The sequence below is a fragment of the Papaver somniferum genome, chromosome 3, assembly GCF_003573695.1.
Source record: "Papaver somniferum cultivar HN1 chromosome 3, ASM357369v1, whole genome shotgun sequence".
NCBI lineage: Eukaryota > Viridiplantae > Streptophyta > Magnoliopsida > Ranunculales > Papaveraceae > Papaver > Papaver somniferum.
This window is the reverse complement of record NC_039360.1, coordinates 54,146,415-54,290,593: the sequence shown is the minus strand read 5'-3', so window position 1 is coordinate 54,290,593 and position 144,179 is coordinate 54,146,415. Positions and strand designations below refer to the sequence as shown.

The 144,179-nt window shown below is 38.4% G+C and overlaps 8 protein-coding genes and 2 long non-coding RNA genes across 12 annotated transcripts; 1 reads left to right on the top strand and 9 right to left on the bottom strand.

Moving 5' to 3' along the window:
• Positions 1–14,564: 14,564 nt before the first annotated feature.
• Positions 14,565–19,044, top strand: LOC113356173 (probable magnesium transporter NIPA4). Its single transcript, XM_026599218.1, has 9 exons — positions 14,565–15,089; positions 15,770–15,826; positions 16,639–16,729; positions 16,811–16,971; positions 17,103–17,230; positions 17,319–17,456; positions 18,010–18,102; positions 18,381–18,486; positions 18,686–19,044. The coding sequence occupies exons 1-9, from the start codon at positions 14,921–14,923 to the stop codon at positions 18,781–18,783; spliced, it is 1,041 nt and encodes a 346-aa protein (XP_026455003.1). The 5' UTR covers positions 14,565–14,920; the 3' UTR covers positions 18,784–19,044.
• Positions 19,045–19,432: 388 nt separating this feature from the next.
• On the bottom strand, positions 19,433–20,634 carry LOC113356174. Its single transcript, XM_026599219.1, has 2 exons — positions 20,211–20,634; positions 19,433–19,830 (listed from the first exon to the last, which is right to left on the bottom strand). The coding sequence occupies exons 1-2, from the start codon at positions 20,483–20,485 to the stop codon at positions 19,677–19,679; spliced, it is 429 nt and encodes a 142-aa protein (XP_026455004.1). The 5' UTR covers positions 20,486–20,634; the 3' UTR covers positions 19,433–19,676.
• A 43,012-nt stretch (positions 20,635–63,646) lies between these two features.
• LOC113361265 lies at positions 63,647–66,250 on the bottom strand. Its single transcript, XM_026604562.1, has 6 exons — positions 66,129–66,250; positions 65,495–65,594; positions 65,175–65,360; positions 64,686–65,039; positions 64,358–64,522; positions 63,647–64,277 (listed from the first exon to the last, which is right to left on the bottom strand). The coding sequence occupies exons 2-6, from the start codon at positions 65,555–65,557 to the stop codon at positions 64,128–64,130; spliced, it is 918 nt and encodes a 305-aa protein (XP_026460347.1). The 5' UTR covers positions 65,558–65,594; positions 66,129–66,250; the 3' UTR covers positions 63,647–64,127.
• Positions 66,251–66,496: 246 nt separating this feature from the next.
• On the bottom strand, positions 66,497–69,563 carry LOC113359459 (ribosome biogenesis protein BMS1 homolog). Its single transcript, XM_026603085.1, has 6 exons — positions 69,521–69,563; positions 69,351–69,414; positions 69,165–69,252; positions 68,967–69,057; positions 68,753–68,871; positions 66,497–66,643 (listed from the first exon to the last, which is right to left on the bottom strand). The coding sequence occupies exons 1-6, from the start codon at positions 69,561–69,563 to the stop codon at positions 66,497–66,499; spliced, it is 552 nt and encodes a 183-aa protein (XP_026458870.1).
• Positions 69,564–80,206: 10,643 nt separating this feature from the next.
• Positions 80,207–81,315, bottom strand: LOC113361264. Its single transcript, XM_026604561.1, has 3 exons — positions 81,246–81,315; positions 80,918–81,082; positions 80,207–80,837 (listed from the first exon to the last, which is right to left on the bottom strand). The coding sequence occupies exons 1-3, from the start codon at positions 81,309–81,311 to the stop codon at positions 80,688–80,690; spliced, it is 381 nt and encodes a 126-aa protein (XP_026460346.1). The 5' UTR covers positions 81,312–81,315; the 3' UTR covers positions 80,207–80,687.
• Positions 81,316–81,351: 36 nt separating this feature from the next.
• On the bottom strand, positions 81,352–82,809 carry LOC113359457 (ribosome biogenesis protein BMS1 homolog). The gene is made up of 5 exons (XM_026603084.1): positions 82,688–82,809; positions 82,054–82,153; positions 81,735–81,920; positions 81,436–81,599; positions 81,352–81,394 (listed from the first exon to the last, which is right to left on the bottom strand). Exons 2-5 carry the CDS (start codon positions 82,114–82,116, stop codon positions 81,352–81,354), a joined length of 456 nt encoding a protein of 151 aa, XP_026458869.1. The 5' UTR covers positions 82,117–82,153; positions 82,688–82,809.
• A 136-nt stretch (positions 82,810–82,945) lies between these two features.
• LOC113361263 lies at positions 82,946–96,965 on the bottom strand. Of its 2 annotated transcripts, none has more exons than XR_003365040.1 (5): positions 96,766–96,965; positions 96,411–96,498; positions 96,213–96,303; positions 96,002–96,120; positions 82,946–83,205 (listed from the first exon to the last, which is right to left on the bottom strand). It is a non-coding gene; the product is annotated as an uncharacterized LOC113361263 (long non-coding RNA). The 2 variants fall into 2 exon arrangements; XR_003365041.1 differs by lacking the exon at positions 96,766–96,965 and adding an exon at positions 96,596–96,653.
• Positions 96,966–107,401: 10,436 nt separating this feature from the next.
• On the bottom strand, positions 107,402–110,019 carry LOC113361262. Its single transcript, XM_026604560.1, has 6 exons — positions 109,886–110,019; positions 109,251–109,350; positions 108,931–109,116; positions 108,442–108,795; positions 108,113–108,277; positions 107,402–108,032 (listed from the first exon to the last, which is right to left on the bottom strand). Exons 2-6 carry the CDS (start codon positions 109,311–109,313, stop codon positions 107,883–107,885), a joined length of 918 nt encoding a protein of 305 aa, XP_026460345.1. The 5' UTR covers positions 109,314–109,350; positions 109,886–110,019; the 3' UTR covers positions 107,402–107,882.
• A 124-nt stretch (positions 110,020–110,143) lies between these two features.
• LOC113361261 lies at positions 110,144–113,470 on the bottom strand. Of its 2 annotated transcripts, none has more exons than XR_003365038.1 (5): positions 113,271–113,470; positions 112,920–113,007; positions 112,723–112,813; positions 112,508–112,626; positions 110,144–110,403 (listed from the first exon to the last, which is right to left on the bottom strand). It is a non-coding gene; the product is annotated as an uncharacterized LOC113361261 (long non-coding RNA). The 2 variants fall into 2 exon arrangements; XR_003365039.1 differs by lacking the exon at positions 113,271–113,470 and adding an exon at positions 113,102–113,159.
• A 10,098-nt stretch (positions 113,471–123,568) lies between these two features.
• LOC113359456 lies at positions 123,569–124,954 on the bottom strand. The gene has a single exon (XM_026603083.1). The coding sequence runs from the start codon at positions 124,952–124,954 to the stop codon at positions 123,569–123,571; it is 1,386 nt and encodes a 461-aa protein (XP_026458868.1).
• Positions 124,955–144,179: the final 19,225 nt, after the last annotated feature.

Genomic DNA, 144,179 nt, shown 5'->3' with positions numbered 1-144,179 from the left:
TTTTTCTTAATGAGATCACAATTTAGTTTAATCACAAGAATAAACACGACTTGCCATACACATAGGTCTGATAAGAAAATAACTAAATGAAACATTAATTATCAGTGGTAATCAATTCAAAATTATAGCATGAATGAATGCTATGAAGGATCATTAATTATCTCTACTATTTGTATGTGTCTATTGAAATGGTGGGGGTCTAACAACCATACCCAATATTTCGATTAGCAATCTGTATGGACTAACTACAATATACTTTCTAGAGAATCAACTAGACAGTCAGACTCAATCTAGAGAAAAGTATATCGAGGAGTTAATCTCTCTCTCTTGATTTGATTTTACTCAAGCAAATAGAAATATGCGAGTCTTTATCAAATACAAGGATAATAAACTTGGATGGTACCAAAGACCAATATCCAAGGATCAATCAATTTCCAATCAACAACCAAAGGTTGGATTTCACAATTGATCGATACAAACACACAACATGTGATATTTCAATTATATAACAAAATATAATGCGGAATAGAAATAACACAGACACCAGAAATTTTGTTAACGAGGAAACCGCAAATGCATAAAAATCCCGGGACCTAGTCCAGATTGAACTCCACACTGTATTAAGCCGCTACAGACACTAACCTACTACAAACTAACTTCGGTCTAGACTGTAGTTGAACCCTAATCGATCTCACACTGATTCAAGGTACAGTTGCGCTCCTTAAGTCTCTGATCCCAGCAGGATACTACGCACTTGATTCCCTTAGATGATCTCACCCACAACCAAGAGTTGTTACGACCCAAAGTCGAAGACTTTAGTAAACAAATCTGTATCACACTGAAAAGTCTACAAGGATAGATAAATCAGTCTCCCACAGATAAACCTAAAAGTTTTGTTCTGTATTTTGATAAAAATCAAGGTGAATAAGAACCAATTGATAAACCGGACTTATATTCCCGAAGAACAACCTAGTATGATCAATCACCTCACAATAATCTAAATCGTATGGTAGCAAAACTAGATATTGTGGAATCACAAACGATGAGACGAAGATGTTTGTGATTTCTTTTTATCTTTCCCTATCAGAGATACAATATCAAGTCAATTATTCAATTAAACTCGTACGATAGAAAATGAGAAGATCAGATCGCTCAACTACAAGATAAGTAGTTTCGTCTGGCTTCACAATCCCAATGAAGTCTTTCAGTCGTTAATCGACAGGGTCTCGAGAAGAAACCTACGATTAAAGGAGAATCGACTCTATCAAACCAACTAGTATCACATAGGAGGTGTGGGGATTAGTTTTGCACAGTTGCTAGACGTCTCCTTATATAGTTTTCAAATCAGGGTTTGCCATCTAAGTTACCTTGGTAACAAAGCATTCAATAATCACTGTTAGATGAAAAACCTGATTTATCCAAGCTAATATCTTTCAACCGTTAGATCAAAACTTAGCTTGTCACACACAAATGAAATGTATTCATTTAGATTTGAGTAACCATACCTAAACGTGTACATTAGTTGGTTCACAAATGGTTGACCAATGGTTAGCCATATGAGTGCTTTCATATTAACCGTATTCATCTTTCTCATAAATAGTTCAAATGACTCATAAGAACTAGTTCAAGATTTGTTCAATTTCTTAGGTCTTTATACATAGACACAATTGAAACAAAATCGGTTTGATTCATTTGAATCAATTCATGAACAATATACCCACGGTTTGCAAAGATTGCATTCCTTATAATTTATTGTTTTAAGTCCATGAACTACCGATTTGAGAAATAACTAGCTTGGGTATGCGTACGGGTATGCGTACCTTAGCTACCAGATTTTGAGTTGGTTTTATTTTCCAAACTCAACAGACTTTTTCGGGTGAAAAAGTTCCGCCAGTACGCGTACGGGTACGCGTACCTAAGGTAACTGGTTTTTGAGTTCGTAAACTTCAAACTCAGCAGAATTTCACGGACGTGAGTTTCTGCCAGTACGCGTACCCAACCCGTCTCCTTCACCAATACCGCATGCACACATATGCACGCACTTGTTTCCGGTACATGGATTTATACACTAATGTGCGAACACACTATATGCTTACATCCATAGGTGGTTACATATTCTCAACTCTACATTTCAATCATTGAAACATTCTTCTATAATGTTATAACAGTCGTTATACATAAAGAATCGACTATCGTCATCAAAGCTATTTTGAAAATTGAAACGTCATCATGACTTTCATCACGAGTAAAGATGAAGATGGTTAAAGCAAAATCTTACCAACACGTATTTCGAGAAAAAGATAGGCGAGTAAACTCGGCTCGAAATAGCAATTGTGTATGTATGAAAAGTATCATACTTATACGACTTTTGTCTCAAGAGTAGAAGATAGAGTAGATAAACTTTTGAGTGACAAGATGAGTTCAAGTCTCCACATACCTTTTGGTCGGATGAAGTTCCACTGGTTCCTTGAGTAGTTCTTCGTCTTTGCAAGATAATCGCCATGGAGTCTGGAGCTCAACTATTCCTAACTATCCTAAACCGAGACTTAGTCATAAGTATACTAGAAATCAAGACATATAGTTTTGATCACTAATATTGACAAACATGCTTGAGATAGCAACGCATGCGAGTTCGACCGAGCAATTCTCTAACATCTATGGCTCGGGAATTGCATAAAACTCAATGATGATGAAGTTTCATAAAACTCATTAGATAATTAGCTACATCACTTACCTTGAATAGGATATCATATAAATTTCTTGTATATGCTGCAACTCTTTCTTGAATTCCAAGACTCTTAGATCTTAGTTAAAATTTGACATACTATATTAATGTTCAAACAGATTTCCAAGTCTCCACCTTCATATTCTTCTCGGAAACCTCTTTACGTTAACAAAGAAATAAAAAGATGGGCAGATCTTCCTCATAATTCCGAGGAATGTCTTGACCACTATAGATTTAGTGATGGGTTTGATACATCGTTATGTGTGGTTAAAAAGGTAAAGGAACCAGATGCAGCATAAGTTGTGTATTGGCCACCTCCTTGCGGCGATTTCATTCAAGCTGGTTTCCGATGGCTCATACACAGAGAACGAGAAATCTACTTAAGGGGCATTTTTGCGTGATAGAACAGGAGATTGTTTAGCATATGAACATGATTATTTTCCTACTCACATTAATGACATTCTAATTGCTGAATTATTCAATGTTGAACATTCAGTTGAATTAGCAATTGAGGAAAAAAACTGCAGCCACTGAAGAAAGAATGTCTGCAGCTGAAGAGAAAATGTCAGTTGTCCAGAAAATATCTAAACTGGAACTTATAGTAGATAGCAAAGATGTTGCTACTCTTATACAAAAAAAACTTTGGGGTTCTGTTTCTAGTGTTGGTACCTCAACTATTGTTTCTGCTACAAGTTCAACTCCCGCTGCCATTTCTTCTCAGACTCAGCCACCGACTCAACAAGAAGAACAAGAAGATAAGGACGGATATATGAAAGTGGTTAGCTGGAGGAACCATAAACAAGTGAATCGGAAGGCAAAAGAGAAGGCCAAAACTACGAAGGTTGAGAGATTGAAAGAACTTCTTGCTGGTAGCATTTCAAATTCAATCAAGCGTAACTATAATCTTCGTAACGTACGAGTGCTACAGAGGCCCAGAAAAATGAATTATACGCCTGAATGTTTGTCCAGATTGGCAAAACGTCAAGGATTTAAGAAAGTAAGGAAGCATCAAAAAGGTTTTCAAGAATAAATATGTGGTATGGTTCTTAGTGAATTCCTGAAATGGGGAATTAAAATTCGAAACTAAGTTTTGATATTGATGAAGAATTAAAATGTTTTTATTTTTATTTTTATTTTATGGAGAGAAAAAGATTAGGTATTCATTCTGTTTCCGTATTTAGGAAGATCAAATTATGGAAAGGATATATGGAGTCAGTTATTGTTGTTTTGACAAGACAAATGTCATGAGTTAATTGGTGGGTACAGAGGGCATACCATGAATTGGGCACAAAGGATCTAAGATGATTTCAATTTTATCAGGAGTTCTTTATATTAAAAAAATCAATATGGTCATGTGATCGATATGTATGAAACACATAAAATAAATTAATCTTTATGATATACAATATCTCGTTACATATAGATTTTTACCGTCATTTTTTCTTCATAAGCTTGTTATACACATTCTAATTTAGTATCTCCCTTGATGCTTTCAACTAAGGGAATTGAGATGGTTTTTAAATGGAGCCCATCTTTCTTAGTGGGTTTTAATAGCCACGGGCATTTACACTCCGACCTTAACCATTTTTCCGCATCATTTTTTCCCACTTAAATAAGAAAGACCCCCTCTTCTTCTATAGGCTAGGGTTAGGGTTTAACATATTGTGAATTTTATGTTTCTTCTTCTAAGTATCTCGATCTAAACCTCTAGTGTTTGGAGATGGAACAAATCACTGATGTGAGCTATCTTTGTTGTTAATCCTTACCATCCCGTTAGCTCTATATTGTTAATCTTTGTTTATTAATATTTATTCATTTTTATCTTCTTTTTTTCCAATCTAGTTAGCTCTTCATTTACCTGTAAATGAAATTCTTTGGGCTTCTCACCGTTTGTTTGTTCCTTCTTTTGTAAAAATGAATATATAATAGATGACTAGTGTGTTTATATAAATGATAATTTATTTTATGAGTAAAATACATTATAACTTGATTATTTATTAGTTAGATGTTCAATAATAACAGGGGAAAAAAACAACACTAGTTTCAAAATATCACTTATTTTGAACAAACTTTTATCATGCCTATTGTCACATAAAAGTCTCCCAAATTCCGTCAAAATTATAAATCCATGACTTTAAAGTCAATATTATGAGCACTTAAAGGACTTCTTAGAATTTTTTAACCATAACAAATACTTTATGAAAATAAAAAAACTTAAATAAAATCAATATTCACTGATCGGGGTGTTTTAGAGACTCTTTTAAAGTATTTAACTGTTAACAACATATTTAAGATATTTCTGAAACTCTCGATAATTGCAATTCACTAACTCCACTATAAAGATAGATGTGCATGCTTGAGTCAATTGTTTACTTTTTTATTTTTCAAATTTCGTGTCAAAATAGTCCACCAGATGTTCAACTACTCGGTTTTAGATCTATTAATAAAAATGTGAAAATTTTAAATACGTATAATTCAGGTCAAATTTCTTTACACTAATTAAGGGATCTAATAAGAGATACACAAAGAGCATGGTGAATATTTTTGCTGAAGAAGCATGCTGATTTTGGAAATTTATTACCTAAATACAAATGAGACTAACGTCCTTGATAATGGACATGAGATAAGCAACTTTATTATGTATGTCCTAAGTAAAATGAGCAATCATCACAAAATAGGATGTGGTATATACAATGGGCCTTTTTATTGATTATAAACCCATGAATGAGCCGATTAATTTCAGCATGCGAGAGATACCTAGTAAGAGACTCCATGCAAAGAATAAACAGGTATGAAAATAATGAATCTCCTTGTCTTATGCCTCTAGTAGGCTTGTAAGTAAAACATGTGTAACCAAAGGGCAATTCACATAAATGGAAAAGGGGAAATTCTATTTTATCAAAGCCCTTAGGCATGTCAAGTTTACCTACCTTATTTCCTCTTCACAAAGTAAATTAGCTCATAGGAAAGTACCACATTGTTATGTATCTGTCTATTGTCCATAGGCAACTTGAAATTGTAAAAGGATCTTGCTTATCGAAGATTTAATTATATGGACAATAATATTAGAGATTATATTATAACTATAACCGCATAAAGATATAAGTCTAAAATTAACAAGATTACCGACCTTAGGTGTAAGAGATCAAAAAGTATGGTTCATTTCCTTAAGCAGATGCTTGGAGTCAAAAAAATGTTTTAGCAGTAATATATACATAATGCTCAAGTAAAACCATATTCTGCTTATGGAACCGTAGTGAAGAACCATCAGTGCCAGGATCAGTCCATGGTGTCATTTGCTTAATCGTGTCACTTATTTTCTGCAGATTAATATGACTCAATAACTTATCATTATCCTCGTTTAACAGTGAAAAGACTTATTTAATTGAGGAATTCATTGTTTTGAAAGTGCTAATGACGCTGAAATGGGAGATCAAAAGATCTTCAAGTTGAATTCTATCATCATAATGTATATAGGTCATTAATTATGTAGTATTTTTTTTTATCATAGTTTTTGTTATAATCAACTCCAGATTTTTGAGCGTATGAATCATCTTAGATATGTTGTCAATATTATAAGCCTGTTTCAATGTAATTGGTAAAAAGCTAAAACTACGCCCATGTAGAGATAAAAAGATAATAAGAAATACTAAGACAAGTTATGTGGTTCCGCCATTAACAAGACCTACATCCACGGGATTGAGGGGTTTCACTAAGTATGGTTACAAGATAAGAAACAATAACAAAAATGGGCCGAAGAGAAAGAGATATCCTAAGTTATGAGTTGATTGATTATTCTAACCTTACAAGTCCATATCTTTATGTAGTCGATGACCTGATAGGTTAGTTGCATATTTTCCCCTAAGACACTATTCATTACTTGAAAATTACGTAATAGATTACGTGAGAGTTATATAATACTAGAACGTTCTTACTAGTTGCATATTATAGAGTATACTTTTTCATATGAGGTGGTTAGTTCCAGGCGCGGGAGTCTTGGTGGTCCAGTATGGTACTTGCGAGACATATGAAACATGGTATCCACATTCTGCCCTTTTTAAATTAACCTTAAAATTGAGAAGATTATTCATTTTTCAGTACGATCACCTATATATGCCTTTTAGTGGCATATGCTGGCACAATTGGAGTTTTTGCTGCGGAGGAACACGTTTCTGGTTGATTGTCTTGCTCCTACCGTGGTGATATTTTTATTCCAGAAAACAATCAAAAGGTCAATCATGTTTTCATATGCTTAATTTAGTGAGCATAAAGTGTATTCTAAATTCTTTTATAAATTATGACATGATGGTTTATCACAGAATATGGATGCATGATCAAATAATGATGATGATATGATAATACATATCCTGCCCCATTTTTTAAAAGAACATGAACACGATTTTTGATGACTTTAACAACATATAAATAAGCACGGCATTTTAAAAACAAAATCATTTTTTGGATGAGATCGAAAAATAGATAGTTTCAAACAAAACCAATCATTGACTTTTTTAGAACTAAAAGGTCATCAGTTAGGCGTAATTAGTAGCTCGATTAAGGAATCAAAGTCCTACTAAGGCAATGTGGCAGAGTGGCTGATACGAACAAAAAAAATACCATTACTCCTAGTATTCTTGCTTTGGATAATTTCATCCTTCTGATACGCGTTTCTCCCAACTGAATAGTCCTAGCCAAAAATTTATTTCTATCATTCATTGATTTCTTGGAAAATCCTTTACAAAATCAGTTTAGAGATACATTTTTTTGAAAAAATTATGATGTATTTTGATAAATAATTTATGCAAGACTATTTTTTGAAGTGTAAGAAAAGGTTCTTAAAATCATTTATAAAATCTTGATGCCAGTTAAACATGAATTAGATGCTTATTGAATGAGATTGCAAAATTAATTGACTTGAGCATTAAAAATGTATCAAAGATTTAGATGTAAAAACCTTACCTTGCACATTTTTGTTTACTTTGATGTACTCGTAGTGAGTAAGAAGTATTCTTGCTGCGATTGCAGAGTTGATATAAGAAATATAACAGAGTTTCTTTATACTGTGACGGCCTTAGAAATATGTTATTCCAGTTCTGCGGAGATGGTTTTGTACATGATGAATTTCTTTGTTCCGGATCTTTATGTGCATAAGGCGCGGTGAAGAATTATTTATCCTGCCTATATGTCCATGGGATTAAGTGGCGGTAAATATATAGACAACTTGTCTGATAATAAAGTATTTACTCTTCCTTTCACGTTTTTCCGGGTACGTTGTTAGATAGCTAGGTTGACGAGAATTTCCATAATTGATGTTGGTGCTTCTTGGTTGTACTGGTACTTTCACGACATTTCTACGACAAAATAATTTAGTGTCATGAAACAATTAAAAAAAACAAATACATTTCCACTGTAGCTGTAGCTGATCTGAATGATGTGGAACTTCTTCAAATCTATAAGTCAGTACCTCCATCTTATAGAAAATTTCAAGATGATTCTAACGAGTCAAGAGTCACTCAATTCCGTTGAGAAACAAAGGAGATATCGAAAAAAATTTGGTATAAACACAAATACATTTTGAAAAGACGAGGGTACCCAAATATACCAATATCTTAAACTTTTCCACCCATAAGTACTTTTACCGAAAGTGATTGTCTATGGACTGAGTCGGGACACTACAACGAATCGGTATTCACACTTTGTGTGATCGTCTATGGATACGAGATCGAGACAATACAACAATCAAAGTGTGATTACTTGATAACAGGTTCAGACTTAACCAAACTCTATATGATCACTATCAAGTAATACGGAGTTAACGTTTGTGTAATTTACTTTAAATTATAATAACAACAATTATAATTGCGGAAAACAAAATTAAATGACACAACAAGATTTTGTTAACGAGGAAACCGCAAATGCAGAAAAACCCCGGGACCTAGTCCAGAATTGAATACTCTCATAATTAAGCCGCTATACAAAATCACACCAACTTCGTATGGTTGAGACCAAGCAACTAAACCTATAGTTCACCTAGTTTCTTCAGTATCCATGCGCTTCCTACATTCAATAAGTGCACGCACTGGAACAATTCCTATGGTTCTTATTCCAAACAGTAAAGGAACGACAAATCTGTTCAGTAACAACTCTATTCAATCTCAGTGATATGAGTTAGACAAAGGATCTTCTGTTTAATCCAATAAACTCCTTTATCGGGTTCTAGATCAATCTAATTAACAACTACCAAAGTAATTGTGTTTAGACTATGCAATCAATAATAAGATCTACTAAGATACTAAATACTGATGCCAATCTACGCAACTAATCAATCGTCTATCAAGATAAACCGATTATAGTTGGATCCCAGCCGATCAAGTTTTTTGCACACCAAAGATTATGAAACCCAATAAAAAATCTTCTTTGTCTTCAAATTTTCTTAAATCTTCAATAAACACTTGCACACCACAACATGAATCTCTTGTGATTAATCACGCACATAACGGAGTCTATTAACAATGGATTATCACAAGATGTCTTTAGATCTACAAACAATTATAAAGATCCCATCGACACTTCGATCTAGTTTGAGTGAATCTTATATCAGAAAAGAAGATTCTCAAGAATAAACAAAGTATGTGCAATCAAAGTTCAACAACCGTTACTCAATCAAATCAAATCGAAAACTAATAATACTGCAATTATCTAGTTTCCCACCAACGGTACTCGTAGAGCTTCTTGATCCCACAGAAATATTTAAACGAGCGGTCGTAAGAGATTTAGTCTAATTAGGGTACTTTCCTCTCCGAATAGACGGCTCCACCAGTAACAACACAACAAGGTAGTTTTGCTGGCTCTTAGGATAGTTTGCTTGAAAGGTTCTCAACTTATTTCGGTACGAGATCTCTTTGAGTTATTAAGGAATATCTTTGAATAATAAAAGATAAGAGTTACTAAACATTTTCCAAGTATGTCGACATCTTATTTCTTTGTAAATCCTTTTTTCATATTTACAATCTTGGAACCGATTATGCCACACTTCCAAACAAGTTTAGAACTGGTTCATCTGATTTCCAAGAACTATGTGATTGATCAAATATTAATACACTAATCATGGGTTTACGGTTCTACCAAACACAAGGATCGGTTCTACCTTAATATGGTTACTGGGACCGGTTACATCAGTTACCAGGATCAGTTACATCAATTACCAGGACCAGTTACCATATTCTCATGGTATTACTTGTGATCGGTCACACCATTTACCAGGATCGGTTACACCAATTACCAGGACTGGTTACACCAATTACAAGGATCGATTACACGCTCTTTTGTGATCAATCACACCAATTACTAGGATCGGTTACTCCAATTACTAGGATCGGTCACACCAATTACAAATATCGATCATACCATCTTAGGTGATTACTTAGGATCGGTTACACTAATAAAGGTCATACCAATACATAAGTCAGGCATTGTGACTAGTTTTTCCAAGATACACAACAAGTTATGATCGGTTCTACTAACTCATACATATTGGTAATCCAAATATATGCAATGAATAACAATACCAATAATCCTAGCGATTTCCCTTTCGATTCATAAAACAAGTTCATGAATGTACATCCTTTAAACGAATGTAAACATTGTTTCCTATGACGAAATCTTCACCCATACTCATACACATAATCACAATAACATTCATACGATTATGTCGATGTCTTATATACGAAGTTAAAAAGATAAGTGTTATACTTCGTATTCTAATTCCTTAACACTATGTCTACTAGAGTATAATCATTCACAGCTTCGCAGTTATGTTTTCAATATAGCACGACTTGAAAGATACATTGGGAATGAAACAGTTCAAGTCAAAATATTACTAACCTCAAGAGGAAGGATGATATCGTCGATGTAGCTTGTTACTTCTTCACATTCTTCAAGTTTTCGAGTAATACTTGTATGTCTTATTATCCTAATCTTTCTAACCTAACCTATACGAAGTTGTCTCTAGTACATAATCAAGCGACTCTTAAATTGAGTTTCGATTCACTACCAAACTTGACATACCAACGCTTGGTGGGTTCAACCGAGCTATGCTCTAACACATTTCTTATGTAGCTGCTCCAAATTGATATATAGATTACAGAAATATAGAAGTCGCACCCCCATGTTGTAGAGAATTTCAATACAATTTTAACAAGCCAATAATCACTCAATCCTGTTGAGAAACAAAGAAGATGTCGCAAAAATACGATTCTAAGGTTTTAAATCTTCAAAAACAAAAACTAACTAACTTTCTCCCTACTGCACAAGGTAAGTCGAATCCCCATGGTCGGCACGAAAATGTAGTTGGTAAATATCTAACAACAACAACTAAGTTAAAATAAAAGAAGAAGTAAGATACATTGAGGCAAATAGTTACGTGGTTTGACCATCAACACGACCTACATATACGAGATTAAGGATTTCCACTAAGTATGAAGATTACAAGAGAGTAGATAATATTATAAATGATTGTAATAGAATTGGAAATCCTAATGGGTTATGAAATGGTTCTTCTAGCCTTATAATCTATATTACATAGTGGATGGACTTTTAGGTTAGTTATATATTTGCCCCTAAGGAACTCTTCATTACTCGGAGGTTACATAATAGATTACTCGGGAGTTATTATACTGGAAGGTTCTTAGTACTGGCACATCTTAAAGTATTGTTCTTCATATGAGGTGGTACACACACTTGATGGTCCATACGGGAGGCTTGGTTGTCACTATGTGGTGCTCGGTGGTCTTGTAAAGTAATTGGGAGACATATGAAATATGGTATCCAGATTAAGCTTTCCTTATGGATTCAATATTCAGAATAGTGGTAGAATGACTGCTCAAAAATTATAGTTGTTTTCCAAATGGTCTATATTGTCAAAATGAGAGATGTTCTGATTTTCGAGAGCATACTTAACGTTCTCCAATTCGTTGGTTAATCGATAAGCATATGAGCCTCTAAATTATCAAAATATGAATTACTACCACCTCATAAGAGGATGAATTACTAAACCAACATTTGATATATTTATATGACTTTTTACCTCTTGAGATTATGGGTTAGTCGTCAATGTAATTGGTATATGGTTTGAGCAATGGTATTCATATGCAAATTTTTTGAGTTGCAGTAGTAATTGAGCCATAGTCCATTCACTAGACTCATGCCAAGTATAATTTTAATGGCATCATCACCAGATTTCCTATTATACCATGTAATTTGGGAACCAACATAAACAAAATTAGAAAAATTAAAGCTGTCAATAATATTCTGAATGATATAAAATTCAGAGCTAGCTAGACTACTGTTGAACAAAAAATGAGCTGATGTAGTGATGTTCAAATCTCCTATAAGACCCATGGGAGGTTAGCTCTTTCACCAACTTCTCTAATATAGTTCAATTTGTTGTTAATTATTTGTCATCATGGTATAGAGAAAGAACTCAAGTTTACTAGGATCTAAAGAAACAATGACATTGATCATTTTGTTTGTATCATGAGATATTTCAAATTGGAAACACTTTTCCATATTAGACCAATATCCAAGTGATACCAGTTGATGAAAAACCAAGTTAGGGTATTTAAAACTTCTCGTGTATTGGTTATTTTGATTGAGTCCGTTTTAATTTCACATAAAAGACGATATCATGATTTTGAGCTATAATTAAGTTTTACAAAACCGACCTGGGTTCTACAGAACTGTCCCAGTGGTAGGATTTCCGAAGTCTTAAACAATTCCACGATAAGATTCCCATCTAGTAGAACTAGAGCAATACAGTGCAAGATGCACATGTATATATCTGTCACAACCAGCAATTTGTTGACACATGTCTAATTAATCAACCAAAATGTATTCAAAATTAATTAAGTATGAGCTAGTTAAATCATTTTTTTTACTCACACCCACAATGAAGTCATGATCTCTGAGCGATCGCATATAATGACACACGCCAACACAACATACAACAAAAGTGATTTATTTACTCAGCATTTTTTAAGAACGCGAAATGGGAGATATCAAAACTAATTGGGGATATGAATTACTTCCCTCAATCAATAGTGTTTGTTAAGGGGTGTTTTTGGGGACAAAAATACAAAATACCCTTCCTTCGAAATAAAAATCAAAAAAAAAAATCATATCCCCCATTTCCATCTTCACCTCTTACTAATCTCTTTTAGGGTTAGGGATTTGAAACCTAAATATTCCCCACTCCCTTTCAAATTCTAAATTTTCCCCACTCCCTTTCAAATTGTCTTCTCCTTCTCTGCCGGCTCCTCAATTTGAAATCGATTCTTTTTTTTTTATATTCGGAAGTTATGAATACCATGCCGAAAATGATGAAGATCATGCCGGAAGTGATGAATACCATGCCGGAAGTGATGAAGACCATGCCGGAAGTGATGAAAAAATTCCAGAAGTGATGAAGACCATGCCGGTATAGATGGAGACCATGCCGGTAGTGATGAAGACTATGCCGGAAGTAATGAAGACCATGCCGGAAAATGGTGTCGGCATGCATGGTAACTAACATTCAATGCCGTAACTAAGTGCCGGCATGCTCGATAGAATCTATCAATGCCGGTACTCAAGTGAATTTTTTTTCTTCAAGTTTCTGGATACTTTACATCATGTGCCGGCAAAGAAATTCAAGCAACATACCATGCCGGTAGCTGTACCGGCATGCTCGAGAATTAACTGACTGTGCCGGCAGTGGACTGAAAACCAGAAAAAATTCAAAACAGACTGAAATTCAATTTTCTCGTAGATTTTTTTCTTCTATAACTCCAATGGAATAGGTGGATCACCGTAAACTCTGAGTAGATGCAAACATTTATGAAAATTTCCAACATATGCCGGCATGGTATTCATACTTCTTCTATGCCGACACCGAGCTTTTTCAGAGAAAAAAAATGGAGAATTCAAAGAAAAAACTTCTTTTTATATTTGAGCTAAAGATTCAGCAGCAGTTCTCTTTTCACTATCATCCACCATTTTCACCAAAAAAACTTCCCTCTCAAATTTTTTTCCCTCCTTCAACTCTCACCTCACCAAAACTAAATAATACACTAATCATTTATCAAATAATCTTATGATTTTCCTAAGTATAATTAAACACTAAACCTGATTACTGAGGGATAGATTAGGAATTAAAAAAATAATTACATAAGGGGTGACCCTGATTTGATATTTGGATCCAGTTTTTGTCATTTTCCTCTATCCCCTAATTAGTTTTGATATCCCCAATCGCGCGTTCTTTTTTAAGCTTAGTGAGATATTTTTCTTTATAATTTACTGTTTTCTATCATTTTAGAACAAAAAGAATATTACAGCCGGTGACTATCAATCTAACCGGCTATCAATCTTCAATCTATATAACACAAATCAATCCTTCCATAAAATCCACCGGGTTGATAACCTCCTAAAGTCTAGCTACCCTACATTGGAAAAGAATCCCAATAAATTCATAATTAAATTTACTCTGATTAATGCCACTTATGGATATTCATAACAAAATTAAGTTCTAAAACAAGAAAACACATAGAAGAAAACCAATCTGATCACCATGTCAATTAACATGATTCCACATCCAATCTAATCACACCCCATTCATAATTTACCACTATTATCACATGATTTTATTCAAAAATTGAATCCAGCCAACATCCGCAACCAATAATAGAGAGTCAAAAAATTTCAGTATTCTTTCTTCAAGTATCCTATCCAAACAAAAAAAACAACCTATATACGCGTAGGAGACGCACCACCACCACCACCTAAATAAAGCCATATCTATAAAAACACCACCACACTTTTATTACTATTAAATTACAGTAATCTCCAAATCTTTATACCTTTATTACAACTTTAACCAATCTCTGTCTCTCCTTCCTTCTTCCTCTCCTCTTTGCTTCTTTCTCACTCCCTCTCTCTCTCTCCCAACTCTCTTTCTTCACACTAATACTGCCGTCGGATCTTCGAAATCCTTGTTCAAAATCTTGGTCTTGTTCTTTGAATAATCTCAGACAGGGTTCATTAATGGGAAGGAGTAGAAGAAGGAGAAGAAGAGGAACTATTGATTTAGTAGCTGTTCTTTAGCTTTGGATCTAGTAGAAAAGATATTTGATTTTTTTGGGAAAATTTGGGGTTTATATAAAGATGGGGGGAGAAGGCACTGGACAGAGTTGGACAATATCGTATAAAGGAATGTCATCTGATAATATTAAAGGATTAGTATTAGCATTATCTTCAAGTATTTTTATTGGAGCAAGTTTTATTGTTAAAAAGAAAGGGTTAAAGAAAGCTGGGGCTTCTGGTACTAGAGCAGGTATCAAATTCTTTTTGATTTGAATTTTTTAAATTGTTTTTGGTGTAATTTATGAGAATTTGATGAGTTTTGTGAGCTGAAGTTAGCTTGGGGTATGGAATTTTTCTGCATTGTTGGTTTATGGATCTGTTCATGGATTTGGGGTTTTGAACTGTGGAATCTGAATTTTAGATCTTGATTTTTGAAATTTCTTTTTGTGAATGTGGGTTAGACATTTTGTTGAATGTGGTTGGATTAATATGGTTTCGTGTGGAAGTAGAAGAAAGTGAGGAATTTGTGAATTTGAGCTGTTAGTGAATTAGTTTATTGTTGTAATTTTTTTTCTTTGGGGAGTCAACTTTGAGTGGACTACTAGTCAAAGTGTTAACTGATCCATGTGATAAATGGAAGAGATCTATATTATGCCAATGTGTTTATGGATAATGGTTACGGGGTTTATCACCTGGGCATGGATTGTCTTGGCTGAGATGTTCTAGTAATAAATTTAACTCTGGGTTTATTAGTTTGCATTACAGTGAGAATAAGTATAATGCAAGAACTAATGTGTTTATTAGTCTCAATTCGTAGTATTGAACGTCGTGCTATATTCCTTACTTTTAACTCGTTGATATATTTGTAATCAGTAATCACTATAAGGTATAGGTTACCCCAGAAACTAATTCAGTTGATTGTGTTTGCAGGAAGTGGTGGATACTCTTATTTGTATGAGCCTCTTTGGTGGGCAGGAATGATAACAAGTAAGTCCTTGAATAACTGACTTTGACTACAATGCATTTTATGGGGTAGCTGTTTTATCATTCCGTGTGTTCTTGTATTATTAGTTTCTGTTCGCTGAATGTATGAGGATCAGTTGTACATGTCGTTGCAAACATTAGTAATATGGCTTATTTTCGACATTTTACTACGAAATCTAGGAGTGATGAATTTCCAGCAACTTGGGTTGAAACTGGTAATATGCTTATCTTTGTTAGCAAAATTTTATGACCCGGAAGAGAGATTTGGAGCCTGCTGAAAGAATCAAACTGGGGGGTTAATATGTAAAAGGAAAAAACTTGGGTGTTAGACCATCACTGTGAAAGTCAATGATATAGAAGTTTCACCGCGGATGATAACTTTCAGGATCCTATAGAGGCATGCTGATATCAAGTTAGGTCTGCAACATTTTGGTCAAACTAGTTTCTTCTTACTGAAATGTGTTTGATCATTTGACAAATGCCGAAGAAAACAAAAATATAGGTCTAAGTTAATCATACAAGTACGAAGACAAAGAAATGATTATCCAACCTTTCTAGTATCAGTTGGTAAACACAAAGATTACAATATATGTCCATTGGCCTTAAGCATATGTTCCCTGGTGACCTGGTCATTGTTATGTTTTATTTGTGCAATCTTGTTTGTTGGATATACCAAGCTTGTTATTTGCTTTCTGCCGGCATTTTGAGTGGTCGACCATTTAACTCTGCCATATAAAGTTCATTGAAGAATGGATTCAAGTTGCAGGGTATTCTCTTTCAAGACTACGTTATTAAGGCTGGTTTCGTTTTTGCAGTGATTGTCGGGGAAGTTGCTAACTTTGCGGCTTATGCATTTGCTCCAGCTATTCTGGTCACTCCTCTTGGTGCACTCAGCATTATTATCAGGCACGATACAAATTCATTCCCCAAGTTGTGTGAAATCTTTTTCCCTTCAGTTGGTGGGCTAACTATCATCTTCTCTTGCAGCGCTGCACTTGCACATATTATTCTGCGGGAGAAGCTTAATGTTTTTGGAATTCTTGGTTGTGTTTTGTGTGTGGTGGGTTCTACAACAATTGTTTTACATGCTCCTCAAGAACAGCAGATTGAATCTGTGGCAGAAGTATGGGACCTTGCAACAGAGCCAGGTATTTGTTTGATTCACCTATCTAAAATTGTAGTTGTTTCTAGGCAAATTCAACTTTGTGTTTGTTATAGCATTTCACAATTTGTTTCTCTCATCAGTTCTATAGCTCAGTGATTCATATGTTTTCTGCAGCTTTTCTTTTCTATACAGCTTTGGTGATAGCAGGTGTTCTTATACTTATATTCCATTTTGTACCACAGTACGGCCAGACACATATAATGATTTACATAGGAATTTGTTCTCTTGTGGGTTCCTTGTCAGTACGTATCTGATTGACAGCTATTTTAATTCCTGTGTGGGTTGCATTTGCAATAAGCACTTACTAATAAATTTTGTTCACTCTTTCAGGTCATGAGTGTAAAAGCACTTGGTATTGCTCTGAAATTAACATTTTCAGGAACAAATCAGTTAGTGTACTCTCAGACTTGGGTTTTCACTATGGTTGTACTTGCTTGTGTGATTACTCAGTTGAATTATTTGAATAAGGTATTTTGATTGATCACCTTTTCTCCTGTATGTCTTTTTGTCAAACTTAGCACGTTCAGTATTGTCCTTCATTTGATTTTTTTGGTTAACGTTACCTAGATCTGGAAATCTTATCTCAACATCTATGTTTCAAAGCTGTAGAGTCTAGTAACTTTAACTTCTATTAGCATCTAGCTAGTTCATAGAGTTCTAATTGGCACCATCCAAGTGTGTTATTAAAATATGATTATCTATAGAAGCCTTTGAAATCACTAAAATACTAAAAATTTGGGCAACTGTTCTTTTTGTTTGGCAGTCTGGGGGTTTACCCTGTCGTTTGGACTGGAATAGCGTATACTATTTCCATGGGAGTATCCCCAAAATCCTCATGGACAGTTGAACTAAGTAAACTGTTTTTAACTAGCCTTGTGCTATGTCTGTCAATAAATAGCCAGATCTGTTAGTTGGTAATTGGACCTTTGTTTACGGAAGGATTTCATATTCTGTTATTATACTCATTCCTTTGGCATAACTTTTACTTCAAAAAATTTATGTGTTATGAATTTATTTACAGGCTCTTGATACCTTCAACACAGCTATTGTATCACCAATATACTACGTGATGTTCACTTCATTCACCATTTTAGCAAGTGTTATCATGTTTAAGGTAAAACTCGCAGATCTAAGGTTTATTTCTATTTTTCTTGGTAATTTCTGCTTTCAAGTAATACACTTAGTAGTCATTGAGTACTTGAAAGAGAAACAATTGAGTGTGTTCAACTTCATTACTGACATCTTTTGTTACAAAAAAAAAACAAAACAAACATCAGTACTAACTTGCTCAAAGAACCATCATTTACTAACTGTTCATTTGCTCCGATCAATCTATCTCCATAATCTTATATTGTTTGGCTGGTTATTCACCATGTTTGGACAATTATACAGGATTGGGATCGACAGAATCCAACTCAAATTGTTACGGAGATGTGCGGGTTTATAACGATTCTTTCAGGGACATTTCTACTTCATAAAACAAAGGACATGGTTGATGGTAAATTTCGCACACTTCTCTGATTCATTTTGCAGTAATGATTAGGGTCCAATTTCAATGACCATGTTTAATCTGTGTCAAGAAAAGACCAGCCAATCACCAAGTGAGGTTTTCTTGAGCCTCATTTAAGGTGGGTCAATAAATTGAACCTGGTTTTAATTCTTGCTGCTTATGGTGATCAAACTGCCTGGTTATGCAGGTGTACCTATGCGACTTCCTGTATACACGACCGAGATGGATGATTTAGAGCACGAGGGCATCCCTCTCAAGTGCCAAGATGCCTTGCGATCGTCGTAATGTGTTTTCCCTTCCAGGATACTGATACACGACTGAGATGGATGACTTAGAGCACAAGGGCATCCCTCCCCAGTGCCAAGTTTTCCCCGCATCATCTTTTCATGCTTTTGGGGGAAAAGCATATGCCGCATCAACTTGTGTATTTTAGCAAATAGTACTAGTTAATGTTATACCATATTCTTTTGCAATCCCATGTAATTTGACATACATACATGGTTTATAATATCATAGTGTATTAGTGTATCTAAGCTTTATGGCCAATGCTTCCACCTCTCTCTTTTCCCTCTAATTTTAAAATACGCCACTGGTTCACATTATTTTTGTAGAGAAAAAATAGTAATTGTTGTAACATTGGATTTGCACTGTAGAAAATTCAAAATGTTGTATTTTAAAATTGGAATATATGCCCATTTTTGTTTTCATTGTTTTTGGCGATCGTGGGATTTCAAGACAAGTCTCCAATCTTAACTCCATCTTAGTGAGTAACCCATTACCAATATTCCTCTTCTCTTTTGCAGCGATTTAAATTTGAAACTAAAAGAATTAACCAAAAGAAACCCGACAATAGGAACACACTAGTAAGCAATAATCTTTAGCAAAGAGAAAAAAAAAAAACAAATTTACAAAAGCTCTAAATTCTCATCTATAGAATTTTATTCAATGTTTTCAAACGAAAAACACTAATACAGCTCAAAATATTCAAAAGTTGATTAGTGCTAATACTTCTTCTAATCCTAAAGTCAATTGGTTCGTTATGTGCAAATAAACACAAATTGACTAGCTACTGAAAGAGTAAACTAAGTTTAGATTAGTTCTTTCATATACTAAATTGCGAGCCGATCATCAAAACTCTGAAAGCTCGACGTCACTCCATTATCTGTACCTTCCTGCAGTTAGATAAAGAATATGGGAAATGCCCTTTTACTCTTTCCAAATTGAGCAGAAATCTGACCATTCCTCCTAGCAGCATTTGAGAATTTCTCTGCTGCAGTGTCCATTTGGATTTGTTGGCTTCGGCATGCTGTGCCGCAATATGCACCAAGATAACTGCATAATCAAGTCTTCAAGTCATCAGGTCAAAGAAGGGGTAAAGTTCATCAACAATGAAGATGTCTGTTTTTCAATCACCATAAATATAAACATAGTATAAGTACTAAGGTAACAATCACCCTAGCACTTTTCACCTTGAGCAAGTAAATTGCCTAGTTACCATGAAAACATCTCAAGAAATTACACACTACAGGTAATGGAGCAGTCAACCCAACTAAACATGTTCAAATCAAGCAGATAAACTATATCCTAGCCAGATTAAAACTCTATATATTTTTTCACCTGAATTTTAGAGATTTGATATTGAAAATTATGTTTATTGTAAATCCAGATTCAAAATCAAATCAAGAAAAATAAGGAAAAAGAAAACAACTTACCCATACATAAACACATTCGCATTCTCACTGATATAATCCTTACAATAGTGACAAAACTCATAAAATCGATCACTTTTGTGAACTCTCATCTTATTAACTGTTAAGATCTTCTTCTTTGGTGGTTGTGCATCCGAAGAACATACAACTGGTTGTTGTTGTTCTGAGATTGAAATCTTGGAAGAAAAATTATTTCGAACATATTCAATGTCTTGATCAAGAACATGAATGTCTTTATGAGTTGAAGGAATTCTACTTCTTTTCACTTTTCCATACATTGTGAATGAAGAAGAAAAAAGAGTAATGTGAATTATGACTAGGGTTTTGAAGAATAAGGTGTAAGAGAGATCAGAGAGAGCAAGTGAGATTTAAAGAATTCTTGTTAGAGTAAGAAACTGATTGCAACAAACAGTGGAAAGCGGTTAGGATTCTGTACTTTTTCTTTTCAGTGTTGGTTAAGAGTTTGAGTTCGCCGTATATACTACTAAAAGTGGGCCAAATGCCGAATTTTTAGAGTCCTATTTGAACTTGAATACCAGATTACCTGAATTGAATTCCCAGGGGCCGGCCAGTAGCAGTGCAACAAGTTTTGGTTTAACTGGTGTGCGTTTGTTTTGGTTTTACCGGCTTGGTTATTGGCCAGCATACTCGCGCAGTAGTCCAGTGTGCAATCTATCTCATTGATTCAATTTTTTGTTGTTGCTAGGTAACCGAAGACGGATACAGTTTGTGGAGTGTCCCAATAATATGAATGGCATGATAGATGCTGCAAAGTATACATAAAGACATCCGCATTCTCACTGATATAATCCTTACAATTGTGACAAAACTCATAAAATCGATCACTTCCGTGAACTCTCATCTTATTAACTGTCAAAATCTTCTTCCTTGGTGGTTGTGCATCCGAAGAACATACAACTGGTTGTTGTTCTGAGATCGAAATCTTGGAAGAGTTCCATCTCCAACGCCAAAAGTCTTGCTGCCCTAATTTTTCATACGTGTTAAATAAAATTTCATTTATCAAAAAGAAAAAAAAAATAGAATTGAAGGCAAATTCCCCTCGAAATACGAACCGTTTGTAGGTTAGATGAAAAACCAGAGGGAAATTTCCCTCCAAAGAAAAGATTGATATAAATCTACAGATTAGTACCTCTTCCTATTCCTCACTTTTCCAAAGCCTTGAGGTGTTTGAGATTGAGATAGATTGGAGCAAAAATATTGGTTCAGATAGAGGATTGATCATCACTATTATCAACTATTACGGTAAAATCTTTTGATTTTAGTTTATTTTTTTGATTCCTGCTTAGTTAAATTTTATCTTGTTGAGCCTAATCTTCATTATTTAGGAAGATTCAGAGATTTATATCTATTTGGTATACATAATGATTATTGTACTTCCATTAGGTTCAAAGAATGCGTACTAGTTGGTTGATCAATGTTCAGTAACTTGTATACTGTATTTACTTGTGCTAACTCATTAATATTTGGCTTGCTTGTATGGGTAGGTGATAAACACGGTTGTTCATGGATTCAACATCATGCTGATGCCGAAGAAGATTGTTCACAGTGAACAAAAATACTTTGATAGAAAAGGAAGAAGAAGGTGCAGTCTTTGAGATTATCACCGAATATGTTTAATTTAAGAAAAAATAATTTTTTTTGAATAAAAATGATGATGTGTCACTGCACCCGGGGTTAATGAGAGGGTGAAAATATGACTTTACCTTTGATTATGAGATGACAGCCATGTCATTGTCATTTATTAACCTTCACCCTAGCATTGGAGACAAATTTTTGGTTGAAAAAGTATTAAATTCTATGTGTCATGTATATTTAAGACCTCCACCTTTAGCATTGGAGATGCTCTAAGAGCGGGCCAAATGCCGATTTTTAGAGTCCTATTTAAACTTGAAAACCAGATTACCAACGGGCCCGATAATCTGAATCTCTTGTGTTTTTTAGGGTTTGAATTGGGGAAACCAAGCCAAAAAAGAGCCAAGCATGGTCGATGAAGCAGCTCCGTATGTTATTGGAGTCCATGGACCTCCCAAGGTAATAGTAATTACTGTTTTTCTAATAGCAAGGATAAGTCTTTTTCATACAAGTCTGTAGTGGTAATTCCCATTTGCAGAGCCGATCCTTGCGTATTAGGGCCTGGTGCGAACTTAATCGCAGAGCCGTTTTACGTTCATTTTTTTTTTCTCCCGACAATTTCCAATAGCAATGACAATTTTTTTTTTGTCTCCCTGCTACTTCTTCGTGACGGAGTGGCTGTATAGACTCTTCTGTATAGCAGCAATGGTGCCGACTAGTACTAGATGGTATTATGTGGGAACTGGTGACATTGACTCTATGGCCTGGTGACAGCTAAACAGTCGTGGCGGAGTTTGTTGCCTGCTAGCATGTTGCAATGGTGTAATAGCCCGTGGGACTGGTAAATATTGATTGAACTGGTGAAGGTGTAGTGGTGGTCTGTACTGTTAATGGCGCCGTGAACTTTGGATGGTTGACGCGATGCATGGTGATGGTTATGGTCGTGAACGAGGTGTTTGGGGTTCACATAAGAAGGTGATGAATTGGAGAGAGTTCTTTGTGGAGTTTTTAAGAACAGGTGACGTGCATATCATGGCCTTCACGCTTCATGTAAAACTCCAATTCATATGGAGAATTCAGATTGAATACAAGTAACGCTGGAAACTCCTCTCGAATTGCTTGAAGAATGAAATCCACTACTGCAATTGATAGACTAGGTAATAGTCGCTGTGAATACCCTTAATTTGGTATCACAACCAAATGAAAGAAACGATATATCAACAGATAGAATGAGATATAAACATAAAATCATTGCAAAATTAAGTGCAGTAAAGTAAAATAGAACACAATAATATACGTGGTTCGACAGAATGTCTACATCCACGGGTAAAAGAGAGTTAAGGTTTCCATTAATCCTTGCTCAGTTCCAACGGGACTTCATTACAAAAGAGGGAAGTGCAGAGAGTTTTTAGGTCGAGAGAGAAGAGAAGAAGTCGCCCCCTTTTTCAGACCTAATCGTCAGGCTTTTAAGGGGAAAATATCTTCCGCCAAATGACATGTTTATCCTTAGCTTAATAATGAAGCAGGCTTGCAAATGATTCGGTGTGTGCTGTTGTACAATTATATCCAGCTGCGGCTTCTGATTGTCCTCCACGTGTCAATACAGATTATAGTGTATACAATTTGCCCCTTTTCTTGAGGGTTGTTGGTGAACAATCCTTGAGAAAAATCACTTCCACCTTGTTTGTCATTGCATCGGTTGTTGTTTCCTTTATATGCCCCCTTGTCGAAAGGTTTTTGCGCTCTTCGTGGAAGAACTTCGGTAAAGAATATATTACGACAAAGTATTAATACTTGCCCCTATTCTTTACCGGAATTCAGAAACATCTCTTGCTTATCCTTGCTCCCCATTGAGGATTTCATGCCCCATTCTGAGTTATTTATCCTTCATCGTTCAATGCTTGTTTTCCTATTGGCAACGTGGAATCCATCTGTACGAATGGTCTTCGTTGGAGCACTTGGAAATTTTACGTTTCTTGGCTTGTTCTTTGTTGGCATCGAGTTGATAACACTCCATAACGTTAGCTTAGCTGTAGCAGCATTCAACAACCGTAATACAGGCAGTGGCATCGTCTCTTCCGTATAGCAATGTCGGCGGTATGTATACCATAGTGAAAACACGTCAGCAGTAACGCCGCGTTCAGACCAACAGCTCGCATGTCCACCTTTCCATGAGAATTTTTACAACGAGGACCTCAGCGGATACAAGGCAATGGTGATGCTTCGTTCATGAAGAAGCACGAATAATGGATATAGGTACTCGAAGTGACAATGATTAATAAAAGTATGATAGGAATAAAGAATTCCGCCGTAGGTACTCTTCGGCAAGAAGCATGAAGTCTAGAAAGTAATATTTATCGATTCTTGTGGTATACAAGTATGAAGCTTGACCACTAATGAGCATAAAATATGCTCAATAAGGAATATGAAGTATAAGAGAGAGATACCACTCTCTTCCGTTAACAAGAAGTAATAAGAAGTAACTCCTGGTGGAGCAGCAACGGTAGCGTGTACAACAGCAGCATGAGTTATTCGCAACCGGTCCTCGGTTCGACCGTCTTCGGTATCAAAGTAGGCGAAAGTTCTTGGCCGACCTGAGTGATCTTCGTTACCCAACTCGAAAGTACTTCATAGCATTAGTTGCGCAGCAGCAAGGCACATCGTCAGTAATACGTGTAACAACAACAAGTGTCATATTCGTTCTTCGGACCATCTTCGCGATATCAATCTTGTATATAGCTTTGGGTAGGCAGCATAGTCACCATGAGCTTTTCCGCAACACTCCAGCGTTGCTTTATGAACCGCAAGAGGTTCTTTGCTCCCCCAGCTTTACTGCCTATGTCGTCGTCATATGACTTGGTGTCGTTGTCTTCGCTTTGTACCATTGTTGGTTTTTTGTTGTGATGACATTGTCTCGCCGTAGGTACGTAGCGGCATCATTAGTCGTGTGGTAGCATGTATGCCTCAGCATCAACGAATCTTCGTGGATTTATTGGAGGTTGCCCCAGTCGTTGAAGTGGAATTAATTCTTCCTTTTATGTGTATCTTAATTAATATAAGAGTCATCAATGTATGAACTAACTGACATTTTTAAATACACAACACAATGTTTTCATATATAAGTAAATCCATTAGCATAGAGGCAAGGTGAGTATTTGATGAGTCTTTGAACCTGTCACCCCGTTGGCTAATTTCGGGCCAGGAAATTACCGAACGGTGGGGGTTTGAAAATCTCCCGGAGACATGGTGTAAAACTGAATGTATTGCAAACACCCGTTCCGCTGAGCTGCCAAAGGCATGTCATGTTGGGTATCTCTTTCTTATGGAAATCTTCCCCCTGGTCATAGACTCATAGACGCTTACGGGGGAGTCCAGAGAGATTGCGTGCAAGCGCTTTCCCCAGTATGATGGTTTGAGACCGGTGGTGCTTGCCCCGGTTCTCCATTGTGTGCATTAATATCCAAAAATATATGCAATTTGTGAGAGTGCGTCATTCAGAATTTAAGAAATGAACTGTCTTTGCAAAATATATGAAGTGTTATCATAGAAATGTATGCATATTTTAAAAATGTATCAATTGCATATAAAAATGCAAGGAGTATAAGTGTTTGCAAACTCTTTAGTTAGGTGTGATGTATGTGTGCCCCCTTTTGGTTTTGGAAGCTGATGCCGAAGCTTGTGAAAGAAAAAGTAATTGCCCTGCTGCTGCCAATGGTTGCAAAGCTTATGTATTAGTGATACCTATGCTGATTGCACCAGCAATCAGCATAGGTAGCTCCGGCATCGGTCATGTGACATCTCTTCCGTTGGTGCGTACCAGCAGTTGTCCGTAGATTCTTGGTTTTGTTTACATCCAGCTCTATCGGTTTGCTTGCCTTCATCCTTACGCGCCCACAATCTACTTATGTTCGTCTTCATGCTCATGTGGTTCTTTGCTTGAGCTAAGGATCATATGTGGACCTTGTCGGGTTACTTGAATTCATTGACTTGTTGTGTAGTTTTACTGGCACAAATGTAAGTGCCCGATATTTCATGTATTATAATCAATAAGGTAAATTCATGGTATCAGTAATAACATCAGTGAATAAATGTCAACTTCTTTATGCAGTAGTAAACTTATTAAGAAATTTGTATGGCTGCTCGTGCCCCAGCCTTGCGTAGATTTATGAATTCATTGTCTCTGAGCATGAGTGTTTGGGACCATAGTGTCACGAAGGGATTACCTTGTGCTATGTTTGGGACCTGTCACCCCGTTAGCCAATCCCGGGACAGGGGACTACTGAACGGTGGGGGTCGAAAATCTCCCGGAGACGTGGTGTAAAACTGAATGTTTTGCAAACACCCGTTCCGCTGAGCTGCCAAAGGCATGTCATGTTGGGCATCTCTTTCTTATGGAAGCCTTCCCCCTGGTCGTACACTCATAGACGCTTATGGGGGAGTCCGGAGAGATTGCGTGTGAACGCTTTACCCAGTATGAAGATATGAGACCGGTGGTGCTTGCCCCGGTTCTCCATTATATGCATTAGTATCCAAAAACGTATCCAATTTATGGAAATGTATGCATTATTCCGAATTGAAATGTATCAAATGCATATAACAATGTATGCTAATATAAACAAGATGTAAGGAGTCTGAATATTTGCAAACTCTTTAGTTGTGTGTATGCCCCCTTTTGGTTTCGGAAGGTGGTTCTTGAAGCTTGCGAAAGAAAAAGTATCTGCTCTAACGTAGGATGCTTAGGCTGTCGAATTTGAGCTGCCCCTTGAACTGTGCTTTTGAAATGATTGCCCCGACGAAGAATTTATTAACTTCTCCGTTGCTGTCACTTTTTCTCTATTGCAGTTGCCAAAAATCATGATTTGCTGGAGATCTGTAACAACCAGCACATGCTTCTGTGTGTATTGCCGTCGGGCATCTTTGAGTGAGAAAAGTTTCGAGGTTACAGTAGAAGGCTTGTTTACTTGGTATCCACGTGAGATATTTAATCTCATTGTATCACCCGCTCGTTTTAGGATCGGTCCAGGACAAGAAATTATTTTATTTCTTGTGCTTCAAGATACTTGTTAGTAATACCAACATTATGAAATTATTTAATTTCAATTAGCAACTTGAAAACCGGGGAAAAGACCTCGAGATTGAATTTTGTTTATTGATTGGGTTAAAATTATTAAACCCCAAGGACACTTTAGGAGTTTTTAGGGAATCGAATTGTCATCATCATGTATCATCGGAATTTCACCGAAGCTATATTTTCGGAGTGGGGCCGACACCATATTGGCCAAGCTTTTTATGCTTCTCAGTAGTTAACTAGTGCGGTGTCTGGAGCAATAATCGTCTTCTTCAGCAAGCATCATGTCTGCGCTACTTCTCATTTATTGTACAGACGCCTTCGTCTTTGAATCGTCCTTGCAAAGCTTTGCACTCTCCATTGGATTATGCATCGTTGATGTCTTTGGAGCATCCCCACCGGATTTTGGATCATCTTCGTGAATGCGAGAGAGATATCTTCCTCTTTCTGTGGTAAGGGATATCTTCATTCACGAAGATCATATCTCTTTTTTAAGGGATATCTTCATTCATGAAGATATGAAGTTCAGGGAGATTGCTCCGTAAACATTGACCGTCCTGCTCGACCATCATATTCTGGATCATAGTTATGAACAGCAGAACCTTCGTTGGAGCCTTTGTCAACAGAGCCTTCGTTGTTGGAGCCTTCGTCAACAGAGCCTTCGTTGTTGGAGCCTTCGTCAACAGAGCCTTCGTTGTTGGAGCCCTCGTCAACAGGGCCTTCGTTGTTGGAGCAAAGCCTTTGTTGTTGGGACTTTCGTCAACAGAGCCTTCGTTGTTGGAGTCCTCGTCAACAGGGCCTTCGTTGCTGGAGCAAAGCCTTTGTTGTTTCGACCTTCCTCACCTGAGTCTTTGATGAATAGAAGAAGCTTCGTTGTTGGAGCCTTCGTCAACAGAGCCTTTGTTGTTGGAGCCTTCGTCAACAGAGCCTTCGTTGTTGGAGCCTTCGTCAACGGAGCCTTCGTTGTTGGAGCAAAGCCTTTGTTGTTGGGACTTTCGTCAACAGAGCCTTCGTTGTTGGGGTCCTCGTCAACAGGGCCTTCGTTGCTGGAGCAAAGCCTTTGTTGTTTCGACCTTCCTCACCTGAGTCTTTGATGAATAGCAGAAGCTTCGTTGTTGGAGCCTTCGTCAACAGAGCCTTCGTTGTTGGAGCCTTCGTCAACAGCGCCTTCGTTGTTGGAGCCTTCGTCAACAGAGCCTTCGTTGTTGGAGCCTTCGTCAACAGAGTCTCGTTGTTGGAGCTCTCGTCAACAGGGCCTTCGTTGTTGGAGCAAAGCCTTTGTTGTTGGGACTTTCGTCAACAGAGCCTTCGTTGTTGGAGTCCTCGTCAACAGGGCCTTCGTTGCTGGAGCAAAGCCTTTGTTGTTTGGACCTTCCTCACCTGAGTCTTCGATGAATAGCAGAAGCTTCGTTGTTGGAGATCAGCATTGTTATTAGGAATTTTGTGACAGCCTTGGGAGATCATCATCACTGGGATTTGTATCGTCGTACCAAGACTTTGGGTCATCATCTTTGGGCCTTAGATCATCGCCCTTGGATTTATACTGTTGCGGCCCTCGGGTTTGCACTATCGTTGTATTTCTGATGCTGCCAAAATTGATACTTGGGAGTCTTTGTATAACATCATTGCTTGAACTCTAGTTTAAATTATAGGACCGAAGATATATTATCGATTAGGCATCCTCTTTGGGTTACTGGTATCATCGTTGTCAGAATTTGGATCGTCGTCACCAAGAAATACACGACGTAAAAAAAACAAAAATGGTCACTAAAGAGCAGAAGTATAAGAAAAAATTCCGAAGTATTCTTCGAATAAGAAGTATCGGTTCTCGAGTGAATCAATTCATAAGAAGTATGAAGGTTCGTTGAAGAATTATACTTGCTAAAAAGTATGCAGTACAATAAGAAGTATGAACTATATACCCAATTTGAAGTATGTACGTAATCATAACCAATTAGAAATATGAAACAATGAAAAATGCGGCTCTCCACTGCTGATAAGAGGCACTGCCTATCATCGTCGTTGGTCCTTGGATCGTTGTCCTTAAAGATTATCGTTGTTGATTGTTGTAGCAAGATTTGGGCTCATTGTCTTCGGAGAGCATCGTCATGGACTATGGCTTGTCATCTTCGCTCGTCGAACTGCGAGATTCTTCGTACGCCGGGTTAATATTGGATCATCGAATTATGAGATGATTCGCACGTCGGTTAATCTTGGATCATCAGTATCGAGCATCATATCATCGGTGTTAGGGAGTGGAACCAACTTCGTTGCTCCTTTGGTGTGTTGCTAGTGCTGTTCTAAACTCGAGCTGGGCTCTCCTCTTCATGGCAGCAACATTGCGTTAATTTTCACGACGTAAATTTAATCTCTACGTCGGCAGCAACTTGGTGGATATGCAGCAGTTTTTACTTCAGGTTACTTGCATCGACATCGGATATTGAACATCATTGGACTTGCACTTGGGTGAACTTTGTACTTCATCGTGGACTTTGAATTATCGTCCTCTGGGGGAATTTTGGCACTGTCATCATCAGGGGTGAACCATCTTTATCAGGTTTATGCTTCGGACTTTGGGCTTTGCTCTGGCAGAATTTATAGCATCACCGAACGAACTACACTTCCAGGTACTATCAGCATCGTTGCTTGAGCTTCATCCTCGTGCTTGGCACCATCGTCGTGTTCCACTTCTCACCATTGTTCGTCGTCGGCCTTGCACCGTCATCCCAGGGATTTGCATCGTCATCGTAAGACTTGAGCCTGGTTCGTTGGACTTGAGATGCTCTTCGTTATTGGAGTGTTGCTTAGAACTGTGAACGTTAAAAAGTGCGGAGATGGCTTCGAGTCCTTGGTCAGTTGGATCATAATCAGGCTTTGTATCATCGTTGGAGTCCATATTCTCACACTTGGGCTGCTGCCTCTACTCAATAGGAGGTCTTCGGAGGAGACCCTTCGTCATAAAAGCCTAATTCTTCGTAAGGAGACCCGGAGGGAGACCCTTCGTCATAATAACCTTCGTCTTCGGAGGGAGACCCTTCGTCATAAAAAGCCATCGTCTTAGGAGGGAGACCCTTCGTCATAAAAGCCTTCGTCTTCGGAGGGAGACCCTTCGTCATAAAAAGCCTTCGTCTTTGGAGGGAGACCCTTCGTCATGGACCTTGAATCATCGTTGCGAGACTTTGGCTCTTCATCTTCGGAATTGGGTCATCTCAGCAAGACTTGGTCTCGTCGTTGACACCCTTTGGATTGTCTTCATCAAAGATCAGTGTTGTGGAATTTGGATCGTCCTTTGTTTGCTTTAGTGCAACCTCCAACTCGAACTGCTGTTATCCTCTTTAAATGGAGTCCGCATTCGTCGGTTGGTCTCCTCACATCGCAGCAACAACAGCGTGGTCAATTGCTCCTATTAGCCTCTACTTGACATGTTCATCGTTGTTGACTTTGCATCTTCGGGATACTTTGATCACCAGCATCGGAATTTGTACCATCGGGATCCTCTTCTTTGCATCGGGACGCCATCTGCTTCGTGTTAGCTTGGTTTAAGAGCCTTCGTTGGCGGGCTTGGAATGGTCATCACGGGACCTTGCATCATCGTCGTGCATACAATCATCTCCATACGGACCAGAGCTTTCATCGGGTTTGCACGCCAGTTTAGTGTCATCGTCTTTGGACTTTGGACGTCGGATTTTGGATTGAAACCTTATCTTCTTAGATCATTCGTTGCGATGCTGGCACTGTTACTTGAGTGCCTGCATTCTTGAAGGTCAGTTGGTCCGTAATTTGAACTGAGCCTTATGGTCTTAATCCTGAGTTGAGCCATTTACTGGTGAGCTTTTTAATTGATGGACGATCCATTCACGTGTGTATCATCACATTAGGGGACTGGAGCGATCATCGTTGCTTCTTTGCTTTGCCTCTTCGGTGGTTATGAAGCAGCGGTTTCTTAGTGACTTTGAGCCAGCGACGTTGATTGGGTCAGGACTGCATCGTCATAATTAGTCCTTCATCGTTCACTTGGGTGAACTTTGTACTTCATCGTCATTGGCATGAGGACGTGATCAGTGGGTTAAAAGAAACAAGTCCATATCTTAGATAGAAATATCATCTAAACATAATAGTTCATATCTTGAAAAATACTTTTAAGAGATAAAAAGTGAAACAGGTAGAATAAATTCTTTACCCATAGCCTGGATCTAGCGCCAAATTGTGAATACCCTTAATTTGGTATCACAACCAAATGAAAGAAACGATATATCAACAGATAGAATGAGATATAAACATAAAATCATTGCAAAATTAAGTGCAGTAAAGTAAAATAGAACACAATAATATACGTGGTTCGACAGAATGTCTACATCCACGGGTAAAAGAGAGTTAAGGTTTCCATTAATCCTTGCTCAGTTCCAACGGGACTTCATTACAAAAGAGGGAAGTGCAGAGAGTTTTTAGGTCGAGAGAGAAGAGAAGAAGTCGCCCCCTTTTTCAGACCTAATCGTCAGGCTTTTAAGGGGAAAATATCTTCCGCCAAATGACATGTTTATCCTTAGCTTAATAATGAAGCAGGCTTGCAAATGATTCGGTGTGTGCTGTTGTACAATTATATCCAGCTGCGGCTTCTGATTGTCCTCCACGTGTCAATACAGATTATAGTGTATACAGTCGCTGGTGGTGTTGACGATGAACCTGAGAATGATAGAGACGCTGGATAAAAATAAAACGAAGCATGAAAACCGATGTTGTTCTTGAGAACCCGCTGTTAACTGTTGAGTGAGAAAGAAAATTGGAAGTCTGGGCTTAGTTTTGTACATGCAAAAAGGCCTTGGCCTGAGATGGGCCCTGTGCGTCGCACCTCCTGCACCCCCTCAGGCCCGGCTCTGCCCATTTGGATTCGTTTTTGTGTTCTAGGTTGGGAAATCTTTGTTGATTGATTCTCTAATCAAGTATTATACCGCAAAAATCATGCCACTGTAGGAGACACCATTATAATGGGATCAGGTATAGTTTTTCTTTCTCTACGTAGTAGACCAGTGGTAGACATACATCGTGTAATCTATCCCATTGATTCAATTTTTTGTTGTTGCTAGGTAACCGAAGACGAATACAGTTTGTGGAGTGTCCTAATAATATGAATGGTATGATTGATGCCGCAAAGTATGCAGACGCAGTGATGTTGCTCATTGACGCAAAATATGGGTATGCCGCTAAATATGGGTTTGAAATGGTAAGTCCCAGCAAAATGTTAATTATTCTGTGTGAGTAAGTATGTTCAACTTTAATGGAAGCTAATCAATATGTTATTCTTACTGCAAAATTGTCACAGTCCCTATTTTCGGGTTTCAGCAGACACAGATTCGATGTTTTGGGTCCGATCCGGTCCAACTAGAAACCCAAATTTACGGACCGCAATTTGGGAAGGACTAGATTTTTCGTTTTAAAAGATTTCAATAAATAAAATCAGAAATTCAAAGGTCAAACAAGTATTGCTAATTGAAATGTAATATTACTTTTGAAACTACAAAATTGTTAAATAATAATTACATAATCAAAAATATTAAACTAAAACAAAATCAACACCTCGATTTAATTCAAAACGTGAAAACCAAGTCCCCGTGATATATAATAATTTCTTTTACGATTAGTGTTTCTTCATTCTTTGTTGAAAAGGGAGGAAAAGGGGTGAGCAAACCACAACCCAGTAGGAAGTTTCCAAAAATAATAGAGTGCATCGATAATGAAACACATGCAGACGATACGATAATTAAAACCATGCATACAAATTCAAAATAATACTTATGTCATTCTCAATAAAAAATAATTAACCCTTTTCTTACTCGTAACCTTCAACCTTTAATTCTAGTTTCTTAATCTAAAATTGCCAAAGTTATTCCGGTAAACAAACCATTTTCTTATTCACAATCTTGAAACTTAAATTCTAGATCCTTAATCTAGTTATCAGAGTTATTCCGGTAAACAAACCACTATTGTTCCCCGCACAGTCTTCCCAGGATAACCACCAGTGGTGGGATGCCATAAAGGCCTGACATTTCAACAGCAACAGAGAATTACGTATATCCAAAATTCATTTCTTACTAGCACACTCATTCCCGTACAACACTCAAACACATCTATAATCCAATAAAATTTTATTAATGCATTTATATATAATATTTATAATAACAACACAAAATGCATTCATACTAGGGCTGCACATGGGTCGGGTTGGGTCGGGTTTGGCCTCACCCACCACCCGACCCACTGCTGGTGGGTAATTGAACTTTTCACCCGCAACCGACCCACCATAACAATGGGTCGCTTTTCACCCGACCCACAATAAGGCGGGTTGGGTCGGGTCGGGTCGGGTGGTGGGTTACCCGTCATAACTTGCAAATTACTTGTATCATGATTCATGAAGAATTACAAAATTCAAGTGTAGAAAATTAAAGTTACTTAAAAATGAAGGAGACAAATATTTTCCATAAACTTCTTTGTTAACACCTAATTTACTACTAGGGGTGGATAAACCATTTCCGACGAGGCATGCTGATCAGCTGATGAAGCAGCCATTAATCAATTTAGGGAAGAAGAGTCTCTGTGACTCTGTTTCTGAGAAGGAACAAGAAGAGGCCGAAGTGATAGGTGTGGGCTGCGAGTGCGATGCTTAGTTAGGGTTAGGTATTTTATTTTTTCAATCCAATGGCTGAGATTCATTCTAGGATAGAAAATCTAAGGGCTAGCATGCTAAGGAATATTGGGCGGGTTGGTGGGTCGGTTCGGGTGAAGGAAGTTCCTACCCGCAACCGACCCAACATATTTCGCAGAAAAATAGCAAAGGAGGCAAAGAAAGAGGAAGAATTTAGAGTGTACATGATAAGAGCAAAAGAAGGTAAAGGAATACCCAGCGAAATTTCGGAGGAAGGAGATGGACCTGCGAAGATGATAAAAGAGCCAACACCAATGGGAGAACCTAAGACCAGTTACACTGCGGCAGAACCAACAAAAGAAGTAAATGTTGGGACTATGGAAGAACCCCTAGTACTGAGGATTGGAACCAAGATGGATGCAGAAGAGGAAGAAAGAACTGTCAATCTTTTGCGGGAATATAAAGATATTTTCGCGGGGAGCATGGATGAGATAATAAATCCGTCAATTGCATGTCATAAGTTGGAGATTAACAAGAATGTGAGACCATTTAAACAGAGAATAAGAAAAATTGCAACGACCTACCATCCTCAAATAGAAGAAGAATTACAGAAAATGCTTGAGGCGGGAACTATAAGAGAAGCTAAATACCCAGAGTGGATAACAAACATGGTTGTTGTTCCAAAGAAAAATAAAGGGATAAAAATTTGCATAGATTTCACTAATTTAAACAAGGCTTGCCCTAAAGATAGTTTTCCATTGCCGGATATTCCTCAAATGGTTGAATCAGCAGCGGGAAATGATAGAGTGTCTTCTTTAGATGTGTAGTTGCAGGAAATCCTACACTACACCCCTCATATGATTTCATTATTAATCAACTCATTTTTAGGTTTACACTCTTAATTTTATTGATCAATCTTTGAATATTCTTACAAGAAAAGATAAAGAAATCAAGAATGATCTCTGTTCTAGACTTTCTCTCTCCTATTTACTCGTTTCTTACTCAAAAAAGATCTCTCCCCTCTTTACAACTTTGAACGACTATTTATAAAGAAATACATAGTGGATGACAGCTAACTGTCCTTTATTTTCGGGTATGGTCTGCGACATTCTCGCAACCTTACAAATGTTAATTTCGCAAGCTCTCTAATTTTCGCAGGACTATCATATCTTTCTCGTGATCTTAGCTGACGTCATTTATTTTATTCTTCCTGAAATTGTTCTGCGACGCTGTTGTATTGTGTTGTTGATAATTTCGCTGAAATATTATCGTTGTGAGATTCTGATCCTACATCTTGCCTCTTCTCATATCTTCTCTGCAAAGTAGAGAATGATGTGAGAAATGCCGCAGCTGTTCATCTTTTCATATTCTGCATTTATCACACGTATTCTTTCTTCCATTTGTTTCTTGACACGTCTTCTGTAACCGCTTTTCAACCGCTCACGTCTTTTCGTCTTAATGTTTATTTCTTCGAGTAAAAAAAATCTCCTTTATATACTCTTTCTTTCCACTTTTTTTTTACTTTCTCTTCTATTTTTATTTCTCATCTCTGCAACTCTGTTATTCTTCTGCAAGTTCTGCTGCTGTAATTTTTCCTCCTTCAATCCTCTTATTTTATTCATTCCCATACTCTATATTCAAATATGGCTCCAAGTGGTCATAGACATGAGAAAAGTTTAAGATGTCCAAAAAGATCTTGCTGATAAAGGTTTCACACTCTCCACCATTCCTGGTGAAAATGCCAAATCAATTCTTTCTGTCAAACTTTTCTCTGATCAGTATTGTGATGATCAATCAATCATAATTTCGCTAGGTCAGATTCTCGCAGGTCTCCCTATTCCTCTTTATAACCCAGATTCCTTTATTTTATGAAATTCTCGCTCACTCGGGATTTTCGCGAGCTATCTTCCAACTGAGTGGGGACTGCATCCGTCTGATGCTAGAGTTCGCTAATCGTGGTGCTGGTAGAGGATCTCTACTCCAAAGAACTTAGGGATCCTAAATTCGCAACCTAGAGATAATTGCTGAGAAATACACACAGTAGCGATTTCTTTGAGAACTATGAACTTATCTCCATGAAGAAAGAGAATACTCGCTGGGGTATTCGCTTAAAAAGGAAAGATAACATTGATGAAGCCAAAATTCTCATGCAAGATATTGACTGGCATTCTGGTAAAAACACAACTCCTCGCCAATCCAAAGATGATAAATGGTGTGTTTTTCCTTTAATGCTAAAAGGACCCTACATTGCTGGGTCAAATGTTCTTCCTGCGAATCTCGCTGCTTATCAACCTTGGGTTTTCTCTTGGCCCGAGAAGGAGAAAGAGGTATGTTTCTTCCCATTTAACTCACTTTATATTTCTTTATTGATTTTTATTATTCTGTTCGCTAACTCTTGTGACATTCCGCAGATCCAAAAACTGAAAGATAGTTATAACAGGACTGGGAAAGCTAGTACTCTGTTAGCTCTTCGCTCATACACAGATGAGGTAAGAAATTTTCTCTTATGATTTTAAATTTTCTTCAATTTTCTCTTATGATTTTAAACAGTATACTGTTGCTTCCATGCTTCCATTTCTTATTTCTATCTGTGTGTGAAGATTATTGCTGAAGTAGAAGAATCTGCCGATGTTGCGAAGACTGGTGATAAAGGTAAAGGTGCTCTTCGCAGGAAAAAATCAACTGGTCCTCCTCCAAAGAAAATGAAAGTTCGTTCTTCTTCTCCTTCAAATATCCCTCCTCACGAAAATTCCGAAAGTGACAAGGGTGATGAGGATAATGATGATCTTGCTGCAAGTGAAGATTCTCCACCTGAATCTTCTATGGCTAAGCTCTCTGGCCTCTTTTCTGATTCTCTACAAGGAATGGGAGATAGCCAATTTGCAAATACCTGCAAATCTCTCGCTACCCTTTGCGATGTCCCTTTACTGGATGGTGATAACTCTCTTCGTGGAGTTTCTAGATCAGTGACTCCCGACTTCTTGCATTCTCTCAATAGTCTGGTATACTTTTATCCTTTTACTTCTTCATTGTTATAACTCAAAATTTCTTTCTATATTAATTTTTTTTTATACTTTCTCGTAGGATGGAAAAGCTTCTTTTGCTGTTGCCTCAGATCTAGAGAGAAGACGCGAAAATCTTGAGAAGAAGAATCTTCAATTTCGCAAAAAGAATGAAGAATTGGAAGCTGAAGTTAAAGGTCTTCGCGAGAAAAATAGACAATTAGAAATTGATTCTTCCTCGTATAAGAACAAAATCTCTAGTCTTCAGCAAGCTAATAATCAACTTTACGGTATGTTACTTTTCTCTTTTCCCTTTATTCATTCATCCTGTTGTTTTATCTAATTTAAATGATCCTTTTTGCAGATATTTATGGTCTTTCTGATGAAGCTACCCTTCTTCGTTCATTTCATAATGCCTTCGATAATGATACCCTTCTTGAGCGTCTTAACAATTCCTTAAATAGCTTCTCAAATGATAGAATTTCATCTCTTTCTCTAAATGAGCTTAGATCTAAATTTCGCCTCTTAGAAATTTACCATAGATCTAGTTTAGGCTTAGCCAACCGATTTAAGCGTCTCCTTCTTGATTCTAAAGAGAAAACCAATGAGTTAAGAACCAAAATTAGCGGTCTCATAGATGATAAGGATCGCATCTCTGATCAAGGTGCCAAGGCTTTGGCGAAATTCCAAGAGGCTCTTCTTTAAGTTAACTTGAACGAGATGAAGCTAACCGCAAGAACATCGAACTCTGCGAAAGGGAAAATCAAATTCGTTCTCGTCTTCTTATAAGTAGTGAGGATGAATTTGTTTGGGCTGCGAAAATCTTAGATGATGCTAGAAAAGATTTAGGTGTAAATGTTACTCTCCAAGTTGAGCATACAACCTTGATTAGAGATATGATTTTTGATAGAGAAGGTTACTAACTTCTCTTCTTTACTAATCTTTTGCTTCTTATGTATTCTCATCAAGTTAATAATTGATTGTCTTTTGCTCGCAGATTCTGAAAATAGATATCATGAAAAGATTGAAGAACTCAAAGCCGAAAAGGAGGAACTCGCAAAGAATCTTTCTTCTCGCAACGACAAGTATTCTAGATTAAAGAATCAAATCAAGATCACTGTTGCGAATTTTAAGAATGTTGCTATGCATTTTCGCAATCAAACTATCCAAATGGTTTGTGACGATCATAACATCCAACATTCTGATTATCCTTATCTCTTGGAAGAAATCCCACAGAATACTCCCAGTTTGATTATCTCTGATAGCGAAGCTGACGATGAAAAGAATGTGACAGTGATGGAGGTTCTGACGCAGACGAAGAAGGGAACAAGTCTGATGAAGATAATGAAGGATTAACTAAGAAGTAGTATTTATTTCTTTCTTTGATTCTTTGTAATACTTGTACATTTATTTCTTCTTTCTGTATATTTGTGTTTCTTTCATTTTGACCTGCATTAATTAAAAAATTCTTCTTTGCAATACAGTTAATCAGTATTATCATTAATTCTTGAATCTTTGATTAAATCTATCATATGGAGACAAATAACATTTTCTAATCTCATACATTCCCATACTTGCCTCTGTTATTTGAATCCAAATGAGAGATTTCATAAATTTTTTCTTATTTTATGTCTCAATTTCGCGGTTAATTATGTATAACTTCGCAATCTTATGCGAAGTGAATTTTGTTTCTTTTCAAAATCTCATTCCTGTGTGGTCTTATTTTGCCTTCCTAATTAAAGGTCTTATTATGCCACCTCTTGTCATTGCGACAAAATCACAGGATGTCCTTGCACTTTCATGCAAAAACCCATTGATCTTGCCTTAACTTTTTCTTTTGTATTATGGCCTCTTCAGGAATGTTGCGACAATATGACAGGCCTAAATATTCTTGCGAAAATGAAGCCCCATGACATTGCCGTCTTGCGACGAAATCGCAGGACGTCTTCGCACTTTCATGCGAAAACCCATTGATCTCGTCTTATTCTTTTATTTTGTATTATTGCCTTTTCAGGATTGTTGCACAAATATGACAAGCCTTAATATCCTTGCGAATAAAAAGCCTAATGACATTTGCTTCTTAAGACACTTATCAGCTCCCTAATGGAGGGTGCCTCCCTTATCTCCCCCTGGTTGCCCCTTCAAGGAGGCGTACTTCTACCATACAAGGTTAGCTCCTCCCATCCAGTCTTAACAACAACCAGTTGTTTTCATATCCTCTTATCCCTTTTACCTATAAGGCTTATGGTTACGAGACTGCACCCTAAGTGGGGTTTTCTTCAGGCCGAGTGCAGTATAAGCCAAGACTTGTCAAGAATGGCAAAGTACGCTTCAAACGTCTCTAGCACTCTTGACTCAACCGTGTACCTCGGCGCCTTGATCAGATCTGCACTCCTTGGGGAGTCCTTATTACCTTAGTCGCCCAACCTAAGTTATATGCTTAAGCTGAGAATCCAAGGTGCCTCTCCCGGATGGGCTTTATTGACCCCAAATCTCCATGACTCAGGTTCCGGTGGCGGTGTAGCCTTTCCCTGAGCCATGCAACAGGTACCCCCTTATATGACGTACTTTAGGTCTTACATTTGCCTCTTGCGAAATTGTATTCGCGAACTACGGTGTACGCCATAAAGGTTCGCCTCTTTCTCTTTTGTCATTTTTCTCTGATTATTTTCTGTAAAATTCATTATCTCTGCGAGAGTCTCGCAAATCATCATATTGTATCTGAATTTCGCAATCTCAATTTTGCCATTCAATCAAATGTATTTTTGAGAATTTTGCTTATTGCGAGAGTATCGAAACAACTTAATCATTCATACATTTTTTGTTTTTATTACCTTTGTCATCCTCTGCTTCTTTATTATTTTCTTCTACTGCTTCCTTAGTAGTGGTATGTTCATCATTTTTATTCTGAGCTAGCATTAGTTTCGCAACATCTCTTCTCCTTTCCTTTCGATTGCATCCACCATCAACCTCTCACTTCTTTATGTATCTTTGATTTTGTGTCGCCAATTTTCCTTCTTGTTTGCTCTTCCTTCGCAAGATTCTATCTCAGTTTCGTAACACCTCTTTCCTTCAACCCAATCTCCTTTTATGATTCCTACACCACTGGGGTGAGGGAATTTGATGCACTGGTGGAAAGTTGAAGCTACACCTAGAATCCCATGTAGCCAAGGTCGACCAATTAACACATTGTAGGGTGATTCTACATCAACGACACAGAATAAGATTTCAGAAGATATTCCCTTCAATGTAATTCGCATAGTAACCTCCCCTTTAGGCTTGTTAGCAGTACCATTAAAACTATATATCTTATATGTTGATGGTATAAGATCATCATCTCTTCCACCCATGGTTTTATAAGTATGATAAAATAAGATGTTCACAGAGCTTCCAGTATCGATTAGAATTCTATTGATTGCCCATGAATCTTCAGCTTCATCATCCTCATCTTCTTTCGCTTTTGGATTAATTTCTAATTTTACTACCAATGGATTGTCATGCACCTCTTCTCCTTCAGGAATTTCTTCTGCGGTAAAAGAAATGATCTGTTTCTGCCATTCCTCTAGTGGCGAGATTTTCGCAATATTCATAAATTCTCTTCCATCATTATCTCTTGCGAACACTCTACTCAAAACATTATCATGAAAATCTTCAATTGTCTTATATGAATGTATGATAGAGTGATAGAATAGATTTTTTGCTTTTGCACCAACTTCTATGAAGAATGTTTCTTTCTTTTTCATCGTATTCACCTTGTGATGCTCTGGTGGTGGTGGCAGTGGTTGAGATTGTGAATGCCCTACCAGAAAGTTGTTTAGTTTTCCTTGATATATCATTCTCAAAATAATTCTTTTTACATTTCTGCAATCATTTGTTGTATGTCCATAAAAATGATGATAAGAACAAAACTCATGGCTTCTGTGATTTGTAGGTGGTTCTGTTCCCATGTTCCATGGTGTTGGTATATTTTCCGTCAAGATTATAGCTTCCCATATCTTCTCCACACTTGCATTTAGAGGTGGCATCTTGATTTATTCCCATACTACCTTGTGACCTCCTTGTCCTCTATTATAGTTTTTTCTTTGACCTCCATAAGTTTGTTGCGGTTGATCGAGTCTTTGAATCTTGTTATTTCCACCACGATTGTAGAAATTTATTTCTCTTTCATACTTTTCTTGATCTCGGCTTCCCATAGCCACCAGTTTCCGTTGATTGTTACTTGTCACCTTCTCTTGTTGTACTTGCGAAGTATTTGCCACTGTGTTTATTAGCTTGGGTAATAAGCTTGCATTCGCTGTTTGTGAGCTGGTGTTCGCAACTGGATATGATTCCATTTCATTTTGCCTTTCCTCTAGAGCAATGTATTCTTCTTGAAGTTCTCGCAATTCAGTCATTGTGATCGTATTCTTGACTCTGAAAATTTGGACATACAATAGGTTTGTTGCAAACATAGCATTGATAAATGATAATATAAGATATCTCTCATCTACATGGCCAGCCATTTCGCTACACATAGTTCTCCATCTTTTAGTCAGGTGTTTCAAACTTTCGCCAATTCTTTGTTTTAATCCAAACACATCTTCTATACCAGGTCGCGAGGAATTATTACTTATATATGCCCCCAAGAATGTAGTATGCAAATGATTGAAGGAGGTTATTGTGTTCTTTGGTAGACCTTCAAACCATTTTAACACCTCTCCTGTTAAGCTGGATGCGAAATATTTGCACAATACGGCATCATGATTTTCCCATTGTAACATGCACCTCACATAGGCTTTAATGTGTTGAATTGCACAAGTTGTTCCATCAAAAATGCTGGTTAATACGGGAAAATTGCATTTCGGTGGTATTCCTCCTAATTGTACTTCCCTTGTTAATGGAGTTTTCGCAGCTTCTTCTATTGCTTCATCCAATTGTCTTCTGCCTACTTCTCCTCTATTATTTAACATTCCTCTCATTTCTTCTAATTCTTTCAAGATTTGTTTATTTACACCTGAATATTGATCCATTGGTCTTTTTAATTTCGCCTCTCTTCTTCTGCGTTCATGTCTATCTTCTCTCGCGAAATTTTGCATTTTCTTCTTCATTATCCTCATCTTGTCTTCTTCTGCGATTCTCTTCCTCATCTCTATCTTGAATTCTCATATGATGATGCCTTTCATTTTCCCCTCCATGATTTTGTTCATTTCTTATCAATTCAATTTGCTGTCTTTCAGCCATCCTCTTTACTCTATCATACTCCTCATTGAGATTACCGTTATTCCGGTTTTGTGTACCCTTTTTTCTCGATTGTCGTGATTGTTCTGGCGAATTGTCTCCTGAAGCTCTTGTTCTTCCATTTCCGCTCTCAATTTTTCACGTTCGCAGATTAAACGTGCTTGTTCATCATAATGTCTTTCAATTTCTTCTTCAATTGTTTGTTGATTTCTTTGAGTTTCTCTCTCATGTAAAATTCTTCTTCATTCCTCTCGATTTTCTTCGCCATTTTGGTCATTTCGTCCCTGATGTTGTCCGTTCTCTTGATTTCCACCATTTTGCCCATCATCAAAAGTTTCATTTTGTGGAACGTAACGATCATCATCTCTTTCTCTATTTTCGCGATAATCTTCATTAGGATTTGATATTTCTTCTTGAATATTTTTTCCAGCATTGATTGTGGGTGAGTTTCGCCTCATTTCTCTTCTAGTCGATCTTGAATATGATTTTGTAATACTTCTCGATCTTCTATTCTGTAGTCTTATATTCTCCATCCTTAATTCTTGATTTTGCCTTGTTAAATTTGCACGTTCTTCTACCTCAGCTCTTCTTTGTTCATGTATTCTTCGTCTCAACGTTTCTAACGCTCCAATTTTCTCATCTCCATGAATTATTCTTTCGTCTGCTTCTTGATTTCTATCTTCCTGTCTATAATTTCTGTTTTGTTGCTCTTCTTCTACTTTTTCTGCCGAATTCGATTGCCAAGTGTGTACGCTCACCCTATCATAATCTGTATTCCTCCCTTGAACTAGTGTTTGTTGAATTGGTGGTTGAATTTGATTTTCTATATTACTTCTCATTCTAGTAGATTCTCCCATTTCACTTCTTTTTCTTCCAGCAATTCTCTTGCTTCTTCTAACAGTAGTCGGTTGTTCGGATGTATTTCTTCTTCTAGCCATTTCTCCAATGTTAACAATATTGCAAGAAATTATGGAAAATTCTTAATCAATCACTCTAAATTTTCACAAATCTCAATATCAATTTTCAGCTTTTTCTAGAATAATCTTCAATACCTCCCTGTTTCTAGAGCCATTATGTAGTTGCAGAAATCCTACACTACACCCCTCATTCATTATTAATCAACTCATTTTTAGGTTTACACTCTTAATTTTATTGATCAATCTTTGAATATTATTACAAGAAAAGATAAAGAAATCAAGAATGATCTCTGTTCTAGACTTTCTCTCTCCTATTTACTCGTTTCTTACTCAAAAAAGATCTCTCCCCTCTTTACAACTTTGAACGACTATTTATAAGGAAATACATAGTGGATGACAGCTAACTGTACTTTATTTTCGGGTATGGTCTGGGACATTCTCGCAACCTTACAAATGTTAATTTCGCAAGCTCTCTAATTTTCGCAGGACTATCATATCTTTCTCGTGATCTTAGATGACGTCATTTATTTTATTCTTCCTGAAATTGTTCTGCGACGCTGTTGTATTGTGTTGTTGATAATTTCGCTGAAATATTATTGTTGCGAGATTCTGATCCTACAAGATGGGTACAAAGGTTATAACCAAATCCCTCTCGCTGAAGAAGATCAAGAGCATACTTCTTTTTTCACTCCAAGAGGTTTATACTGTTATACAAAAATGCCGTTTGGTTTGGGAAATGCAGGAGCAACGTATCAAAGAATGGTACATAAGGTGTTCGCGAAATGGATACACAAAACATTAGAGGTGTATGTGGATGACATGTTGGTGAAGAGTAAAGAAGCCAAAGATCATGTACAAGATTTGAGGGAGATTTTTGAACAGATGTGACATCATAACATTAAACTGAACCCTGAAAAATGCATTTTTGGGGTCGCATCGGGAAAATATTTAGGCTACATTGTATCAAAAGAAGGAATACAAGTTGATCCAGAAAAGGTACAAGCAGTTCGTGACATGCCAACACCAGCAACGATAAAGGATGTACAAAAATTGAACGGACTTTTAGCTTCGCTAGGAAGATTAATTTCGCGATCATCAGACAAATGTAAACATTTTTTCAATATACTCAAGAAGGGTGCGAAATTCAAATGGACTGATGAATGTGAAAAAGCTTTTCAAGGGATCAAAGAACACCTTATGAATACATCTATTTTACAAAAGGCAGATGCAGGAGAAGAACTATTGATCTATCTTGCGACAACATCACATGCTTTAAGCGCTGTGTTATTGCGAACAGACGCAGGATTGGAAATCCCATTTATTACATCAGCAAAACATTTAATGCTGCAAAGAGGAATTATTCAAAGATTGAGAAGCTAATTTTAGGATTAGTGTACGCCGCATTTAAACTTCGCATATACTTTCAAGCACACAAAATAAGGGTGCTAACAAATACCAATTGAATCAGTGATGAAGAATTCAAAAAGATCAGGTAGGGTGGAGAGATGGAATGCACAAATAGGACATTTCAAAATCAAGTATGAAATATTATCTTCACCAAAATCACAAGTTGTCGCAGATTTCTTAGCAGAATTTCCTTTAGAAGATGATGAAGCGGTGGAGGAGATGATAGACATAGAAGAAGAACATGGAGATCCAAAAGACTTATTAACATAACCAAATAGATGGGAGATATTGGTAGATGGATCATCAAATGGGGAAGGCAATGGAGTTGGATTTTTTTTAATTTCACCAGAAGGAGCGAAGATGGCTTTTTCATTCAGATTGGAATTCACATCCACTAATAACGAAACAGAATATGAAGCTGTAGTACATGCCTTAAAGTTCGCAATAAAAATGAAACTAGAAAATGCCAGGATCACTAGTGATTCACAGCTAGTTATTCGCCAAATAAAGGGAGAGTACACTACAAATGAACCATCCTTGAAGAAATACAAGAAGCTCGTTGAAGAATTGTCAGCGAAAATCCCAAAGATAAAATGGAGGCACATTTCAAGGAAGGATAACAGACTCGCAGACGCTTTTGCTTTCATCTCAAGCATGATGACAGATCCAACTGCGAGATGCATAAAAATACAGACACTTCTGTCACCATCAATCAATAAAGAAGAAGAATAAGAAGTGAACATAATGATGATAGAAGGTGGAGAAGAAGAACAAACGAACAATATCGCAGATTGGAGAACAAAACTTCATGCATATTTGGCGAAAGGAGAGACACCAAGAAACAGATTGGAAGCACACAAATTAAAAAGCCGCGCAACAAATTATGAATTAAGAGATGGGATGCTATACCGAAAATCCTTTAATGGACCATCACTCAGATGTTTGACACGAGAAGAAGGAGAAAAGGTGCTAAAAATGTTACATAGTGGGGATGCTGACAATCATAGCGGGGGAAGATCTTTGGCACATAGAACAAAAATGCAACTCTATTACTGGCCATACATGCACGAAGATGCAAAACAAATATCAAGACATTGCGAATAATGTCAGCGGCACGGAAAGAAAATACATGCACCTGGAGCACCATTGTCATCTTCAACCAGTGTATGGCCTTTTGGAAAGTGGGGCTTAGATATTGTGGGGCCATTTTTACCAGGATCTGGAGAAAGAAGATACTTAATAGTCGCAACAGATTATTTCACAAAATGGACAGAAGTAAAGGAAGTACAACATATTCGCGACAAAGATATCTTTACATTCATATTCGAAAATATCATTTGCAGATTCAGAATTCCCGCGCAGTTGGTATCTGATAATGGGAAACAGTTTGAAGGACAGAACATAAAAATGTTACTTAATGCATTTAAGATAAAATGTGGAAAGTCTACTCCTCTATATCCACAAGCTAATGGACAGGCAGAGGCAACAAACAAAACAATTGCAAATATATTAAAGAAAAAATTAGAAGGACATCATAGAACATGGTGCGAACAAGTACATAATGCAGTATGGGCTTATAACACAACTAGGAGAGAAGCTACTGGAATGTCACCTTTTTGTTTAACATATGGAGTTGAAGCGGTGCTACCAACAAAAATTGTTATTCCGACGATGGTAGGTTCGGAAACCTACAATAACATACTGCAAGTGCACAATGTCTAACTAGTAGAACAATGACAAGTACAGGTCGTTCCCACGAGGAGTGTGAAAATACTACTTCTAACTAATACCAAGACCAAATAATCAAATAGATAATGTTTAATGAGTTTTCAGAAATTCGAAACAAAATGAAACAATAAATAATTTTAACGAAAAACAGAATGATAGAAGGTTGTTAGGATTTTCGGTTTCCACCAATTAATTATGCAAACTCTACTAATCTTTAAAAATCTATTCCATGCACTTTCAAATATTGTTTCTCCGCTCTAGTTTTCTTCACTTCACGAGTAGTGATTCTAAAGCATTACCTATCTATCCTTGCATACCACGTCTAGGGATTTAACCGAATCACGCAATATCAATTCAAAAACATAAAATAATCTAGAAAATCACATCAACAATAGAATACCAAGCCAAATGAAGAAAAACTACTAATCAATCAACTCATTATTAAGCATATAAATGTAGAGTTTTCATAACAAAATTGGGTTCTACCTAAACCCTAACATGAATCTAGCTAGACATGGCTTTCTCAAAAGCCATAAACATTTTCAAATCAAACTCTAGCTAATCAAAATCAAAAGGGAGAAAATGAAACTCCAAACCCTAGACAGCCTTTGCTGCTGCCGTCGGCTCCCAGCCGCAGCCTCCCTTTTAGTCTCCCAAAACCGCCTACCTCTGTTTCTCTTCGTTTTGTTGATTTATACCTACTGCCTAAGGTACTGCGAAAGAATCCATGGTAAAACCCATCAAATATTTGTTTGCCAAGGCCCAGTCCACTAACAAACTCTCTTCCGAAGTCAGCAGCACCACTCTGATGCCTGAACTTTTAAACTGCGTCACCGATTGAGAGTTTGAGACCCCAACCCACTTTGCCCGGCTAAGTGTCTTCACCCTGCTCCTGCTCCTGCCATCTGAATCTCGTTAGGGTCATAGCAGCAACGAAAGCTCACTTCGATCATCCCCGGCATAACTGGTCGCAACAACAAACGCTTCAGCCAAATTCCCAAATCCGTGCAAACTTAGGCCACATCATTCTATTCCTTGTCCGTTCCAATTTGGTCACCCATCGGCTGCACACTTCCAGCGACTAGTCAGGCCAAGTCATCTCTGTCTGTCTAAACTTATTCACCTGAAACGCACCACCAACTTGCTTCTCAGAACCAGCTCAACTTGAAACCCGTAGTACCACTTAGAATTGGCCTTCATTCCCATCTCCATTCATGCAAACACGATCAGTATATACTCCTCTATTAATGATAGCAAATCGAGTCTCGTGTCTGACTTTCCGGCACAGAATTCAGTTCATTCTCCACCTCGAGCTCTCTATGCAGCCACCAAATCAACACCAATCCGAGAATAATCATTCCATTTCCATTCAGTCAAAGCTTCTTCCAAGAACTGCTCTGATTTCGACAGGAAATACCCCCCAGAAATCTGTACGTGAACCATGCATCACTGCCTGTACTTTGTTGTTTCTAATCATTTCTTAGCCGAGATACAACTGAACTTCTACAGCTCCTTGTATATCCGCATATCCCTGTTATTATGATAAAAACTACCAGACGGCCACCATCACCAGCACCATTTTACGCCACCAGAACTTCCATTAAATTCACACATGCATCACCTAGCTTTGCTGCTCCATTCGATAACCACCATTAGCCCACTGACTCTGCATTTGAAACTCATCTTCTTCCTTCGCAGCTGTAGCCAGGCAGCTGCCTTTTCTTCTTCTCTGAACGGAGTACCGAGCTATCAACTCAGCCAACACCCCCATCACTGCCTTCCATTAATCCCAATGCAGACCACATGTACAGGGCTACAATCACTGGCAGTACCATCTTCTTCAACTGGTCGAGCAGTCATTACTTGTCTTCAGTTCTTCAATATCACTAACCCAGACCATCATTACTAACGCCAGTTAACTCGTTGCTGCAATTAGGCAAAACTCATTCAGCTGATAACCACGCCGAGCATCTCTAACCAGTTAACCTTTATCCTCTCGCACACGATCAACCCTGGCAGCAGCACTCAACTTCAGCCAACTACTGTTTCATGAACGTCTGATACTCTGGTCATCTGAAGTTCTTCATCACCGAACAAACCCATCGAGCAAACACTCATCTGTGCTTCCACTACGGCAGCCAACATCAGTTTCACAGAAATCCCACTGTGGCAATCGAGACGCCTCCACTGACTCTGTATGTTCTTAGCTTCCGACCCTTCAAATTCTTCTCAAACCCGTCGTTTACAGCCATCTAGTACAATCAACATCTCGACCAAAACCCACAGCACTACTTCGTCTCTTCACCTGCAATCAACTCATGCCTTGAACCAAAACGGCACCAACTCTTCTCGAGCTTACTAAACACCTCATCTAATCACCCCATCTCTGCCAGCAATGACCACAACAACAACTCCATTCTCCTTCATTTCTTATATTCCTCCCTGAACATAACTCTCGAGACAACACCAACATCTCATGTAACTGGTTTGCTTCCCATTCATTCTCCATAGATATCTTCAATTCCGTCTCGACCTTGTCCAACACCAGAAACGCAAGTAACTTGTGTACTGCCGGTTCATTCTCCATCAACGCTGTTGTTCGCATCAAACAATTGAGAACTGCACATTTCATTAACTTCTGACCTTGTAAGCACCTTCTCGTCATGTAACGATCGCTAACAGCTTTCGAATATGAACTCCACTGCCGCCTGCAATTATTTAGCCAACGAGACCACGCCATCGGATTTGCTTTCCTCATCATCTGTATATTTCCACGAAATCATCATCTCGCACCTTCCTCTCAGCTGCCCAGCAATACAATAATGGCAACAGCTTTAGTTTGTCTTCCATGTATATACGTCCACCACCAGTTTCGCTTTTGTTGTCCTCATATTCTCCTGCGTTTGCTGCCATAACCATGATGATATCACCACCAGCTACCAGTGCCTGCTATTAAATCTCCTCCATTGGATGTTGTTGTACTGTTGAGCAGCGATTCCATGTCATTTCTCACTCCGCAGCCTTGTTCTGATCTTCCATTTGATTCTATCAACAGCACCAACTTTCCATGCAGTTTCCATCGTACTCAGTTCATTAAAAGAAAACGTGGTAATAAAGTTCCACGTCTCCCTGCCGACTTGTGCAGCTCACGTGCTGATTCTCTGGCCGTGTGACCTCATGCTGCTGATATATAGTGATGATACCATGCGAGCTATATTTTGCCATTTTCATTGCAAAACGATAATTAGCTTCTGATTAAACCGTTTTTACTTCCATGATTGGTTTTTCTAGCACTTTCTACAAAAGCACTAAAACAGTATCATTAGCCAAAATATTGAGTCCTAGCTAATATAAATATGGGTGTAAAATGTAGCACTTACGTGCTTATCAGACGACAAAGAGAGAAGCTTGAGAGAAAAATCTTAGTGCGGGTTTGATCTTAAGCAAACTTGATGAGTTAGAAGAAAAAAGAGAAAGAGCTTTACAACATATGGAGAATTATCAGCGAAGATTAGTCCGAGAATATAATAAACTTGTCAAAGTACGCGAATTTCAACCAGGAGATTTAGTTCTGCGAGAGACACCAATATATCAACGAGAAAATGGTGGAAAGTTAGCGAAAAAATGGGATGGACCTTACGTCAATAAGGAAATAGTTGGGACAGGAGATTATAAATTAATGGATCCAGAAGGTAGAGATGTTGGTCATAGACTTGACAGACCATGGAACAGATTGTACTTAAAGAGATATTATCCATAAGAAGCTTTGAGAAGTTACGTATGACGCAACAAAACGATTGCAAATAAATATTCAATGAAAGAATAGTCGCGAGATTATTCATATCAAAACAAGATCATGATATGCGAAACTTTCGCAGAGATAATCAGAAAACAATGACAAAAGAGAAAGGGGGAACCTTTATGGCGTACACCCTAGTTCGTGAATAAAATTTCGCAAGAAGCAAATGTAAGACCTAAATTAGGTCATATAAGGGGGTACCTGTTGCATGGCTCAGGGAAAGGCTACACCGCCCCCGGAACCTGAGTCATGGAGATTTGGGGTCAATAAAGCCCATCCGGGAGAGGCACCTTGGATTCTCAACTTAAGCATATGACTTAGGTTGCGCGACTAAGGTAATAAGGACTCTCCCAAGGAGTGCAGAATCTGACCAAGGCGCCGAGGTACACGGTTGAGTCAAGAGTGCCAGGGGCGTCTGGAGCGTACCTTGCCATTCTTGACAAGTCTTGGCTTATACTGCACTCGGCCCGAAGAAAACCCCACTTAGGGTGCAGTCTCGTAACCATAAACCCTATAGGTAAAAGGGATAAGAGGTTGCGAAAACAACTGGTTGTTGTTAAGACCGGATGGGAGGAGCCAACCTTGTATGGTAGAGGTACGCCTCCTCGAAGGGGCAACCAGGGGGGAGATAAGGGCGGCACCCTCCATTAGGGAGCTGATAAGTGTCTTAAGAAACAAATGTCATGAGGCTTTTTATTCGCAAGGGTATTAAGGATTATCTTATTTGTGCGACAATCCTGAAGAGGCAATAATACTAAAGAGAAAGATAAGACGAGATCAATGGGTTTTCGCATGAAAGTGCGAAGACGTCCTGCGATTTCGTCGCACGACGACAATGTCATGGGGATTTATTTTCACAAGAATATCTAGGCCTATCATATTGTCGCAACAATCCTGAAGAGGCAATAATACAAAAGAAAAAGTTAAGGCAAGATTAATGGGTTTTTGCATGAAAATGCAAGGACGTCCTGCGATTTTGTCGCAATGATAAGAGGTGGCATAATAAGACCTTTAATTAGGAAGGCAAAATAAGACCACATGACAAAACAAAATATTTATAAGTATTCATAACAGATCATTTCTCGCAAGAAATATAATGGGAGGCAAGTATGGGAATCAGTAAACAAGAGGCACTATCTTTCTCGCCATCAAAATACTAAAAGAGAAAATTAATTCCAAAGTTGGTTGAAGAATATTATTCGCAAGAAATAATAAAGATGAAACAGTTCAAGAAGATAAAACTAGATAAGAAGCTCTTCGCCAATGTTCTCATTATCGCCAGCCTTTTCTTCATTTCGATTCTGATCTTCACCAACAATAATTTCTTCGAGAGGGACTTCTTTTTTGCCGCCATCTTGATTATCGCCAGCAATTACTTCTTTAGAAGGGATTTCTTTTTCGCTTCCATCTTGATTAGCACCAGCAGTTACTTCCTTAGAAGGGATTTCTTCTTCATCTTCCAAAAGATTATTCTCTCCACCACTTTCATAATCATAATCACTGTCAGCAGGACGAGGAATTTCATCATCATCTACTTCCAAAGGTTCGATTGATGCAGGAGGAAGAGATTTGGACAATAAAATATCATTCACAAGAACTTCAGCTCGGAGATGAACTTGACGAAGAAGTGCTCTCTGATGATTCCTATCTTGAATATCCTTAAAGTAAGCAAGATAATCAAGTCTTCTTTCTGCTCGGTCGCGAGAACCAGTAAGGACATAGACGAGTAGTGCATTTTCTTTGCGAATTTAGGCATATTTAGCCCCCAAAACAGAAATGGAGAAATGAAGATTTTTTTCAGACTCTGCGAAAAGTAGAATACAAAATTTCAATAAGATGAAGAACTCAAAAAGGTATGACAAAGAAAGGATAGTTAAGGCAGTCAAACTATTATGAATACCTTCCTTTTGCGAAACAAGGTGTTGAATCAAGGTCAGACAACTATTCTCTCAACGGTCCATCGCATCATCAAATTTATCTCCAACTAAACCTTTAAGTCGAGACTGAAGATTTTTCTCTTTAGAAATAAAAAATGCATTTTTCTTCGCAAGTGAAGAATAAGATTCTTCTAATTTGGAATGTTGTTCTTTAAGTTGGTTCGCCTTTACACTTAAAGCTATTCTACCTTGAATGAGTGTATCTATTTCAGTGATAGATGACTCTGTTACTTCTTTAAGTTCATTTCTCAAAGAGCGAAGAGATTGTTCTTGGTCATCACATACTTTCTGAAGGATGCTAAGTTGATGCGAAGATATCGCCATCTTGTTTAAACAAGTTCGCTTCTCTTGAGATAGAGTTTTATTCTCATCTGATAAAGTTTCCATCCCCAGATTAGCTTTAGTTAAAGAATAAGAGAGGCGAGATATTTCACTACTTAATAAATTTTGCCTTTGAACTAATTTGGGTATTTTCATTGGTAAGATTATTTATATGATCAACAGAATCTGAATAGAGGTTATCTAATTGGTTATATTTATCCGTCAAAATCTCTTTATCAACACGGGCTTCTTCAACAGAAGATTCAAATTGATATCTCTCCATTATTCGTTTCTGGTTTAAGGATTAACATGCGAAAAAGGGATTTCAAGGACAATTAAATATGGAAAGGATAAAATCATTAGAAAGGAAAATTGAAGACACAGACAAGGAAATCATACCTCTCAGTTCATCATTCTTCTTGCGAAGATTGTCGCGATCCAACGAAACATTCTGGAGCTTTTGATTTTTGAGACGAAGAGCAAGTCAGCTTAATAGGAAAGTCGTTCTTTATTTTTGTTTTTTTTTGCTTTGTCTTTTTCCTTCTCTTTTGGCTTTAATCTTTGATTCCAAGTCTTTAGTATCCAACTTCAAACCTGTAATACAAAGACACACCCAAAGAAACGTAAAAAGAACAAATGAAATTAAAAAAAAACCTAAAAATTCTACATAAGCACAAATCCGCGTCGGCGGCGCCAAAAATTTGATGTGATTTCAAAAGTTGTTGTAGTAGTAGAGTTCGTTCAAGACTTGTGAAGGTTCGATTTTTAAATTTAATAAAAATAAATATACAAATAATGTTAACAAAGTGGGCGAGAGGTATTGGGACTAGGATTCCACCAAATATTCAAATTCATGCGATCCACCTATTTATTCAAAACCATTATAGCTCATTCAACAAGTATTTTGACTCTATTTCTTTGCCTAAGACAGATTCTTAAAATATTAATTGTAAATCTTAAGCATGGCATATCAAAAGAATTAATCCTAAGCATAAACCATCAAATGAAATGACAATTAATTAAGAATTTTTTTTTTAATTTTAGTTCAATGCAAATAGTCAAATAAAGAATTAAATGAATTTACCGCATGATGAATTTTGGTTTCCTCCGTCGTCCCAGCGTTGGGTTTAGCTCATCATGATGAAAACACGCTCAAAAGATTTATTTATAGCTCAAATGGTGTTTACAATGGAGAGAAAAAGAGAAAATGGTGTGAAACTGTAATCTGCGACGCACAAAAGGCGTCACAGAATAAACGACAAATAGTAATGGTCACAGACGCAGTATCTCTACGACCCACGCCTGTGTGTCGTTTTCACTGTTGGAAAACGACTGTCCTGGCGAGTCCGTTCTTCGTGTTCCTCATGTTCATCAGCAGCAGAAATCGAGTTTGGGAAAACTCGAATTTCTTCTTCTCTGGCTCTCCTCATCCCCCCAAACTCTCGACACCCCTTCTATGATACCTTGTGAACATATTTATATGTGATTGCAACATTGAATCTCCTCCATTAACTCCAAATAATCTTCATTTACTCGGGTTATTTTCTTTTCATTTTTATCACTGATATTGATTTTCACGCGTTCTGAAGCTTCCATATTGCCATATTTAACTTCTTCACACTCCAAATAGTGGTTAGGTTCTTCCAAACACGAGCAGCATACGTCTAACTCACTGTAATCCCGTGAATATTTTCTTCCGTGTACGTTCTGCCCTGTTTTCTTCTCACGGATTTTTCAGCCAAATTCGATCGAAACAAACACCCATAATAGCTTTGTTAGGACATATCACAACTACCCATGAAGTTTCAGCGGTTGAATCACACAAAAACTCCTCCAAAATCCGATCGATAACTCTGCCATTGTTGCTGCCATTTTCCCGCCTTTTTTCATTTTTGAATTTTGGGAAGTAAATGTCCCCCCCTTAATCCTGTACGGGTGTCCCTTTAGCACTTGCCCTGGGGTGCAAGTAGTATTTTTGGGCGTAAATAGTAATTTTTCTGGGATTCCTTCAGCACATTTCTGGGGTGCCTTTAACACATTTCGGGGGTGCCTTTAGTACTTCACCATGGGGTGTAAAACACCACTTTTCGAGCCAATTTTGCCGCAAGAGCTTATTTTTCCAAAAACATCTACAAAAACATAAAACAACATAATAAGTACGAAATCGAGTACTAACAATACAGAACATTGAGGACAAATCAGACACAAAAATGTGTCTATCAGAGCATTACACTCTAAAGTCATCATTTGGAGATTCTTATTCAAGGTTTCAACCTATTTTTACAAAGCTATTTGCGAAGCAGCTCTATCAGAGCCAAAATACTTACTCAGAATTTCGCAAACACCAGACTTGACAGGATCAATGGGAGACTTCTTAACATCATCCAGAACCTCAAACAAAACTTTGAAAGCAATATTTAAAGGAAGAGGCTCAGGTAGATAACTGGCAATGATAGAAGATTAGGAAACATTATCAATAGGAGGAGAAGAAGTTTCATTCACATAAGGATTAATAAGGGGGGTTTCAATCATTGAAAGGTCAGTTGAAGGGATGAAATCTGAGGCAACCTTTTCACGAATTGGAGATAATGGTTTAACTTGCGAAGATGTCGCAGGAGATTTTGAAGGGATAAGTAAGTGAAAGGGAACAGAGGTTTCAACGATTTTGAGGTGATGAGATTTCTTGAGAGGTTTGTTGGCATCCTTATCACCCTGCGAATCACAATCCAGATAAGAAACTAAGGCAAAAATATTGTTATTAGAAAAGAATAATATTTCTTACTACCTTATGATCCACAGACTTTCTTTTGTTTACAACAACCTTATGATGCGATTTGGGAATATTACGGTTCTGAACCGTAAATTTGGTATTAGACACGTTTTTGCTGAAATAACAACAGTATGGGAATCACATAAGCAGCATCAAATAAGGCTTTAAGCAAGATCAATTTCAGCAAAACCCATAAAAAAGAAAAAGGAAAACTAACCTCGATGAATCCATGGAATACACCAGCAGGAAGATTAATTCGTAAAAATTAAAAAAGAAGAAAATTACGAACAGTGAAGATCTACAAAAGGAACAGTATGGGAATGGACGAAGAATTAAGAAGATTGAAGAAGGAAGATAGAAGAAAAATTACAGCAGAAGAATTTACGGAGAAAATGATGAAGTTGCAGAGAAGATGAAAAAGAGAGTAAAAAACAAGAAAAGGGAGAGTAATAAGAGTATATATAGAGGAGATTTTCGGGAAGATAAACACAATTAATGCGAAAAGACGTGAGCGGTTGAACAGTGGTTACAGAAGACGTGTCAAGAAACAGATGGGAGAAAGGATACGTGTGATAAATACAGAATATGAAGTGATGGATAGCTGCGACATTTCTCACATCGTTCTCTGCTTCGCAGAGAAGATATGAGAAGAGGCAAGATGTAGGATCAGAATCTCGCATCAATAATATCTCAGCGAAATTATTAACAACACAACACGACAGTGTCGCAGAACAACTTCAGAAACGACATAATAAATGACATCAGCCAAATCATGAGAAAAGTGTGATGATCCTGCGAAAATAAGGAAGTTTGCGAGATTGGTATTTGTAAGGTTGCGAGAATGTCGCAAACCATATCCGAAAATAAAGGACAGATTAGTTGTCATCCACTATGTATTTTCCTATAAATAGCCATTCAGTTGTAAAGGAAAAGGGAGAGATCTTTTTTGAGTAAGAAGAAAGTAAATAGGAGAGAGAAAATCTAGAGCAGTGGTTATTCTTGATTCCTTTATCTTTTCTTGTAATATTGTTCAAAGATTCATCAATAAAATTAAGATTGTTAATACAAAAATGAGTTGAATGTTAATGAAATCTTGTGAGGGGTGTAGTGTAGGATTTCCTGCAACTACAGAAGCTGAGTATAAGGGTCATGCTATTGCTACTGCTGAAATTATGTGGATTCAATCCCTTCTTTCGGAACTTCAGATCTCTACTACATTTCCACCTGTTTTATGGTGTGACAATCTTGGTGCTACCTATCTTACAATGAATCCAGTTTTCCATGCACGTACTAAGCATATCGAGATCGATTATCATTTTGTTCGGGATCAAGTTTCCTCTAAGCAGCTAGATGTTCGATTCATTTCTTCCAAAGATCAAATTGCCGATATCTTCACCAAACCACTTCCTAAAGATCGTTTTGCTCTTTTACGATCCAAGCTCACGGTTAGTGATGACCCGTTACGCTTGCGGGAGGGTATTGAGTTAACGTGATATACAAGTACTTGTTATGTATAACTTGTAGAGTTTCCTTTCAATAGATTTCTTGTATCTTAGGAAATCCTGTAAACTAGGAATTGTTTGTATCTTAGGAAACCCTGTCGTGTATATATACACAGTTCGGTCTTGATGTATGACTATCGACTTCTCTTAATAATAATACTATTCCCGTTCAGTACTTCTTCTCTTCTCCTAGTTCTAAACCTAACAAAACCAAGTTCTGTCTTTCTGTCTATTTTGTTCACAAGTGCATATCCGATTAAACATTCTCCCAATCACATTTGCTCATACTTTTGCATGTTAAGTTTCATTTTGTACCATTTGTTTATTTGATTGTGTATGATCTTAATTTCGATTAAGATTATTTGATACAGACAAATGACAGGCTTTATATAGCTCAGACTCGATCTCTCATTCTCTCTTACATTGTTCACGTGTGTTGCACACACTAGCCAATACTCCCAAACACTTACAATACACTATGTTATTTTATTTTATTGTTATCGATCAAAGAGAATAGATTAAAAGGCACACAAGCCGTGTGTGGGCGAATACGAAATACAAATAGCGAAAAAGCCCCATAAAAAAAAAGTAAAGAACAATCTAGGAAAACAAAGAGTATCAACAGAAGAAGACACAACTTGTGAAACCTAAAAAACAAAGAGCAACTTGCAGACGCAAACAGGAGCACTGCCTTTTGTCAATTAGAAGACTTGTCAATACCTTCTATATTTAAATCATCATGATTTTTTATAATATTTTTTTCACGATTAGTGTGGAAATCTTAAGTCCCATGACGATCCATGCTCCAAGAGTACACTATGTTATTACTTCCTACACTATGTTATTACCTCTTACACTTGCCTTAGTTAATAGTTTTGTTTTATTGAAGTGTCAGTGACATAACCCAGTGTGCCATACAATTGATTTGCAGGTTTCCTTAGTAGTTTTTTATGGAAATAAAACATACTAAACAATCTGCATAATTGAATTGACTTTTCTTCATTTATTTCTATAACGAACCAAGCTTAAATCTTAGTCGATAGAAATTATCTTTGAGACTAGTTACTGTGCAGGACCTAGGAGTTCTTACATGATCATGTGATTCGTTAGTCGAACAACTGTGTTGTGTAAACATTTTTCTTCATTAGCATGAAGGGTTTGCGCAGATACGTGTTTTTCAAATTTATTGATACTTACACAAACATATTTAGTTCCTAGGAGTAGTTGTTTTTGTTAGGTTTTGTTCCGTTAAGTTCCGGAATCTTCCGGAACGGGTCAGAAACATTACTTGGGCTGTTTCCCAAGTTATGTGGTTTCCTAGTTGATCAGTCATTTATCTAATTTAAGTAGAAAGCTAACCTAGGAAGTTCTTAGGGACAAGTTTGTGTGATCTATAAAAGGACCTATAGGGCTAGATTTATAGATATCTTCTTCTTAGAGAGTCTACAAATGTCTGTTTGTGAGAGAATAAAAGAGCAGCTAGGGTTCTTATTGTTAGGGAACTTTGAGTGACTAGTTCTTGTGAGGTAAACACTATTATAAGAGTTTTTCCAAAGAATTAGTGAAATCTTTTTTTTGTCGAATTGTTTCTTGTTTCTTCTTAGTTCTCTATATTGTTATTAGATCGTTAGAACATCTTACTCGAGACGAACGTATAGTAGTTTTTCTATCTTAAGGAAATCTCTAATGGATTATACAATTGGTGCGGTGAGCGTGGATAGTCGAGAAGGAGTTGATGCGATGGAAAAGTACGGAGAATTGAGTTTTATTGTTTGGAAAGGTTTGATGGGAATTTTGATTTCAGTCTTTGGCAGATGAATATGAAATATTATCTTGTCGTGCTAGATTTGAATGACGCCCTTAAAGGTCCAACGATGAAGCAACAGAAAAAGAGAGATTCGAATGAGATGGAGATGATAGAATATATTAATGATGCATGTAAAAATATGGGTGTTTATCGGATATTCGGCTTCATCTCGCTAGAAAGGTGCAAGGTCATGTTGCAATCAAGGATGCTACATCAACAAAACAACTATGGGACTCTCTTGAAAGTTTATTCATGGTTAAAACAATGACTATAAGATCTTTATTAAGGGTCTTTTACATGATATGATGATGGAAGAGAATACTCCGGTGATGGATCATATTTCTGCATCTGATTCATTAATATCGAAGCTTGAAGCTGTTGGTGACAATTTGAATGATCAAGACAAAGCTCTACAGCTGATCTAGACGCTTCCAGAATCATATAAGACATTGTCACAGAATTTTATGAGTCGATCGTCGTTTACTATATTAGAAGTCTGCAATGCTTTAGCTGCGGAGGAGATGATGTGAAAGAGAGATCGGTTTAGTAATATTTCTGAAGATGCGTTTTTAGCTGATGGGAAGAGAGTTGGTAGCAACAAAGGAAAACGAACAGTTTTCAGAGGTGATTGCTAAAAGTGTGGTCAGCCAGGGCATTGTGCTAGAGATTTTCCTAGGAAAAGGAAAGTTTTGGGAAAGTTTCGGCTAACTTTCTTAAAGATACTGCAGTCTGAGCGATGCTATCGGAAGATTGTAATCGTGATGAGGTCCTACTGACGCCTGCAAATCTTAAAAGTCAGGGAGGATGGGTATTATACTATGGTGTCGTTGTGCATGTTTGCAATAATCGTTCATTATACAACAATTATGAAGATTGCAGCGGGTTTGTCTACATGGGGAATGACTCTAGATTGTTGGTTCATGGAGTCGGTGAAGTTCGCCTAAAATTGTTTGATGTCTTAGTTTAAAGAATCAAAAATGATAGACATGTGCCGAAGATGAAGTGAAATCCAATTAGTTTACCTAGATTAGAATCACTTGGAATGAGATACTCTACTAAAGATGAAGTAATGAGTGTATATCATGGCGATAATATAATATTAATGGCAAGACGGTACAAGGGTGTACTGATTACATGGAAGAGTTGTTTGTGGTGGTGCTAGAAGTTTAAGAAACATCTGTTTCGGTGGTGCTGATGCAACAAGGAGGAGGTTAGGCTTAGGTGGTGCTTCTAGACGAAAGTTTCAACGAAAAGTGTCTGTGACCATGTCCTCTTTAGACATGGCTTAATTATCAACCTAGATAATTGACGACCCTTATGGGAGGGAGGCCCTTGAATAAGGGTGAGATAAAAGAAGATTTTCGTACGTCAAAGTGAAAAAGTAAAAAGACAGCTGCTGTTTTGTTCACGTCACAAAAGGTGGTGATTGTTAGGTTTTATTCCGTTAAGTTCCAGAATCTTCCGGAACGGGTCAGAAACATTACTTGGGGTGTTTCCCAAGTTAAGTGGTTTCCTAGTTGAGTTGTTTATGTAATTTAGGTAGAAAGCTAACCTATGAAGTTCTTGGGGGACAAGTTTGTGTGATCTATAAAAGGACATGTAAGGTTAGAGATATAGATATCTTCTTCTTAGAGAGTTTACAAACGTCTGTTTGTGAGAGAAGAAAAGAGCATCTAGGGTTCTTACTGTTAGGGAACTTTGACTGACTAGTTCTTGTGAGGTAAACACTATTGTAAGAGTTTTTCCAAAGAATTAGTGAAATCTTTTGTTTCTAGAATTGTTTTTTATTTCTTCTTAGTTCTCTGTATTGTTATTGGATCGTTAGAACATCTTACTCTAGACGAACGTATAGTATTTTTTCTATTTTAAGGAAATCTCTACTGGATTCTACTGTTTTTAACATACTAACTAATCTACATTAGTGAGTCGTAGATATTGAAATTGAGTTTTCTCAATTTTCTCTCTTTATTGCCCATGTACCTCTCCATAACGAGGCTTAAATGTTAGTTGGTATATAGAAATTAGCTTTAGGACAGTTTCTGTGTAGGACCACGAAGCTTCTACCTGATCATGTAATTTGTTTGTTGAACAAGTGTGTTGTGTTTGTACCCAAAATAAATTCTAGGCACAAAACACGATTGATTTGATGATGATTAAATAAATTAGCGTTATGAAACAAATCGAAAAAAAAATAAAGAGACACAAGAATTTAACGTGGTTCGGAAGGTGTTGCCTACATCCACGGAGAACAGAGAAATAGTTTATTGATTGTAGGATACAATAATTTTTCCTGGGTTAGCTAACCTAAAATTCCATGTCTCTTAGGGTTTAGAATACATATATTTATAGTATTATGTAACCCTAATTTTGATGTAAACTTGATATGCAAGCAACTTTAGCAACAAGACTTCTGGAAACTTCTAGAATCTTCTTTACGGGCTTGATTAGCTGGCTTGATTAATGGGCATTCCGCGTATTTTATACACGGTACAAACATCGCCCCCTCTTAACCTTGGGGGTTAAGAAATTCCTTTATCCTTCTGCGTCGACCGTTGATGACGTAACTCGCCCCCAAGCGTGAGTAGAGGTATTATAAAGACGCCCCCAACTGTAATCACCTGCAAAAAATTTGCTCACGTGCTAGGCGAGACTTTTTGCCACGTGGTGGACTTGTGATGCTCGAGAGATAGTCGAGTCTTGAGTGAAATATAATGTGCGTGCTTGAGTCTTAAGTTAAGAAGATTAAGGCTACATGCGACGGAGGCATGTACATAACTGCACAAATGAATCATGGCACACTGTTGTACATATCCAGCATGGTTTTCCCTGCAACATATGCTCATGTTAGTTTACCATTCTTAAAAAAACGCGATACGTACCTGAAATTTTCATTCCTAAATACACAGCTTGCCAAGTCCATATTCGTCCTCGTTGGGCTTTATGGGGTAAGGTTTTTTTTTTTGCTCGCAACGTACCAAGGCTGAAGCGCTCGCTGCTCGGGCAGGCTGGCTGTTGCTTGTGTTGAGTACGAGTCTTTGTACCAATATCGGGCATTGGGCTCGTGGTTGAGACGAGACTTTATGCTTGCCAAGGTGCAAGTCTTTCATACTCGCGTGCAAGGCGAGATTTTATGCTTGCGATAAGAGCAAGACTTATGTGCTCACATGCAAGGTGAGGCTTTAGGTGCTTGCGATGTGATGCAAGGCTAAATATTGAAGGGTCTAGGCAATCCTCATTCTCGCACTCGATCATGTCGCTGCTCACGAACCTCGAAATCGATTATGTCGCTATCCACGATCCTCGAACTCGATCATGTTGTTGCCCCAAGTGCACATAAAAGTTTCTCGAACACAGAATTTTTGCTTCCATGCTGTAGTGAATCGAAAGACGATTCAAACGAGCAAAAAATCACTCAATTCGGACTTTAAACGAAAATGTTATTGGCGAAACAAGATGTGAATGATATGCGCGCTGAACAGACTTAGATTACTGAGTCATGTTTTGTTGCACAAACGAATTGGCAGCACAGATGGTTGAAGGATGAAAGGAGCAACCTACAGGTCATAAGATCGATTCCTCCCTCCTGACTTTTTTTTCTTGAACTACCAAGGCACTATCCTGACTGGATCTAAATGCCGACTTGGCAGTCAATGAGTGAAATGATGCAGCTGACATGACGGGATACCTGCTGGCGTGGCATCCGGTGCTGACTGGGATGTCTTACTGACATGGCAACGCTGACTGGGACGTCTTGATGATGTGGCATCCATGCGGTGCTGACGTGTCGCTGCTGACATGGCAACTGGTCGGACCCGAAAGGTTTGGACCGAGTTGGACCAGATGAAGTGGTTGAATCGGTTGGGTTGGAATTGGACCAGGAAAAAGGTTCGGTTCGGGTTAGACCGTCTGAGCCAGACCGGTTTGGCTTTGGTTAGTGCTCCCCGCGTGTCTCCTTCGATTCGCTGGATGTGTTGAACCGGTTATGGTGAATCTGCAGCTGGACGTGCGGCTGGACAGATCCTATGGACGATATCTTCCAAATTTAACGGACATGATTCGCTGGATCTGAAGCTGTACGTGAGGTTGGACGCAGATTAGGTTTTTGCAACGCCTTCTGCAACACCTATATCTGTTACAGTATCTTTCATTTCGCAACACTTCTGCTATTGCTTTCACTACAGTTTCTTCAACTGTTTCGCAACGGTTTTCATCATTTGCAATAGTTACGTAAGAACCCTGATTTTTTGATTTTTCTTTTTTTGTGCTGCTGATTTTTGCATGGAATCTCATGCATGATTTTTCCGGCACTTCTCTCAACAGTAAAACACGGTTGTTTTCACGAATCCCCTTAGTCGGCGCCAATGTTTGTGCCCAAAATAAATTCTAGGCACAAAACACGATTGATTTGATGATGATTAAATAAATTATGGTTATGAAACAAATCGAAGAAAAATAAAGAGACACAAGAATTTAACGTGGTTCGGCAAGTGTTGCCTACATCCACGGAGAACAGAGAAATAGTTTATTGATTGTAGGATACAATAATTTTCCCTGGGTTAGCTAACCTAAAATTCCATGTCTCTTAGGGTTTAAAATACATATATTTTATAGTGTTATGTAACCCTAATTTTGATGTAAACTTGATATGCAAGCAACTTGGGCAACAAGACTTCTGAAAACTTCTAGAATCTTCTTTACGGGCTTGATTAGCAGGCTTGATTAATGGACCTTCCGTGTATTTTATACACGGTACACACATGTTGCTTAGAGATGTTTTCTTCGACCAGTATGCAGGGATATGATGGATACATAAACAAACTGCTTAGATTCAGAAGTAAATTTGGATTCTCAAACAAATTGTTTGTTATGTGGTATGTGATTTTGTTTCTTCCTCCAATTTTCTACCATTCTTATTAAGTGGACAAATTCTAATTTACTTTCTTTGCCTCCAGGTTGAACTTATAAAGCTTTTGCTTATTATTGAGAAAATGTTGAAGACAACTGCTGATGCATTGGAAGAATTCCAGAGTTACAGACAAATGAAAGAATCATTGCTGCTTAGGAACGGTGATGATGGGACCTACATCCATCAAATCCAAATTTTAGAAACTTATCTGCATTGACAAGGATAAGATTAATTTTATGATCCTCGCAAGGAATCTCAAGTACATTTCTATAAGGTTAGGGTTCAACAATTTAGACGATCGAGTAAGCTAGCAGAAAAAACACCATTAGTAAAATAAGTCACGATCTTACTTCAAAAATAATTATAATCAATGGAAAATGATTCACCTACCAACCGATATTTATCCACTGATTTAAAAATTTGTAATGCACTAATCAAGCAACTAATCTATCATGATTAATGGATCAATCGTCTTAAATTAAATTAGTAAGTTTTAGTTAGCCTAGCATAATACATACGCTTAGGCTCAGTTTAAACTCAAACAGGTATGCTGACCATGCATCAGAAACTGCACATAAAAGTTTGTGAAGAGTTGTACAGTTCTAACGCCATTTAGTTCATGATGCCATCATAAACCTTGACTATGGCCATTTTAGTTCAAACGCTACTGTAGTTCTTTGTGATAGTTGTACAGTATTCCGTCCTATAATGTTCATGTCCAGTGGGTCTGAGGTACGTCAGTAACCCATGAACTTCCTTCCTATTCAAAAATGGAAAGGAAAAATTAAGTACATGAAGAAAAATCATCTCGAGTTTAATTCCGTAGCTATTAGCAATTGTATAATTCATGACAGAGTCATACTTTTCTCGACAATTCCCAGTGTATAAACAACATAACCATCTTTCATCTGCTTATTCACAAAAAGTAACTTTTCTCTTCGTTTTTTCATTCAGACTCTTCGTCTGAATCTTCAAAATCATCCAACTCTTCGTCCGAATCTTCAAAAATACCAAGTATTTCTGCAATCTCTTGCACATCTGGATGTATTTGCAAAGCTTTCATAGATTGCTTAAGGTCAGACTCATGCACAATAGGATGCAATACTTTAACTCCATCAGGAGACATGTGCCGTAAAGTCATGTAGCCTCCCGTTAATTTATCCTTACAGGAATTTTTCATTCCATGAAGTAAGATAAAGACATGGTCATCCAGTGAAAGTTCGCCGCTATCAAGTGAATGACCATCTTTGTCGAGCTCATTATCATCTTCCGCTTTGTGAGCATAACAGTACTCATATAATGTTTCTCAAGCAAAGTTCTGACCTGAACCTCGACAAATGAAGGCAAACTGTCTATCATCATGTTTGAGATCTTCAAGGCTTCCTTCAAAATCTTGAATATCCCACACACGTGTGATTTCTCTTTCATCTGCAAAGTAAAGGCTAGGAGCCCCACTCTATTATACAAAGAACATGATCAGTAAATCAATCATATGCAAAATACAACAATTCACTTGTTTTTTATAGCTCAACTCACCACATATGAACCAAATAGCAATCCGCAGCCCCAACCCCCAGATCCAATTACCATGGTTTTGGGTATTTTAAATTGCTTCCTCTCCTCATCGGTTATGACATGGGTTGTCAGTAATCTATTTGTCTCTGTAGCACACTGTTGCGGTGTCCAAGAGTGATCTTTGATCTGCACATGAAATCAAAACGACATTAATAATCTTTGTACAATAAAGACAGAGCCTTTAGCCCCAAACAAGTTGGGGTAGGCTACTAATGAAACCCACATCAAGCTACCAAAACCAAATCAGAAAACGTAAAAGTATATAAAAATAAAGATGATAACAAATCACCTTTGGAGTGAGGTGATGAATAACAAACTCCTGCAATATAGTTGAACCACATAGTGCAATTAACATCTTTCCTATATAAGGAAGTTTTGAACCAGCAGCATTTGAATTATCTTCCTTTCTTATGTTTCTCCTTTTCTGTGGAGTGTTGACTGACTCGAGAGGAAATAATAACCCGTCAACAATAAAATACAGGCCTGACTTGTTAATCACGGCAATTATTGTTGTTCCATGGTAAGCTTTTAAAGGACATTTCTCTCGTGACCGCCAACCAAAAGGCAACACTTCTTCGAAAAGGATAACAGCAAGCAGTTGTTCAAGCGTCCCCCGTGTCTGAGCCGGACTATCCTCGAGTATCTGGATGCATACCAGAACCAAGTTAACCTGTTAGCAACCTTGCATAAAACTGTCAATACCGGCAAGTTGCAAAGGGTGTGGATAAACAGTACAACTGAAAATTGGAGTACGGAAAACTAAGGGAAGGCATTTCACCTGCATATATCCAGCAGTCTGTTCTGCAAGGCCGATACCTCCTACGAGAATAGGCTGACAGGGATCACGATCGGGAACCATCTCAAAAGGAACGCCAAAAACCTTAAACGTTAGGTAAGTCCCTACTCTGAAACTCTCGGTCTCCATGTAAGGTTCCACATCAAGATTGTTTTCATCTATATTAATCTGCATCCGGGCAGAGTATCATTCCCACAAAAAGTACGAAAATCAAGTATCGCCTTTTTAGAGTTCAGAATATAGATATGAAGAATTATTTATTTCACATAAAACGTAGAAACTAAAATATCTTCAGTGGGTACCTCGAGTTCATGGCTGTCAGGTGGTAACTGGTAAAGGGCAAGGGTCGGCGGAGATTGTAACATCAGCTAAAGGGTAATCACCAACACCAGCAATATGCACCTGGAACAATACCAGCTAAGTCATACACATCAAGCATTTGACGGAACAACATGCAAGTACATGTTGTTACACAAGAAGTGAAAACAAGAGGTACGTAACTTTGTAAGTTCATTACAGAATAATAAGCAAAAAATGGAAAAAAATCTAATGCATGAACCGGAAAGATGACCAAAATATCAAATTACTCAAACAACTTAGCATTAGCTTAACTAGTGACATTTTCTGTTTTGTGAACCTCTTTTCTTATTATTCTTCAGTTTATGAGCTCCGCATACAAGCACAGAAATTCTAGGAAAAGCTCAACTAGAACTGGTACCTTCTATTCTTTTCTCAAATACACTCAAGAAAATTAAGACAGGGTACAAAATGGTCTAAAAATGAAACTTGCCATGCAAAAGTATGAGCAAATGTGATTAGGAAATGTTTTAATTGAATACGCTCTTGTGAACAAAATAGACAGAACAAGAGGAAATAGATCAATGATGAAAATAAAAAGCAAGTTCGTAATCAACAAGGGCAGCTAAAAAAATGTACCTTGGTTCCTTTCTTGATATCACAACCTCGAAGATAACCGCACAGTAATATATGTCTCTTGTCATTATCAACCACATGTGCTTCTGAGGAAGTCATATCCTCAAGACGATCAACTAGCATATAAGGATGTTTAGCACGACATGGCAAAGTTGGAAATTTCTCGACCAATAAAAAGTCAGCCAATTCCTGAATATCACTCTCTTGATACTTGGATAAGAAATCATAATGAAAACTCCTTAATTTACTAACGGGTTGGTGGATTCATAAATACATGAACCATACCATATGATAGGTGCAAGAACATATATTGGTCCACATATACTCACCTTTCATAATGGAAACTAGACAAGCAGAATGCATTTGCTCCTTTATATGTGTTCCCTAAATTTTCGGATGAGGCACTTTTTGGTTGTTGAGCGTGCATCTTCATCTTTAAGTTTATCCAGATTTGTAAGCACCCCCATAACCTTTGGTATGCCCTGAACTTGTAAGAAGTGAAGGAACTCGAATGTTTCCTACAATCAACAAAAGCATGTTGCAGTACATATTGATTAGCTTCCATTAAAGTTCAAGAAACTTGAAACACATAAAAATTACACTGCACTGACGACTGTATGTACAGATTAAAGTTTCTGTAACAAACTAACTCAGAGAAGAATGAAATAAGGTTAACCAATACCACATTATTTTATAAAAAAAATGTATGCATGCACAAGTTAAATAATCTTATAAATTATGGAGACGTACAGGTAATGTATAAAAAGCTGTGTTACACCAAGACTTACCATTTAGGGACTAGGTTAGGAGTGCGACTTTGTGCACCCCTCTTAACCTCGGGTGCACGTCCCCCCTTTCCTACAGGCCATTCTTCCAACCCTGGTTATCTAAGTTGTTTATAATTTCTGATATTAAAACGACATCCACATTGGAAACTGGATAATCCGTATGAATAAAAAATTCATCGTCAAGCCAGACTTCTCCAGTTCTTCTTTCTTTATCACTTATTTTTTTGTTTCTCGAGGGAGTCTTCCCTATCATGTGTTAAGTTATATGAATATTGTCTATGAGTCGTTTCATGAGTCGCTCATGTTTAACGTTGTTGTTAGATATGGGTACTACTACTCATACAAATAAGGTCAGAACATAATCATCTGGTGGCGGAAATAAAGTAACAGATTCTGATGATCAAGACGAAGGATTTATTGAACACCGAATTTCATGAGTTGCTATCATTAGGAATGATAAAAGTAGTAATACGGTGAGGAACTGAATTATCATGAAACACTACGAAACAGAGTTATCATGAAATACTACGATTGTGAGTTTTGAACTTTTGATCGACTAAATAAATTTCATCCTTCTATAATTAGGGGGTTAGGAAGACTACTGCAACTAAATATGGTGAATGGGAAAGTTTTCTCTAATATATATATGAGAGAAAATCAAGTGAGGGTTTCCAATGGGAGAATGGAACTTCAAACTCAAAACATTTTTACATCATTGTTGTTGGACCGTCGTGAGGTTCTAACCTCTGTAGCTTATATATCACCAATCCCTAAACCCACTATTCAATATTAAAAACTTTGTGTAATGCAGATTTTGAACAATCAAAACGGCATAGTCCCTGCTGTCCGGCTTCTTCTTCCCTTATTTCTATCTAATTAGCAGTAATTCGAATGAATACAAACTTCAATTGGAAATCCACTATAGCAAATATGTAAAGCCCAACAGTGATAACTTTAATTGGCAAATCAACAATAACAATATAAGTTGGCAGTCCAAGTCTCAATCGAAGATTCATGGATATCATGGAGGATAGATAAAGCTAACTATGGAGCAGAAGATAGATAAAAGTACAGCAAAAGAGAGAGAAAAGGCGTGTTGTTCCGATAATTATTTCTCCAATTCCCAATGGATACTACTTATTTTTAAAACAAAAATTACTCCCTCGGTTCCGATTTTCTTGACGTCGTAGAGTTTTTCACGGATATTAAGAAATATCAGAGAGAGTAAAATCTTTTCTATAATATCCATATTAATTCCTACTTAAAGAATTAAATGACCTAGTTTTGTGTTTCTAGATTGTAGAGAAAGTTGTCGATCCAGTAACAATTAATTGGGATGAACTCGACGAAGAGATGATGAGTAAAGAAGTAAACAAGATTGGGTATATATCCTTCATGGGGTATATTTCAAAATTAGAGTAGTTATTTTTGTGCTGATTCCCATGAGAATTAATTCTCTGGTGTGATTCCAAAGTAGGGTAGATTAGTGAAAATTGAAGAAAAAAAGCTAGAACTATCGTCTAATTTGGAATACAAAAAAACCCCTAAAACATCAAGTAAATCGGAACGAGGGAGTATAAAATAAGCAGACAACTACGGTTTAGCTATAAACCAATAATAACGGGAGGAATGTGCACCTCCGGTTTAGAGGTGGTGCACAAAGTCGGACTCCTAAGTTAGGGACTCTCGGATTCAGAAATTCAGAAGCAGTAACTTACCCAGCCGAATCTCCACTTTTTCCGATATCACAAGTGTGGATTATGATTTGTAAAATACAAAGAAGATATATATGATTATTAAATTACAAAAGAACATTCTGAACATTTTACTGTGACTTACCATTTCAAACCCATATTTTGCATCAACGAGCAACATCACTGCGTCTGCATATTTTGCAGCATCAATCATGCCATTCATATTATTGGGACACTCCACAAACTGTATCCGTCTCCGGTTACCTAGAAATCGAATCAATGAGATAGATTACTCGATGTCTACCACTGGTCTACTACGTTGAGAAAGAAAAAAAAAAACAAGTGAAGGCTAAATATACCTGATCCTGTTATAATGGTCTTTCCTACGTTGGTATGATTTTTTGAAGTATAATAGTTGATTAGAGAATCAATCAACAAAGATTTCCCAACCTAGAACACAAAAACGAACCCAAATGGTCTTTAATGTCCGAATTACCACTACAGACTTGATATGAAAAAGACTTATCTTGCTGTAAAGAAACAGTAATTACTATTACCTTGGGAGGTCCATGGACTACAATAACATACGGAGCTATGCTTGGATCTTTCTTGAGTCCGTTATTGTTGGTTTCCCCATTTAAAACCCTAAAAAAAAATAAAAAAATCCGATTATCTCTATATTCAAGAAATTTGCAGACGAAAAACCCAAAAAACAAAAAATCAGAAAGAGACAGAGGAATCACGTTTCTTCACTGTCTCCAGAAGTTGTACAAGAAGTAACATCCTCATTGTTTAGTTTCTGACCCTCTATCAAAGGAATCAGCAAATAATTACCCATAAAATCAAAGTTACAAACAAAATTTAGCTTTCTAATCAATGAAATATAGACATGGTTTAGAGTTTGAAGATTTACTTTCATTTCTCTCTGCTCTTCTCTTCTTAGAACCTTTAGACATCTTGACCTGACTTCTCTCTGTAACTTACACTCTGTGAATGTGAAGGAATCTGAAGAAACCTCGCTCAATGGAAGCAGCTTCCTTCTCTCTCACAATCAGTCGTAGTAACTCTGTGAATGTGAAGGAATCCGAAGAAACCTCGCTCAATGGAAGCAGCTTCCTTCTCTCTCACAAGCAGTCGTAGTACGATAGTCGGGGTTTCTTTGTTCGACTGGGGAATGGGTCCGGCCGGGTCCCTGGACTTTGGATGTTTTTACTCTTTCCTACTTAGCCCTCCCGATGTTTCCTCGGCCCTCCAGGTAGCTACGTGTCAAAATAGACTAAGTTCAAAAATGCACTAACACCAGCCGTTTGGGTACCAGCAGCATAATAAAAGCGTACGTTTTAGGCGCCTCAAAATATTCAAAAACACTGTGAATGAAACATACGAGTGTTTTGACATCTTATTATCAAAGCTTAATTGGGTCCCGAAAAATAATTAGGAGCCTCACACTATAAGACAAAAGAAATCATTAAAATCTAATTTGAGTCATCTCTTATCCAATTTTTTTAAAAAATACTAATCTATCTTTATTTAATTAGTGATAATTTTATTTAATTAGTGTTAATCTCACTTAATTTGATTTTAGCCTTTTTTTTTTCAAAATTTTGTTTGCGATTTTTCATATTTTTTTTTGCCCGGATCCGCATGAAAAGTCGTTAGGATAGTGAAGTATTTCAATAACGACTCTTAACAGTCGTTAAAGTTTTAAAAACGACCCTTATAATTCGTCATTATTGCTTGACGACGCTGAACAGTCGTTAATGATTACAAAAGAGTCGTTATCTTCTTTGAAGAGCCATTAATGGTGGAAATACATTAGAAAAAGATAACGACTCTTTTATAAGTATTAACGACTGTTTAGGGTCGTCAATCAACAAATACGACTCATGAGGGTCGTTGACGACCCTCTAATGTATCTTCGAATCTTAGAAGAGGATAACGACTCTTTTATAAGCATTAACGACTGTTTAGAATCGTCAAGAAACAATGAAGAATTATGAGTGTCGTTTTGTGGGTCGTTTTTGAAACACTTCAATATCATGACGATTCTCCAATAAACAATGACGATCCTTCCATCTTTTTGGACAGAGATATGTTTTTGGTCATCAAGAGTCGTTAGTGTATAAAAAGGGGTCGTCAAAACCCAGAAAAATGGTCGTTATCTCCTACATTCTAGACATCAACGATTTTTCATATAAATAACATGCATATGAAAAATCGTTAGGGTATACAACTATGAGGTAGACGACTCTTATTTTTCAGTTGTGATTGAGAGTCGAGAGGGAGGGAGGAGGGGACTGATTTTTTTTATAGGTTTAAAAATGAAAATGAGTTGGGGTTTAGAGTTAAGCGTTAATAGAATTTAAGTTTTAGGTTTAGTGAAGGGTAAAACAGTATTTTCACTATATTTTGGGGTGGAAATAGATTTTTTTTTGGGTGGGAATAAATTTTTTAGGCCCCTATTATTTCTTGGGGCCCCAATTAAGCCCTGCTTATTACAGGGGCTGTGAATCCATTAGACGGGTTGTTATAATAAGACAAAATTTGTTATTAGATGATAATTTCAAAGCCTCTTATCAATTTTTTTTAGTAATGACTAATCAATCCTTATAGTTACGGCTGAAAATTTAGTTTGACGAGCCCAATCGTAAAAAAAAGTTACGATTTTTTTTCAAAGCCAACCGCAGCTCAGTAAAGCCAATCGTAACTCACTGAAACCAACTGTAATTCATGTTTTTGTTTTTGTTGAAACCAACCGCAACTCATTAAATCCAACCGTAACTCACTAAAATCCAACTGTAACGAGTTACGGTTGGCTTTTGAAAACCAAAAAACCAACCGCAACTCTATTTTTGGTTTTTCGAAACCAGCCGTAACTCACTAATTCCAACTGTAACGAGTTACGATTGGTTTCTGAAAACCAAAAGCCAACCGTAACTGGTTCTGGAATCAATTTTTTTCGACCTTTATTGAGAAAAAATAACAAACTTCGATCTCATTTGCAATAGATTGATTTTGGGTCGTTAATTAGAATTAGAGAATTGAGTTTGTTTTTCTTTTTTAGGTTTGACTGATGGAAGGGTTATTGATGATGATTGATTTTGAATTGTTGTTGATGATTGTAGTGGCATAAAACCACACACTACATCCAATGGTATAAAGATGAATTAAAACTAAGTAAAGATGCACAACAAACATAGACACAAAGATATACGTGGTTCGGTATGATTTTCTACATCCACGGGTGAAAGGATGAATGTTATTATTTCTTTTCTTTGATTACAAGGTGTTCTCTCCTTCTCAAATGGTGTAACTCTCAAACTCTCGAATGTAGTGTCTCGTTTCTCTCTCTTTCAACCTCCCTCTCTCTCTCGACCAGCCCTTGTATTTATAGGCCAAGGTCGACATACAACAAAAACAATGTTGGTCACATTACATCAATTTTAGTTGTTCCCTATCGAACTTGCACTGCTCGCCCGACTTTCTGGTTTGACCGATAGAGTCTTGGTTTTTGATAGTTCTTCACCCGAGGTCGAGTCTTGATCGTCTGGTTAACACGATGTCGCCCTTCTTTCTTCTTGGTGCTACCTATCTTACAGTGAATCCAGTTTTCCATGCACGTACTAAGCATATCGAGATCGATTATCATTTTGTTCGGGATCAAGTTTCCTCTAAGCAGCTAGATATTCGATTCATTCTTCCAAAGATCAAATTGCCGATATCTTCACCAAACCACTTCCTAAAGATCGTTTTGCTCTTTTACGATCCAAGCTCACGGTTAGTGATGACCCGTTACGCTTGCGGGAGGGTATTGAGTTAACGTGATATACAAGTACTTGTTATGTATAACTTGTAGAGTTTCCTTTCAATAGATTTCTTGTATCTTAGGAAATCCTGTAAACTAGGAATTGTTTGTATCTTAGGAAACCCTGTCGTGTATATATACACAGTTCGGTCTTGATGTATGACTATCGACTTCTCTTAATAATAATACTATTCCCGTTCAGTACTTCTTCTCTTCTCCTAGTTCTAAACCTAACAAAACCAAGTTCTGTCTTTCTGTCTATTTTGTTCACAAGTGCATATCCGATTAAACATTCTCCCAATCACATTTGCTCATACTTTTGCATGTTAAGTTTCATTTTGTACCATTTGTTTATTTGATTGTGTATGATCTTAATTTCGATTAAGATTATTGATACAGACAAATGACAGGCTTTAATAGCTCAGACTCGATCTCTCATTCTCTCTTACATTGTTCACGTGTGTTGCACACACTAGCCAATACTCCCACACACTTACAATACACTATGTTATTTTATTTTATTGTTATCGATCAAAGAGAATAGATTAAAAGGCACACAAGCCGTGTGTGGGCGAATACGAAATACAAATAGCGAAAAAGCCCCATAAAAAAAGTAAAGAACAATCTAGGAAAACAAAGAGTATCAACAGAAGAAGACACAACTTGTGAAACCTAAAAAACAAAGAGCAACTTGCAGACGCAAACAGGAGCACTGCCTTTTGTCAATTAGAAGACTTGTCAAGACCTTCTATATTTAAATCATCATGATTTTTTATAATATTTTTTTCACGATTAGTATGGAAATCTTAAGTCCCATGACGATCCATGCTCCAAGAGTACACTATGTTATTACTTCCTACACTATGTTATTACCTCTTACACTTGCCTTAGTTAATAGTTTTGTTTTATTGAAGTGTCAGTGACATAACCCAGTGTGCCATACAATTGATTTGCAGGTTTCCTTAGTAGTTTTTTATGGACATAAAACATACTAAACAATCTGCATAATTGAATTGAATTTTCTCCATTTATTTCTATAACGAACCAAGCTTAAATCTTAGTCGATAGAAATTATCTTTGAGACTAGTTACTGTGCAGGATCTAGGAGTTCTTACATGATCATGTGATTCGTTAGTCACAACTGTGTTGTGTAAACATTTTTCTTAATTAGCATGAAGGGTTTGCGCAGATACATGTTTTTCAAATTCATTGATACTTACACAAACATTTTTAGTTCCTAGGAGTAGTTGTTTTTGTTAGGTTTTGTTCCGTTAAGTTCCGGAATCTTCCGGAACGGGTCAGAAACATTACTTGGGCTGTTTCCCAAGTTATGTGGTTTCCTAGTTGATCAGTCATTTATCTAATTTAAGTAGAAAGCTAACCTAGGAAGTTCTTAGGGACAAGTTTGTGTGATCTATAAAAGGACCTATAGGGCTAGATTTATAGATATCTTCTTCTTAGAGAGTCTACAAATGTCTGTTTGTGAGAGAATAAAAGAGCAGCTAGGGTTCTTATTGTTAGGGAACTTTGAGTGACTAGTTCTTGTGAGGTAAACACTATTGTAAGAGTTTTTCCAAAGAATTAGTGAAATCTTTTTTTTGTCGAATTGTTTCTTGTTTCTTCTTAGTTCTCTACATTGTTATTAGATCGTTAGAACATCTTACTCGAGACGAACGTATAGTAGTTTTTCTATCTTAAGGAAATCTCTAATGGATTCTACAATTGGTGCGGTGAGCGTGGATAGTCGAGAAGGAGTTGATGCGATGGAAAAGTACGGAGAATTGAGTTTTATTGTATGGAAAGGTTTGATGGGAATTTTGATTTCAGTCTTTGGCAGATGAATATGAAATATTATCTTGTCGTGCTAGATTTGAATGACGCCCTTAAAGGTCCAACGATGAAGCAACAGAAAAAGAGAGATTCGAATGAGATGGAGATGATAGAATATATTAATGATGCATGTAAAAATATGGATAAGAAGTGTTTATCGGATATTTGGCTTCATCTCGCTAGAAAGGTGCAAGGTCATGTTGCAATCAAGGATGCTACATCAGCAAAAAAACTATGGGACTCTCTTGAAAGTTTATTCATGGTTAAAACAATGACTATAAGATCTTTATTAAGGGTCTTTTACATGATATGATGATGGAAGAGAATACTCCGGTGATGGATCATATTTCTGCATCTGATTCATTAATATCGAAGCTTGAAGCTGTTGGTGACAATTTGAATGATCAAGACAAAGCTCTACAGCTGATCTAGACGCTTCCAGAATCATATAAGACATTGTCACAGAATTTTATGAGTCGATCGTCGTTTACTATATTAGAAGTCTGCAATGCTTTAGCTGCGGAGGAGATGATGTGAAAGAGAGATCGGTTTAGTAATATTTCTGAAGATGCGTTTTTAGCTGATGGGAAGAGAGTTGGTAGCAACAAAGGAAAACGAACAGTTTTCAGAGGTGATTGCTAAAAGTGTGGTCAGCTAGGGCATTGTGCTAGAGATTTTCCTAGGAAAAGGAAAGTTTTGGGAAAGTTTCGGCTAACTTTCTTAAAGATACTGCAGTCTGAGCGATGCTATCGGAAGATTGTAATCGTGATGAGGTCCTACTGACGCCTGCAAATCTTAAAAGTCAGGGAGGATGGGTATTAGACTATGGTGTCGTTGTGCATGTTTGCAATAATCGTTCATTATACAACAATTATGAAGATTGCAGCGGGTTTGTCTACATGGGGAATGACTCTAGATTGTTGGTTCATGGAGTCGGTGAAGTTCGCCTAAATTTGTTTGATGTCTTAGTTTAAAGAATCAAAAATGATAGACATGTGCCGGAGATGAAGTGAAATCCAATTAGTTTACCTAGATTAGAATCACTTGGAATGAGATACTCTACTAAAGATGAAGTAATGAGTGTATATCATGGCGATAATATAATCTTAATGGCAAGACGGTACAAGGGTGTACTGATTACATGGAAGAGTTGTTTGTGGTGGTGCTAGAAGTTTAAGAAACATCTGTTTCGGTGGTGCTGATGCAACAAGGAGGAGGTTAGGCTTAGGTGGTGCTTCTAGACGAAAGTTTCAACGAAAAGTGTCTGTGACCATGTCCTCTTTGGACATGGCTTAATTATCAACCTAGATAATTGACGACCCTTATGGGAGGGAGGCCCTTGAATAAGGGTGAGATAAAAGAAGATTTTCGTACGTCAAAGTGAAAAAGTAAAAAGACAGCTGCTGTTTTGTTCACGTCACAAAAGGTGGTGATTGTTAGGTTTTATTCCGTTAAGTTCCAGAATCTTCCGGAACGGGTCAGAAACATTACTTGGGGTGTTTCCCAAGTTAAGTGGTTTCCTAGTTGAGTTGTTTATGTAATTTAGGTAGAAAGCTAACCTAGGAAGTTCTTGGGGGACAAGTTTGTGTGATCTATAAAAGGACATGTAAGGTTAGAGATATAGATATCTTCTTCTTAGAGAGTTTACAAACGTCTGTTTGTGAGAGAAGAAAAGAGCATCTAGGGTTCTTACTGTTAGGGAACTTTGACTGACTAGTTCTTGTGAGGTAAACACTATTGTAAGAGTTTTTCCAAAGAATTAGTGAAATCTTTTGTTTCTAGAATTGTTTTTTATTTCTTCTTAGTTCTCTGTATTGTTATTGGATCGTTAGAACATCTTACTCTAGACGAACATATAGTATTTTTTCTATTTTAAGGAAATCTCTACTGGATTCTACTGTTTTTAACATACTAACTAATCTACATTAGTGAGTCGTAGATATTGAAATTGAGTTTTCTCAATTTTCTCTCTTTATTGCCCATGTACCTCTCCATAACGAGGCTTAAATGTTAGTTGGTATATAGAAATTAGCTTTAGGACAGTTTCTGTGTAGGACCACGAAGCTTCTACCTGATCATGTAATTTGTTTGTTGAACAAGTGTGTTGTGTTTGTACCCAAAATAAATTCTAGGCACAAAACACGATTGATTTGATGATGATTAAATAAATTAGCGTTATGAAACAAATCGAAAAAAAAATAAAGAGACACAAGAATTTAACGTGGTTCGGAAGGTGTTGCCTACATCCACGGAGAACAGAGAAATAGTTTATTGATTGTAGGATACAATAATTTTTCCTGGGTTAGCTAACCTAAAATTCCATGTCTCTTAGGGTTTAGAATACATATATTTATAGTATTATGTAACCCTAATTTTGATGTAAACTTGATATGCAAGCAACTTTGAGCAACAAGACTTCTGGAAACTTCTAGAATCTTCTTTACGGGCTTGATTAGATGGCTTGATTAATGGGCATTCCGTGTATTTTATACACGGTACAAACATCGCCCCCTCTTAACCTTGGGGGTTAAGAAATTCCTTTATCCTTCTGCGTCGACCGTTGATGACGTAACTCGCCCCCAAGCTTGAGTAGAGGTATTATAAAGACGCCCCCAACTGTAATCACCTGCAAAAAATTTGCTCACGTGCTAGGCGAGACTTTTTGCCACGTGGTGGACTTGTGATGCTCGAGAGATAGTCGAGTCTTGAGTGAAATATAATGTGCGTGCTTGAGTCTTAAGTTAAGAAGATTAAGGCTACATGCGACGGAGGCATGTACATAACTGCACAAATGAATCATGGCACACTGTTGTACATATCCAGCATGGTTTTCCCTGCAACATATGCTCATGTTAGTTTACCATTCTTAAAAAAACGCGATACGTACCTGAAATTTTCATTCCTAAATACACAGCTTGCCAAGTCCATATTCGTCCTCGTTGGGCTTTATGGGGTAAGGTTTGTTTTTTTTGCTCGCAACGTACCAAGGCTGAAGCGCTCGCTGCTCGGGCAGGCTGGCTGTTGCTTGTGTTGAGTACGAGTCTTTGTACCAATATCGGGCATTGGGCTCGTGGTTGAGACGAGACTTTATGCTTGCCAAGGTGCAAGTCTTTCATACTCGCGTGCAAGGCGAGATTTTATGCTTGCGATAAGAGCAAGACTTATGTGCTCACATGCAAGGTGAGGCTTTAGGTGCTTGCGATGTGATGCAAGGCTAAATATTGAAGGGTCTAGGCAATCCTCATTCTCGCACTCGATCATGTCGCTGCTCACGAACCTCGAAATCGATTATGTCGCTATCCACGATCCTCGAACTCGATCATGTTGTTGCCCCAAGTGCACATAAAAGTTTCTCGAACACAGAATTTTTGCTTCCATGCTGTAGTGAATCGAAAGACGATTCAAACGAGCAAAAAATCACTCAATTCGGACTTTAAACGAAAATGTTATTGGCGAAACAAGATGTGAATGATATGCGCGCTGAACAGACTTAGATTACTGAGTCATGTTTTGTTGCACAAACGAATTGGAAGCACAGATGGTTGAAGGATGAAAGGTGCAACCTACAGGTCATAAGATCGATTCCTCCCTCCTGACTTTTTTTTCTTGAACTACCAAGGCACTATCCTGACTGGATCTAAATGCCGACTTGGCAGTCAATGAGTGAACTGATGCAGCTGACATGACGGGATACCTGCTGGCGTGGCATCCGGTGCTGACGTGGCGTTGCTGACTGGGATGTCTTACTGACATGGCAACGCTGACTGGGACGTCTTGCTGATGTGGCATCCATGCGGTGCTGACGTGTCGCTGCTGACATGGCAACTGGTCGGACCCGAAAGGTTTGGACCGAGTTGGACCAGATGAAGTGGTTGAATCGGTTCGGTTGGAATTGGACCAGGAAAAAGGTTCGGTTCGGCATCCGGTGCTGACGTGGCGTTGCTGACTGGATGTCTTACTGACATGGCAACGCTGACTGGGACGTCTTGCTGATGTGGCATCCATGCGGTGCTGACGTGTCGCTGCTGACATGGTAACTGGTCGGACCCGAAAGGTTTGGACCGAGTTGGACCAGATGAAGTGGTTGAATCGGTTCGGTTGGAATTGGACCAGGAAAAAGGTTCGGTTCGGGTTAGACCGTCTGAGCCAGACCGGTTTGGCTTTGGTTAGTGCTCCCCGCGTGTCTCCTTCGATTCGCTGGATGTGTTGAACCGGTTATGGTGAATCTGCAGCTGGACGTGCGGCTGAACAGATCCTATGGACGATATCTTCCAAATTTAACGGACATGATTCGCTGGATCTGAAGCTGTACGTGAGGTTGGACGCAGATTAGGTTTTTGCAACGCCTTCTGCAACACCTATATCTGTTACAGTATCTTTCATTTCGCAACACTTCTGCTATTGCTTTCACTACAGTTTCTTCAACTGTTTCGCAACGGTTTTCATCATTTGCAATAGTTACGTAAGAACCCTGATTTTTTGATTTTTCTTTTTTGTGCTGCTGATTTTTGCATGGAATCTCATGCATGATTTTTCCGGCACTTCTCTCAACAGTAAAACACGGTTGTTTTCACGAATCCCCTTAGTCGGCGCCAATGTTTGTGCCCAAAATAAATTCTAGGCACAAAACACGATTGATTTGATGATGATTAAATAAATTATGGTTATGAAACAAATCGAAGAAAAATAAAGAGACACAAGAATTTAACGTGGTTCGGCAAGTGTTGCCTACATCCACGGAGAACAGAGAAATAGTTTATTGATTGTAGGATACAATAATTTTCCCTGGGTTAGCTAACCTAAAATTCCATGTCTCTTAGGGTTTAAAATACATATATTTTATAGTGTTATGTAACCCTAATTTTGATGTAAACTTGATATGCAAGCAACTTGGGCAACAAGACTTCTGAAAACTTCTAGAATCTTCTTTACGGGCTTGATTAGCGGGCTTGATTAATGGACCTTCCGTGTATTTTATACACGGTACACACATGTTGCTTAGAGATGTTTTCTTCGACCAGTATGCAGGGATATGATGGATACATAAACAAACTGCTTAGATTCAGAAGTAAATTTGGATTCTCAAACAAATTGTTTGCTATGTGGTATGTGATTTTGTTTCTTCCTCCAATTTTCTACCATTCTTATTAAGTGGACAAATTCTAATTTACTTTTTGCTAGCCTCCAGGTTGAACTTATAAAGCTTTTGCTTATTATTGAGAAAATGTTGAAGACAACTGCTGATGCATTGGAAGAATTCCAGAGTTACAGACAAATGAAAGAATCATTGCTGCTTAGGAACGGTGATGATGGGACCTACATCCATCAAATCCAAATTTTAGAAACTTATCTGCATTGACAGGATAAGATTAATTTTATGATCCTCGCAAGGAATCTCAAGTACATTTCTATAAGGTTAGGGTTCAACAATTTAGACGATCGAGTAAGCTAGCAGAAAAACACCATTAGTAAATAAGTCACGATCTTACTTCAAAAATAATTATAATCAATGGAAAATGATTCACCTACCAACCGATATTTATCCACTGATTTAAAAATTTGTAATGCACTAATCAAGCAACTAATCTATCATGATTAATGGATCAATCGTCTTAAATTAAATTAGTAAGTTTTAGTTAGCCTAGCATAATACATACGCTTAGGCTCAGTTTAAACTCAAACAGGTATGCTGACCATGCATCAGAAACTGCACATAAAAGTTTGTGAAGAGTTGTACAGTTCTAACGCCATTTAGTTCATGATGCCATCATAAACCTTGACTATGGCCATTTTAGTTCAAACGCTACTGTAGTTCTTTGTGATAGTTGTACAGTATTCCGTCCTATAATGTTCATGTCCAGTGGGTCTGAGGTACGTCAGTAACCCATGAACTTCCTTCCTATTCAAAAATGGAAAGGAAAAATTAAGTACATGAAGAAAAATCATCTCGAGTTTAATTCCGTAGCTATTAGCAATTGTATAATTCATGACAGAGTCATACTTTTCTCGACAATTCCCAGTGTATAAACAACATAACCATCTTTCATCTGCTTATTCACAAAAAGTAACTTTTCTCTTCGTTTTTTCATTCAGACTCTTCGTCTGAATCTTCAAAATCATCCAACTCTTCGTCCGAATCTTCAAAAATACCAAGTATTTCTGCAATCTCTTGCACATCTGGATGTATTTGCAAAGCTTTCATAGATTGCTTAAGGTCAGACTCATGCACAATAGGATGCAATACTTTAACTCCATCAGGAGACATGTGCCGTAAAGTCATGTAGCCTCCCGTTAATTTATCCTTACAGGAATTTTTCATTCCATGAAGTAAGATAAAGACATGGTCATCCAGTGAAAGTTCGCCGCTATCAAGTGAATGACCATCTTTGTCGAGCTCATTATCATCTTCCGCTTTGTGAGCATAACAGTACTCATATAATGTTTCTCAAGCAAAGTTCTGACCTGAACCTCGACAAATGAAGGCAAACTGTCTATCATCATGTTTGAGATCTTCAAGGCTTCCTTCAAAATCTTGAATATCCCACACACGTGTGATTTCTCTTTCATCTGCAAAGTAAAGGCTAGGAGCCCCACTCTATTATACAAAGAACATGATCAGTAAATCAATCATATGCAAAATACAACAATTCACTTGTTTTTTATAGCTCAACTCACCACATATGAACCAAATAGCAATCCGCAGCCCCAACCCCCAGATCCAATTACCATGGTTTTGGGTATTTTAAATTGCTTCCTCTCCTCATCGGTTATGACATGGGTTGTCAGTAATCTATTTGTCTCTGTAGCACACTGTTGCGGTGTCCAAGAGTGATCTTTGATCTGCACATGAAATCAAAACGACATTAATAATCTTTGTACAATAAAGACAGAGCCTTTAGCCCCAAACAAGTTGGGGTAGGCTACTAATGAAACCCACATCAAGCTACCAAAACCAAATCAGAAAACGTAAAAGTATATAAAAATAAAGATGATAACAAATCACCTTTGGAGTGAGGTGATGAATAACAAACTCCTGCAATATAGTTGAACCACATAGTGCAATTAACATCTTTCCTATATAAGGAAGTTTTGAACCAGCAGCATTTGAATTATCTTCCTTTTTCTTTTCTTTTCCTTTCTGTGGAGTGTTGACTGACTCGAGAGGAAATAATAACCCGTCAACAATAAAATACAGGCCTGACTTGTTAATCACGGCAATTATTGTTGTTCCATGGTAAGCTTTTAAAGGACATTTCTCTCGTGACCGCCAACCAAAAGGCAACACTTCTTCGAAAAGGATAACAGCAAGCAGTTGTTCAAGCGTCCCCCGTGTCTGAGCCGGACTATCCTCGAGTATCTGGATGCATACCAGAACCAAGTTAACCTGTTAGCAACCTTGCATAAAACTGTCAATACCGGCAAGTTGCAAAGGGTGTGGATAAACAGTACAACTGAAAATTGGAGTACGGAAAACTAAGGGAAGGCATTTCACCTGCATATATCCAGCAGTCTGTTCTGCAAGGCCGATACCTCCTACGAGAATAGGCTGACAGGGATCACGATCGGGAACCATCTCAAAAGGAACGCCAAAAACCTTAAACGTTAGGTAAGTCCCTACTCTGAAACTCTCGGTCTCCATGTAAGGTTCCACATCAAGATTGTTTTCATCTATATTAATCTGCATCCGGGCAGAGTATCATTCCCACAAAAGTACGAAAATCAAGTATCGCCTTTTTAGAGTTCAGAATATAGATATGAAGAATTATTTATTTCACATAAAACGTAGAAACTAAAATATCTTCAGTGGGTACCTCGAGTTCATGGCTGTCAGGTGGTAACTGGTAAAGGGCAAGGGTCGGCGGAGATTGTAACATCAGCTAAAGGGTAATCACCAACACCAGCAATATGCACCTGGAACAATACCAGCTAAGTCATACACATCAAGAATTTGACGGAACAACATGCAAGTACATGTTGTTACACAAGAAGTGAAAACAAGAGGTACGTAACTTTGTAAGTTCATTACAGAATAATAAGCAAAAAATGGAAAAAAATCTAATGCATGAACCGGAAAGATGACCAAAATATCAAATTACTCAAACAACTTAGCATTAGCTTAACTAGTGACATTTTCTGTTTTGTGAACCTCTTTTCTTATTATTCTTCAGTTTATGAGCTCGGCATACAAGCACAGAAATTCTAGGAAAAGCTCAACTAGAACTGGTACCTTCTATTCTTTTCTCAAATACACTCAAGAAAATTAAGACAGGGTACAAAATGGTCTAAAAATGAAACTTGCCATGCAAAAGTATGAGCAAATGTGATTAGGAGAATGTTTTAATTGAATACGCTCTTGTGAACAAAATAGACAGAACAAGAGGAAATAGATCAATGATGAAAATAAAAAGCAAGTTCGTAATCAACAAGGGCAGCTAAAAAATGTACCTTGGTTCCTTTCTTGATATCACAACCTCGAAGATAACCGCACAGTAATATATGTCTCTTGTCATTATCAACCACATGTGCTTCTGAGGAAGTCATATCCTCAAGACGATCAACTAGCATATAAGGATGTTTAGCACGACATGGCAAAGTTGGAAATTTCTCGACCAATAAAAAGTCAGCCAATTCCTGAATATCACTCTCTTGATACTTGGATAAGAAATCATAATGAAAACTCCTTAATTTACTAACGGGTTGGGTGGATTCATAAATACATGAACCATACCATATGATAGGTGCAAGAACATATATTGGTCCACATATACTCACCTTTCATAATGGAAACTAGACAAGCAGAATGCATTTGCTCCTTTATATATGTGTTCCCTAAATTTTCGGATGAGGCACTTTTTGGTTGTTGAGCGTGCATCTTCATCTTTAAGTTTATCCAGATTTGTAAGCACCCCCATAACCTTTGGTATGCCCTGAACTTGTAAGAAGTGAAGGAACTCGAATGTTTCCTACAATCAACAAAAGCATGTTGCAGTACATATTGATTAGCTTCCATTAAAGTTCAAGAAACTTGAAACACATAAAAATTACACTGCACTGACGACTGTATGTACAGATTAAAGTTTCTGTAACAAACTAACTCAGAGAAGAATGAAATAAGGTTAACCAATACCACATTATTTTATAAAAAAAATGTATGCATGCACAAGTTAAATAATCTTATAAATTATGGAGACGTACAGGTAATGTATAAAAAGCTGTGTTACACCAAGACTTACCATTTAGGGACTAGGTTAGGAGTGCGACTTTGTGCACCCCTCTTAACCTCGGGTGCACGTCCCCCCTTTCCTACAGGCCATTCTTCCAACCCTGGTTATCTAAGTTGTTTATAATTTCTGATATTAAAACGACATCCACATTGGAAACTGGATAATCCGTATGAATAAAAAATTCATCGTCAAGCCAGACTTCTCCAGTTCTTCTTTCTTTATCACTTATTTTTTTGTTTCTCGAGGGAGTCTTCCCTATCATGTGTTAAGTTATATGAATATTGTCTATGAGTCGTTTCATGAGTCGCTCATGTTTAACGTTGTGTTAGATATGGGTACTACTACTCATACATAAAGGTCAGAACATAATCATCTGGTGGCGGAAATAAAGTAAACAGATTCTGATGATCAAGACGAAGGATTTATTGAACACCGAATTTCATGAGTTGCTATCATTAGGAATGATAAAAGTAGTAATACGGTGAGGAACTGAATTATCATGAAACACTACGAAACACAGAGTTATCATGAAATACTACGATTGTGAGTTTTGAACTTTTGATCGACTAAATAAATTTCATCCTTCTATAATTAGGGGTTAGGAAGACTACTGCAACTAAATATGGTGAATGGGAAAGTTTTCTCTAATATATATATGAGAGAAAATCAAGTGAGGGTTTCCAATGGGAGAATGGAACTTCAAACTCAAACATTTTTACATCATTGTTGTTGGACCGTCGTGAGGTTCTAACCTCTGTAGCTTATATATCACCAATCCCTAAACCCACTATAATATTAAAAACTTTGTGTAATGCAGATTTTGAACAATCAAAACGGCATAGTCCCTGCTGTCCGGCTTCTTCTTCCCTTATTTCTATCTAATTAGCAGTAATTCGAATGAATACAAACTTCAATTGGAAATCCACTATAGCAAATATGTAAAGCCCAACAGTGATAACTTTAATTGGCAAATCAACAATAACAATATAAGTTGGCAGTCCAAGTCTCAATCGAAGATTCATGGATATCATGGAGGATAGATAAAGCTAACTATGGAGCAGAAGATAGATAAAAGTACAGCAAAAGAGAGAGAAAAGGCGTGTTGTTCCGATAATTATTTCTCCAATTCCCAATGGATACTACTTATTTTTAAAACAAAAATTACTCCCTCGGTTCCGATTTTCTTGACTGGTGTGAATTCTAGATGCACACAATATGCTTGCAAGTATACAAGGTCAATATTTGTAATAAAAGAGTGAGTAGGGGTTTGTCCACAGGGAGAGGAGCATATGAGAAGTTTTCCTAACTAAGATGTGTAATAAGCTAAGGGCAGGCAAGGTTGCAGGCAGAGAAACAAGAACATAAAGTAAGGCAAAAGAGAAGCAGGTTAAGAACCAAAGCAAGGAAAGATAAGCAAGAACCAAAAATGCAGGGTAAGGCAACAAAGGAGCAGTTAAGAAAAAGCAACAAACTACCAAGGCTTGGCAGCCAAGGGCAAGAGGCAAGATTGTGCACTGCCTTCAGTGCACAGTAGCTACAAGATGCAGGAACATAAAAGGCATGAAAATAAAGCTGAAATGCAAAACACAGAACTTGAAAAGTGACTGAAATTAAGATTGATTAAAAGAGAAGTGGTGGGCAAGCCAAAGCATATGATCCACCTTGTATCCTAATCAAGTAACATGGTCTAGGTTAAGTTCTTTCCTAAGCATACAACTAGAAATGAGAGAACACCAACTTGCTTGCTAGGCTACCCCTAGCATTGGCTGTCTTTTGACAGTACAGCCAATCACAGGCTCTATAAGCATTGGCCTCTCTCAAATACACATTCACAACACAGCAGGGAAGAATTATCCTAGCTCAATCACACTTGACAGTGCACAGGCTTCACTGAGCCTTGGCCTGAAAGTGATTAGCTCATGCTAACCATGTTTAAAACAATCACATTCAACTATGTAAAAATTCAAGCACAAGTAGCATCATTTGAGATAACAAACACATAAGCAATATTCTACTGATAAGTATTGAAATTTGAAATTCAACAAAATTTTTCAATTCTCTACTGGCTAGTCCCGAGAGGTATAGTGTCTTCCTAATGCTTCCCCCAACACCAATTTATACCCATTACACAAAATTAGCTTTTCCCCCAATTTTCCCCAAAGTCAGTAAAATTAGGTTTTGCCAATTACCTACTGTTGATGAAATTCTCCTCCTCCATCTCGTCGACCCATCCTCTATTTCTCTTCCTGAGTCATCTCCCCCTCCAATTGCTGCCTAACATCAACTTATATCCTCAATTTCTCACCTAGGGTTTCAGTCGGCAGAGATGAGAAATTGAGGAGATTAGTTGATGTAAAACGTGATAGTGATGATGGGTATAGGTAGAGTGATTTGGGGAGAAAATAGTGGAGTGATTTGGGGGCGTCAGGGAGAGGTGGTGATGATGTGGTGCGGCAGGTGAGGAAGGTGGTTCTGCAGCAGGGTAATGGCGGAGAAGAAGGGTTCGATGGTTTGGGAGAGAAGGGTTTTGGTTAGGTGATGGTTCGGTCGCTAGGTGTGAGGCGGCTTCATCCAATTTTGATGTTCTGTGACGCTGAGCCGTGGGATAGGGAGATGAAAGATCAATCGGACGGTGAGATGAAGTGAAGCTTGTAGCGACCGCTGGATTTTTTTATACAACGAAGTTAACGGCTCTAGATGGGGTTAGGTGTTGTAGTGTAAGGCGGAGATATCAAACGTTGATGAACAGCAAGGGAGCGACGTTGGATTCAACTACCATCTAATCTGAAGGCTTGGAATTTCAGCGCTGTGGTGCTTGGCAGAGACTTCAGATTTTGATGCTCTATGAAGGAGCGACCATCGGATGCTTCTGGTAACTGATCTGACGGCTGAGAACGGAGGCGCTTTTGTGTGTAGAAAATGAGGTTGTGCGCACCATTCTTCGCGGCTTCCTTGCGTAATTTCTCCCGGCTTTTCACTACTTTTTCTGCTCTTTTCGCTCCGCGACTCATCCGAACTTTATTTTACCTAAAAATGCAAAATTAATTAATAAAAATATTTATTCTTGAAAACAATGAAAATACAGAATATGGGATAAAATGTAGAATTAATGCATAAAAGATGAGTTAAATTGCCAACAAAAAGGGATAAATATATACATATTTGGCACTCATCAAATACCCCCAAACCTGAATTTTACTTGTCCTCAAGTAAAACAAAACTAAGGAAATCCTAACTATACCACTGTCGCTGGTCTCTCGAATGCATTTAGCGTATGCACTAAGCCTTTTAAACCACTAAGTGTCCCTAGTGGACGAGTTGAAGTCTCGTGAAGGTTTGCAGACGTACCTACAAAGTTCTAGGTCAAAATATAAGCTCATATTCCATCAAACGTGACATGTGCAAAACAGTTTAAGCTCACAGCAAAATGGAGATGTCAATCTAGCTATCGAAGGCACAATCCTAGCACTGATAACAAAAAGACATGTGATAAGAGTGTAAAGTGTATCTACACATGTGTAAAGAAAGATCTGAAGTCATGACTACTAATCACCAAGAGATAGTTTCTCAGGCTAAGAACTGAGGTCGAAATCTAGCTAGCTGTCCGGACTTTACGAGAATTGTGAATGAGTTGGAGGTATTTCACAATTCTCGCGTTGTACATCAATGGCATACACCCTCCTTGCTTACAACACAAAACACAAAAGATGACTATTTACATGACTCTTATTTACATTGACTATCTCTTTTTATTTTTGGAACAAGAGATGATGGAATTGAAATACTTGATTTTTTTTTTTTTGTTTTTTTTTTTTTTTTTTTTTTTTTTTTTTTTTTTTTTTTTTTTTTTTTTTTGAATTATACATCGTTTTTTTTTTTTTTTTTTTTTTTTTTTTTTTTTTTTTTTTTTTTAACAGGAAACACTTTTGATACAAAAGGAAACAAAAGATTACATGACACTTTGCAAGAGGTAGCCCTTTTTGATGCACCCAGTTAAATTCGATGGTTGTCTTTCTTAATGTAACCTCCATCTTCTATCCCAACCAACCAAAGAACAAGCTAGTCCAGTTTCGTTCAGTATTCTAAAGTGATTGGCAATCGTAACTTCCTATCCAACACCTTGAAGATCGAGGCCATACATGTATTGGTAGATCGTGCGCGTGCAAATTTCTTATCACTATGTGAATTGTGCTAGAATCAGGGTGCCTAAATATCTAGACTAAGACTCCTAATAAAAATACATATTTGCACAAGAGTCAACATTTCAAGGTAAATGAGCTCCATTTTTATGATTTTTTCATTTTTTAATTTTTTTTTGAATTTTGATTTTTCAATTTTTTTTGGAATTTTTCAATTTTTTCAAAAAGAAGAAGGAGTTGTTTTCAATTATGGCAAATTATCATGGTATCTACTCTATACCCCCAAACCTAAACTAAACATTGTCCTCAATGTTTCAAAATATGGAAAGAATTATAAAACAATATATGAAGAGGAACATGCTGAGTAGAGTAAAAGGAGAGAGAATACCCGATTGTACGGTGGTAGCTCGATTAAAACTCCGTTATTTCAAGGCAAAAATCCATCATATTAGCAGTCACAATGGATGAGCACAAAATATATACAAAAGGAAATTTAACTAACACATTATCTACAAGAAAATTTGGTTTTGATGGGAAAACGAAAAATTTTGGTTTTTAGGGAAACATTTGGAAAACTTTTTGGTTATTTAGGGAAAGAGTGGACCAGTTTAGTCCACATAGACTGGGTCCTCCAGGTCGGTTGTTTCAATGTCGGGTGGAAATGGCTCAAGGAATGGCTTTAATCTCTGCCCGTTGACTTTGAAAACGTTCTTGTTGGAGACATCCTCCAGCTCTACAGCTCCATGAGGAAAAACTGTGCGTACTAGGTACGGACCCTTCCATCTGGAACGCAGTTTTCCTGGAAAAAGATGTAATCGGGAGTCATACAGCAAGACTTTCTGACCAGGAGTGAAGGATTTGCGCAGAATACGCTTGTCATGAAATATCTTCATCTTCTGCTTGTACAGCTTGGCACTGTCATAAGCCTCATTTCTCAACTCTTCCAACTCGTTGAGTTGAAGTTTCCTTTGAATTCCAGCTTCGTCCAGAGAAAGTTCAGCTCTTTGATTGCCCAGTAGGCACGATGTTCTAATTCCACAGGTAGATGGCACGGCTTTCCATACACTAGACGATAGGGGGACATGCCAATTGGTGTCTTATAAGCTGTTCTATAGGCCCAAAGCATCATTCAATCTCAATGACCAATCTTTCCTGGACGGGTTGACCGTCTTCTCCAGAATGTGCTTAATTTCCCTATTAGACACTTCCACTTGTCCACTAGTCTGAGGGTGGTACGGAGTAGCAACCTTGTGAGTTATGCCATACTTGCGTACTAAAGACTCAAAGTACTTGTTACGAAAATGTGAACCGCCGTCACTGATGATAGCTCTAGGGGTACCAAAACGTGAAAATATGTTCTCTTTAGAAATGAAAGTACCACCTTGTGGTCATTTGTTCTGGTTGCTATGGCTTCTACCCACTTAGAAACGTAATCAACTGCGACTAGGATGTAAGCTTGCTGTCAGACATGGGAAATGGACCCATGAAGTCTATCCCCCAAACATCAAAAATCTCCACAATCAAAATGGGGTTATAACCGGAAAAGCCATCTAGAAAACAGTAGTGACTGTGTCCAGACACACGTTCTAGCATTTGGTCAATGAAAGGGAGCGGGAAGTGATCCTTCCTTGTTACTGTGTTCAACTTCCTGTAGTCGATGCATACTCGCCATCCTGTGATTGTACGAGTAGGGACTAATTCATTCTTGTCGTTCTGAACAACAGTAATGCCTGACTTCTTAGGCACAACTTGAATGGGACTAACCCATTTGCTATCGGGAATTGGGTATATGATACCCGCATCAAGTAGTTTCAGGATCTCTCCTTTGACTACATCTCTCATGTTAGGATTAAGTCTCCTTTGCATTTCCCTCGATGGTTTGGCATTCTCTTCAAGGTTAATGTGGTGCATGCAAATGGTGGGACTAATTCCTTTGAGATCTGAGATGGTCCATCCTAAGGCCTCTTTGTGTTCCTTAAGTACTTCTAAAAGCTTACTTTCCTGTTCCGTGTCTAAACATGATGAAATAATGACAGGTAAAGTATCAGAAGAACCTAGGAATGCGTACTTCAACGTACTAGGCAATGTTTTCAATTCAAGCTTGGGTGGCTCAACAATGGATGGAATAAGCTTGGAATCAGAGAATAGGGTGGTTCCACTTCATATTTCCTTTCAGTGACGTCCATTTGAGGTACAGATTCGAGCAGAGATAGGACGTCACTACAGTATGCATCATCATAGAAATCAGGGTTAAAGTTCTCCATACATGCTTGAAAGGGGTCGACGGATAGAATGTTAGTCAACGAATCTTGCATTAATCCTTCAATCATATTAACTTCATGCACATCATCATCATCAAGATTCACAGGTTGTTGACTAATATCGAACACATTCAATTCTACCGTCATGTTACCAAAAGACAGTTTCAACACTCCATTCCGACATTGATGATCGCGTTGGACGTAGCCAAGAAAGGACGTCCTAAGATGACAGGAATGTGACAGTCTGGGTTTTGTACAGGTTGAGTGTCTAAGACAATGAAGTCTACGGGAAAATAGAATTTGTCAACCTTGATCAAAACATCTTCCACCACTCCACGAGGAATCTTGACAGATCGGTCTGCCAGTTGTAGAGTGATAGATGTTGGTTTCAACTCCCCAAGACCTAACTGCTCATAAACAGAATATGGCAGTAGGTTAACACTTGCACCTAGGTCTAATAACGCTTTATTGACCGTGTGTTCTCCTATAGTGCAAGAAATTGTGGACATCCTGGATCCCTAAACTTGGTGGAGTTTGTTCAGAATGATGGAACTCACCTGCTCAGCTAAGAAAGCACGTTTTTGCACATTGAGCTTGCGCTTTTGAGTACACAAGTCTTTGAGGAATTTGGCATAAGCAGGGATTTGCTTGATTGCTTCAAGAAAAGGAATGTTGATGTTGACTCTCTTGAACAGATCTAACATCTCATTGTAATGGGTACTTTTCTGTTGATAGATCAATCTTTTGAGGAAATGGAGCAACAGAAGATGAGTTGGCAAAGGGACATTCACAGCAGTAGAATTGTCAGATTTTCCAACTTGCTCAGATTCTTTGGTTTTCTGGGGTTGTGGAGACAACGTGGGATTTGTATCAGATCATTAGGTTCGCCCACGTTGTTCTCGATGACTTTACCACTTCGGAGGGTGGTAATGGCATGGATTTGATCAGGTGAGGTTTCAGTGCAGGATGTTGTGCCTGTTTGAAATATCCTCTTTGGATTTTGTTGGGGTTGGCTCGGAAGTTTACCCTTTTCTCTCTCACATATTTGATCCATCTTTTGATCTAGATTTTTCTGACTTTGCATCAAACTCTGGAACATTTCCTCTAAGGTGGATAATCTCTTGTCTGTATTGTGTTGAGGATATGATTGTTGTTGAGAGTTTGATTGTTGTTGAGGGTTTCTCGGGTGTTGATAACCTTGATTGTTCTGATATCCCTGATTGTTTGATAGCTCTGATTGTTGTTGACTGGGTTGAGATGGTCCTCCTTGAGTGGGCCCTTTTGACCATGAAAAGTTAGGGTGGTTTCTCCATCCTGGATTGTAGGTCTGAGAATAAGGGTTATGCTCTGGTTTTTGAAACATGGCATGTGCCTGTTCAAGCCTAGACTCCTGGATGCAAGCAAATCTGGACAATTTTGGAATTGATGGTTGGGGTCGTTACAAGCAGCACAAACAGATGAAGCGACATGTTCTCGGAGAGTAGTGGTGGAAGGTTTTGAATTTTTATGTAGTTCTAACTCTTCTAATCTCCTAACTATTGATGCCATGTTTGCTCTACCCTCAAAATCCGCTTCAATCCTAAAAGCCTTTGCTTCGGATGTAGTCTTTCTGGTTTCACGGATGGATTCCCACTGTTGCGTCTTTTCAGCTACTTCAATCAAGAAGTCCCAAGACGCGTCAGCAGTTTTATCTACGAATAGACCATTACACATCGACTCAACCGTTGTTCGGGTGGACACATCTAGACCTTCATACAAAATTTGCACAAGTCTCCATTTTTCAAAACCATGATGGGGACATTGGAGCAATAATTCATTGAATCTCTCCAGGTATCTAGCTAAGGTCTCACCTTCTAATTGCACAAAGCTATTCAGACTTTGACGAATTGTCGCAGTCTTGTGGTTCGGGAAAAACTTTTTGAAAAACTCCTTTATGAGGTCATCCCATGTCATGATGGATTGAGGCTGTAAAGCATAGAGCCAGGCCTTTGCCTTATCTTTCAGGGAAAAAGGAAAAAGCCTTAACTTCAGGGTTTCGTCGGTCATTTGAGTGAAACGCAGAGTTCCACAAATTTCCTCGAATTCTCTCACGTGGTGGTACGGGTTTTCATTCTCAACACCTCTAAAAAGGGAAGCATCTGTATTGTGCTAGATTTCAGCTCATAATGGCCATTAGCCTCGGGCAGCAAATACAAGAAGGTTGACTGGCTCTAGTTGGGTACATATAATCCTTGAGGGTACGTGGTTCTCCCATTGTTTCTGGTTGATCTGGACTGTCTCCCTCAGAACTTAGAATTTCGATAGGTTCGTCTGGGTTAATTCTAACAAGTCTGTTTGTCTGGTCTCTATAGGTCACAATCATGTCCTAGTAGGTACCTTAACTAACATGTTGGTCAGACAGAGCAATCGGAAACAATTTGGCCCAAGGGTTATGAAGATTTGGTTTTTGAATGGGTTTTGGTTTAAAGAAGGGATTAAAAATTTTGGGTTTTTGAAAATTTTTGAACTAAACCTAGCATAAATTATCACAACTCATAAAAGAAAATAAAAACAATAATAATAATTAAAACAAACCCATAAAAGAAAAAAGAAAAATAAAAGAAAAAAAGAAAACAAAAAGAAAATAAAAAATTATTACAATCCCAAATAAAAAAAAGAAAAAGAAAATAAAAATTATTACAATCCCAAAATAAATAATTAAATAAATTATTACAAGCCCAAATTTGAATTTAAATGAGGCCCAAGTGGGTTAACTCATGGGTTAGGCTTACTTGTTTTTGGAGGGAAGCCCAAAAATAGGCTTTTAGTCCCCTTTTAGTTGCAAGGCCCAGTTGGGCTTTAGGATCGTCCTAGCAGCTCAGCTCACGCCCAAGCCCAGCAGCAGCAGGTGGAGCAGAGCCCAGCAGCAGCAGCAGCAACGGAGCCCAGAGCAAAGTTGCAAGCCCAAGAGCAGAAGTTGCAAGCCCAGCAGAAGTTGAGGTTACTGAGCCCAGCTCAGTTGGTTCAAGCCCAGTTCAGAGATTGTTGCACAAGCCCAGCAGAAGAGGTTGGCAGCAGGCCTGGCAGCATCAGTTGGCAGCAAGTTGGATCAGAAGCAACAGCAGCAGCAGCAGCTAGGCAGCTTCAGTTGGCAGCAAGCTTGGCAACAGCAACAGCTTGGCAGCAGCAGCTTCACTTGGCAGCAGCAGTTGCTTTGGTTCACCAGCAGCAACAGCAGCAACAGCAGCAGCAGACTTTGGCTTGGCAGCAACAGCACAGCACAGCACAGCAGCAACAGCAGCAGCAGCAGCAGCAGCAGCAGCAACAGCAGCAGCAGGCTTTGCAGCAACAACAAATAATGCACAGCTCCAGCAGCAGTTAGCAAGTGAACAAGATAGCAATGAACACACACAACTATGCAAGCACAACAAGGCCACAACAGCTATGAAAACTTCAAAAATATGGCAGCCAGCTCCCCGGCAGCGGCGCCAAAAACTTGGTGTGAATTCTAGATGCACACAATATGCTTGCAAGTATACAAGGTCAATATTTGTAATAAAAGAGTGAGTAGGGGTTTGTCCACAGGGAGAGGAGCATATGAGAAGTTTTCCTAACTAAGATGTGTAATAAGCTAAGGGCAGGCAAGGTTGCAGGCAGAGAAACAAGAACATAAAGTAAGGCAAAAGAGAAGCAGGTTAAGAACCAAAGCAAGGAAAGATAAGCAAGAACCAAAAATGCAGGGTAAGGCAACAAAGGAGCAGTTAAGAAAAGCAACAAACTACCAAGGCTTGGCAGCCAAGGGCAAGAGGCAAGATTGTGCACTGCCTTCAGTGCACAGTAGCTACAAGATGCAGGAACATAAAAGGCATGAAAATAAAGCTGAAATGCAAAAACACAGAACTTGAAAAAGTGACTGAAATTAAGATTGATTAAAAGAGAAGTGGTGGGCAAGCCAAAGCATATGATCCACCTTGTATCCTAATCAAGTAACATGGTCTAGGTTAAGTTCTTTCCTAAGCATACAACTAGAAATGAGAGAACACCAACTTGCTTGCTAGGCTACCCCTAGCATTGGCTGTCTTTTGACAGTACAGCCAATCACAGGCTCTATAAGCATTGGCCTCTCTCAAATACACATTCACAACACAGCAGGGAAGAATTATCCTAGCTCAATCACACTTGACAGTGCACAAGGCTTCACTGAGCCTTGGCCTGAAAGTGATTAGCTCATGCTAACCATGTTTAAAACAATCACATTCAACATATGTAAAAATTCAAGCACAAGTAGCATCATTTGAGATAACAAAACACATAAGCAATATTCTACTGATAAGTATTGAAATTTGAAATTCAACAAATTTTGTTCAATTCTCTACTGGCTAGTCCAGAGAGGTAAATAGTGTCTTCCTAATGCTTCCCCCAACACCAATTTATACCCATTACACAAAATTAGCTTTTCCCCCAATTTTCCCCAAAGTCAGTAAAATTAGGTTTTGCCAATTACCTACTGTTGATGAAATTCTCGCTCCATCTCGTCGACCCATCCTTCTATTTCTTCCTGAGTCATCTCCCCTCCAATTGCTGCTCTAACATCAACTTATATCCTCAATTTCTCACCTAGGGTTTCAGTCGGCAGAGATGAGAAATTGAGGAGATTAGTTGATGTATAACGTGATAGTGATGATGGGTATAGGTAGAGTGATTTGGGGAGAAAATAGTGGAGTGATTTGGGGGCGTCAGGGAGAGGTGGTGATGATGGTGGTGCGGCAGGTGAGGAAGGTGGTTCTGCAGCAGGGTAATGGCGGAGAAGAAAGGGTTCGATGGTTTGGGAGAGAAGGGTGTTTGGTTAGGTGGATGGGTTCGGTCGCTAGGGTGTGAGGCGGCTTCATCCAATTTTGATGTTCTGTGACGCTGAGCCGTGGGATAGGGAGATGAAAGATCAATCGGACGGTGAGATGAAGTGAAGCTTGTAGCGACCGCTGGATTTTTTTATACAACGAAGTTAACGGCTCTAGATGGGGTTAGGTGTTGTAGTGTAAGGCGGAGATATCAAACGTTGATGAACAGCAAGGGAGCGACGTTGGATTCAACTACCATCTAATCTGAAGGCTTGGAATTTCAGCGCTGTGGTGCTTGGCAGAGACTTCAGATTTTGATGCTCTATGAAGGAGCGACCATCGGATGCTTCTGGTAACTGATCTGACGGCTGAGAACGGAGGCGCTTTTGTGTGTAGAAAATGAGGTTGTGCGCACCATTCTTCGCGGCTTCCTTGCGTAATTTCTCCCGGCTTTTCACTACTTTTCTGCTCTTTTCGCTCCGCGACTCATCCGAACTTTATTTATTACCTAAAAATGCAAAATTAATTAATAAAAATATTTATTCTTGAAAACAATGAAAATACAGAATATGGGGTAAAATGTAGAATTAATGCATAAAAGATGAGTTAAATTGCCAACAAAAAGGGATAAATATATACATTATTTCGCACTCATCATTGACGTCGTAGAGTTTTTCACGGATATTAAGAAATATCAGAGAGAGTAAAATCTTTTCTATAATATCCATATTAATTCCTACTTAAAGAATTAAATGACCTAGTTTTGTGTTTCTAGATTGTAGAGAAAGTTGTCGATCCAGTAACAATTAATTGGGATGAACTCGACGAAGAGATGATGAGTAAAGAAGTAAACAAGATTGGGTATATATCCTTCATGGGGTATATTTCAAAATTAGAGTAGTTATTTTTGTGCTGATTCCCATGAGAATTAATTCTCTGGTGTGATTCCAAAGTAGGGTAGATTAGTGAAAATTGAAGAAAAAAAGCTAGAACTATCGTCTAATTTGGAATACAAAAAAACCCCTAAAACATCAAGTAAATCGGAACGAGGGAGTATAAAATAAGCAGACAACTACGGTTTAGCTATAAACCAATAATAACGGGAGGAATGTGCACCTCCGGTTTAGAGGTGGTGCACAAAGTCGGACTCCTAAGTTAGGGACTCTCGGATTCAGAAATTCAGAAGCAGTAACTTACCCAGCCGAATCTCCACTTTTTCCGATATCACAAGTGTGGATTATGATTTGTAAAATACAAAGAAGATATATATGATTATTAAATTACAAAAGAACATTCTGAACATTTTACTGTGACTTACCATTTCAAACCCATATTTTGCATCAACGAGCAACATCACTGCGTCTGCATATTTTGCAGCATCAATCATGCCATTCATATTATTGGGACACTCCACAAACTGTATCCGTCTCCGGTTACCTAGAAATCGAATCAATGAGATAGATTACTCGATGTCTACCACTGGTACTACGTTGAGAAAGAAAAAAAAAACAAGTGAAGGCTAAATATACCTGATCCTGTTATAATGGTCTTTCCTACGTTGGTATGATTTTTTGAAGTATAATAGTTGATTAGAGAATCAATCAACAAAGATTTCCCAACCTAGAACACAAAAACGAACCCAAATGGTCTTTAATGTCCGAATTACCACTACAGACTTGATATGAAAAAGACTTATCTTGCTGTAAAGAAACAGTAATTACTATTACCTTGGGAGGTCCATGGACTACAATAACATACGGAGCTATGCTTGGATCTTTCTTGAGTCCGTTATTGTTGGTTTCCCCATTTAAAACCCTAAAAAAAAATAAAAAAATCCGATTATCTCTATATTCAAGAAATTTGCAGACGAAAAACCCAAAAAACAAAAATCAGAAAGAGACAGAGGAATCACGTTTCTTCACTGTCTCCAGAAGTTGTACAAGAAGTAACATCCTCATTGTTTAGTTTCTGACCCTCTATCAAAGGAATCAGCAAATAATTACCCATAAAATCAAAGTTACAAACAAAATTTAGCTTTCTAATCAATGAAATATAGACATGGTTTAGAGTTTGAAGATTTACTTTCATTTCTCTCTGCTCTTCTCTTCTTAGAACCTTTAGACATCTTGACCTGACTTCTCTCTGTAACTTACACTCTGTGAATGTGAAGGAATCTGAAGAAACCTCGCTCAATGGAAGCAGCTTCCTTCTCTCTCACAATCAGTCGTAGTAACTCTGTGAATGTGAAGGAATCCGAAGAAACCTCGCTCAATGGAAGCAGCTTCCTTCTCTCTCACAAGCAGTCGTAGTACGATAGTCGGGGTTTCTTTGTTCGACTGGGGAATGGGTCCGGCCGGGTCCCTGGACTTTGGATGTTTTTACTCTTTCCTACTTAGCCCTCCCGATGTTTCCTCAATTGTATGGCACACTGGGTTATGTCACTGACACTTCAATAAAACAAAACTATTAACTAAGGCAAGTGTAAGAGGTAATAACATAGTGTAGGAAGTAATAACATAGTGTACTCTTGGAGCATGGATCGTCATGGGACTTAAGATTTCCATACTAATCGTGAAAAAAATATTATAAAAAATCATGATGATTTAAATATAGAAGGTCTTGACAAGTCTTCTAATTGACAAAAGGCAGTGCTCCTGTTTGCGTCTGCAAGTTGCTCTTTGTTTTTTAGGTTTCACAAGTTGTGTCTTCTTCTGTTGATACTCTTTGTTTTCCTAGATTGTTCTTTACTTTTTTTATGGGGCTTTTTCGCTATTTGTATTTCGTATTCGCCCACACACGGCTTGTGTGCCTTTTAATCTATTCTCTTTGATCGATAACAATAAAATAAAAATAACATAGTGTATTGTAAGTGTGTGGGAGTATTGGCTAGTGTGTGCAACACACGTGAACAATGTAAGAGAGAATGAGAGATCGAGTCTGAGCTATATAAAGCCTGTCATTTGTCTGTATCAAATAATCTTAATCGAAATTAAGATCATACACAATCAAATAAACAAATGGTACAAAATGAAACTTAACATGCAAAAGTATGAGCAAATGTGATTGGGAGAATGTTTAATCGGATATGCACTTGTGAACAAAATAGACAGAAAGACAGAACTTGGTTTTGTTAGGTTTAGAACTAGGAGAAGAGAAGAAGTACTGAACGGGAATAGTATTATTATTAAGAGAAGTCGATAGTCATACATCAAGACCGAACTGTGTATATATACACGACAGGGTTTAAGATACAAACAATTCCTAGTTTACAGGATTTCCTAAGATACAAGAAATCTATTGAAAGGAAACTACAAGTTATACATAACAAGTACTTGTATATCACGTTAACTCAATACCCTCCCGCAAGCGTAACGGGTCATCACTAACCGTGAGCTTGGATCGTAAAAGAGCAAAACGATCTTTAGGAAGTGGTTTGGTGAAGATATCGGCAATTTGATCTTTGGAAGAAATGAATCGAATATCTAGGCTTAGAGGAAACTTGATCCCGAACAAAATGATAATCGATCTCGATATGCTTAGTACGTGCATGGAAAACTGGATTCACTGTAAGATAGGTAGCACCAAGAAGAAAGAAGGGCGACATCGTGTTAACCAGACGATCAAGACTCGACCTCGGGTGAAGAACTATCAAAAACCAAGACTCTATCGGTCAAACCAGAAAGTCGGGCGAGCAGTGCAAGTTCGATAGGGAACAACTAAAATTGATGTAATGTGACCAACATTGTAATTTTGTTGTATGTCGACCTTGGCCTATAAATACAAGGGCTGGTCGAGAGAGAGAGGGAGGTTGAAAGAGAGAGAAACGAGACACTACATTCGAGAGTTTGAGAGTTACACCATTTGAGAAGGAGAGAACACCTTGTAATCAAAGAAAAGAAATAATAACATTCATCCTTTCACCCCGTGGATGTAGAAAATCATACCGAACCACGTATATCTTTGTGTCTATGTTTGTTGTGCATCTTTACTTAGTTTTAATTCATCTTTTATACCATTGGATGTAGTGTGTGGTTTTATGCCACTACAATCATCAACAACAATTCAAAATCAATCATCATCAATAACCCTTCCATCAGTCAAACCTAAAAAAGAAAAACAAACTCAATTCTCTAATTCTAATTAACGACCCAAAATCAATCTATTGCAAATGAGATCGAAGTTTGTTATTTTTTCTCAATAAAGGTCGAAAAAAATTGATTCCAGAACCAGTTACGGTTGGCTTTTTGGTTTTCAGAAACCAATCGTAACTCGTTACAGTTGGAATTAGTGAGTTACGGCTGGTTTCGAAAAACCAAAAATATGAGTTGCGGTTGGTTTTTTGGTTTTCAAAAGCCAACCGTAACTCGTTACAGTTGGATTTTAGTGAGTTACGGTTGGATTTAATGAGTTGCGGTTGGTTTCAACAAAAACAAAAACATGAATTACAGTTGGTTTCAGTGAGTTACGATTGGCTTTACTGAGCTGCGGTTGGCTTTGAAAAAAAATCGTAACTTTTTTTTACGATTGGGCTCGTCAAACTAAATTTTCAGCCGTAACTATATAAGGATTGATTAGTCATTACTAAAAAAAATTGATAAGAGGCTTTTGAAATTATCATCTAATAACAAATTTTGTCTTATTATAACAACCCGTCTAATGGATTTCACAGCCCCTGTAATAAGCAGGGCTTAATTGGGGGCCCCAAGAAATAATTAGGGGCCTCAAAAAATTTATTCCCACCCAAAAAAAAATCTATTTCCACCCCAAAATATAGTGAAAATACTGTTTTACCCTTCACTAAACCTAAAACTTAAAATTCTATTAACGCTTAACTCTAAACCCCAACTCATTTTCATTTTTAAACCTATAAAAAAAATCAGTCCCCTCCTCCCCTCCCTCTCGACTCTCAATCACAACTGAAAAATAAGAGTCGTCTACCTCATAGTTGTATACCCTAACGATTTTTCATATGCATGTTATTTATATGAAAAATCGTTGATGTCTAGAATGTAGGAGATAACGACCATTTTTCTGGGTTTTGACGACCCCTTTTTATACACTAACGACTCTTGATGACCAAAAACATATCTCTGTCCAAAAAGATGGAAGGATCGTCATTGTTTATTGGAGAATCGTCATGATATTGAAGTGTTTCAAAAACGACCCACAAAACGACACTCATAATTCTTCATTGTTTCTTGACGATTCTAAACAGTCGTTAATGCTTATAAAAGAGTCGTTATCCTCTTCTAAGATTCGAAGATACATTAGAGGGTCGTCAACGACCCTCATGAGTCGTATTTGTTGATTGACGACCCGAAACAGTCGTTAATATATAAAAGAGTCGTTATCTTTTCTAATGTATTTCCACCATTAATGGCTCTTCAAAGAAGAAGAAGATAACGACTCTTTTGTAATCATTAACGACTGTTCAGCGTCGTCAAGCAATAATGACGAATTATAAGGGTCGTTTTTAAAACTTAACGACTGTTAAGAGTCGTTATTGAAATACTTCACTATCCTAACGACTTTTCATGCGGATCCGGGCAAAAAAAAATATGAAAAATCGCAAACAAAAATTTTGAAAAAAAAAAGGCTAAAATCAATTAAGTGAGATTAACACTAATTAAATAAAATTATCACTAATTAAATAAAGATAGATTAGTATTTTTTAAAAAAATTGGATAAGAGATGACTCAAATTAGATTTTAATGATTTCTTTTGTCTTATAGTGTGAGGCTCCTAATTATTTTTCGGGACCCAATTAAGCTTTGATAATAAGATGTCAAAACACTCGTATGTTTCATTCACAGTGTTTTTGAATATTTTGAGGCGCCTAAAACGTACGCTTTTATTATGCTGCTGGTACCCAAACGGCTGGTGTTAGTGTGATTTGCAGGTTTCCTTAGTAGTTTTTTATGGACATAAAACATACTAAACAATCTGCATAATTGAATTGAATTTTCTCCATTTATTTCTATAACGAACCAAGCTTAAATCTTAGTCGATAGAAATTATCTTTGAGACTAGTTACTGTGCAGGATCTAGGAGTTCTTACATGATCATGTGATTCGTTAGTTGAACAACTGTGTTGTGTAAACATTTTTCTTAATTAGCATGAAGGGTTTGCGCAGATACATGTTTTTCAAATTCATTGATACTTACACAAACATTTTTAGTTCCTAGGAGTAGTTGTTTTTGTTAGGTTTTGTTCCGTTAAGTTCCGGAATCTTCCGGAACGGGTCAGAAACATTACTTGGGCTGTTTCCCAAGTTATGTGGTTTCCTAGTTGATCAGTCATTTATCTAATTTAAGTAGAAAGCTAACCTAGGAAGTTCTTAGGGACAAGTTTGTGTGATCTAAAAGGACCTATAGGGCTAGATTATAGATATCTTCTTCTTAGAGAGTCTACAAATGTCTGTTTGTGAGAGAATAAAGAGCAGCTAGGGTTCTTATTGTTAGGGAACTTTGAGTGACTAGTTCTTGTGAGGTAAACACTATTGTAAGAGTTTTTCCAAAGAATTAGTGAAATCTTTTTTTGTCGAATTGTTTCTTGTTTCTTCTTAGTTCTCTACATTGTTATTAGATCGTTAGAACATCTTACTCGAGACGAACGTATAGTAGTTTTTCTATCTTAAGGAAATCTCTAATGGATTCTACAATTGGTGCGGTGAGCGTGGATAGTCGAGAAGGAGTTGATGCGATGGAAAAGTACGGAGAATTGAGTTTTATTGTATGGAAAGGTTTGATGGGAATTTTGATTTCAGTCTTTGGCAGATGAATATGAAATATTATCTTGTCGTGCTAGATTTGAATGACGCCCTTAAAGGTCCAACGATGAAGCAACAGAAAAAGAGAGATTCGAATGAGATGGAGATGATAGAATATATTAATGATGCATGTAAAAATATGGATAAGAAGTGTTTATCGGATATTTGGCTTCATCTCGCTAGAAAGGTGCAAGGTCATGTTGCAATCAAGGATGCTACATCAGCAAAAAAACTATGGGACTCTCTTGAAGTTTATTCATGGTTAAAACAATGACTATAAGATCTTTATTAAGGGTCTTTTACATGATATGATGATGGAAGAGAATACTCCGGTGATGGATCATATTTCTGCATCTGATTCATTAATATCGAAGCTTGAAGCTGTTGGTGACAATTTGAATGATCAAGACAAAGCTCTACAGCTGATCTAGACGCTTCCAGAATCTATAAGACATTGTCACAGAATTTTATGAGTCGATCGTCGTTTACTATATTAGAAGTCTGCAATGCTTAGCTGCGGAGGAGATGATGTGAAAGAGAGATCGGTTTAGTAATATTTCTGAAGATGCGTTTTTAGCTGATGGGAAGAGAGTTGGTAGCAACAAAGGAAAACGAACAGTTTTCAGAGGTGATTGCTAAAAGTGTGGTCAGCTAGGGCATTGTGCTAGAGATTTTCCTAGGAAAAGGAAAGTTTTGGGAAAGTTTCGGCTAACTTTCTTAAAGATACTGCAGTCTGAGCGATGCTATCGGAAGATTGTAATCGTGATGAGGTCCTACTGACGCCTGCAAATCTTAAAAGTCAGGGAGGATGGGTATTAGACTATGGTGTCGTTGTGCATGTTTGCAATAATCGTTCATTATACAACAATTATGAAGATTGCAGCGGGTTTGTCTACATGGGGAATGACTCTAGATTGTTGGTTCATGGAGTCGGTGAAGTTCGCCTAAATTTGTTTGATGTCTTAGTTTAAAGAATCAAAAATGATAGACATGTGCCGGAGATGAAGTGAAATCCAATTAGTTTACCTAGATTAGAATCACTTGGAATGAGATACTCTACTAAAGATGAAGTAATGAGTGTATATCATGGCGATAATATAATCTTAATGGCAAGACGGTACAAGGGTGTACTGATTACAGGAAGAGTTGTTTGTGGTGGTGCTAGAAGTTTAAGAAACATCTGTTTCGGTGGTGCTGATGCAACAAGGAGGAGGTTAGGCTTAGGTGGTGCTTCTAGACGAAAGTTTCAACGAAAAGTGTCTGTGACCATGTCCTCTTTGGACATGGCTTAATTATCAACCTAGATAATTGACGACCCTTATGGGAGGGAGGCCCTTGAATAAGGGTGAGATAAAAGAAGATTTTCGTACGTCAAAGTGAAAAAGTAAAAAGACAGCTGCTGTTTTGTTCACGTCACAAAAGGTGGTGATTGTTAGGTTTATTCCGTTAAGTTCCAGAATCTTCCGGAACGGGTCAGAAACATTACTTGGGGTGTTTCCCAAGTTAAGTGGTTTCCTAGTTGAGTTGTTTATGTAATTTAGGTAGAAAGCTAACCTAGGAAGTTCTTGGGGGACAAGTTTGTGTGATCTATAAAAGGACATGTAAGGTTAGAGATATAGATATCTTCTTCTTAGAGAGTTTACAAACGTCTGTTTGTGAGAGAAGAAAAGAGCATCTAGGGTTCTTACTGTTAGGGAACTTTGACTGACTAGTTCTTGTGAGGTAAACACTATTGTAAGAGTTTTTCCAAAGAATTAGTGAAATCTTTGTTTCTAGAATTGTTTTTTATTTTTCTTAGTTCTCTGTATTGTTATTGGATCGTTAGAACATCTTACTCTAGACGAACATATAGTATTTTTTCTATTTTAAGGAAATCTCTACTGGATTCTACTGTTTTTAACATACTAACTAATCTACATTAGTGAGTCGTAGATATTGAAATTGAGTTTTCTCAATTTTCTCTCTTTATTGCCCATGTACCTCCATAACGAGGCTTAAATGTTAGTTGGTATATAGAAATTAGCTTTAGGACAGTTTCTGTGTAGGACCACGAAGCTTCTACCTGATCATGTAATTTGTTTGTTGAACAAGTGTGTTGTTGTTTACCCAAAATAAATTCTAGGCACAAAACACGATTGATTTGATGATGATTAAATAAATTAGCGTTATGAAACAAATCGAAAAAAAAATAAAGAGACACAAGAATTTAACGTGGTTCGGAAGGTGTTGCCTACATCCACGGAGAACAGAGAAATAGTTTATTGATTGTAGGATACAATAATTTTTCCTGGGTTAGCTAACCTAAAATTCCATGTCTCTTAGGGTTTAGAATACATATATTTATAGTATTATGTAACCCTAATTTTGATGTAAACTTGATATGCAAGCAACTTGAGCAACAAGACTTCTGGAAACTTCTAGAATCTTCTTTACGGGCTTGATTAGATGGCTTGATTAATGGGCATTCCGTGTATTTTATACACGGTACAAACATCGCCCCCTCTTAACCTTGGGGGTTAAGAAATTCCTTTATCCTTCTGCGTCGACCGTTGATGACGTAACTCGCCCCCAAGCTTGAGTAGAGGTATTATAAAGACGCCCCCAACTGTAATCACCTGCAAAAAATTTGCTCACGTGCTAGGCGAGACTTTTTGCCACGTGGTGGACTTGTGATGCTCGAGAGATAGTCGAGTCTTGAGTGAAATATAATGTGCGTGCTTGAGTCTTAAGTTAAGAAGATTAAGGCTACATGCGACGGAGGCATGTACATAACTGCACAAATGAATCATGGCACACTGTTGTACATATCCAGCATGGTTTTCCCTGCAACATATGCTCATGTTAGTTTACCATTCTTAAAAAAACGCGATACGTACCTGAAATTTTCATTCCTAAATACACAGCTTGCCAAGTCCATATTCGTCCTCGTTGGGCTTTATGGGGTAAGGTTTGTTTTTTTTGCTCGCAACGTACCAAGGCTGAAGCGCTCGCTGCTCGGGCAGGCTGGCTGTTGCTTGTGTTGAGTACGAGTCTTTGTACCAATATCGGGCATTGGGCTCGTGGTTGAGACGAGACTTTATGCTTGCCAAGGTGCAAGTCTTTCATACTCGCGTGCAAGGCGAGATTTTATGCTTGCGATAAGAGCAAGACTTATGTGCTCACATGCAAGGTGAGGCTTTAGGTGCTTGCGATGTGATGCAAGGCTAAATATTGAAGGGTCTAGGCAATCCTCATTCTCGCACTCGATCATGTCGCTGCTCACGAACCTCGAAATCGATTATGTCGCTATCCACGATCCTCGAACTCGATCATGTTGTTGCCCCAAGTGCACATAAAAGTTTCTCGAACACAAAATTTTTGCTTCCATGCTGTAGTGAATCGAAAGACGATTCAAACGAGCAAAAAATCACTCAATTCGGACTTTAAACGAAAATGTTATTGGCGAAACAAGATGTGAATGATATGCGCGCTGAACAGACTTAGATTACTGAGTCATGTTTTGTTGCACAAACGAATTGGAAGCACAGATGGTTGAAGGATGAAAGGTGCAACCTACAGGTCATAAGATCGATTCCTCCCTCCTGACTTTTTTTCTTGAACTACCAAGGCACTATCCTGACTGGATCTAAATGCCGACTTGGCAGTCAATGAGTGAACTGATGCAGCTGACATGACGGGATACCTGCTGGCGTGGCATCCGGTGCTGACGTGGCGTTGCTGACTGGGATGTCTTACTGACATGGCAACGCTGACTGGGACGTCTTGCTGATGTGGCATCCATGCGGTGCTGACGTGTCGCTGCTGACATGGCAACTGGTCGGACCCGAAAGGTTTGGACCGAGTTGGACCAGATGAAGTGGTTGAATCGGTTCGGTTGGAATTGGACCAGGAAAAAGGTTCGGTTCGGCATCCGGTGCTGACGTGGCGTTGCTGACTGGGATGTCTTACTGACATGGCAACGCTGACTGGGACGTCTTGCTGATGTGGCATCCATGCGGTGCTGACGTGTCGCTGCTGACATGGTAACTGGTCGGACCCGAAAGGTTTGGACCGAGTTGGACCAGATGAAGTGGTTGAATCGGTTCGGTTGGAATTGGACCAGGAAAAAGGTTCGGTTCGGGTTAGACCGTCTGAGCCAGACCGGTTTGGCTTTGGTTAGTGCTCCCCGCGTGTCTCCTTCGATTCGCTGGATGTGTTGAACCGGTTATGGTGAATCTGCAGCTGGACGTGCGGCTGAACAGATCCTATGGACGATATCTTCCAAATTTAACGGACATGATTCGCTGGATCTGAAGCTGTACGTGAGGTTGGACGCAGATTAGGTTTTTGCAACGCCTTCTGCAACACCTATATCTGTTACAGTATCTTTCATTTCGCAACACTTCTGCTATTGCTTTCACTACAGTTTCTTCAACTGTTTCGCAACGGTTTTCATCATTTGCAATAGTTACGTAAGAACCCTGATTTTTTGATTTTTCTTTTTTTGTGCTGCTGATTTTTGCATGGAATCTCATGATTTTTCCGGCACTTCTCTCAACAGTAAAACACGGTTGTTTTCACGAATCCCCTTAGTCGGCGCCAATGTTTGTGCCCAAAATAAATTCTAGGCACAAAACACGATTGATTTGATGATGATTAAATAAATTATGGTTATGAAACAAATCGAAGAAAAATAAAGAGACACAAGAATTTAACGTGGTTCGGCAAGTGTTGCCTACATCCACGGAGAACAGAGAAATAGTTTATTGATTGTAGGATACAATAATTTTCCCTGGGTTAGCTAACCTAAAATTCCATGTCTCTTAGGGTTTAAAATACATATATTTTATAGTGTTATGTAACCCTAATTTTGATGTAAACTTGATATGCAAGCAACTTGGGCAACAAGACTTCTGAAAACTTCTAGAATCTTCTTTACGGGCTTGATTAGCGGGCTTGATTAATGGACCTTCCGTGTATTTTATACACGGTACACATGTTGCTTAGAGATGTTTTCTTCGACCAGTATGCAGGGATATGATGGATACATAAACAAACTGCTTAGATTCAGAAGTAAATTTGGATTCTCAAACAAATTGTTTGCTATGTGGTATGTGATTTGTTTCTTCCTCCAATTTTCTACCATTCTTATTAAGTGGACAAATTCTAATTTACTTTCTTTGCCTCCAGGTTGAACTTATAAAGCTTTTGCTTATTATTGAGAAAATGTTGAAGACAACTGCTGATGCATTGGAAGAATTCCAGAGTTACAGACAAATGAAAGAATCATTGCTGCTTAGGAACGGTGATGATGGGACCTACATCCATCAAATCCAAATTTTAGAAACTTATCTGCATTGACAAGGATAAGATTAATTTTATGATCCTCGCAAGGAATCTCAAGTACATTTCTATAAGGTTAGGGTTCAACAATTTAGACGATCGAGTAAGCTAGCAGAAAAAACACCATTAGTAAAATAAGTCACGATCTTACTTCAAAAATAATTATAATCAATGGAAAATGATTCACCTACCAACCGATATTTATCCACTGATTTAAAAATTTGTAATGCACTAATCAAGCAACTAATCTATCATGATTAATGGATCAATCGTCTTAAATTAAATTAGTAAGTTTTAGTTAGCCTAGCATAATACATACGCTTAGGCTCAGTTTAAACTCAAACAGGTATGCTGACCATGCATCAGAAACTGCACATAAAAGTTTGTGAAGAGTTGTACAGTTCTAACGCCATTTAGTTCATGATGCCATCATAAACCTTGACTATGGCCATTTTAGTTCAAACGCTACTGTAGTTCTTTGTGATAGTTGTACAGTATTCCGTCCTATAATGTTCATGTCCAGTGGGTCTGAGGTACGTCAGTAACCCATGAACTTCCTTCCTATTCAAAAATGGAAAGGAAAAATTAAGTACATGAAGAAAAATCATCTCGAGTTTAATTCCGTAGCTATTAGCAATTGTATAATTCATGACAGAGTCATACTTTTCTCGACAATTCCCAGTGTATAAACAACATAACCATCTTTCATCTGCTTATTCACAAAAAGTAACTTTTCTCTTCGTTTTTTCATTCAGACTCTTCGTCTGAATCTTCAAAATCATCCAACTCTTCGTCCGAATCTTCAAAAATACCAAGTATTTCTGCAATCTCTTGCACATCTGGATGTATTTGCAAAGCTTTCATAGATTGCTTAAGGTCAGACTCATGCACAATAGGATGCAATACTTTAACTCCATCAGGAGACATGTGCCGTAAAGTCATGTAGCCTCCCGTTAATTTATCCTTACAGGAATTTTTCATTCCATGAAGTAAGATAAAGACATGGTCATCCAGTGAAAGTTCGCCGCTATCAAGTGAATGACCATCTTTGTCGAGCTCATTATCATCTTCCGCTTTGTGAGCATAACAGTACTCATATAATGTTTCTCAAGCAAAGTTCTGACCTGAACCTCGACAAATGAAGGCAAACTGTCTATCATCATGTTTGAGATCTTCAAGGCTTCCTTCAAAATCTTGAATATCCCACACACGTGTGATTTCTCTTTCATCTGCAAAGTAAAGGCTAGGAGCCCCACTCTATTATACAAAGAACATGATCAGTAAATCAATCATATGCAAAATACAACAATTCACTTGTTTTTTATAGCTCAACTCACCACATATGAACCAAATAGCAATCCGCAGCCCCAACCCCCAGATCCAATTACCATGGTTTTGGGTATTTTAAATTGCTTCCTCTCCTCATCGGTTATGACATGGGTTGTCAGTAATCTATTTGTCTCTGTAGCACACTGTTGCGGTGTCCAAGAGTGATCTTTGATCTGCACATGAAATCAAAACGACATTAATAATCTTTGTACAATAAAGACAGAGCCTTTAGCCCCAAACAAGTTGGGGTAGGCTACTAATGAAACCCACATCAAGCTACCAAAACCAAATCAGAAAAACGTAAAAGTATATAAAAATAAAGATGATAACAAATCACCTTTGGAGTGAGGTGATGAATAACAAACTCCTGCAATATAGTTGAACCACATAGTGCAATTAACATCTTTCCTATATAAGGAAGTTTTGAACCAGCAGCATTTGAATTATCTTCCTTTCTTATGTTTCTCCTTTTCTGTGGAGTGTTGACTGACTCGAGAGGAAATAATAACCCGTCAACAATAAAATACAGGCCTGACTTGTTAATCACGGCAATTATTGTTGTTCCATGGTAAGCTTTTAAAGGACATTTCTCTCGTGACCGCCAACCAAAAGGCAACACTTCTTCGAAAAGGATAACAGCAAGCAGTTGTTCAAGCGTCCCCCGTGTCTGAGCCGGACTATCCTCGAGTATCTGGATGCATACCAGAACCAAGTTAACCTGTTAGCAACCTTGCATAAAACTGTCAATACCGGCAAGTTGCAAAGGGTGTGGATAAACAGTACAACTGAAAATTGGAGTACGGAAAACTAAGGGAAGGCATTTCACCTGCATATATCCAGCAGTCTGTTCTGCAAGGCCGATACCTCCTACGAGAATAGGCTGACAGGGATCACGATCGGGAACCATCTCAAAAGGAACGCCAAAAACCTTAAACGTTAGGTAAGTCCCTACTCTGAAACTCTCGGTCTCCATGTAAGGTTCCACATCAAGATTGTTTTCATCTATATTAATCTGCATCCGGGCAGAGTATCATTCCCACAAAAAGTACGAAAATCAAGTATCGCCTTTTTAGAGTTCAGAATATAGATATGAAGAATTATTTATTTCACATAAAACGTAGAAACTAAAATATCTTCAGTGGGTACCTCGAGTTCATGGCTGTCAGGTGGTAACTGGTAAAGGGCAAGGGTCGGCGGAGATTGTAACATCAGCTAAAGGGTAATCACCAACACCAGCAATATGCACCTGGAACAATACCAGCTAAGTCATACACATCAAGAATTTGACGGAACAACATGCAAGTACATGTTGTTACACAAGAAGTGAAAACAAGAGGTACGTAACTTTGTAAGTTCATTACAGAATAATAAGCAAAAAATGGAAAAAAATCTAATGCATGAACCGGAAAGATGACCAAAATATCAAATTACTCAAACAACTTAGCATTAGCTTAACTAGTGACATTTTCTGTTTTGTGAACCTCTTTTCTTATTATTCTTCAGTTTATGAGCTCCGCATACAAGCACAGAAATTCTAGGAAAAGCTCAACTAGAACTGGTACCTTCTATTCTTTTCTCAAATACACTCAAGAAAATTAAGACAGGGTACAAAATGGTCTAAAAATGAAACTTGCCATGCAAAAGTATGAGCAAATGTGATTAGGAGAATGTTTTAATTGAATACGCTCTTGTGAACAAAATAGACAGAACAAGAGGAAATAGATCAATGATGAAAATAAAAAGCAAGTTCGTAATCAACAAGGGCAGCTAAAAAAATGTACCTTGGTTCCTTTCTTGATATCACAACCTCGAAGATAACCGCACAGTAATATATGTCTCTTGTCATTATCAACCACATGTGCTTCTGAGGAAGTCATATCCTCAAGACGATCAACTAGCATATAAGGATGTTTAGCACGACATGGCAAAGTTGGAAATTTCTCGACCAATAAAAAGTCAGCCAATTCCTGAATATCACTCTCTTGATACTTGGATAAGAAATCATAATGAAAACTCCTTAATTTACTAACGGGTTGCGTGGATTCATAAATACATGAACCATACCATATGATAGGTGCAAGAACATATATTGGTCCACATATACTCACCTTTCATAATGGAAACTAGACAAGCAGAATGCATTTGCTCCTTTATATATGTGTTCCCTAAATTTTCGGATGAGGCACTTTTTGGTTGTTGAGCGTGCATCTTCATCTTTAAGTTTATCCAGATTTGTAAGCACCCCCATAACCTTTGGTATGCCCTGAACTTGTAAGAAGTGAAGGAACTCGAATGTTTCCTACAATCAACAAAAGCATGTTGCAGTACATATTGATTAGCTTCCATTAAAGTTCAAGAAACTTGAAACACATAAAAATTACACTGCACTGACGACTGTATGTACAGATTAAAGTTTCTGCAACAAACTAACTCAGAGAAGAATGAAATAAGGTTAACCAATACCACATTATTTTATAAAAAAAATGTATGCATGCACAAGTTAAATAATCTTATAAATTATGGAGACGTACAGGTAATGTATAAAAAGCTGTGTTACACCAAGACTTACCATTTAGGGACTAGGTTAGGAGTGCGACTTTGTGCACCCCTCTTAACCTCGGGTGCACGTCCCCCCTTTCCTACAGGCCATTCTTCCAACCCTGGTTATCTAAGTTGTTTATAATTTCTGATATTAAAACGACATCCACATTGGAAACTGGATAATCCGTATGAATAAAAAATTCATCGTCAAGCCAGACTTCTCCAGTTCTTCTTTCTTTATCACTTATTTTTTTGTTTCTCGAGGGAGTCTTCCCTATCATGTGTTAAGTTATATGAATATTGTCTATGAGTCGTTTCATGAGTCGCTCATGTTTAACGTTGTTGTTAGATATGGGTACTACTACTCATACAAATAAGGTCAGAACATAATCATCTGGTGGCGGAAATAAAGTAACAGATTCTGATGATCAAGACGAAGGATTTATTGAACACCGAATTTCATGAGTTGCTATCATTAGGAATGATAAAAGTAGTAATACGGTGAGGAACTGAATTATCATGAAACACTACGAAACAGAGTTATCATGAAATACTACGATTGTGAGTTTTGAACTTTTGATCGACTAAATAAATTTCATCCTTCTATAATTAGGGGGTTAGGAAGACTACTGCAACTAAATATGGTGAATGGGAAAGTTTTCTCTAATATATATATGAGAGAAAATCAAGTGAGGGTTTCCAATGGGAGAATGGAACTTCAAACTCAAAACATTTTTACATCATTGTTGTTGGACCGTCGTGAGGTTCTAACCTCTGTAGCTTATATATCACCAATCCCTAAACCCACTATTCAATATTAAAAACTTTGTGTAATGCAGATTTTGAACAATCAAAACGGCATAGTCCCTGCTGTCCGGCTTCTTCTTCCCTTATTTCTATCTAATTAGCAGTAATTCGAATGAATACAAACTTCAATTGGAAATCCACTATAGCAAATATGTAAAGCCCAACAGTGATAACTTTAATTGGCAAATCAACAATAACAATATAAGTTGGCAGTCCAAGTCTCAATCGAAGATTCATGGATATCATGGAGGATAGATAAAGCTAACTATGGAGCAGAAGATAGATAAAAGTACAGCAAAAGAGAGAGAAAAGGCGTGTTGTTCCGATAATTATTTCTCCAATTCCCAATGGATACTACTTATTTTTAAAACAAAAATTACTCCCTCGGTTCCGATTTTCTTGACGTCGTAGAGTTTTTCACGGATATTAAGAAATATCAGAGAGAGTAAAATCTTTTCTATAATATCCATATTAATTCCTACTTAAAGAATTAAATGACCTAGTTTTGTGTTTCTAGATTGTAGAGAAAGTTGTCGATCCAGTAACAATTAATTGGGATGAACTCGACGAAGAGATGATGAGTAAAGAAGTAAACAAGATTGGGTATATATCCTTCATGGGGTATATTTCAAAATTAGAGTAGTTATTTTTGTGCTGATTCCCATGAGAATTAATTCTCTGGTGTGATTCCAAAGTAGGGTAGATTAGTGAAAATTGAAGAAAAAAAGCTAGAACTATCGTCTAATTTGGAATACAAAAAAACCCCTAAAACATCAAGTAAATCGGAACGAGGGAGTATAAAATAAGCAGACAACTACGGTTTAGCTATAAACCAATAATAACGGGAGGAATGTGCACCGGTTTAGAGGTGGTGCACAAAGTCGGACTCCTAAGTTAGGGACTCTCGGATTCAGAAATTCAGAAGCAGTAACTTACCCAGCCGAATCTCCACTTTTTCCGATATCACAAGTGTGGATTATGATTTGTAAAATACAAAGAAGATATATGATTATTAAATTACAAAAGAACATTCTGAACATTTTACTGTGACTTACCATTTCAAACCCATATTTTGCATCAACGAGCAACATCACTGCGTCTGCATATTTTGCAGCATCAATCATGCCATTCATATTATTGGGACACTCCACAAACTGTATCCGTCTCCGGTTACCTAGAAATCGAATCAATGAGATAGATTACTCGATGTCTACCACTGGTCTACTACGTTGAGAAAGAAAAAAAAAAAACAAGTGAAGGCTAAATATACCTGATCCTGTTATAATGGTCTTTCCTACGTTGGTATGATTTTTTGAAGTATAATAGTTGATTAGAGAATCAATCAACAAAGATTTCCCAACCTAGAACACAAAAACGAACCCAAATGGTCTTAATGTCCGAATTACCACTACAGACTTGATATGAAAAAGACTTATCTTGCTGTAAAGAAACAGTAATTACTATTACCTTGGGAGGTCCATGGACTACAATAACATACGGAGCTATGCTTGGATCTTTCTTGAGTCCGTTATTGTTGGTTTCCCCATTTAAAACCCTAAAAAAAATAAAAAAATCCGATTATCTCTATATCAAGAAATTTGCAGACGAAAAACCCAAAAACAAAAATCAGAAAGAGACAGAGGAATCACGTTTCTTCACTGTCTCCAGAAGTTGTACAAGAAGTAACATCCTCATTGTTTAGTTTCTGACCCTCTATCAAAGGAATCAGCAAATAATTACCCATAAAATCAAAGTTACAAACAAAATTTAGCTTCTAATCAATGAAATATAGACATGGTTTAGAGTTTGAAGATTTACTTTCATTTCTCTCTGCTCTTCTCTTCTTAGAACCTTTAGACATCTTGACCTGACTTCTCTCTGTAACTTACACTCTGTGAATGTGAAGGAATCTGAAGAAACCTCGCTCAATGGAAGCAGCTTCCTTCTCTCTCACAATCAGTCGTAGTAACTCTGTGAATGTGAAGGAATCCGAAGAAACCTCGCTCAATGGAAGCAGCTTCCTTCTCTCTCACAAGCAGTCGTAGTACGATAGTCGGGGTTCTTTGTTCGACTGGGGAATGGGTCCGGCCGGGTCCCTGGACTTTGGAGTTTTTACTCTTTCCTACTTAGCCCTCCCGATGTTTCCTCGGCCCTCCAGGTAGCTACGTGTCAAAATAGACTAAGTTCAAAAATGCACTAACACCAGCCGTTTGGGTACCAGCAGCATAAAAAGCGTACGTTTTAGGCGCCTCAAATATTCAAAAACACTGTGAATGAAACATACGAGTGTTTTGACATCTTATTATCAAAGCTTAATTGGGTCCCGAAAAATAATTAGGAGCCTCACACTATAAGACAAAAGAAATCATTAAAATCTAATTTGAGTCATCTCTTATCCAATTTTTTAAAAAATACTAATCTATCTTTATTTAATAGTGATAATTTTATTTAATTAGTGTTAATCTCACTTAATTTGATTTTAGCCTTTTTTTTTCAAAATTTTGTTTGCGATTTTTCATATTTTTTTTGCCCGGATCCGCATGAAAAGTCGTTAGGATAGTGAAGTATTTCAATAACGACTCTTAACAGTCGTTAAAGTTTTAAAAACGACCCTTATAATTCGTCATTATTGCTTGACGACGCTGAACAGTCGTTAATGATTACAAAAGAGTCGTTATCTTCTTTGAAGAGCCATTAATGGTGGAAATACATTAGAAAAAGATAACGACTTTTATAAGTATTAACGACTGTTTAGGGTCGTCAATCAACAAATACGACTCATGAGGGTCGTTGACGACCCTCTAATGTATCTTCGAATCTTAGAAGAGGATAACGACTCTTTTATAAGCATTAACGACTGTTTAGAATCGTCAAGAAACAATGAAGAATTATGAGTGTCGTTTTGTGGGTCGTTTTTGAAACACTTCAATATCATGACGATTCTCCAATAAACAATGACGATCCTTCCATCTTTTGGACAGAGATATGTTTTTGGTCATCAAGAGTCGTTAGTGTATAAAAAGGGGTCGTCAAAACCCAGAAAAATGGTCGTTATCTCCTACATTCTAGACATCAACGATTTTTCATATAAATAACATGCATATGAAAAATCGTTAGGGTATACAACTATGAGGTAGACGACTCTTATTTTTCAGTTGTGATTGAGAGTCGAGAGGGAGGGGAGGAGGGGACTGATTTTTTTTATAGGTTTAAAAATGAAAATGAGTTGGGGTTTAGAGTTAAGCGTTAATAGAATTTTAAGTTTTAGGTTTAGTGAAGGGTAAAACAGTATTTTCACTATATTTTGGGGTGGAAATAGATTTTTTTTTGGGTGGGAATAAATTTTTTGAGGCCCCTAATTATTTCTTGGGGCCCCCAATTAAGCCCTGCTTATTACAGGGGCTGTGAAATCCATTAGACGGGTTGTTATAATAAGACAAAATTTGTTATTAGATGATAATTTCAAAAGCCTCTTATCAATTTTTTTTAGTAATGACTAATCAATCCTTATATAGTTACGGCTGAAAATTTAGTTTGACGAGCCCAATCGTAAAAAAAAGTTACGATTTTTTTTCAAAGCCAACCGCAGCTCAGTAAAGCCAATCGTAACTCACTGAAACCAACTGTAATTCATGTTTTTGTTTTTGTTGAAACCAACCGCAACTCATTAAATCCAACCGTAACTCACTAAAATCCAACTGTAACGAGTTACGGTTGGCTTTTGAAAACCAAAAAACCAACCGCAACTCATATTTTTGGTTTTTCGAAACCAGCCGTAACTCACTAATTCCAACTGTAACGAGTTACGATTGGTTTCTGAAAACCAAAAAGCCAACCGTAACTGGTTCTGGAATCAATTTTTTTCGACCTTTATTGAGAAAAAATAACAAACTTCGATCTCATTTGCAATATATTGATTTTGGGTCGTTAATTAGAATTAGAGAATTGAGTTTGTTTTTCTTTTTTAGGTTTGACTGATGGAAGGGTTATTGATGATGATTGATTTTGAATTGTTGTTGATGATTGTAGTGGCATAAAACCACACACTACATCCAATGGTATAAAAGATGAATTAAAACTAAGTAAAGATGCACAACAAACATAGACACAAAGATATACGTGGTTCGGTATGATTTTCTACATCCACGGGGTGAAAGGATGAATGTTATTATTTCTTTTCTTTGATTACAAGGTGTTCTCTCCTTCTCAAATGGTGTAACTCTCAAACTCTCGAATGTAGTGTCTCGTTTCTCTCTCTTTCAACCTCCCTCTCTCTCTCGACCAGCCCTTGTATTTATAGGCCAAGGTCGACATACAACAAAATTACAATGTTGGTCACATTACATCAATTTTAGTTGTTCCCTATCGAACTTGCACTGCTCGCCCGACTTTCTGGTTTGACCGATAGAGTCTTGGTTTTTGATAGTTCTTCACCCGAGGTCGAGTCTTGATCGTCTGGTTAACACGATGTCGCCCTTCTTTCTTATTGTTCCTTTGTTTGACCATCTTCCTTCGTCTGACCGAGTGCTTTCTGATCATTTGCCGACCTGTCAGGAGATACATGTCACGTCACATCCGACAACTGTTGGGCCATCACGTCCGACCCACGTGATACCTCGCTCTTTGCGCCGTTCGGTTCTATCCTGTGCTTCGCCTCTCTTTTTTCTTTAGTGTATCATAGCTTAGGATCTTGCCACCTAGCCCTGTGGATTATCTACATCTACATTTATGCCCCTTCTTTCGCTCGTTTGCTTGGCACGAGGGAAAGAAAATCGTTCCATCTTCCCACGTCCTTGAGCATGCCGAGAATTCCTCCATGTAGTTCCCCAATAAACATCCCTTTATGACTTGTAACCGCTGCTGCCGGTCAAGACAGTTTATCCTATAAATATCTCCCTTTATGTTCTCTTTCCTCTATTCGCCATTTTCAGAGAAACCAAGCGTTGTTCTTTCTTCTTCTTCACCTTCCTTCCTTGCCGACGCCATTAACTCCGGTGACCTTCTTATCTTCTCAGTTTTCATCTTCGCTGTTTCCGTTGGTGAGGTTTGCGACAGTCGTGGTTGGTTCCTCTTTTTACTTCTCTCTTCATCAGAGTTCATATTTCTCCGTTTGCTCTCTGCCATGGCTACTTCTTCTCCGTCAATGACTGAAAAAAGGTGCGTGAGTGATACCTTCTCCGAGAGCGATGTTGTTTCTCTTGATTCCTTAATTTGGCTTGAGAGGCCTTCCCATCACGATTATCGTGCTATAAATTCCCTTTTTCCTGATGATTCTCCCTCTTTTTCATGTAGGGCTGATAAGAGAGTCTCCGAAGACTTGTCTGATGATGAGTTTATTGAACAGTTGAAGGAAGAATTCGGTCTTCAAAACTACGAAGTAAACCTAGTCTCGAGCCAAACGGGTGTGTTGAAGAAGAATGATGTCGATAAGCATGAGCAGTCGTCCGAGGCGGTCATCGTCACTCGTGGGCAGTTAGAACTTGGCCTTCGCTTTCCTCTATACAACCCTGCCAGCCCTTTCTACTATGAGGTATTGTCGCAGCTTCGTCCGTATCGGGCCTTGACTCAGTGGAATGACAACACTTTCCGTCTGATGAATCAGTGGAGAGACCGAGGCGAGGGTCATGGATCTACGGCCGATTGGTCGACCTATAAGCCTGGAGACGCTCCCGATTACACTTTTGCCAATTTTATCGTGAACTACTGGAGCGGGACAGCTACCAATGGCGACCTTGCTGGTTTTGCTGCTAGCTCTCACCGTCAGAAATCTATGCCCGAGGGTGTTGACAGACTAATGCTAGATGCTGATCCCCTTCGTAAAGGTTCCAACAAGCGTGCTCGCCACACCAATGACCCATACTGGGACCGAGTTCCACTTCTTGTTCGCGGCCAAATTTTGCATGGTAGCTTTCCTCCTCCTCAATTTCCTGCAGAGCCTTATCCATTCTGGGTGATTAACGATGATAGGGTATGTTAATTTCTTTCCACTTTCTTTGATTCCTGCCGTATCGGCTTGGGGTACTGATTACTTTCTTTTCGTAGGTTAAGCCTCAGGGCGAGTCTACCAAATCGGCTTTTGTTTCCAAGAAGAGGAGTGCTGACACAAGGGTCGAGGAGGATCAGGGGAAGGTAACAAACATATAGCTTTTATTCTAAGTACATGTACTTGCACCTGTTTTTTTCCTTCACGTGTTCTGACGCTGAACCTTGTGTAGAAATTCCCTAGGCGCGAGGATGAAGATGATGGAGGGTCCGATACTCGTGGTAGTGAAAGTTTGGTTCCAAGGCGTAATCCTCCTCGGGGGAAGGTGTCGGCAAAGGGAGTGGTGTTGAAAATCTCGGACGTTGTGATCGATATCCCCGATCAAGATGATGAGGACGATATATTCGGGGACAATAAGTTGTTTGATGAGGATGCTGGTGGCCAGAAGGAAGCGGAGGTTTATGTGGAGACTGCTGTTGTGACTCCTGTCGTGCAGTCTGGTGATCAGGGGACGACCCAAACATCACTCCAAAAGTTTCCCCAGAAGGATGTTGGGTCTCCCTCGGGTGTTCAGACGTCCTTGCACTCTGAGAAGTTCGGTTCCTATACTGATGAGCAGATGATTGCTGCCGTGTCCCTGTATCGTGATATCGCGCCAGTCTTTGATAATTTGGTAAGTGATTTGTTTGCACTTTTCCTTTGGATGTTATCGGGCCCCACTAATCTCGTCTTGGGATGGAATTTGTAGGCGTTGGATTGGTCGAGGTTGGAGGCTGCTCTTCGTCGACAGGAGATTAGGAAGTTGGAGGCTGCTCTTCAGCAGGAGAAGGAACGATCTTGTGAGCTGGAGATCAAACTCGCTGATGCGCAAGGTATATAGTTTGCAATAGTTGTGTTGATTGAGTTCTTCGTACCAATGTCCTGAGTCAATTATTATTCTTCTAGCCGAAATATCTAGTATAGATCTAGACGCTTCTTCGGAGTATAAGCTTATGAAGAGAAAGTGGGATATCGAGAAAGATCTTGTGGAGAATCTTCGACAACGAATTTTCAATAAGGATGGGAAGATAGACCGACAGGAGGCCGAGATCCAGCAACTTCAAGAGGAATTGGACAGATATCGCTTGTTTGAGTATGTCCCCGAAGAGATAGATAACTTACGGGACCGCTTGGGCATCTTTCAAAGACTTGCTCGTGATAAAACGTTACTAGACGATAATCTGGAGAGTCAAAATGGTTCCCTTAGGCTTCAAAATCGATATCTTCATGAAGATCGGCGACGAATTTTGAGGGAAAAAGTTGTGGCCGAGCAGTCCAACCGAGATCTTCTTGAAAGGACCAAGGGTTTCGATAAGCTGTCTAGTGACCTAGAGTGGACCCAAACCCATTTATAGATGCTACAACTGTCCTATAACCGTCAGAGGTCCGAGTGGAGTAATCACAAGAAATATTGCCCTTCGAACGAGTTCAATGAACAATAATATAATGAGTTAACCTTGAAGCTTTTTAAGGCCGAGGACGAGTTGGTCAAGTCCGTGGAGTCGTTAGAATCTGTATTGCCAATTCTGTCAGGTCTCTGGAGTGCATGTTGGGGCGACCTTAAGACCTAGTTAGTTTGTTGTTTTTACTCCGTATTCTGCTATGTTCCGTGTTTAATATGCTTATGATGTTTTGTTGCAGCCGAGCAGGGTCGTGTCAAGGATCTGGAGCGAGATGTGAAAAATCTCGGGCAAGAGGTGGAGCAGTGGAAGAAGGCCGAAGGTGAGGTGAAGGTTAAGCTCCATGCTGCCGAGGCGAGGTCCGAGCATCTTTCTCAGCAGATTTTGGACGAGAGAAATGCTCATCAGAGCGAGCTTGCTGAGGAAATCAAGGCCGGTGTGAACGAGTACATCACGCTAAAGCACCGTGAGGTTGCTCAGAGAAAGGGGGGAGGCGGAGTTGTTCCACCCAGGAGTTGATCATGTCTTTTGTAGTGCTGCACCACTAATTTGCCCTTTTTCGCGGGTTGTAATTCGTTTGAACATTTGACCCATGCTTCTTTGAAAAACTTCTTTGAATGGGGTGCTGCGTCGCCAAGCTTGTTTTTCTTTTTTCTTTTTTATTTTCCTTGAAAATTTCCTCCTTTATCATTGTGTTGACGCTGTTTAATTTTATGGTTGCTATCTTGTTGTTTGTGCTCCATATCTGCATTTGATGTAACATGCATTAGTATTAGTTCCTTTTCTGTCGAACACACTCAACAAGGAGGGTCATCGGGCCCGATACCATGTCCCAGCCGAGGTATCTCATCACTATCTTTTAGATTCAGTGGAAGGGTTTTAGTTGTCCTAGTTCTTGGCCCGATAATCCCGAGTGGTTATCGACCAACCAACTCGGGCAAGTGGTCACGACCACCTGCAATGGGGATAACCTTTCAGATGTAAGTAGGTTACCTAACTGAGAAGAAATCGTATCTTAACAACCTTTGGTATTTGTCTTCCAACCACCAGTACCCTTAGGCTACCTCGGCACTTGCACACTGCCACTGCCCCGAGTATCGAATAGCCAATCGACTGTAAGTCACCTCGACACTTCCACACTGGCTTTGCCATGAGTAAGAATGACCATTCGAGTGTAAGTCACCTCGGCACTTCCTCACTGGCTTTGCCCCGAGTGTGAATGACCATTCGAGTATAAGTCACCTCGGCACTTCCTCACTGGCCTTGCCCCGAGTACGAATGACCATTGGTCACTCATGTCATATTTCCTACCCCTAGCGGTTTTAAAGAAATGAATGACAAGTATGTTTACCTGTTTACCTCAAACCCCTCGTGAGTAATAGAGTTTCATATGTTGAGCGTTCCACGGTTTTAACTCGGGTTTGCCGTCTGGTTTGAGTAATCGATAAGCTCCCTCGCCATCTTTAGACACGATTGTGTATGGTCCTCCCGACCTTGCCGCTAGTTTACCGCCCTTTTTTGTCACGTTCCCAATCGACTAGATATTTCAACACTAACTACCCCGGTTGAAACGCTCTTGGTCGAACTCGTTTGTTGTATTCTCGTTGTAGTCTCCTTTGGTAATTCTCCATTTTTTGCAACGCCATCTCCCTTGTTTCCTCCAAGTCATCGAGCTTGGACAATATTAGATCTGCCGATATGTTTCGCCTCCAGGATTCAGTTCTTGTGGTGGGTATCATTGCTTCAGTAGGTAGTATCGCTTCGGTTCCATAGGTCAGCATGAAAGGTGATAGCCCCGTTGCTTCCCTTCGAGTGGTTCGATAGGCCCATAAAACATTGTAGAGTTCTTCGCACCAATCACCATATTCTCCATCTAATTTTTTCTTCATATTTCCCGCGATAGTTTTGTTTGTGATCTCGTCCTTCCCATTACTTTGAGGGTATATGGGGGTAGCCTTGCTTTTTCTGATGTTGTAGGTGTTAAATAGAAGGTCGATGTTTTCTCCCTGGAGCTGTTTTCCATTATCCGAGACGATGGCCGCCGGTACTCCGAAACGACATATGATGTGCTCCCAAATAAACCTGAAGACGTCCTTGTCACAGATATGTCTCAGTGGTACCGCCTCCACCCATTTAGTGAAGTAATCCGTCGCTACTATTAAGTATTTTATCTGCCCCGATCCCACATGTAATGGTCCCACGATATCGATCCCCCACTTTGCGAAGGGCCAGGGGATTACTACCGAGTTTAGAGTTATTGAGTGTGCATGTATCTTCTTACCAAACCGCTGGCATTCTTCGCAAGCTTGCGCCATTTGTTTTGCATCATCGTTCATATACGTCCAGAAGTATCCCATCGTTTTCGCTCTCGCTGACAGACTTCGTCCCGAGCTGTGATTTCCGGCTGCTCCATAGTGTAGTTCATTCAAGATTGTCTGGCCTTGTTCCTTACTTAAGCATCTTAAGAGTGGTCCCAGGTATGATTTCCTGTATAGTATTCCATCTCTTAGCTCGTAAGCGGCCGATTTTCTTTTCACTTTGTTGATCTCGGGTCGCCCCTTGGGTAACTCGCCTGTCTCCAAGTATGAATGAATCGGCTTTCTCCAATCTTCGTCCGGATATCAGTCGGTCGTATTGATAGCCACGTCGACGTGCACCTCGGGTGTCTCTGGTATAGATGGGGCGAGGAGTATCATGACACGAATACCCTCCACACTTGGGTCTGTGAGCTGGGATGCAATATATTCCAATGCGTCCGAGTGTCGATTATCTTTTCTGCATATGTGGCGAAATTTGAGACTGGGGATCTGGTCGATATAGAATTGGGCGAGCTCCCAGTACTTCTGCAAAATCGGGTCGTGGATGGCGTATTTGCATGTGCTTTGTCGGATCACCAACTGCGAGTCGCTAGTTAGTCTTAAATCTTGTAGGCCCTTCTCGACGATTAATCTCAGGACGTGAATCGCAGATTCGTACTCGGTGACGTTGTTTGTCGCCTTAAATTCCAATCTAAACGAATGGACCATTTTTCTTCCCTTTGGTGTGGTAAAGACTATCCCGAGTACCGATCCATCTTTTTTCAACGCTCCATCGACGAATACTTCCCAACGTGATGGGCTACTTGCTTCGAGTAAGCCGGCCGGGTCTTCTCGATCTTCTTCCATCCAGGGTATGTCCTCGACTTCATCTTCGTCGCTTAGTGGAAAATCTGCCACTACTTTTGCCTTCACTGCTGTCCTCATTTCGAAGAAAACATTGAACTGTTTAATTTGCGCCCCCATTTGGAGATCCTTCCGGATCGGCCTGCATTGTCCAGTACCGCCTCAATAGGTGATTTTCTGAGAACGCGGATCTGATGGGATTGGAAATACGTCCTTAGCTTCAGGGTGGCGAAATCTAGCGCTAGAATCATCTGTTCCATCCTTGTATAATTTTTCTCGGTCGGACTTAATGTTTCGCTGATGAAGTAAACACGATTTTCCTCGCTCCCTTCATTTCGAACTAAGACTACACTGATAGCATATGAAGTTGATCCGAGGTATAATGTGAGGACCTCCGATGGCTCGGGTCTTTGTAATACTGGAAGACTTGCAAGATGTAGCTTAATATTCTGAAACGCCTCCTCACAAGCGTCCGTCCATTTGAATTTCTCTCCCTTTTTAAGAGTGCTAAAGAAATCCTTGCATTTATCGGACGACCGAGATATGAATCGCCCTAATGCTGCTATACTTCCGTTCAGCTTTTGTACGTCTTTTATTGTGGCTGGTGACGGCATCTCGAGGATGGCTCTGACTTTTTCGGGATCTGATTCTATCCCCTTTGGAGTGATGATATATCTCAAAAAATTGCCCGATGTGACCCAAAAATCACATTTGGTCGGGTTAACTTCCATTTTATATTCTCTCATCGTCCAGAAAATTTCCCACAGGTCTCGAATGTGATTCTTGGCTAGGCAACTTTTTACTAGCATATCGTCGACATAAACCTCGATGGTGTTGTGGATCTGGTCTTCAAACATGTCGCCCACCAACCTTTGATATGTGGAGCCTGCATTATTCAGCCCAAACGGCATATTGGTGTAGCAGTATAGGCCCCTTGGTGTGAAGAAGGAGGTGTGTTATTGATCCTTGGGAGCCAGCGGGATCTGGTTATACCCCGCGTTCCATCAACGTTAGTGCCTCGTACCCCACTATAGATTCCACCAGTTGATCGATACTTGGGAGAGGGAAACTGTCCTTCGGACAAGCTTTGTTCAGGTCGCTGAAGTCGATGCAGATTCTAACTCCTCCGTTTCTCTTTGGTACCACGACCATGTTAGATATCCACTGTGGGTAGTGCGATTTCCTAATTATTCCCGATTCCTGTAAGTTCTTTAGCTCCTTCTCGACGGCCGTCTGTAATTCTGGCGCGACTCGCCTCATCTTTTGTCGGACCGGTTTGAAGCTTGTGTCGATCTTTAAATGGTGGCAGCATACCTTCGGGTCTATGCCCTCCATATCGTGCACGCCCCATGCGAACGCGTCCATGTTCTCCTTTAACACCGCCACGAGATGGTTTGTTTGCTCGTCTGATAGTAACGACCCCATCCTCACTATCCTTGGTTCTTCTACAGTTCCCAAATTAATCTCCCGAGTAGGTTCTACGGCCGAGAAGTTTGGTTTTGTTTCCTTCATTGGTGTCGTCTCCTTTAATTGCTATGAAGGTTCGCTTCCTTGTGTTTCGTATGCCATGACCGCCTGCGAAATAACTTTTTCCAAGTCCTCTGCCGCTTTGGATTCCTTATCCTTGTTCTTCTCTCTCCTTTGTCGTGCTCGCCGCTCCTCATTTATTTGGGCATCGACCTGCATGCACTGTCGGGATGCCTGTGAATCTCCTACAACCTCAACTATCCCCTTGTACGTTGGGAATCGTAGCCTCTGATGATAAGACGATGCCACTCCTTTGATTCCCGCGATCCACGGTCTCCTGATAATAGCTTCATAGGGCGAGGCGACATCGACCACACAGAATGTAGTTAACGTATCTAGGTAACCACCTCCATTCGATACCCTTAGGGTTACTTCGCCCTTTGGGATGGTCACGGTCCCATTAAAACCGTAGATACGATATGTCGATGGGACGAGTATATCATCTGACAACTCCATCCTCTTGAACGCGTCGTAGAAGAGTACTGCGACTAAGCTCCCACTATCCACTAGTATCCTTCTTACCTCCCATTCCTCAACCAGCAAGGTGATAACCAAGTGATCACTGTGAGCTTGGTCGTTTATCGGGACATCCTGAGCCAAGAAAAAGATGGGTCGCAGCATCCGGGTTTCCATCGGCAAAGCTTTTGCTACACTGAAAATTTCCTTCCCAGTATGATCCCTCTTGTGGATTCTAGACATGATTCCAGGATTCAGATTGTACGCTTGAGTGGCCGAATGCGAAATCGTATTGACAAACTGCGTGGATCTGTCGATTCTGACCTGGTGGACGGGTACATCAGGCGCTGTGGTCGTCTGGGCTGGGTGTCGGACGAACTGTCTCAGGTAACCGTCCCGAATAAGATGTTGCACAATGTCTTTTACTTCTTGGCAGTTAATTATAAAGTGGTCTCGATATTGATGATAATGGCAATACTCTGGGTGATCCTTGGTCTCCTCGAACTGTATCCCTCTTGAAGCTGGGTATATGATGTCACTTATTTTCTCGACCTCTTTGAAGATTTCTTCTAGTGGAGCATTCAAAGGGGTGTATGTTCTCGCCTCGTGCCTCGGCCTCTTTCCTTTAGCTACCCATTCCTTCTTCCCATTTCGTTGCGTATGTGGGCTCGGTCTCTTCTCGGGCCGACGTTGAACATCGTCCGATGTCGACTCGGACGCCGCACTAGCCTCTTGCACTCCCCTATCGCTTGATTCCTCCTGAATTTCTTCTTGGGCGATGAAATGCTCTTGCATTTTCCTCATTTCTTTCAATGTCTGTGGTTTTTCAGTAAACATGGCTATCCAGATGGGGTCCGACCTCCCTAATGCGTTTTCGAACCCGAATATCTGCTGGTCGACGGTACGTTCCCAATTTCTGTGCACAAGTTTCTCCATCGATCGGTAAACTACCTGAGTGGCTCTCTAAGGCGTCCGGCCAAGGTGAATAACCTGTTGACCCTGGGCTGAGGTCTGCTGTTGTGCATATAAGTTTCGAGGAAGTCTTCGACTAGAGTCTCATAACTTTCGACTGTTCCTGGTAGGAGATTGTAGAACCACTTCCTTGCCTCACCCTTCAGGCTTGCCAGGAAGAATTTACACATTACCACCTCATGGTTCTTCCAATGGATTAGGGACATAGTGTACATCTTCAAATGCTCGACTGCGTCTCCCGTACCGTTGAACCTAGATGGAAATGTGGGGAGCGTGCACTTGGGCGGGAAGGCCCTTAGTTCTAGCTCTTGGGTGAAAGGGGTACTCTCGGCCTCGCTTATGACCTCGGCTAGCTTATCTTCTTCGCCGCTTCCTGACAACTTCCTTATCTTTTCTTCTAACTCCCTTGGCTTGGCTTCAGTTGCATTGTCGGCCCTTGTGTCTCTCTGTTGATGATTCTTCTCGCGCCCTTCGTCTTCTGTTGATGAATCCTCGGGTGGACCGTTCCCTCAGATAGGTGGTGTCGGGGGTTGTCCTGATCGGCCGAAATTGCTCGGTCCTGTCATTGGTGGTACTCGCCCGACTCGGCCTTGGTGACCCGATGCCCCTCGGCTGGAAGACCCTCTCGACCTCGACCTCAAGTTCCATAGCTGATAGTTCTCAAACTCTAAAGCTAGGTTCCTCTGCTGAAGATCCCTTAAAGTAGCTTCTTGCCTTATTTGAATTTCTAGAATTGCGAGTAGCATTGGATCCGTACTATCATGGCTAGAGTGACCATTTGGATGGCCTAAATGAGCAGGGGGTGGCGCCGTCATCATTGGTAGGGGATGCGGTACTGTAGGGGGTATCTGGGTCGATGCTACTGGATCGACTCCGATAGTTGTTTCTCGTACTAACTATACTGGCATAAGTCGTTCTTGCTCTCGTCCGAGTGCTTCTTGATACTCAACTTATCGTATGGTGTTTCGTCTCTGGGCATGCAGGATTAGCGCCTCCTCATCATCTTCTGTGTCTGATGCGGTGAGTCCATATATTTGATCATCCCTCCTCTGAGTTGAGACGATTCACTCTATAGGCGAGGGGTCGTCTCGTCCCAGATCGATTTCCTCATCCACAGTCGGCATACCCCTTACAGCTGCTCGTGATTCCTCAGGTGGTGGATGCCCATCACTTTCCTGCCTCGGCCCCGTTACTCCTCCTTGCATGCCACTGCCGGTGATCGTGCGGTTCCTCAGAGTGCTCCCCCATCCCTGACGTGCTAGCCATCGGACACAATATGTTGTAAGTCTGAGAGTCGTTCCTACCTACGTCAGCAGAAACAGACAACACCTTACTTTGACCTATTTTTGAAAAATTTCTCTAGTACGTGCGGTTTTAAAGGAAAAAGGTGACTGACACCAAAACTAAGTTTCAAAAGTACGATTCCCTCTACTCTATCATGCTGACCTCGCCAGTCTGCCCTGTTTTGACTCTAAGTGTTTCTTTTAGACGGGTATCACGCTACGTCGCTTTCAAGGTTGCACGACATCGCTTTCAGTACCACGACTCTGCATTAACTACAATTTGTCCTACATTCCCTAGACTCCAAATCATTAACTCCTAGTTCTTTGCGAGTAAAAGATCCAAATTCGTACTTTTTATGAGGTCAGCACACCACATTGAAATTTGGATCAAAACTTATGAACTTCCGTGGAACTACACAAGGATGTCTTCTCTGAATTCCTTGGGTTCTTTCGCCGGCGACTGATAATCTCGCCGTGCTATTGTTTTGTCAATTTCACAAACCAACATGGAACCTCAAGAAACTTCAACCACACATCGAAGATGTTATTTGAGAGTTTTAGAGGTATTCCGTTGTTGAAATCGTATGATGAAAACTAAGATTGAAATACGGAGATAAGTGCGAAGACTAATACGAAAACGAAGATTGAAACATGAAAACAGACTCGCCTCCGAGCATGGCTGGTCGATTTGTTATCAGGATCCTTTCCTGGCCTCGACCAAATGCTAACAGCGTTATTTGGGAGCTCTTGAAGGATTCCCTATCAACCCGACTGCTCGGAATTGACCCAACTGAAAATACTTGCTAACGACACGACTTCAACAATGAAAACTCAACCATATCAACAAACTTCAAAACTAAACAAACATCAACATACCTCACTAAACAGAGTTCATCCCATAGCATCAACTAACACACAAGGTGTTCTTAGGAGCTTTTGGATCGTCTCTGTTGGCACACACAACCAAGGTATCCGGAGAACTTAGACGTCCCCTTAGTCGGCGCCAGAATGTAGTGGCATAAAACCTCACACTACATCCAATGGTATAAAAGATGAATTAAAACTAAGTAAAGATGCACAACAAACATAGACACAAAGATATACGTGGTTCGGTATGATTACCTACGTCCACGGGGTGAAAGGATGAATGTTATTATTTATTTTCTTTGATTACAAGGTGTTCTCTCCTTCTCAGATGGTGTAACTCTCAAATGTAGTGTCTCGTTTCTCTCTCTTTCAACCTCCCTCCCTCTCTCTCTCTCGACCAGCCCTTGTATTTATAGGACAAGGTCGACATACAACAGAATTACAATGTTGGTCACATTACATCAATTTTAGATGTTCCCTATCGGACCTGCATTGCTCGCACGACTTTCTGGTTTGACCGATAGAGTCTTGGTTTTTGATAGTTCTTCACCCAAGGCCGAGTATTGATCGTCTGGTTAACACGATGTCGCCCTTCTTTCTTCTTGTTCCTTTGTTTGACCATCTTCCTTCGTCTGACCGAGTGCTTTCTGATCGTTCGTCCGACCTGTCAGGAGATAAAGGTCGCGTCACATCCGACAACTGTTGGGCCATCACGTCCGACCCACGTGATACCTCTCTCTTTGCGTCGTTCGGTTCTATCCCGTGCTTCGCCGCTCTTTTTTCTTTGGTGTATCATAGCTTAGGATCTTGCCACCTAGCCCTGTGGATTATCTACACCTACAATGATGATTGATTTTGTTTTATTGTTGAATTGTTTTTGATGATGATTGAATTTGGTTGTTGTTGATGATTAGAATAAAAAAGTTTTTTTTTTCTTTTTTAGGTTTAATTGATAAAAGGGTAACTTAGACATTTACTATACTTTTAGGACACCCCATAACCAACTAGATAGACATTAGGATCATGGTGAAGCCCCTCTAATGATTGAACGACCCCTATAATAAGTGTCTTTGACTAAAAAGCATGTAACTAATGATTTTGACGGGAATCAGATTCGCAAAATGATCAAACGGTTAAATTTCAATAAAATGCTTTCCAAAATTAAAAGAGATTGTAGGATTCGAATGCGGACCTCGTATGTAGTATGTGAGTTCTCAACCACTGTTCTACAAAGTTATTAGGGGTAATGTTAGGCTAAATGTTATATTTATAATTGATGGTTACAATTTAACGTTAGTATCAAAAAAAGAATCTTATGTTTACCGATTCACTGTCAATCACGAGTCTTTACTTCATGACTCAACTTACGCATCGATTTTCAAACATAAAAAATGAATCACGCTTTAAATAGCTTGACCAACAGTCTATCCCAGTCTGGGTAGTACGGACGCGCCTAAAATGGTCACGCGTCCGACTCATGTCTGATGTTTAGACGCGCGTGTCTCTACGTCAGACACATCATTGACATTGTATGCATATATTACATATTATTTCAATACAAATATGCATTAATAATGGCTGAAGTTTTTATATTTGTGTTACTTTATTGACACGTATACTTATTCATTCCCAAATTTGTTATTTATCAATAATTTATTAGTGTTGTTACTATATTCATACTATATACATTTTAGTGGAAAATAACAATGATTTCATAATGTGCCCGCGTCCTTATTTTTTTTAGAATTTGTCTGAGTCCGCGTCCAAATCCCAAACAATAAAAAAAAAGTATTATAGGGCCCACGACCCTCGGGTGTACGGTTCATCTAGATGGCTAGGGTTTTCACTTATCATGTATATATTCGTATAACTCCAATACTTTAATCGATGGACTTCTCTTTCCTTGCCTTTTTACTTTTACCTATTATTCCACTGCCAAATGTTTTTAGATTAGTTAAGTTTTAAATGATACTTGTTTGCATGTGAAAGTAATGCTTATTTTAGCTACCATGTCACAGTTTTATTGATTTAATATTATTTTATCTTATTTGTCTGCATATTTTATGTTGTCACATTTTCCTGTAGTTATTTTCTGCAAACTTTGGTAACGTATATACTATTGTAATGGGTTATTAATTTGATGTTATTGTTGGCGATGGACTAAGTATATGTCGACCATTTACATGGTTACGATCATTGATTGGACTTGACTTGACCGATTTATTTCTACAACCATCAAGAAATTTGATTTCTAAAATCTGACTTTTGACCATTAAGAAATCTAGTTTTGGGAATATGACACGGAATTAGTCAAGCTAATGTCCTTTATTCTTATCTTTTGTAGATGGACCCAATTTGACCTGGATTTGAACTTTTGGATTCAGCTAGACTTGAGTATCATCGTTGGGTAGCTGATGCGGAGACCACCTTCGTGGCAAAAGATTACACCACTACCATCAAGCCGTCAACTGCTGAAAATTTTGTTCCAGTGATCGAAAAAAAAGCCAACGTCGTCATGTTTCTCAAGAGGCATACTAACCCTAACTTATTCTGGGGTTACCATCATTTGAAATCTCCAAAAGAACTATGGAATTCCCTTGAAAATCGTTTCGAGAGCATTCATGACTCATTGCTCCCATAGGTATCAGTCCATTGGAATGAAATCTGTAACATACGTGAAAGAGGACATAAGGGACCCAATAGAGGTCAAGGGTGTGGCCAAGGGCGTATAGATAATTCTAATTTTTGGCACATGGATATACTTTTATCCCACATCACAACAAACTAAAAATATGGTTAAAAGAAAGAAAAAAAATGATGATGAATGGTTTTCAGTTCCGCCCGGTGCGTAGCACGGGCACAAAATCTAGTTTTAGTACTAAAACTTTTTAATAACTTCGGGGCACTTTTCTTTGAACTTCCTTTTGCTCTGTAAATAAATTTGCTTGTTTTAATATATTCCAAACTTCTTCTACAACATTTTCAAGTGGTGGCAGCACCAAGGTCGAGAAAACTCCTAGTAACAAAGTCACACTCATCTATAAGAAGTATAAGGAGGGTGTAGAACAAAAAGGGTATTTTGGTCCCAAAGAAAGACCAACCATGGAGACCGAACAAATCGTTTTCCTTTATATTATATATGTCTTAGAAGACGCTAGTTTAAATAATTTATTTTGATGGTTTAGACAACTTTATATGTCATCATGATTATCTTCGACCAATTTTTGAGGGTTCAGTTTTTGTTTTAGCTAAACACATGTTTATCTTATAAATAAATGGATTTTCAATGAGTATTTATTATCTTAATCATGTATTTATAACAATTTAATAGATTTTTACTTTGATAATTTCTTTTTAGCATGTACACTATAATGAAACTGAAATTCCAATGAGATTAAAATTTTCTAAAATACATGAGATAAAATTTTCATTTTTTATTTTTTATGAGAAGGATAAATATTATTAATGAAGTAATATAGTACAAGAGATTTACGATGACATCTTTATCAAAAGCATTAGAATCTATACTTGATTTACCAATTTTTTCCCTAATGTGCAAAAATAAATGTTGAAGACTCTTGACTCTTGATTCATATTTTGTAATGATGCCACATTATCTACTTGCATGAATGTCTTAGAGAGAGGTTGAAAGCTTTGATGATAATGAAACCACCCATACTATCTTAAGAAATAATCAGTGGTTTGTTAGCTTAATCCCTTATGATACGTTTGTGACTACGATGATTGGATCATCACAAGTGATAATTGAGCGAGGTAGTACTCAATCCACGTAGCCAAATGACACGTTGATTAAAGTTACATAAGATTTTTATGCACCAATAGCTAACCGCATTTTGAGTTATACTAACTATTAGTTACTTATCCCCATGAATATTTTTCATAATCATAGTTATCTATAATACAAAATAGAAGGTGTTTTTGAGGCTTGGACAGTCGAATAAAATTTTCAGAGACAAACTTTGCATCCGACCATCACAGTCTCATCCCAACCATAGACATCTGATGGATGTGAGATCTGTAACCTCCTTCCATTATGGATATGCATTGATAACCCTCAGAATTAGTTCCTCACCAACTGAAAACAAAAAAATAAAGTGGAAAACAAAATGTTACATCCATGTAAAACTCAGATTTTATTATTCGAAAAGAAAAATAAAGAAAATTCTTTGACTCGTATCAGCCAACCTTCGATAGTTTGCAAAGAACAAAGAACCGAGAACTTTAGGTCCGCTTTTTAAAAATATACTTTGAATGCACTTTGAGTGGGTTTTCTCATAATTAAAATCACAATTAAAAATTAAATGTGAAAAAATATATTCAAGACCATTAAATTTAATTATCTCATTACTTGACTTTTTACATCATATTCTTCATCTATACGTAAATAAATGTTTAAATAAATAAAATAACAAAAACTCTTCACAATCGAGAATCAAAAAATTCCAATCAAATCCATTAAATTAAATAAAAACTAAGTTGTTCTCCAGCCACTGAAGAATTGTATATAAAAACTCCAATTATGGAGAAAATCCATGATAACCAATTGTATTTTTATTTAAATCATGCATCAAGAAAAAAATTAAGTAAAAAAGAGATACAAACCATTTATAAAGAAGAAAATGCCTTGGTGGTATGAAGACAAATCATATAGCAAGCCTAGATAAGAAACAAATCAAAGCACAAAATTGTTTAGAAATTACCTTGGTGGTATGAAGAAGTTTGGTGCAAAAAATCTCAACCACCATTTCATTCCTATGAATCAACCCCTTCAGTTGATAAACATGTGCAAATAATCACAATTACTTAATGGATTCTGCAGGTTTTCTCCTCGACCAAGCATCACAAATTTGACATATAAAATGGATGAACCACCCCCTCCAAAATTTTCAGTAGACATGAGATGGAAAATCAAGAATTGATTCGAAATCCATTTAGTTGATTTGCATTACTTGAGAATTTATACGACTTCATTAACTTTTGTGAGGTGAAAATCAAAGGCTAAGTGTGGATAGATGAAAATTTGAGAATTGTTAGTTTTGAGAAATTCAGTAATTTTAGGGGAAGGGAAATACAGGCTCACATAAATTTTAAGTTGAAATATCATCGGTATATTTATATTTATTTGTCTTAATAGCTTCTATATATATGACTAACGCCGACCTTTTTTCACTATAATTTTTCATATTTTAATTTTGGAATGATAGGGAAAGCGAATGTATAGATAATGACGTACACATGTACATACCATCTGAAATAATCCTAAAAAGTTTATTCAGGACTAATCAAAAATATATAGGATTCGGCCTAACCAAAGATATATTAGAGTCCAATTATACAGGCACTAGGGGAAATAATTAAATGTTACATTACCCATTTTGTATTTTTTTATTAAATATTATTAGAACACGATGGTATAGGTGATTTTGGTTGGGGTTCAGGAATCACCATGTTATTAGATAAATATTATAACGAGTGTCGTTACGACATGGGTTATCTCTAGTGTCAACATAAGATAGAATCCTATTCTTAGCTCAAATAAACAAAGTTTAGAGTACAAGAGATATTGAATCAGTCATTATGGACTATGGATAGGTGGTGGAATACGATTAAGCATTCTAGATTATGGAGCTTGCTCAACAAGATCACACAGCCAAATCTCTATGAGAACATATGACTTGGTTTCACGTATACAATTAGTAAACTCATCAAAAACATAAAGTGGTCAAGCAGTATGTAGCCCCCCAGAATTAAGCTACTTATTAATCTAAGAGATCAGCTACCTAATGAGGCATTGAGGATCTAAATCATCTATCTTAACTTCCCAAAAAAAATCTGATACAAAACTTAACCCAAAACTAAACTCATCGCTCAAATAATTATAAATGAAAAATCTCTCAAGTTATACAAATCAGATAGTGTATTTGTGATTACAAAAATAATGTACATACCTAAAACGATTCATTAAATTCGTAACAATTCTAAATCTTTAAGCTAAGAAAACGAATATCTTCACGATCACCATCTCCTTCCGATGACTGAAAAACTTAAGTGGGAACTGATGTGATTTCAAAGTTGTTGTAATAGGTTCGTTGAGACTTGTGAAAGCAATAGATTTTAGACTTATAAAACTTAAAAATAAAAAAAAATTAGTGCAAAATCGATTTCAAGATATTAAAAATAACCAAGACATTGATTCCACTATTACACATGAATGAATGATGGCAAATAACCCAAAACTCTAATTATCTTTTAAGTCCCTTATTTCTTAACTCACAAAAAATCAGGCAAATTCTCAAATATTAATTGTATTCCCTAAGCATAGATTATCAATTGACTAAACAAAGTATAACCTATCAGATTGAATCACAACTAATTAAGAAAATTACACAAACAATTTAAAACTCTGCAAAAGCAGTAATTGAGTGAATTATAAATTATAAAATAGAGAAAATAAAATAGTTACCAATTATTCATGCGTAAATATCTTCGTCATTGCCTTGGTTGTGGGAGAATTAGCTCATCATCATGTTGGAAACACGCTCAAAATTCTTTTTTATTGCTCAAAGGGTTTATAAATGACGAAAATGGGTGAAAATGATTAAAACCGAGTATTTGTGGGTGAAAACCATTTCTGTTGATTTTGGTAACTTTGGGTGCGTGGATAAGAAACGAATCTAAAACCTAAACAATGCACTGCATGGGAGTACTTTTGATTCGAGAGATCAATCTGTAAAATCCTGGACTAAACCAAGAAATGGTTATTCCAGGCTTGCTTCGGTCACAAAGTGAAGGATAAGGGTTGGTCTTAGGGAGGGAAGCGAAGAGAGTGTTGAGAGTAGAATAGTTGATTCTGAAGGTGTGGTTGTTTATGACTTGTATATGAAAGTAGAACTGGCTAGCAGAATGGAAAGCTACCAGGTGATTTCTAGATACTGTGTTTTTGCCAGCCAAAACTTGTTGTTTGGTGAAAATAAGTGAAGCCTATTTATACAAGTCATATTGAAACGTTCCCAGGTCTCGTAGGAAGTGGAAAAGATTGGGTGGTGGAAGAAAAGAGTAACGTGTAACCGTCAGACGTTATGCTTCCATGATGAAGGAAGTGAATTCGTGTAACCGTCAGATATTATGCTTCAATGATGAAGGAAATGAATTTGTTTACACCGTTACTTTTCACCACCACTAATTGTCCCACTTCATGACACTTTCTTGTAACGGAGGCATTGCACGCCACACGCTGTAAACCACCAGACCAATACCCTGATGAGCATCCCCCAGTTTGTAACATGTTTAATGTCTCGAGTGTTTTCGTGGAAAACATGTAGCACTTCGCTACGTGTGGAAAGTCAAAGTCAAGGGACTTTCCGCAGGAAAATAACATGTAATGCTATTAGGCTCGTTTTTGCTGGTCGCCTAAAACTTGCCACAGGTTTTTCAGTTCGGTGGCGAACTTCGATGGCTGAGATCGCATCTCATGAAGGAGGATAGCCGTTGATCATGGCTACCTTGTGTTGGCGCCTGATAATGGCGCGGTGGTGTTTTGGTATACGCCGGTGGCAATGTGGAATGGCTCATCCATGCCACTGGCACAGTGGTGTAAGTGGCGTCTGGCGTATCCATGGCCACTAGATTTAGGCAGCTGATCGCCTGAAACTTGCCACAAGTCTGTCAGTTCGGTGGCGAACTTGGATGGCCGAGATTGCATCTCATGAAGAAGGATGGCCATTTATTATGGCTGCAACTTGTTGTATAGCGGAGTGGCTCCATTCACATAGCCGCGCCTGGTGGAGCCATGGAATAGCGCCATGCTAATGGCGTAGCCGTGGCATAGCGGCATGCCAGTGGCGTGGCCATGGCATGGCGGCGTGCTAGTAGCCGTGGTATAGCGGCCTGTCAGTAGCCGTGGCATAGTGGCATGCTAGTAGCCGTGGTATAGCGGCATGCCAGTGGCGTTGTGGCATGGCCACGCCTGTGGCGTTGTAGCATGGCCAAAGCTAAGATTTGGCTCCGTGGCCAAAGTTAGGGCTTGGTGGCATGGCCAAGGCTAGGGTTTGGCGTCGTGGCCAAGGTTAGGGTTTGGTGGCATGGTGTTGGACCCACATGTGGCGTGGCAATATTGGACCTTTTGCCACATCAATCACATCGCTCTGGGAAACGTTATTTGGCTTTGGTTGGCGTAGAAACTTTTCCCAAATTAGGGTTTGGCATGTCGAAACCCTAATTAGTGCATGTGGCATGCGGCCGCGACATGGCGATACTTTTGTGAAAATGGCGCCATAGCTATTCCAAAGGAGTTATGGCAAGGCCATAGTGTGGAAACATCCACTGGAGCAGGGATTTCCGTGAGTGGCTATGATATGGCGCCAACCCTAGGGCTTCCCGGGTCCCACACGGCTCGTGGCATGTTGTGGTGTCGAAGTGACATGATTTGTGCCATGACTGAAAATTAAGGCTTTGGTTAATGCATAAGCGTGCTTTTGACCTGAAACCCCTAATCTTAAGCTTTTCATGTCCTTGGCCACGAACAGGAGGTAGGTTAGCACATAAGGCGCTATTTATGGAAGGTTGCCATGTTGGCATGTTACCGCGGCAGAGTGGCATGTTGGCATGTTACCGTGGCAGAGTGGCATGTTGGCATGCCGATCAATATGTTGTTGTGGCAGGGTGTGTTTGGCTTTCCAGTTAGTATGGTGGCGCGGCAGGATGCGTTTGGCCTTTAATGTATGATGGTAAGTTTAGAGCGACTTGATTGGCCAAGAAAAGGGGCCGGCCAAACATAAGGCGCGGATACACTTCTGGTAAGAGTGTGGCGGCTTTAGAGCGACCTGATTGGTCGACTAAAAGAGGGTCGGCCAAGCATGGGCGTGGCTACGCTTCTGGTGAGAGTGTGGCGGATTTAGAGCGACCCGATTGGTCGATGGGAAATGGGTCCGGCAAGTATGGTCCCAACCACAACTTATATGCATGTGGCGAGTTTAAAGCGACCTGATTGGTCGAGGGAAATAAGGTCGGTTTTAGGATGGGGCGTGGCAAATGGAAAGTGGCGCCAAGGAATGTCCACGCCTCCCTTTGCTGCTGCGGCTCCATATTTTCTGACTATGGACAAGGTTTTGCACCTCCTAATCCATGGAGGATTAATTACCTAGTTTGCCTAGGCTTAATTTCGACAAGCAAGGTCTGATATACTGCGCGAGGCGCAAAACCCTAACTTTTGCAAGTTAGTCAGGGCAATTGATTGAATTCTATGTGTTGACACATAGTTCTTTTAAGTTCATTGTCAGAGAGCAACATGCTTTTCTGATTGAATACCTTATGCATAAGACCTTAACCTTGATATTTGGAAATTCGTGCTACTCTGCTGCGAGTGAACACAAATCGTCATGCAATATCAACATTAATGGTTCAGCCAGGGAACATAACATAGAAGGCATTCAAAGGAACTTATATTAAGTGAATATAGGCAAGGTGCCAAAATTTACAGAACATCTGGGATGGTTGCTACATTCGCCAGTCTGGATAAATTTCATGTAAATATATTGAACGAATCAATAAATATGCCAGTGGAGAGGTTAGCACTCACGGCTTTGTTTCCTTACAGAGTGACGTCACATCATATGCAAGGTTTTACGATTTTAACCCTAAGCTAAAAACCACCATCAACACCGGGTTTGTAACAATTATATTTGTTACAAGACGAACTGTTACAGAGAACGATAAAACCTAACTGTTGTTGTCGCTGTAGCAAAACGACTGTCTCTGAGAGTCTTTTGTTCTCCATGTTCTTGGACAACAGCAGAAATGGTGACTCTCTGCAAATCCAATTTCTCGCCTCTGTGATGTTCTAAATTCTCCCCAAACTCTCCGCCCCCTCCTCGCAACCCCACCAACCTATTTATATCCAACATCACCAAGAAATCTTCTTCATTCACTCCCAATAATCCTCCATTACTCGGTATTAAAGAAAATATTTTCTTTCCTTTTTCCATGCATCTGCAGCTGTGAATTGCGTATTAAATATCCTTGTTTAACTTCTACACGCTTCTTAAGTAACCTAACTCTATCCAAACACCTGAGTACTCGTCTGAATTTGCTGTAATCCCGTGATTATCTTTTCCGGCCACGTACTCTCTATTTTCTTCCACACGATTATCTAGCCAAATTTGTCTGATGAAATCAACCATAACCTGCCTGTTGAGACTAGGCACGTCATCCCAACAAATCCTAGCCATTGAGTCTCCTTCTAACACATCCAAAACTCGAACCAAAAATCTTTCAGGTGAACTGCAAAACATTCCCGCCAACTTCAATTTTCAAACGATGAAGAAGGGTGCCACTTATCCAGAGTAGGGGGTTCCCTTAGAAGGTGACGCTCTGGGGGTGTGAATAATAAAGGAGGTGCCCCTTAGTATATGAGTGCCCCTTATCCAAAATGGGGGTCCGTTTAGAAAATTTCCTCTAGGGGTGCCCCGGGCAACTTTTCGAGCCGAATTTTCCAAAAATGTTTATTTTCCGAAAAAAACCTACAAACACATAAAACAGCATAAAAAGTACGAAATCGAGCACCAACTGTATGGAAAATTGAGGACAACTTAGAAACAAAATTGTGTCTATCAAATACCCCCAAACTTATTATTTGCTAGTCCTCGAGCAAATCTAATCTAGAATATAAAATCCTGACTCACTAAGTGGACCTAGTGACCGAGTTATAATCTCGGGAGGGTTTTCCAGAGGTGTACCCATAAAATCTTGACTTCTAATTGGTCACAAGTATACAAAGATCTATGAGGACATACATATTCTCAACCTATCGCCAAGTAAATAGAGTGCCATAGAAATTAAAGGTATCAGCTCTTAAGCTGAATAAAGAATAGGGGAGACACACCCGCAATACTGCTAGATAAAGAGATATCCACTACACAGCTAGATAAACATTGTAACATGCATCCACTTTACAGCTGGATAAGATTAGGAGAGAGATAAAGATGAGAGGTACATTTGCTACATAGCTGGACTAATTACGTGTGATGAGTTGAACCAGTGTTAGAAAGATCTTATGCCATATGGAAAGCGGACTAACAAAGCAACCAATATGCATCTCTGATTTATTTTTAATTGTTGTAGAAAAAGTGGTAATAAGATTCGTTCAACTCGAATTTGTGAAGGGTTTTCGAAAATTAAATAAAGTTGTTTCAGAGATAATAAGAAAATACCGAGACCCTGGATTCCACCATTAACCAATTAAGTGAAAATTCTAATCAATATTCATGCAATTCTTTCTTTTAAAGTGATCTAATATTTTTCCTCTAATAGATTTTTGAAGTAATAGTTGTAATCACAAAGCATGAAACATCAAAAGTTTTAGAACCAAGCATGCTCCATCAAAACGATTCACAACTACTCAATAAAAATCAATTTTCTATAATAGTTCTATGCAAATAATCATGTAAAATAATTGCAATAAATAATTAAAATAGAATTATACCACTTTTCATGGAACAATGGCTTCCTCCATTTCCTCGGCTAAGGGATTTAGCTCCTCATATTAATCACTTGCTCAAAATACATGCTTATATCCCAAAAGTGTTTACAAAAGGTGAAACAATAAAACAGAAAAATTGCAACAGAAATAACTGTTGCAAAGGCGCTGTTCAATTGTTACAGTGAAAGAAAAGAAGACAGTTCAGCTGTTACAGAGAAGTGATGTTGCGAATTTGAGACGCTGTTCTTCCTTGCGACGTTTGTTCTTCAGCAGCAGCAGAAAACGGACAGTTCAGCTGTAACTTCCTGCAACTTGATCTTCTCAGCTCTGTGGTGCTCTAAACTACTCCAAACTATTCGTCCCCCTTCCAGGGGACCGAAGCATCCTATTTATACAAAAAAGGGTCATTGAATCTTTCCCAAATCGCTTCGAAATCTCTTCTTTCCTTCCTTGGCAGTCACGGCAATAATCTCTTCCCTAATTCGTTTCACGCGTTTCTGAGCTCTCCCAATTATATCAAACTCTTCCTTAGATAAATATATATCTTTGGAACGAATTTCTTGTCTTTAATCTCTCTGAATGTCCAAAAACAAACTCGACAGGGACTTGTTTCCTTATTTGCTCTGTTTCCTTTTTCCGGCAATTCCAGCCCAATTCGATCGGTCCAATTGCTTCTAATGAACTTGTTAAGTCATATCAAGTCCAGCCCAATCAATTTCCAGTGTTTAATCTCCTTGAAAACGCTTCAATAATCATTTCAAATCTTAACAGCGTAAACGAGTGCTTTCCCGCCAAATTCTATAATTCAAATCGTGAAGAAGGTGTCCCCCTATCCTGTGTTGTTCTCCCTTTAGCAGCTGCCTGGAAATAGGTTACCCCTTATTCAAAGCGAGAGTCCGAATAGAAAATGTCCTCCCAGGTGCCTTTAACAACTTTTCGAGCCAATTTCGCCGCAAAAGCTTATTTCTCCAAAAACACCTACAAAGAGATAAAATGCCGAAATAAATACAAAAATGGGTACTAACAATATACACAATAGAGATGAAAATAGACACATAAATGCGTCTATCAAATACCCCCAAACTTATTATTTGCTAGTCCCGAGCAAATCAAAACTACAAAATAAAATCCTAACTCACTGTCGCAGGCATCGTCGATTGCATTTAGCGTATGCAATAAGCCTTTAAACCCCTAGGTGTCCCTAGTGGCAGAGTTATAGTCTCGGGAGGGCTTACAAGAGATATACCCACAAAACCTTTACTCCATACCTTAGCTATCAACGCAGAACCTTGGAAGGCACTAAAGAATCTCCTTGGTTGGCATACTTATTGACTACAGGACGAAGTACCCTGATGCGAAATTCCAATTGTTGTACACGAGTTTGCACTCAAGCATACTAAAATTCATATAAAGTGATAGAGCTCTACTCAAATAGTTGCACTATGGACATCATATTCGGAGTCAAAACTAATCACATGGATAGATCAAGAAGATGGATATAGAAAAACATAGATGGTTTTGATGTTTACTAAGTGAACGGCGTTTCCCATATCTGTCTGAAGGCCTCCGCCAAAATGAACCTATCCTAATGGATTGAGATACTAGTCTGACTAATATCAACACACTGGCATATACAATGGAACCAGTGGTCGATAACCTAACTCTAGGTCAACACAACTGGCATATACAAGGGTACCAGTGGTCGACTTTATTGAATTTATTCCTTTTGGTCAAATGGTCTGGTCTCAATTTTTTTTTTCATGGTATCTCAATCACTCTAATTCACCCTAGCATTGGTAACAACTTGAATCGTGGGTCCCACCTATCACTTAGAGAAACATAGTTTAAAAACAAAATAAAATAAAAATAGAAGTGAAAAGGACTCAACGAGATATGGTGAAACTATCATGTTATTTCTAACACCTGAGCTCTGTGCTTTTATGAATAGACTCTTCTATATGTTTCCATCTAATCAGATTGGTTCCTCAACTCCTACAACCAAAATGCTTCCATCCACTTAGATTGGTTAGTGCATCCTTAATACATAAATTTCTAGGCTCTGGAGTTTATTTTAACTAAAACAACAAAAGTTTCTCCCCACCCCCAAACTAAATCTAACATTGTCCTCAATTTTAGTGAACACAAAAATAAAGTAACATGAGGAAATGTAAAGAGAGAGTTCGGAAAGATAGTACCTGGGTGAAGTGAAACCAAAAACTACAAAAAATATACAACATACAAATCGCCTCGATGGTCAATCAAGGTAAACAGGGTCCTCCAGAGGGACCTCCTCAACATCACCTGTAGGAAAAGGCTCTAAAAAGGGCTTCAATCTCTGACCGTTAACCTTTGAAGAACTAGTACCATCTGTGTCTCAATCTCAATAGCGCCATGAGGAAAAACAGTACGGACCACAAAAGGACCGGTCCACCGAGAGCGCAGTTTCCCGGGAATAGATGCAAACGAGTGTCATACAGAAGAACTTTTTGACCTGGAGAAAATGACTTCCGTAAAATATTCTTATCATGCACAAGTTTCATTTTGTTCTTATACTCCTTAGCACTATCGTATGCATCTCTACGAATCTCGTCCAACTCATTGAGCTGGAGCTTTCTGTGAGCTCCTGCCTTGTCAAGTGAAAAGTTTAAGCTCTTAATAGCCCAATAGGCTCTATGCTCTAACTCAACAGGAGTGACATGCCTTGCCAAATACTAACGTAGGGTGACATTCCAATGGGTGTCTTAAACGCAGTACGGTAAGCCCATAAGGCATCAGTAAGCCTCGACGACCAGTCTTTCCTATTGGGATTAACTGTTTTCTCTAAATACGCTTAATTTCCCTATTGGAAACCTCTACCTGACCACTAGTCTGGGTGTGATAGGGTAGCTACTTTGTGGGTAATACCATATTGTTTCATTAAAGAGCAAACGGTCTATTACAAAAGTGTGAACCCCATCACTAATTAGCTCGCGGTGTACCAAAACGTGTAAGTATATTCTCTTTCAAAAACTTAATTACGACCCTATGGTCATTTGTTTTACACGGAACCGCCTCAACCCACTTAGACACATAGTCTACAGCGACAAGTATGTAAAGATAACCTAAAGAATTAGGAAATGGACCCATAAAATCAATGCCCCACACATCAAAGACCTCAATCACTAAAATAGGGTTCAAAGGCATCATATTTCTACGGGAAATGGTTCCTAACCTCTGGCAACGATCACAAGAAACACAGTGACTATGGGAGTCTTTAAACAGTGAAGGCCAGTAAAATCCACACTGCAATATCTTAGCAGCAGTCTTCTTAGCACTAAAATGACCCCCACAAGCATGTTCATGACAAAAGGAGAGAATACTGGACTGGTCACTCTCAGGTACACATCTCCTAATAATCTGGTCGGGACAATACTTAAACAAATAAGGATCGTCCCAAAAGAAATGCTTAACCTCGGCTAAAAACCTAGAACGATCTTGTTTACCCCAATGTTGAGGGGTACGGCCAGTAACAAGATAATTCACTATATTTGCATACCAAGGTGATTGGGAAACAGAGAACAATTGTTCATCAGGAAAGCTATCCCTTATAGGAAGGGCATCACTAGGGGAACTAACAACTAACCTGGATAAGTGGTCTGCTACTACATTTTCAGCACCCTTTTTGTCTCTAATGTCTGGAGAAAATTCTTGTAACAATAGGATCCACCTAATCAATCTAGGTTTGGTGTCCTTCTTAGACAAAAGGTATTTCAAAGCAGCATGATCAGTATATTACGATCTTAGAACCTAATAGGTAGGATCTAAACTTATCCAAGGCAAACACGATGGCTAAAGTTCCTTCTCGGTAGTTGTATAGTTCAATTGGGCATCATTCAGAGTTTTGCTAGCATAGTAAATCACATGAAGTAATTTGTCTACTCGTTGACCTAACACAACGCCTATAGCATAATCTGAAGCATCACACATAATCTCAAAGGGTAGGTTCCAGTTGGGTGCCTGGACTATGGGAGCGGTAGTGAGTAAATTTTTAAGCTTCTCAAAAGCCTCTAAACAAGCATCATCAAAGACAAACTTAACATCTTTTGCAAGCAAATTGCAAAGAGGTCTAGAAATCAAGCTAAAATCCTTAATGAATCGACGGTAAAAACCTGCATGCCCTAGGAATGACCTAATGTCTTTTACGGTTTTTGGGACCTGTAAAGTCTTAATAAGGTCAACTTTGGCTTTGTCTACCTCTATACCCTTTGAAGAAATGATGTGCCCTAAAACAATTCCTGATTTAACCATGAAATGGCATTTTTCCCAATTAAGCACTAAATTCTTTTCCTTACACCTAGTCAACACTAATGTCAAATGATGCAAGCACTCATCAAAAGATGAACCAAACACTGAAAAATCATCCATAAAGACCTCTAAAAACCGTTCTACCATATCAGAAAATATGCTCATCATACAACGCTGAAAAGTCGCAGGGGCATTACACAGCCCGAAAGGCATGCGTCTATACGCGAATGTACCAAAGGGACAGGTAAAAGTGGTTTTCTCTTGGTCTTCTGGGGCAATAACGATCTGATTATATCCGGAAAAGCCATCTAAAAAGCAATAGAAACTATATCCAGCTAATCTCTCTAGCATTTGGTCGATAAAAGGAAGGGGAAAGTGATCCTTCCTTGTGACCTTGTTCAATTTCCTATAGTCGATACAGACACGCCATCCCGTGGTCACTCGGGTTGGGATTAACTCATTATCCTCATTCTGGACTACAGTGATACCTGATTTCTTGGGAACAACCTGAACGGGGCTGACCCACTTACTGTCTGAAATTGGGTAGATAATACCCGCATCTAACAACTTAAGCACCTCTTTTCGAACTACTTCTTTCATGTTAGGGTTCAGTCGACGTTGCATCTCCCTAGACGGTTTGGAGTCTTCCTCTAAATGAATCTGATGCATACAAACGGTAGGACTAATACCCTTAATGTCTGCTATAGACCACCCTAAAGCTTCCTTATTATCTTGAAGTACTTTTACTAGCCTACTTTCCTGATCACTATCCAAGTCGGCAGCAATAATCACAGGTAAAGTCTCAGATGGGCCTAAGAACACATACTTCAGGTTATCTGGTAGTGGTTTGAGGTCCAACTTAGGGGGCTCTTCTAAGGAAGGAACTGAGGTAGTCTCAGAAGCTGGTAATGGTTCGAACCTAGCTTTCCATCTATCAGTGTCTAACACAGGGGTAGAATCTAATAGAGCATTCACTTGTTCAATGGTACTATCATCGTCAAAATCTAAACCAAAATGGGATAGACAACTCTCTAATGGGTCTTCAGACAAGATGTTTGGTAATGACTCCTGAACTAAGGATTCTATCATATTCACCTCTTCAACACATGTGTCATCTAGCTCATAAGGTAGCTTACTGACATTAAAAATGTTCATTTCGATAGTCATATTACCAAAGGATAAATTCATCACACCATTTCGACAGTTTATGATCGCATTAGACGTAGCTAAGAATGGGCGACCTAAAATCACAGGTATC

What these genes read in the sequence shown, in the direction of transcription:
- LOC113356173 (XM_026599218.1), top strand. Translation starts at nt 14,921, where the DNA reads ATGGGGGGAGAAGGCACTGGACAGAGTTGGACAATATCGTATAAAGGA. An exon ending in GGCTTCTGGTACTAGAGCAG is followed by an intron (nt 15,090 to 15,769) that starts GTATCAAATTCT and finishes TTGTGTTTGCAG; the next exon opens with GAAGTGGTGGATACTCTTAT. An exon ending in AGTTGAATTATTTGAATAAG is followed by an intron (nt 17,457 to 18,009) that starts GTATTTTGATTG and finishes ATTTATTTACAG; the next exon opens with GCTCTTGATACCTTCAACAC.
- LOC113356174 (XM_026599219.1), bottom strand. Translation starts at nt 20,485, where the DNA reads ATGTATGGAAAAGTGAAAAGAAGTAGAATTCCTTCAACTCATAAAGAC. An exon ending in GCGAATGTGTTTATGTATGG is followed by an intron (nt 19,831 to 20,210) that starts GTAAGTTGTTTT and finishes TTGATTATGCAG; the next exon opens with TTATCTTGGTGCATATTGCG.
- LOC113361265 (XM_026604562.1), bottom strand. Translation starts at nt 65,557, where the DNA reads ATGTTACAATCTCCGCCGACCCTTGCCCTTTACCAGTTACCACCTGAC. An exon ending in AGACTGCTGGATATATGCAG is followed by an intron (nt 65,040 to 65,174) that starts GTGAAATGCCTT and finishes GTATGCATCCAG; the next exon opens with ATACTCGAGGATAGTCCGGC. An exon ending in TTCATCACCTCACTCCAAAG is followed by an intron (nt 64,523 to 64,685) that starts GTGATTTGTTAT and finishes TTTCATGTGCAG; the next exon opens with ATCAAAGATCACTCTTGGAC.
- LOC113359459 (XM_026603085.1), bottom strand. Translation starts at nt 69,563, where the DNA reads ATGTCTAAAGGTTCTAAGAAGAGAAGAGCAGAGAGAAATGAAA. An exon ending in TAGTCCATGGACCTCCCAAG is followed by an intron (nt 69,058 to 69,164) that starts GTAATAGTAATT and finishes TTTGTGTTCTAG; the next exon opens with GTTGGGAAATCTTTGTTGAT. An exon ending in GACCATTATAACAGGATCAG is followed by an intron (nt 68,872 to 68,966) that starts GTATATTTAGCC and finishes TTCGATTTCTAG; the next exon opens with GTAACCGGAGACGGATACAG.
- LOC113361264 (XM_026604561.1), bottom strand. Translation starts at nt 81,311, where the DNA reads ATGTTAATTGCACTATGTGGTTCAACTATATTGCAGGAGTTTGTTATT. An exon ending in TTCATCACCTCACTCCAAAG is followed by an intron (nt 81,083 to 81,245) that starts GTGATTTGTTAT and finishes TTTCATGTGCAG; the next exon opens with ATCAAAGATCACTCTTGGAC. An exon ending in TGCTATTTGGTTCATATGTG is followed by an intron (nt 80,838 to 80,917) that starts GTGAGTTGAGCT and finishes TTTGTATAATAG; the next exon opens with AGTGGGGCTCCTAGCCTTTA.
- LOC113359457 (XM_026603084.1), bottom strand. Translation starts at nt 82,116, where the DNA reads ATGTTACAATCTCCGCCGACCCTTGCCCTTTACCAGTTACCACCTGAC. An exon ending in AGACTGCTGGATATATGCAG is followed by an intron (nt 81,600 to 81,734) that starts GTGAAATGCCTT and finishes GTATGCATCCAG; the next exon opens with ATACTCGAGGATAGTCCGGC. An exon ending in GTGATTAACAAGTCAGGCCT is followed by an intron (nt 81,395 to 81,435) that starts GTATTTTATTGT and finishes CTCTCGAGTCAG; the next exon opens with TCAACACTCCACAGAAAGGA.
- LOC113361262 (XM_026604560.1), bottom strand. Translation starts at nt 109,313, where the DNA reads ATGTTACAATCTCCGCCGACCCTTGCCCTTTACCAGTTACCACCTGAC. An exon ending in AGACTGCTGGATATATGCAG is followed by an intron (nt 108,796 to 108,930) that starts GTGAAATGCCTT and finishes GTATGCATCCAG; the next exon opens with ATACTCGAGGATAGTCCGGC. An exon ending in TTCATCACCTCACTCCAAAG is followed by an intron (nt 108,278 to 108,441) that starts GTGATTTGTTAT and finishes TTTCATGTGCAG; the next exon opens with ATCAAAGATCACTCTTGGAC.
- LOC113359456 (XM_026603083.1), bottom strand. Translation starts at nt 124,954, where the DNA reads ATGGAGAAACTTGTGCACAGAAATTGGGAACGTACCGTCGACCAGCAG.